The 131628-nt window shown below is 40.3% G+C and overlaps 6 protein-coding genes across 9 annotated transcripts; 3 read left to right on the forward strand and 3 right to left on the reverse strand.

Annotated features, from left to right (window-relative positions):
- Positions 1-2295: 2295 nt before the first annotated feature.
- Positions 2296-41077, reverse strand: gosr1 (golgi SNAP receptor complex member 1). Its single transcript, XM_047392189.1, has 9 exons — positions 40977-41077; positions 38873-38984; positions 37712-37799; positions 37475-37582; positions 34977-35068; positions 20017-20091; positions 8332-8361; positions 4281-4363; positions 2296-4062 (listed from the first exon to the last, which is right to left on the reverse strand). The coding sequence occupies exons 1-9, from the start codon at positions 41008-41010 to the stop codon at positions 3938-3940; spliced, it is 747 nt and encodes a 248-aa protein (XP_047248145.1). The 5' UTR covers positions 41011-41077; the 3' UTR covers positions 2296-3937.
- A 4403-nt stretch (positions 41078-45480) lies between these two features.
- On the reverse strand, positions 45481-79921 carry cpda (carboxypeptidase D, a). The gene is made up of 21 exons (XM_047391551.1): positions 79112-79921; positions 76276-76523; positions 67793-67935; positions 67486-67655; positions 63020-63420; positions 62710-62901; positions 60824-60991; positions 60548-60657; positions 59681-59783; positions 57939-58081; positions 57681-57850; positions 57276-57578; positions 56987-57182; positions 56531-56666; positions 56245-56391; positions 55962-56060; positions 55810-55874; positions 54358-54489; positions 53330-53515; positions 51031-51133; positions 45481-48059 (listed from the first exon to the last, which is right to left on the reverse strand). The coding sequence occupies exons 1-21, from the start codon at positions 79750-79752 to the stop codon at positions 47833-47835; spliced, it is 4083 nt and encodes a 1360-aa protein (XP_047247507.1). The 5' UTR covers positions 79753-79921; the 3' UTR covers positions 45481-47832.
- On the forward strand, positions 51326-53375 carry LOC124883996 (uncharacterized protein C22orf31-like). 3 transcript variants are annotated; one of them, XM_047391553.1, is made up of 2 exons: positions 51326-51650; positions 51820-53375. In XM_047391553.1, the coding sequence occupies exon 2, from the start codon at positions 51885-51887 to the stop codon at positions 52389-52391; it is 507 nt and encodes a 168-aa protein (XP_047247509.1). In that variant the 5' UTR covers positions 51326-51650; positions 51820-51884; the 3' UTR covers positions 52392-53375. The 3 variants fall into 3 exon arrangements, with proteins under 3 accessions (XP_047247509.1, XP_047247510.1, XP_047247508.1); XM_047391554.1 differs by having other exon boundaries at positions 51823-53375; XM_047391552.1 differs by having other exon boundaries at positions 51876-53375.
- A 2352-nt stretch (positions 79922-82273) lies between the features above and the next one.
- cryba1a (crystallin, beta A1a) lies at positions 82274-108299 on the reverse strand. Of its 2 annotated transcripts, none has more exons than XM_047392388.1 (6): positions 108187-108299; positions 85080-85145; positions 84865-84983; positions 84625-84766; positions 84214-84356; positions 82274-82733 (listed from the first exon to the last, which is right to left on the reverse strand). In XM_047392388.1, exons 2-6 carry the CDS (start codon positions 85116-85118, stop codon positions 82586-82588), a joined length of 591 nt encoding a protein of 196 aa, XP_047248344.1. In that variant the 5' UTR covers positions 85119-85145; positions 108187-108299; the 3' UTR covers positions 82274-82585. The 2 variants fall into 2 exon arrangements, with proteins under 2 accessions (XP_047248344.1, XP_047248343.1); XM_047392387.1 differs by lacking the exon at positions 108187-108299 and adding an exon at positions 85491-85842.
- crybb1l3 (crystallin, beta B1, like 3) lies at positions 87742-92392 on the forward strand. The gene is given in 7 exon segments (XM_047392385.1): positions 87742-87797; positions 87799-87881; positions 88931-89004; positions 89083-89201; positions 90345-90477; positions 90765-90907; positions 91503-92392. Coding segments are annotated over 7 exon segments (762 nt in total). The 5' UTR covers positions 87742-87756; the 3' UTR covers positions 91672-92392.
- unc119a (unc-119 homolog a (C. elegans)) lies at positions 96147-121252 on the forward strand. Its single transcript, XM_047392386.1, has 5 exons — positions 96147-96644; positions 119114-119227; positions 119317-119407; positions 120463-120635; positions 120757-121252. The coding sequence occupies exons 1-5, from the start codon at positions 96521-96523 to the stop codon at positions 120867-120869; spliced, it is 615 nt and encodes a 204-aa protein (XP_047248342.1). The 5' UTR covers positions 96147-96520; the 3' UTR covers positions 120870-121252.
- The last annotated feature ends 10376 nt before the right edge of the window (positions 121253-131628 follow it).

Consider the following 131628-nt stretch of genomic DNA (forward strand, 5'->3'; position numbering starts at 1 on the left):
GCAGTCACGTCGGCAGTCTTACCCATGATTGGGGTTTTGAGTGATGAACCAGGCTGGGAGTTTTAAATGCCTCAGGAATCTTTTGCAGGTGTTTAGAGTTAACTCGTTGATTCAGATGATGAGGTTCATAGCTCGTTTAGAGACCCTTTTAATGATATGCTAATTTTGTGAGATAGGAATTTTGGGTTTTCATGAGCTGTATGCCAAAATCATCCGTATTAAGACAATAAAAGACCTGAAATATTTCAGTTAGTGTGCAATGAATCTAAAATGTATGAATGTTAAATTTTCATCATGACATTATGGAAAATAATGAACTTTATCACAATATGCTAATATTTTGAGAAGGACCTGTATTCTTATGGCCTCAGATAATGGACTTGTGTCTGTTCTGGTTCTGTTAGATCTCAGTGCTGCATTTGATACAGTCGATCACAATATTCTCTTAGAAAGGCTGGAATATGCTGTAGGGATCAAGGGAACACACTGGTTTAAATCTTATTTGTCTGACAGATTCCAGTTTGTTCATGTAAATGATAAATCATCTTTAAACTCCAGGGTTAATTGTGGAGTACCACAGGGTTCAGTACTGGGACCAATTCTCTTTACTATGTATATGCTTCCAATAGGTCAAATTATCAGGCAGCATAGAATCAATTTTCACTGTTACGCTGATGATACTCAGCTTTACTTATCCATGAATCCTGATGAGCCCAACCAGTTAGACTACAAGCATGTCTTGAAGACATAAAAACTTGGATGACTTTAAATTGTCTGTCTAAATTCAGACAAGACAGAAGTTGTTGTCTTTGGACTGGAGTCTTTATAAAAAAAACTGCTTAGTCAATCACTTAACCTGGATGGCATTAAATTGACCTCTGATAATAAAGTAAAAAACCTTGGTGTTATTTTTGACCAGGACATGTCATTTAAATCCCATTTTAAACAAGTTTCTAGGATTTCCTTCTTTCGTCTCCGGAACATTGCCAAAATTAGAAATATCCTGTCTAGGAGTGACGCTGAAAAACTAGTCCATGCCTTTGTTACTTCAAGGCTGGACTATTGTAATTCGTTACTATCAGGATGTCCACAAAATGCAGTTAAAAGCCTTCAGCTAATTCAAAATGCTGCAGCAAGAGTTCTGATGAAAATTAAAAAGAGAGATCATATTTCTCCTATTTTAGCTTCCCTTCATTGGCTCCCTGTTAAATCCAGAATAGAATTTAAAATTCTCCTCCTCACATATAAAGCCCTTAATGATTTAGCTCCATCATACATCAGAGATCTGATTGTTCCATATGTTCCTAACAGAGCACTTCGTTCTCAGACTGCAGGTTTACTGGTGGTTCCTAGAGTCTCTAGAAGTAGAATGGGAGGCAGATCCTTTAGTTATCAGACTCCTCTCCTGTTGAACCAGCTCCCAGCTTTAGTCTGTGAGGCAGACACCATGTCTACTTTTAAGGCTAGGCTTAAAACCTTCCTTTTTGATAAAGCTTATAGTTACATTCTCATATTACTCTCCAATTTTGCATTATTTGCTGTTATTGCAGCTTTTATTGTATGTTCTCTCTTTTCTCTTCCTAGAAGCTAAACCTGGCCTGATTCTGTATCTACCTGTGACACCTTCCTGGAGGGGGGATCTTCCAAGCTTATGCATAGAAAGTACTCCTGGATCAGTGCTTCTTTGTTCTTTTTCTGTCTCTGCTCTGTTCTCTCAAACCCCCAGTCGGTCGTGGCAGATGGCTGCTCACAGAGCCTGGTTCTGCTGGAGGTTTTTCCTCTTCACTGTCGCTACATGCATGCTCACTATGAGGGATTGCTGCAAAGTCAACGCCAGTGACTGTCCACTGTCTCTACATGCTCATCCAGGAGGAGTGAATGCTACAAGTCACTGACTGGATGCAATCTGCTGGGTTTCCTTAGATAGAAAAACATTTTAACCAATTTGAATAAATAACTGAATCTGACTGCACTGTTCAATGGTTAGGATTAATTAGAATACGTACCTGACTTGAAATCTGTATGATTCGACTGAATTGACTTTGTGAAGTGCCTTGAGACAACGTGTTGTGAATTGGCGCTATATAAATAAAACTGACTTGAATTAAAATTTAAGTCTATACAACTTTTAGTTCAGTTACAAAAATGAAGAAACCAAAGTCTGACAAACTCAAAAGCAAAACTTAAGTGGTTAAGTTGAAATCCTTAAAATGCCCTGAAGTTTCTTGCCCTTGAATTTTGAGTTCTGTCAACTAATCTTTTTTTTTACAGTGTAGATACTCCAGGACAAACAAAGACATAGAGGGTTGCTTTTACTAAAGACAAAAACAACATAACCAGAAACAATACGACAATACTTTTAGGGCAGAGGCAATAAGTAGCAGGCAAATCAGCAATTTAGATCAAACTTAACTCATTACCGCTGTTTATGAAGAAAAAAACTAAAATGTGCCAGCTGTATAACATCTGCATCCAAACACATTAACGTTACATGTTTCAGCATAAGCCATAGCCACTAACTTTAAAACTGAATAAAGGAGTTATTATTATTGGTCTCAGAAAGGTAATTTAACAAAACTTAAATCATCCAGCATGTTTAATATTTTATGAAGCTTTTGTAATTTTGTAATTCGTCATAACATTAAAGTGTGGGTCTTTAACCCCTTTAAGACTATGATTGAAAAAAATGCCTTAAATTGCTTGTGATCTAAATGCAACCAAGCTGCCTTTTCATGCATGTTTGACGCATACCAAGGACAGCGTTGAAATGACTTTGGTGCCATCTAGTGGTGTGATTTAAACCCTTAAATTGCATTTGAAATGCTTCGACAACAGTCTAGAATAAATTGCACAAACAAATCATGTAGTAATTCAAATCAAATGCCCGATTTAGCAACACTAGCATCAATAAATAAGCTACATTCCAAAAACCTGGTACATTTGTTCATTTTATTATTGTTCCCAATTAGGTGTGATGTCACTAATTAGCGTACCTTTACCTACATTTTTATATATATATATATATATATATATATATATATATATATACATACATATATACACGCACATACACACACAAGTGCAATTCACTCTTTTCTAGCTTTGGTTTTTTTGTACAAAGCCAAAGCTAGCTTGAAAATCATGCATCCTCTCCTTGTACTTCACAGTTATGCACAACACTGTGCTGGTCCATGAAACACTATCATGCTGAGGTTTGTGGTGATAACATGACAATAAGGTGACAACGTTTGCATAGTATGAATGTTATTGAGGCACTGTAATCGCCATAAAAGATCAATGCCTGAAATGCCCGGAAACACTTGTGTGAACGTAAAGAAAAACATTAAATATGCTTGTGGCACTACTCCAGTGTCCTGGTAGTAAAACCTTACCAGAAACTGCATACCTTAAAAAAATGCAAATTTTGTGTAAAATGTGCAACGAATATTCCACATATTTTAAAACACATACTGATATGAATAATTTATTAATTTCACATTTTACAGTTTACAATGAATTATGTCTCCCCCCCCCCCCCCCAAAAGAAAATCATTAAAAATAACCAGAAAGAAAGAAATCCTCTGACCTCCTAAAACAAGACAGCTTTACTCTCTGCTTTTGTAAAAAAGCACAAAGCATGTCCACAAAAAACAAAACTGGTCTAACTTGTACTTTTGGTTTCCCTTTCCTTGTGAGTAGAAGGAAAAAGAACTGACCACCAGCCCTAAATCTGTCTCACTGTTAAACGCAGGCTCAGTGGGAACTTGTTGGCCAAATTGGTTCCTGTCCTAGAACAGGACCAACTAAATGTCTCTCTGCTCTGGAACCTCAGGGGTCTTCCAATCACTGAGCACGGCATCTGGGGAGGAGGTGAGGGTTCATAGGCTACAATGAGCAGAACAATCCTGCCTTGATAGAATTCATCTGACCAGGGGTGTTAGTGGAAAGCATAGAGCAGGAGGAGAATGGTGCAGACGCCGACCACAGTGCCGAGGATGAGCGAGTCTCTCCTCTTTCGCAGATTGATTCGCTGGATGAGATTGTTGATAGTTGGAAAACGATCTGAGAGTCAAAAAGTTAAGGAAAACCACAAATGGAATCCCACTTTATTACCAGTATGTCACTTCTCAATACATCATGATAAGTTCCACTTTCCTATCAAAAAAACTGCTGCTGTTAAATAGCAGCAGTAATTTTAAACCAATACATCTGCTTTGAAAAGTTACAGTGAGCCATTTGCCTGCACACACAGGAAGACCCATATGGAGTTTAAAGGATACTGGCCAGAGTGTTCACCCTGCTGTGTATGGATTTCAGCATGCCCCTCTGCGAGGTCATGTTCTCCTTGGTAGACATTGCAATGCTAAAGACAGAGACAAATATTAGTGAGCAAGAGGCTGCAACCTTTTACTAAAGTGCTATTATACTGCAAACAAGCAGAAATGAGACTGGAAATGTTAAAATTGTGGTTCTGAAAACATTTTTTCTAAGAGATGCAATGATAAACTTTTATGATCATTTTCTGAACTCTAGTTTTTGGAAATCTTGGACCTGCTCAAACAGATCTTAGCTGATTCTTATTTGTATTTAAGAACAATAATATAAAAAATATAATAACAGCATTCAAAATATTTTTTCCTAGCATTCCTGCTGTGAGCAGTGAGATTATACCAGGGGAGGAACCTGTTAAAATGTACTGGTTCTGCACCGGATTCACAAAGCAGATTGCACAAAATACATCCAGGAGCAATCCCGCCCATCAAGTCAAGCAGATGGGAGAAATTTGTGTTTTTGCATCAGGTTGCAGTTGTTCTATCGTAAGCCACAAACAGCCGCACAAGTGATCAAGGAGACAGGAAAAATGTTTTACTTGTTTTTATTGACAGAAAACTTCAGATCCTGACCTAATGAGGCATTCATCAGTACTTTAAGGTTACATTCGCTTTATTTCCAATTAATTGTTCAAAGAAAACATTATTTCTGTTGTGGGGTGCTGGCTGTGCAGTCATGAGCCACCAAATCTCAAATTTACGTTCTGTGAAATCCAAGGCCCAATTTTTGTTAAGACAGATGATAATTTTACTTCACAACTAAGCTGCGAGAATTCCAAGCAGTTTACTCTGGCTGTGATTTCCATAAATATTTTCAAAAATAGGTGAGCCTTTCCTTAAATGCAGAGTGACCGACCCCACCTGCTTGGTGAAGCTTTTGAAATAGCAGATCACACACAAACTCAGGTTTGCACATATTTAGGACCTAATAATAGCTTTGCGCATCCACCTCTGTTGTGTACACTACCAGTCAAAAGTTTAGACTCATTCAATGGTTTGTCTTTATTTTAATTTCAATCTCTGGGAACTCCTTAAAGACTCCTCCTGAAGCAGTAATCAAAGCACAAGGAGGGCTATTATTAAGAATCTAAAATATTAGAGATGCTTTGAGTTATTTCGGGGTTTTTTTGTTTGCTACATAATTCTATGTACTTTGGCTTTATAGTTTTGATGTCTTTACTTTGTATCTGCAATGTAGAAAGTAGCAAAAATAAGGAAACGTCATTGAATGAGAAAGGTCTACCTGAAGCTTTGAATGGTAGTGTAGATTCTAGAAAATGTAGATCCTTACATCAACTCTGAAATTCCAAAAAGCTGCCAACATTTGCAAACACCGGATGTTTCTTCTCAGATGGAGACTTCTTGGTACTCCTTTTAGCCTTTCTGTTATCTGCTGAAAGTCTTGCTCTCTCTTACAGCCTGAATGAAGATCAATGAAATGTCTGGACGTGTGTAAAACACAGTTTCCTGTAAAATTCCCTCCTACAGCTCTGTTTTTCGTCTGAACTCAGTTTTAAACACCTCGCTAATAGGCAAGACCAATAACTTTGATTCTTCCCTCAGTAAAAGCGGACACATCTTAGAGTGCTGCTGTTACCGTGACGTGATAGCACAATACAGGTGTGTTGGGTTGACCGACTGGGGAAAAGATTAGATCTTTGAGTTTCCACCTGAAAAGTCACTGGTGAGAGCCAATCAAGTAGAAATTCCTCTGATTTTGGTTGAACCTCTTTGTGGATCTCCAACTATGGTGTTACAGTGCTATGTTGGGCCTCTCTTGCTCTCAAAACTAAAACCTCAGCAAGTTTCAAAGGACAAAATGCAATTGAACAATTGGCAGGAAAAGTTTCAGCGAGTATCTTTGGCATCTGTTACACACAGCAATCGATAAAAGACACCAAGGCCATCTTTGAAACCTTAACTAATGCATTAAGGTTTGGGTAATTAGCTTTATACAAATGCGACTTACTGGTTAATTTACCAGCTTTCATTAATTAATTCTGATATGATTTGTGTTTAATGTAAATATCTAATCTAGTAATATTTTCAGTAATATTTTTAGGAAGGTGTGGACATGAGATTTTAATAATGATAAAAACTGTACAGAGAAGTAAAACTCCTCCCAACACAGGAAGATGGCTCCATAGAAGGTAAGCAAACAAATGAAATCATTGCAGTTGTTGTAACTGAGGGCAATAAAAAAAACAAAGTCTGCATAAATGTTCAGCGTATGGAACGTGATATGTGTAGGAGTACGGGTGGGCGAGGTCCTGGCACCTCCTGTGACTGCAGACTGCTGAGGGTACGGTCCACAGCATTGGCCTAGAGATGTGTTTTAGGGATCATGTTCCCCTCAGTCAGGAGGAAACACTTTGCTGACTCCAGCAACCTCAACCAGCGATAATCATCAGTGGAGATCTCTGCCTCAGTTTAACTTCAGGCTAAATTCCAGGAAGAAAACAGTTTTTTGTCTAAACAATAATAAAAGAGGTCGACATCTTTTTAGCTGCACTGTTCTGTGTTGTACATCAGAAAAAGGTGTTTAAACATCACTTTTCTTTCAAATCTCACTGCTTCCAATAAACAAGCAAGAAGCCACATGAACGAATAGTTTAGCCTAAAATTATTTAAACCCCTGGCAGATATCGATTTAAAGCAATCTTATAATTGAACCAACATGTTTCTTCTTTCTCGAAGTAATATTAATGTGTTATGGTGGCCTAGTCAGAGTCCCAACTTGAGTCTAATTCAATTCAATTCAATTCAAAGATACTTTATTGATCTCCGAGGGGAAATTAGAATTCCAGTAATACAGAATTTGTAGCGGGAGCAAGAGATTAGGGTGATGGCAAGGATGGACTGCAGACCTCAACCCCATCACCAAAGATAAATCATCAAAATACCAGTGAAAACATGCAAACAGCTGGTCAGTAATTACACTACTTGGATTGTGTAAATACATTTACTTTCAAAATTGATTCTCCTTTTACGTTGTTTTATTATTTTTGATAAATGCCTGTGTCATTTCCTATCAGAAACAAACTTCTTGGGTGAATGAAAATAATTTTCGGTTAAAATCTGCTAGGGGTATGAATAATTCTGGACTGCATGTACAGACAATTTGTTAATAGTGAATGACTGTAGTAAAATGTAAGGTTAAAGCACTTAAAGCAGTTCTACTGCCTTAAACAACAATAATCACCAAACATAGTAGTAATTAGAGCATGAATCCATGTTACCTATACAGTTAGCTAATATTCCTTGCAGATCATGCCACGCTGTTTTTTTTAATACTCTGATTCATTATATATTGTGGAAGACACCAATCCAGATCATGATGTAAGTGCTGCAGTGTCAAGATGCAGTCAGAGGAGTCACAGAGATGTTAAAGTTGTTTTCTACAATGTGGATCATTCAGGCTGCAGGAGAGAGCAACACTTTCAACAGATAACGGGAAGGTAGGTTGTACACGTTTTGTTTTTTTCCAGTTTTGAACCTCTGTCAAAAAACAAGCTGAATTTGAAAATGGTGGCAATCTTTTAGATTTTTTTTAGATTTCTCAGAGTTTGGCTGAAGATCTAGTTTCTCTGCTGTTTTAGCAATGCAACTAAAGCCAGTTTAAAATGCTTACTCAAATAATTGTGTCCTTGTCTGAATACAAAACATTATTGAGTACTTACAGCATGAAGGACAAAATTCATCATCTGCTAAAATCAGTATTGGCAGGTCAAATCTTTTTTCCTGGATTGTAGTAAAAAACGTCTTCTTAAGTCATTTGTCATGATCCCTGCACCAACCAAAATATCAGTAGAGTACTAAATTTTTCTTTTACTTAGTGTAATTTCTGACATAGTTGATGCAAACAACCACGCTAACCACTAGCGAAAACATATTTTAACCACGTAAAATTTGTCATGATCCCACACAACGCTCATGGAAGGTGGGAGAGGTTATCGTTGCAAATACATCTTCACAGATAGGACAGAGGGTAAAAGCTTACCTTATTGTGTCATCCATCAGTCGGTCTGAGCTGAATTTGGAAGTAGAGCAGAGAGAAAGATACTGATTAGATATAAATTACATATTTTAATGTATAAAAATATGCACAAATTGTATAACCTCCACATTCCCAACACTTCATTGAAAGTTGAAGTTGTGTCGTTGTCTTTGTGATGAACAAACACTTTGAACAGACAGCTGACAGGTCAGAAACGTATAATTACTGGATTTTTACCAGGTTGTGTTAACATCAACGAGAGAGGGACACCTTTCAGTTATATATCTCACCGGTTCCTGTAATTAATATTTATGCTTTTTGTTCCATTAACCATCCTTTTTGCCATTGTGCTCACTCAAACGGCATTTTCTGTGGTTTAAGCTTTAAGTGGGCTCCTTCCCTTTTTACCTCACCAGTTGTGTTTTGCTGCAGTCATTAAACTGCTCAATAGCTTGAAGCTAATTGCCTTTCCCAGCATGATGAATGAAACCACTCCAACCACACGATTTCTTGTCGTTTTCCGCACACAAGAAAATGTGCCCAGAATCCAACAATCTGCTTGCTCATGGGGTCAGATTTTATTTTTAACAGTACAACTTAGTGTGTTTGATACATTCCCTGTATAACAAACAGGCTGTGGAAAGCAGCAACCTTTGGAAGAGCTTGGTTAAACACAGTCAATGGAAGTGCTTTAATGTTTCGGATCAAAAACATTAATATCAGGCAAGGATATGACTGGCCTGAAATCACTTGACATCTATGAGTCTGGAATGAAGAATATATGACGAAGACATGGAACAGAGGTGAATCTCACCAATAGTCGCCAACAAAATTCCTCCAACAGCATCTAAAGCTCTGCAGACCTCACTTTCCTCAATTAAGAGTTCATGATTTAACAATAATAGAGACTGGGCACAAATAGCCTCCATGGGAAAGCTGTAAGGACAAAACCAATGCTGACCAAAAAGAACAGAAATGCATCTTTTACATTTGCCAAAAAATCATTGTGAAGATCCCCAAATGTTTGGGAAAACAGTCTGAGACTGATGAGACAAACGTGGAAGGTGTGTGGTGTGTGTTGTGCAATGTAAAACAACAATTCAGGAAAATAATACTAATACTGTAAGTCAAACATGGTGGTGGGACAGTGATTAATGGTCAGGGGCTGCTTTGCTTCTTCAGGACCTGGACGACTTGCCGTAACTGATGGAACCATGAATTCTGCAGCTAGCAGAAAATCCTGATGGAAAATATCCGGCCACCAAGTGTGGCGCAACCAGTTATTTGGTTATTGAAGCAATTCCTTTTTCAAATGGGACAAGGTTGGTGTGACTTGCTTTTGTTTTAATCAATTAAGAAATCCTCATTTTAAAACAGTTTTTTTTGTTTTTTTTGTTTTGTACTCTGATTATTTTTTATATTAAAATCTGATCTGAAATAAGACAACAAAGCCAAAACACACCAAATCTGCAAGGATTCAAATAGTTTTTCCACAGTGTTATAGGTGGAAAATGTATTGGCTTTGCTGGGAACTCAGAACAGAAAAATCCAGTATGACCTTTTCTTAAAGTGTTATGGCTTTTGGAGGCAGGTTAATGCCTACGTCTAAGGGTTATAATCTTACATCTAAAATGAATTCTCAATCCCCTGTTTTAATGAAGTCATCAGCTATAATGAACAAAATAGAGGAGCTACTTTTGTGAGTGATGCTCTGGCAGGTTAGGTTTCAGTAAAAACTGAGGCAAAAAAAACAGCCCTGTGAACAGAAAAAAACAGTAATGTGAAACAAGCAACAGCTGTGATGTACAAATGTATTAGCAGAAAGGAGAAGTGTTTAGAAATCAAATCTGTAAGCTGATGCAGAACTTAATGTCAAATAGGCTTTAAATTCCAGATTAAAAAATGAATACATGACAAGGTAGATAGGTTTCTGGGATTGGGATTGTGTCTTGGACTTGGAATAAGTTCTGTGGTAACGTAGAAGAGAGCTGGATCAGCCATCGTTTACTATATAAAACATGGTTTCCAGAGTGACAGAGAAAAGTCTTCTTCCATATCTACCATTTGACCCGATTCAGACAATCAAAAACACAGACGCCACTCTAACAATTATACAGATACATCTAAAAACAAAAGACAACAAGAAATTTGGCTTTTCACTATCTGTGAACTATAAAAATCAGAATTAGAAGAAATAAAGGCTATAAAAATTGCACTCTATTTTCTTGACTGTCTTTTGATTGGGACATGATGTGCTGTTTTTTTTTTTTAGATTTTCTTGCCTACCTCATGTTGTCAAGACTACTACTTATTTTTTTTCTCGGTTCTACAGGTCAGGTAGTAATCAGGCCTGTGTGTGGCTTGTAAAATTGAACTCAAAAAATGTGTTTACTCGCAGTTAATTCAGGATTTAACAAAGGGACCAGTTACTTTTTCACATGGTACTAGCTTGGTGTGGATGACTTTTTTCCTCTTTTAGTAAATGAAATGATCAACTGAAAAAATAAACGTATTCACTGAGGTTGTCTTAGCCTAATATTTAAATATGTTTGATAATCTGAAACATTTAAAGGGCCATTTATGCGCAGTAATAAATAAGAAGATGCATATGAATGGAGCTTTCCATCCATCTCCATTTGTTAATTTTGTGTGTATTTTAGTCCATCACCAGGAATCTTGTGGATGTGTTTCCAAACACAAAAAACTGAGCAATACTACTGATAATCATGAGGGCAGTGTGGTGCAGCAAAGCTCAGGTGGGATCAAAATGAACAAACAAGAATAAGACAACGGCAGAAATGGTGGAACTTCTCCATCCACAAGAAGCGATGTATTTAACGGCAACACAGACCACCGATGCTTACTGCTGTGCCTCTTTTTGACTTCTCGTTCTGAGATTTTACGTCATCACCATTTCCTCCACAGTCACCAATGTTTGCTGCTGTCTGAAACTTTCCTCTGTACTCTGAAGCTAACGCAGAACTGTCCTCTAGTGGCCACATTGCCTTACAACCATGCCAATTTAAGCGCATAAAAAGCATGAGGGCAGTGACACTTGACAACATTTGAATCAGGCAGACCTATTTACATACAGAAAAGGCATAACTGTGTGACAAAAAGAGCAAAATAAGAAGAAATCCACAAGTGGTTACACCCCTAATCCCAACACCGTAGCGCTATCTAGCCTTTATAACCACAACAACTTCTATAGGTGTACTACTTTAACCAAAAAAAGGCAAAGAAACCCATAAAATACTTGTGTTAAAGATAGTTTATGGTCTCAAGTATCATATTAATGTACTCTGTTTGTATCACTGTAAGTTTTATTTAACAAGAGTTAGACAATTATACTGTTCTCTGTCAACTTGCATAGCTGCCAACATGGCATACTGAAACAATAAAACGCTACATCCTAGTTACAACTGCTGGCATGTCCCCTTTAAGCTGTTATTATATAATGGAGTATTTCACCAAGTTGCTCATCCTGCCATTAAATGAAGGTCTAAGGGGATTCTTTAAATCTAGAAGAAGACTAAATAAGGTGTTCAATGGAGTATATTACAGAAACCCAAACTGCAAGCAAACTCTGTAAGTCCAATTTTGCTTAACTTCATACTGCTCAGAGAAATAGAGGGAAAAATGTATTTCCCAGGAAGTTCTTATCACAGCAACCGTGGCCATTAGAAGTGTTGTACCACAAACATCTAATGGACCAATCCCTCCTTCCATCTAGTTTAGTCATTAACACTAACCACACAGACATGGAGAAAAAGATGCAGCGAAATGAAGAAAAACAGAGAGAGAATGTGAGAAGCCATTTACAGCAGCTCTAATAACTAAACAAGAGCAACTTACAATTGACCGCTCTACTGGATAATTTCCTGCTAAAGTATTAGCGACAGCTCTACAACCGCCTTTAAAGTCTCAAATATATGAAAAACTACAGAACAACCAGTAAAATAACACTTCTACGAAAGATTAGAAAGATCATTGTTACATTCATTCATCTATCTTTACCTCACTCAGTTCCAGTCAAGCTAATGCAGATTCCAGTAATTCCGCTACTTATCTGAAGATATTTAAGAAGAAACTGTTTATATTCTTTGTTTATGATGGTTTACAAAAGTTTAAGCCTAAAATTTGGTTTGGGACATGACTGGAGGAATCTCCAGCCATGTCTCCATGTTTGTGTAAAATGTGTTTGATACAATTGTTTGCTAATATGGACGCGCACCTTTCATAGACAGCTCTGTGATGTTTGTTTCTATCACTAAACCATATTTATTTATTCCCCCACATCCCCCGCGAGGGGACATGGGAGAATTTTTTCCTTTTGTGTCCCCACGTAATACCTTTGACGTTACCACACAATAACTTTGTGTTCCCTCTCAAAAGTTGCTAATCACCTTGAGATAGCTGTGCATTCTGGAACAGCAGCACAAATGACAAACTGCACGCAACACAAGCAGCACTGACATGGCATTGGTACGGTTTATTTGTTATGTGCCGGTTAACACAGTCAACAATGCAATGAAATGCTTGGGAGAAGAAGAACCATTCAGCTCACTATAAAAACAAAAGCTCTAATGGCGTGCAATAAAAAAAGTAGACCGTGCAGCAGCAATAAGCTAATAAAGTGTCACAAATGTGGTGTAGTGCAGTATTATTGTCCAGAGTTCAGTAGTTCAGTCTGACAGCTTGTGTATAATAACTGTCTTTAAGTCTGATTGAATATCCCTTTTATTTAGGCCGATTTCAAAATAACTCAAAAAACCTCAAAGACGGGTGTAGTGTTTGTTCCATTTTTGCAGTTGTCTGGTTTGGAAACTATCCCACAAAGTATTGCGAGATAACGCAAAGACTATGCGTGAGAACACAAAAAGTATTGTGAGCGAACGCAAAAGCAAAAAAAAAAAATCCCCTTATGTCCCTTTGCGTGCTCCGTAGTAAAGAACTGGCTGAGAGAGGGGACTTATTATGATGCAACATCAACACAGATTGTTTCTCTTCAGTCTCTGTTGAATGTTTATTGCCTTAAAACAGGCGTAATTTCATTCTCTTCAGTGTACTATTACCCATCCCATACAATATGGGAAGTGGGTTAAATGTATAATTTCACGATCAATATCTTGATGAGTCTGATGAGTTAACAAGAAAGGCAAAGGGCTGGGAACATGGGAGTGTGTTTAGCACAAAAAAGATTTAATGACAACGCCATTCATGTTTTTTCTCACTGCTAAATATTTATCACACCATTCAGTTTTGGGTTTTAGGGGTCAAACTGAAGATCTATCTATCATTTTAGCCACAACATACAACAACCATATCATACTCGTCATCTTCCGCTTTATGCGGGACTGGGTCGCGGGGGCAGCAGACTCAGCCGAGACACCCAGACGTCCCTCTCCCCAGACACCTCCTCTGGGGGGAGTCCAAGGCGTTCCCAGGCTAGCCGAGAGACATAGTCCCTCCAGCATGTCCTGGGCCGTCCCCTGGGCCTCCTCCCGGTGGGACGGGACCGGAACACCTTCCCAGGAAGGCGTTCCGGAGGCATCCGAAAAAGATGCCCAAGCCACCTCAGCTGACCCCTCTCGATGTGGGAGCAGCGGCTCTACTCTGAGCCCCTCTCGGATGGCCGGGCTCTTCACTCTATTTCTAAGGGAGTGTCCGGCCACCCTACGGAGGAAGCTCATTTCAGCCGCTTGTATCCGGGATCTCGTTTTTTTGGTCATGACCCAAAGTTCATGGCCATGTCACCCTTCTTATGAAGGGGGACCACCACCCCAGTCTGCCAGTCCAGAGGCACTGTTCCCGACCACCACGCAATGTTGAAGAGGTGTGTCAGCTATGACAGCCCCACAACATCCAGAGAATTGAGGTACTCGGGGCGGATCCATCCCCGAAGCCCTGCCACCGCGGAGCTTTTTAACCACCTCCGTGACTTCAACCTGGATGAAAGAGTCAAACCCCGAGTCCCCAGCCTCTGTTTCCACCAGGGAATGCGGATTCCCAGGGAAGGCAGGATTGAGGAGATCCTTGAAGTACTCCTTCCACCGCCCGATAATGTCCCCAGTCAAGGTCAGCAGCCTCCCACCCCCACTGTAAACGGTGTTGGTGAAGCATTGCTTCCCCTCCTGAGGTGCCGCACGGTTTGCCAGAATCACTTCGAGACCAACCAGTAGTCCTTCTCCATGGCCTCACCGAACTCCTCTCAGGCCTGAGTTTCTGCCTCTGCCACAGCCCGGGCCGTGGCACGCCTCAGGAGTTCCACAAGCCAACCACAGCTGATAGGACTCCTTCTTCAGCTTGACAGCGTCCCTTACTGCTGGTGTCCACCATCGGATTCGGGGATTACTGCCATGACAGGCACCGCAGACCTTACGGCCACAGCTACAGGCAGCAGCATCAACAATACATGCGGAGAACATGGTCCACTTGGACTCTATGTCTCCAACATCCCCCGGAATCTGGTCAAAGCTCTCCCGGAGGTGGGAGTTGAATACATCCCTGGCCGAGGGCTCTGCCAGACATTCCCAGCAGACCCTCCCTAACCGCTTGGGCCTGCCAAGTCTGTCCGGCTTTCTTCTCTTCCAGCAGAGCCAACTCACCACCAGGTGGTGATCAATGGACAGCTCAACCCCTATCTTCATCCGAGTGTCCAAAACATGCGGTCGAAGGTCTGACAAAACGACAACAAAGGAAATATTCATTTATTCATTCAAGACACCCTCACGAAGACCATTACATCAAGACACGTGATGTCGCCCGGTACGGCGGAGCTGGGGTCCCACCCCGGAGCCAGGCCTGGGGTCGGGACTCGTCGGAGAGCGCCTGGTAGCTGGGTTGCTCCTCGCGGGACCCGGCCGGGCCAAGCCCGAACGAGAGACGTGAGGCCATCCCCCGGTGGGCCCACCAATTGCAGGGGGAACCGTGAAGGACCGGTGCAAAGAGGATTGGGCGGTGGACAAAGGTGGAGACCTCGGCGGCCCAATCCCTGGATGTTTAGGCTGGCTCTAAGGACGTTGAATGTCACCTCGCTGGGGGGGGAAGGAGCCTGAGCTTGTGCGGGAGGTCGAGAGATATCGACTAGAAATAGTCGGGCTCACCTCCACGCACAGCGTGGGCTCTGGAACCCATCTCCTCGAGAGGGGCTGGACTCTCTCTTCTACTCTGGAGTGGCCCACGGGGAGAGGCGGCGGGCTGGGTTTGCTTGTTGCCCCCCAGCTCAGCCGTCTCGTGTTGGGGTTTACACCAGTGGATGAGGGTCGCATCCCTGTGCCTTCGGGTTAGGGACAGGTCTCTGACTGTCGTTTCGGCCTATGGGCCGAGCGGTATGGACCCGGCCTTCTTGGCTTCCCCGTCGGGGGTGCTGGATAGTGCCCCTCCCGGGGACTCCATTATTGTGTTGGGGGACTTCAACACCCACGTGGGAAATGACAGTGACACATGGAGAGGCATGATATGGAGGAATGGCCTCCCCCATCTGAATCCGAGTGGTGTTTTGTTATTGGACTTCTGTGCTAGTCACGGATTGTCCATAATGAACACCATGTTCAAGCATAAGGGTGTCCATCAGTGCACTTGGCACCAGGACACCCTAGGCAGGAGGTCGATGATCGACAATAACCATATGTATTGTTAAAAGCTAGAAACTGGGGGAAACACAGCATGCTGCACTCCAGGCAAGTCTCTTGGACTTTATTTAATTTGTTTGGTGCAGTTCGCTTTCACATTGTACCTACTGCAAGTGAACTATTACTTGACTAGGGTGGGACAGAGCACAGACCCAGAAATGGAGGAAAACTATCATTAAATGCTTGTTGCATTTCTGCTCTGCATATTTTGCAGTTCTTACAGCTGAAAATCATTGTGAGGGTCAAGAGCTGCTAATTCAACTCAGGTTTCGCAAAGTTCCATTTTTATTTTTGGAACGCCTTCAGCGTATGTGTGCTACAAGCTGAAGGAGATGACCTGCTCAGCATGCCCTGGCCCACAACATGCCGCTAGCAGTGTTGTTAAGCAACAGACAGCTGATCAGGTATGATTTCAGTACAATGTTCACTTCTGCTACCAGCTACCGTGGCTTGTTAAGTCCAAAGAGATTTAACAAGCCACGGAAAACCCACTTTTTAAGGTGGTCTTGGCCCGGTTGTTTGGTGCGGACCAGGGTTCGCTTGAGTTTATTCATACTTGCACAGAAGGAAACGAACTCTGGTCGGACCAAAAGTATGTTTTCTGCAGTTGGGTCGGATCGAGGCCAGTTTGTATTCAAAGCAGAAGCGAACCGCATAAGAGTTTGTTTGGAAGAGGACCGAGGCCACCTTAAAAATTAGGTCTCAGCCTGGTTGTCTGGTCCACACTTGAGTTCGTTTGAGTGTATTCAGACCTGCACAAAAGGTCCGTCCTAACAGGGAAACCAACTCTGGTCCATTTAAAGTGGACCAAAAGTGGTTGACGTGAATACACCCTTTTTTTTAAAAAGAAAATTACTACATAAGACCAATAAAAACAATATTTTAAGAAAGAAATAAAGGTACATCTAAACGAAAATTAGAATATCATGAAGGAGTTCAATATTTTTGTCACTCAATTTAGAAAGTGAAATTCTTATTGAACTGATTCATTAGACATGGAATAAAATATTTCAAGCCTTTATTTCTCATAATTGTAAACATTATGGCTTACATATAATGAAAACCCAAGATATAGTGTATCCATGTGTAATGAATCTATATTATAATTGAGTTTCACTTTCTGAAATGAGAGAAAATAAAATATTTAATGTTTTCACGATATTTAAACAAACCGTGAAACCATGGACATTAAACCATGTATTTGTACTTTTGGCAGTGTGGGCACGTTTTCAGTCCTGCTGGAAAATCAAATCAGCATCTTCATAAAACGTGTCAGCAGAGGGAAGCATGAGGCATGAAGGAAATTTTCTGCTAGAAGGCTGCTCTAACTTTGGACTTGATAAAACACAGTGGACCAGCACCAGCAGATGACATGGCTCCCCAAATCATCACTGACTGAAAACTTCCCATCGGACTTCAAGCAATTTGAATTGTGGGCCTCTCCACTCTTCAGACAGACTCTGGAAATATTAATTAATTAATTCATTCATTCATTCATCTTCTATACTGCTTATTCCATAGTGGGTCACTGGGGAGCTGGTGCCTATCTCCAGCAGTCGACGGGTGAGAGGCGGGGTACACCCTGGACAGGTCGCCAAACCATCGCAGGGCAACACAGAGAAACACAGGACAAACAAAATTTTAGGATCAGGTATAATACACAATTCTCTCAATTAACAGAAATATGCACTTGAAATATATTACTCTGTGTAATCAATTAATATAAGCTGTTGAAACTAGATTGCTGGAATGAATAACTTTTTAATGAGATGTACCGCTACTTTCCAAGTTATTTTCCTTTCAGTCTAAATTTAAAACACCTTCCAAATTCAGCTTCTAGCTCTATCTAAAAAATAAAATTAGTAACTAAGATCATCAATAAATGTGAAAATTTGGTTGTTCAAGATTTACTGCAGCTCTGCGACTGCCAAAACAACTGATTTGAGTACATTTTTCACTCAGTATTTGGTTTCCAAGAATCAAGTTCAATACTCTTCTCAGTTGTGTAGATAACATAATATTTGTGCCTTCCAATACTCCATCTGTAGTATAGGAGGTGTACTTTAAGGCCTTTTGTCCACATCAGGTAAATTTGTTTCCAAGAGAAGGTTTGCAGCTAAAGCCTGTTTTCAAATAAAGTAAGAACTTTGATGGGAAATGCATTTAGTTTTATTTATTTAAGAGCTGGAAACAAACACTTTGAAAAAAGAAAAAAACAACAACCAATCAAATTCCATCGTTTTAATAAGCTCTAATTAATCATTGGTCTGATCAATGTGCAAAAATCATTGGTTGTTCATTTACATTTTGTTTGAACTTATGTGCACTGCAACGTGCAGCCTGCTGATATTCAATTTTCCTTTCCACACAGGGTGCATCTCACACCTCTCAAACGCAGAGAGATTTCACAAAACACATGCTGTTTGACAGTTCTCCATACTCTGCCAGGAAATAGCAGGAAAACAACGAATGAAGATTACGATTCAACCTTCTGTGTCATAAGAAATACATTTTATCACTTTTGGGATGCAATGTAAATGAAAAACTGATAATAAAACGGATCCTTTTTTATAAAAGCATTGGGTCGGTACTGCATAATTACACTGCAAACATTACAATAACGAACACAAAGCAATCTGTGGTACTGAGTTAAATGGAGGCAGAACTGTGGATGTATCTCAAGGCAACATATCAAACTGACAGATTTCTTGTGTGACATCATGGAAAAAGCAAAAGAACTCATCCAAGATATTAGGGAGAGAATGGTGGACCTCCATAAATCTGGTTCATCCTTGGGTACAATTCCCTGATACCCCAATGTGCCACGTTCATCTGTTCAAGTATATGTATAAACAGCATCAGGAAGGAGAAGGGTTCCCTGCTCTATGAAAGTCTGATGAAGAGGATGCTCCGTATCAATTCAATTTAATTGAAAAATACTTTATTCATCCCAAAGTCAAATGAAATGTTGTTGTAGCTCATATTATACAGGTTTCTTCAAAGAGCCACTATAGATGCTGATGGCTGTGGGTAGCGCTCTGTCTTACAGTAGATCTTAAGAAGACTCTGACTGAACACTGTTGTTGTACGACTGTCTGATGAAGAGGATGCTCAGGGTTCTCAATAATGTTCTTCGTTTAATGTGAAATTTCTCCAGCCCAGTCTAAATTTGATATAATTATTAACATGACCGTTGGTGGGGCGCTCTAACAACAAGAGAAACACTGACTAGGTATTTATACTCTTGAACCACCTTCACTTCTGATCCAAAGATGGAAAAAGCTTTGATTTTTTTCCCGTTTCTCCTATATCTACAATCATCTCCTTTGTTTGGTTCAAATTCAAGATGATTGACAACAAAGTCAATGTATTGGAGTGTCTACCACAAATCCCTGATTTCAATCTGAGACCGGAGTGGGCAATTCCAGTCCTTAAGGGTCAGTGTCCTGCAACTGTGTCCTTGGTCCAACACACCTGAATCAAATGGCTGAATTACCTCCTCAGTATTCAGTCAAGTTCTCCAGAGTCCTGTTAATGATCTAATTATTTTATTCAGGTGTGTTGAAGCAGAGACATATCTAAAAGTTGCAGAACACCGGCCCTCGAGGACTGAAGTTGCCGATCCATGATCTAAGAGATCATTTGTGGGCATCGCTGAGAAAGCCTGGGTGACCAAAGCAGCCTGCAAAACGGACTCGGTTACACCAGTTCTATTCAGAGAAATGAGCCCAAATTCTAGCTAAATATTACAAGTAACTTGTGGAAGGACTCCCAGAACATTTGACCGAAGTTTAAAAGGCAATTCTATTAAATACTCAGGAAATCTATGCAAACTTGCAGGAAAGTAAATTAAATCTCTCAAGAAATTATCTTGCTCATTATTTTAACTTTTAGCAAACAGAAACAGGTCTAGTCTACAACAGGAACTGTTCAGTGTGATTTAATGTCAAGCAGGGAGGAAAAAAATCAAGTTTGAACTGTTGCTCTAAAGCTCCACAAAATCATTTAAACATTTAACTGAACTCATAAAGAAGCCAAACTGATGTGAACGTACTTTCTGAGATGCTCGTGCTCCTTTAGAAACAGCTCTGTTCTTCTGTTGTTGACTCCTGAACCAGTTTTATATGTCCTGAAAAAACACAAAATGAATACATCACCTAATTAGAACAAGTTTTTGAATTTATGCAATGTACCACAATATTTATACAGGTCCTTCTCAAAAAATTAGCATATTGTGATAAAGTTCATTATTTTCCATAATGTAATGATAAAAATTTAACATTCATATATTTTAGATTCATTGCACACTAACTGAAATATTTCAGGTCTTTTATTGTCTTAATACGGATGATTTTGGCATACAGCTCATGAAAACCCAAAATTCCTATCTCACAAAATTAGCATATTTCATCCGACCAATAAAAGAAAAGTGTTTTTAATACAAAAAACATCAACCTTCAAATAATCATGTACAGTTATGCACTCAATACTTGGTCGGGAATCCTTTTGCAGAAATGACTGCTTCAATGCGGCGTGGCATGGAGGCAATCAGCCTGTGGCACTGCTGAGGTCTTATGGAGGCCCAGGATGCTTCGATAGCGGCCTTTAGCTCATCCAGAGTGTTGGGTCTTGAGTCTCTCAACGATCTCTTCACAATATCCCACAGATTCTCTATGGGGTTCAGGTCAGGAGAGTTGGCAGGCCAATTGAGCACAGTGATACCATGGTCAGTAAATCATTTACCAGTGGTTTTGGCACTGTGAGCAGGTGCCAGGTCGTGCTGAAAAATGAAATCTTCATCTCCATAAAGCTTTTCAGCAGATGGAAGCATGAAGTGCTCCAAAATCTCCTGATAGCTAGCTGCATTGACCCTGCCCTTGATAAAACACAGTGGACCAACACCAGCAGCTGACACGGCACCCCAGACCATCACTGACTGTGGGTACTTGACACTGGACTTCTGGCATTTTGGCATTTCCTTCTCCCCAGTCTTCCTCCAGACTCTGGCACCTTGATTTCCGAAAGACATGCAGAATTTGCTTTCATCCGAAAAAAGTACTTTGGACCACTGAGCAACAGTCCAGTGCTGCTTCTCTGTAGCCCAGGTCTGGGGAATGCGGCACCTGTAGCCCATTTCCTGCACACGCCTGTGCACGGTGGCTCTGGATGTTTCTACTCCAGACTCAGTCCACTGCTTCCGCAGGTCCCCCAAGGTCTGGAATCGGCCCTTCTCCACAATCTTCCTCAGGGTCCGGTCACCTCTTCTCGTTGTGCAGCGTTTTCTGCCACACTTTTTCCTTCCCACAGACTTCCCACTGAGGTGCCTTGATACAGCACTCTGGGAACAGCCTATTCGTTCAGAAATTTCTTTCTGTGTCTTACCCTCTTGCTTGAGGGTGTCAATAGTGGCCTTCTGGACAGCAGTCAGGTCGGCAGTCTTACCCATGATTGGGGTTTTGAGTGATGAACCAGGCTGGGAGTTTTAAATGCCTCAGGAATCTTTTCCAGGTGTTTAGAGTTAACTCGTTGATTCAGATGATTAGGTTCATAGCTCGTTTAGAGACCCTTTTAATGATATGCTAATTTTGTGAGATAGGAATTTTGGGTTTTCATGAGCTGTATGCCAAAATCATCCGTATTAAGACAATAAAAGACCTGAAATATTTCAGTTAGTGTGCAATGAATCTAAAATATATGAATGTTAAATTTTCATCATGACATTATGGAAAATAATTAACTTTATCACAATATGCTAATATTTTGAGAAGGACCTGTATATCATGCATTTGTGCAAATATTGTTTAAGATAATGAAAATCCAAGGTAAATATTAACAAACTTTCCTTTTTATAACAGTACATCACTCAGGGAGAAAACGTCGTCCAGATAGTTACCAATGAAGCTTTTGCTCTCTTTCTCTATGGTGAACCTAAGTACTTCAGAAATATGCATCTGATCTAATGACATGAGGCTCTAAAATAACTAGAGAACAGGAGGGTAATGGGGCAATTGAAGGTTTGGTATATGGAAAAAAGAAACCAACACATCTTGTTATATTGTCAGAAATTAGGAGCTGGCAAAATGTGACAACTTAAAGGGAGTGTAAATTCTCATATTAATGACGAAGTAGAAACAATAAGCTGTTCCTGACTATTAGGCTTTATGTGACCAAACTCTGTGCAAAAGCACATCTAACCCATTCCCTTGTGCCTGATGCAGCTCTAGCTAACAGCATCTCTAAACAGCTGAATAGCCCACACTCTCCTGGGTTTCTGCCCATTTAACAGAGCCCCACCTTCCTTTTGGGCAAGAATGACATAAAGAGCACAAAGGGATGGAGGAAGAACTGTGCACACATATATACCATTAACATCCTACCCCACTCATCTAACTGCAAGCAGTCTAAGAATAAATTAGTTTTATTCATCCCAAGCACAGTGTTAAAAGCCAGTAGCAAAAAAAAAAACAGATCTGTAGTGAATAGTGTGTTGCCTTGAGCTTAGGCTGGCTACCCCGTCAGCATGGCTGATGTATTTGTAGGGTTGAAACTGCCTGTACCGACAGCCAGCTTCATCACTCCAGCAAGGCTTTTTAAAAGGGCACCAATGTAAATCACAGACAAGCTGTCATTTTCGCTGCTGACATTTCGAATCAAAGCAGCAGCAGAGGAAATGTTATGACTGCACTCAGCTCTCAGTTGCTGCTGCTATTATGAATGGTGCAGCTGCACAATGTGAGTTTAAGTTATAATGTGCATGAAACACAAATGCAATATGATGATAATTGTTTAGAAGAATTGCATTATTGTTATTTTTTCTGTTTGCAAAAATTTCTTTTAATTGGTCCGCATCCTTATGTTTCTGCAGCACAAACAATCCTCATTCTGGTCGAGCCCTAATACAATACTAAGATCTTTACCGCCCCCTACATGACCAAAAGTTAAGGTGCAGCAGATTTTCTATAGTAATTTATAGAAAATCCATTTAACCAAAGTACACCTTTACTAAGCCTTATAAAAGTAACGTAACACTGATAAACAACTTAAATAATGCATACAATTGTACAAATCTGTTTTTTTATGCCAGGGCTCTCTTTAAAAAGGAACAAAATTTTTGACACATGACTAAAAACCTTTGTCAAACTGAGTTTTAGTTAAAGAGAAAAACTAAATATTATTTGAATTTCCTGGATTACCTTTATTTTCCCTATAGTCAAGAAAAAAAGTGCACAAGTTTTCTTCATTTCAATTGTGTTTTTTCCTAAATAAGCAAAGAAATTGTCTATTTTGAAATAAATATCTGGTTTACATGATTTGACAGTTATTTTCTTGTTATTTATATTTAGCATCACAAAGCTTTCAGTCTTAAAAGGCTAACCAGCTTGATTGGGTGGAAGAACATAGTCTGTTTACTACTTCACAATTTGAAAACAAATATCTTAGTACACAACACTACTGGAGAAAATGTGGCTGCAAGACTCTGGAGCTAAAAGAGTCTAAATTAAGATTAAGGCACATGTGATTCAGAAATACAGACAAAACCCACAAATGCAGACACAAAATTTAAAAAGCACAGAAGATTGACAAATGTACACAAGATTCAGAAATGTATTTCATATGCACACAGAAATATATCTTGATTTACAAAACACTTGTGTTCATTTCGTTTGTGTGTACATTTGTGTGTGGATTTTGAGACTCCCTGACTTGGCACGAAACACAAATGCCTTTTTTTCTTTTTTTTACAGAGAATGATCTGCAACCTATCAAATATCTGTCTTGTTTCAGCCAATCACAATAAGACACCCCACATGGTGGTATATCTACGCTATATCCATTTGGTGCAGGCGTGGGCCAGCAGTGAAGTTCAGAAAGTTGAGAGCTCAACATTGCTTCTGGCAACAACAGGGGAGCAGGAAGTGAAATATATTGCTCAACCTGTTTAGCTTGTTATCCCCTTGTTATGAAATGTTGTTTAATTATTAATGTAAATCGGTTTAATTTTGCAACTATCAACATTAGCTAGCTTGCTAGTGCTTAGCTCGCTGGCTAAGAGTTTATCTACTTCTTCGAAGAATCTTCAATCCCAAAAATGTAAGTGTGGTCTGTTGTCTGTGCATCCGACAAACGAAAACCAGACGGAATTTAGACTAGCTGTCTTAAAGCGTCTGCAGAAAAAGAATCTGAACCAAAGATTCCCTCAGAAGAGACGGCTTCTCTAATCATGTCAAAACCTTTTTCCCTCCCTGCCTGAGAGAAGATCCGAGTCCAAGCAGACACTCTCCCATAGGTGGCTGAATCGAGAGCCGCCACCCACCACATAACTCATTGCCCCTTGGACCTTCTGTCCTCCTGTTCACCAGAACCGCTCACATGAAACGTTATGTATGGGCAGAGAAAATTAATTTAAGGAAAAACAATTTAAAAGCTGTATATTCAGTTTTATTTTTTTCTTTGTGGTGCTAAACTGCTTTAATACTAACAGGCGTCTAAGCCTTGATGCTAGTTACTTCGTTTGGGGTTTGTTTCAAAGTTATGACAAATTTTATTTCAATCAGTGGTTTAAACGCAGTTCAGCCGTAATGCGCTCCAGTGCTCATTCATACATTAATAATTGAATTAATGGTACATGTGGGACTAGAAGTTGCTAAAATTAACTATCTCCTTTAAGTTAGCTGAATGGTTGACATCATTACATCTGTCCGTTTGTTCACCAAATTGTGACTACATTCGCTTTAAGCCGCCATTTTAGTAGTCCATCACTCCCTAATTACACAACATTAAGAATCAATTGTCCAAAAGGTTATTGATTTCTAATTAAGCAAATAAAATCAAAATATCATTTTATTGAAATAATACTTAACTTACCCTTCTGATTTGCATTGTGAACTGGTTGTTTGAACACATTCAAATTATTGTTCTTAATTAGTTTTAAAACTAATCTGACCTCATTCCTCCAGACAAACCTTGGTTCTTAAACAAACATTTTCACACTGAACTGTGATATCACTGCATCATTTTATTGGTTATGATTTATTTCTTTATTTCCTTTTTGTAATTATTAGTTTTCCTCATTCTACTCATTTATATGGTAGTTGAGTGTTACCAGTCTAGTAGAAGAGTTTGAAGTATTTTAACATGATGCTGACTTAAATTCGGTGATAACCTCCTATACTTTCATCTGTTGTTCTATAATACCACACAATATTGGGCTGGTATTCACAGGACAATATCAGATTTGTTAGTCTGACTTTACTAGTAATTCATTGTTAATTATAATTATTAATAGTTGCTAGTAGTTAAACCAATCACTATGGCTCAACAGTAGTGCTCCTAGTTTTTGGTCTAACTGAACATTTTATATTCTAACTTTATTAATAGTGTGCTAATAATTAATTATCATTTTAATAGTTGCTAATAGGCAAACCAAACCTATTTTTTCTCCAACTGCTTGTGGATGTAGTGTTATGTCGAATATGTTGTTGTTTATGTGTAAGAAAAACCTCCAAGATCTCTAAATAAAGAGCCTAAAAACAGGCTCATCAGCTATGGTTAGGCAAAGCAATAATTTGTCAACAGCACTAATATAACTTAGCAGTGTATGTATACACTTGTTATGTCCAATTTGAGTCCTCAAGGGTTTACTATCCCTCATATTTTGCATGTTTCCATTGTTCCACACACTTGAATAAAACATTTATGGGTCATTATCAGATCTATGCAGAACTTGGTGACAAGGAGAGGAGGTAATTCAGGTGTGTTGGAGCAATAACACATCTAAAACATCTAAGACTGCTGGCAAAGCTGTTTGCTACTCATCGTTTATATCTGCAAACATTTTCAGAGAGCTAACTGCCTCAGCATTTAATTTAGAAACTCACAAACAGCTTGCAATGCTGCTGAAAATCTATTGTTTGCAATCAATGTCATGCAGAAAAGTGGATCTGGCTACAAGGACAAATCTACTATTATCAAAAACACTGAAACTTTATGCTCCTCTTCTGAGGAACATGACAAGTCTTTGAATAATCAATATTTTAAAACATTAAGCATTAAGTGTCTCTATGGCTAATAGTAGATGTGTCCCTATACGAGGCCTCCAAAGATGTATTCATCTTTGATGGAGTGGAATAATTAGGAATTCTGCAGTGCTCACTGTAAGCATACTGCTGCGTCTCACAGATCAATAAACCATTTCCAAAAAAGGCTTTAAGATTCATGGTCTGTAGTAGGTTCCAGCTCATTTTAATACACTTACTAAGAAATGAGCCTGTAGAAAGGGTACACCTTCTCACTGCAAAGCCAAGGAGGCTGTGAATATTCAAAGCCTTCAATATCAAACATCCAAGAGCAAGCCATGTAGGAGTCTGGGTTCATCTTCCTATCCATTCAATAAACTCAACAATATCTGAGCTCTGAGGAAAATATTTGACAGTTCCCTTTCAGTCGATTCACTCAGTACAACACATAAGTATGGGATATCACGCCCTGCGTGTCCTGGCTGAAGCCACCTCTAATCACGCCTCCTAGGCAAATGACGTGATGACGACAGGTGACAGGCCCCGCCTGCACTATATACCTGTCCGTCATCATCGTCATTACTCAGTTCTTACGCTCTTCACCTCGCTAAGAACACCTCTTTGAGTCAGGCTAGCTAGCTGCTGCTGGTTAGCTCTGTGTCTCTTTTCAAAGGGCTACTTGGAATTAGTTCAACTGCTTTTGTTGGAGTTAGTCACTGCTGCCTGCTGGTAAGCGTGTCTGCCCGCGAAGCGCTGATTTCAAGCAGTTCGGTCTGGCTTTGTGGTTCGGGATGAGCACAAAGCCAACACAAGCGAAGCAGAAGTCTTCTATTCGTCCCTGTCCTCAGGGGTGCGGCTTCTCGCTTCATGAGAAGGACCAGCATGAGGCTTGTCCCATCTGTCTCGGGATCGTTCACGCTCGCAGAGCGTTGGCGGAGCCCGAAGCATGTGCGTTCTGTCGCCAGCTTCGTCGCTCGACCCTGGAGAGGCGGGTTAAATTCCTCGAAAAGGTGCTGGGAGAGGCTGCTGTCTCACGACGAGACCCACTGCTCTCCGAGGCGGGAAACCCAGTTTCGTCCGATTCTGATGAGGGCGGATTTTCGGTCGAAGTCCCCGCTTCCAGCTGGGCGGACCATATGGAGTATATTGATGGGTTAACCGATAATGCAGGTGCTCGGTCTCAGCTTCAGCTAGAACCCCTTCAGGGAGAAGAGGACGTACTGGCCATCGGTTTGGATGTTCATGGTCTGTCCGATGATGAAGATGAGTCTCTGCCGAGTCAGGCTGCCGCTGCTGCGCCAGCAGACCCGGGCGACACGTCTTTCTTCTCTCTTTGCCGCCGTGCAGCTGATACACTGGACGTGGAATGGCCATCCGCACCTCCTGCGGAGAAGCCATCGCGATTCGCGGGGTTTTATCTCCCCTCGGAGCCGGCCGCAGTCAAGTATCATCTACCCATGTTCCCAGACTTTATCTCTGAGTTGATGTCTTCATGGAACAAACCATTGTCCACCCGCGTCACGGTACCGGGTTATGGACAGTATCTGGACCTGGAAGGCGCCGAAAAAGCCGGACTGGTGAATCTTCCGCCTATGGAACCGTCTTTGGCAGCATATCTGGCCCCATCCCAAAATCACGGTGTGGGTGGTCCAACATCGCTTCCGTCTAAGCACTGTAGGTTCTCCGCTGCTCAATTGGAGAAAATCTACAAGGCTCAAGCGACCACCGCTCGTGCCCTGAGCTCCATTACCATGCTGCAAACATACCAAGCTATGCGCTTGGCGGAGCTTGGAGCCGCAACACCGCCGGAGAGTCCTGTGATGCCACTCTTGAATGAGGTGAGAATCACCGCTGACTACATCCTCCGTGTATCCCGCTGTGCAGCGCTATCGCTGGGCAGAGGGATGGCATCGACGGTGGTTGCCCAAAGGCACCTGTGGCTGACGCTCTCTGACATCCCGGATAGGGATAGAGCCGTCTACCTGGATGAACCGGTGGTAGCCGACGGGCTGTTTGGACAATCACTCGACGCCATACAGGCGAAATTCGAGCAGAGGAAAAAGCAGACCGAAGCACTGCGCAGTATCATCCCCAGGCGAGATGTGAGACCCAAATCCAGCTCGGGCACTCGCAAACCAGCTGTACCGCCACCCCCAGCGAAGAGGATGACGCGACCCGTGAGCTTGAACCCTCAGACGGCACAGCCACAAAACCACGGCCAACCTCCCCGAAAGACGGCCTGGAGCAGGGGTCCTCCTCCGGGGCTCCAGAGGGACTCGACGTCCCGAAAGAAGAAACCACAGTCCTCCTAGCTGTGGGACTGGGGACTCAGGAGTTTCGGGAGCAGGGAGACATGTTTGCCAGTTGTCGGCGGGTGCCGTCCAAAAGAGGTTTTGCTGGTGTTGTTCAGGATCCCAGTCCCAAGAGGCGCTGCGTTTCCCCCACACAGTCTCCCAAGCACAATTTCCCAACAAATATATTTGCACTAAAAGCCCCCAGTTTGGGTGCGTTGAATGTGTTTCTGAGCACTGCAGTTGTTCCAAATTTTGTATGGATGCTCCAAATGTTTCAATAAAGACAGTTTTTTCTATGAAAAAAAGTCAAAATCAAAGAGCTGCAGGCAACGGCCAAATGAGGCTGCACCTCTCTCGCACGTCGGGAGAGGGCAGCACCGTTCCACCAACAGTGCCGCAGGCCAGTTGCCTGGCTTCACGTCTCCATATGTGGCGCGCATGCGCACTCCATCCTTGGGTGGAGAGGACCGTTGCTATGGGTTACCATTTACAGTTTCGCCGGAGACCACCCCGCTTTGTTGGCGTGGTAAACACGGCAGTAATGGCCCAAGCAGCAGAGGTTCTGAGAGAGGAGATAAATACACTGTTGGCAAAAGGAGCTATTCGTGCGGTTCCCGAGTCGGACATGAACAGAGGTTGGTACAGCCGTTATTTTGTTGTTCCGAAAAAAGGGGGCGGGCTTCGTCCAATCCTGGACTTGAGAGTTCTGAACAAATACCTCCGAACATACAAGTTCAAAATGTTAACACTCAAGCAGCTTCTGAGTGCTATCAGCCCGGGCGATTGGTTCGCCACGATCGACCTGACAGACGCTTACTTTCACGTAGCGATACACCCGGACCACAGACAGTTTCTGAGATTCGCCTTCGAGGGCAAGGCGTACGAGTACCTCGTACTGCCTTTCGGTCTGTCTCTAGCGCCTTGCACATTTACAAAATGTGTAGAGGCAGCGCTAGCACCTCTCAGAGAGACAGGGGTCCGCATTTTAACTTATCTGGACGACTGGGCTTTAATAGCCAGTTCCAGAGAGCAGGCGACAGTGCAGCTGTTTCGGGTTCTGTCGCACATTCAAGCCCTAGGATTTTTGGTAAACTCTCAGAAAAGCTCGCTGATCCCAAGTCAGCAATTTTCATTTCTCGGTCTGGAAATATGCCCCCTTACAAGCAGGGCACGTCTTTCCGACCACAGAGTGGCCGCGTTTCACCGCTGCCTCGCTCAGTTTCAGTTGGGACACAAACTGCGTTTCGAGACCATCTTACAACTGATGGGTATGATGGCATCTATGATTGCAGTAGTACCGCTCGGTCTACTGAAGATGCGCCCATTTCAGCGGTGGACCCGCTCTCACCGGTTGTGTGCATGGCGTCACCGCAGCAGAAAGCTAACAATAACCACTGCCTGTATGTCGGGTCTCAGCCCTTGGCGGGAACCAGGACTGTTGTGCCGAGGTTCGCCAATAGGGAGAGTAACCTTTCGCAAGGTGGTATCCACGGATGCCTCCCTGAGGGGGTGGGGCGCGTTGTGCGATGGCATGGCCGTGAAGGGGGTTTGGACACTAGTACAATCCAAACTCCACATAAACTACCTGGAGCTCTTAGCGGTTCTGCTGGCTCTGCAACATTTCTGCCAGGTTCTGTTAAACCAACATGTTCTGGTCAGGACAGACAACACCACTGTGATTTCATACATAAACAGACAGGGAGGGACTCGTTCACTTCCTCTCCTGAAACTATCTCACACCCTCTTACAGTGGTGCAGCATGCATTTTCTGTCTATCAGAGCTACTCACGTCCCGGGACGTCTGAATCTGGGTGCAGATTTGCTCTCCAGAGGCGGACCTCGGGTGAGAGAGTGGAGGCTTCACCCTTCCGTGGTGGCACAAATATGGTGTCTGTTTGGGACAGCAGCAGTAGATCTTTTTGCCACCAGAGCCAACACCCACTGTCCTCTGTTCTTTTCCATAACAGATCAGGATGCTCCGCTGGGAGTGGATGCCCTGGCCCAATGTACTCCTGTATGCATTCCCCCCAGTGGAAATGATACTACCTGTACTAGAGAGGGTGCGCAAACAGGGTCTGTCCCTAATTTTGGTAGCACCCCGTTGGCCTGCAAAGTCATGGTATTCCGAGATCATCAGCCTGCTGGCAGCAGAGCCGTGGCAACTCCCCGTTTGCCGGGATCTCCTCACTCAGGCAGGGGGGGAGATATTTCATCCACACCCAGAGATGTGGAAGCTGCATGCCTACCTGCTGAGAGGTCCAGCTTATTAGCCAAAGGCCTCCCCCCTGATGTGGTGGCAACAATCCAGAATGCAAGAGCATCCTCCACTAGAGGCTTATACGCTTATAAATGGAGAGCTTTTGAGCAGTGGTGTGTGGACAAGCACATTGTTCCATTTCAGTGCTCAATGGTGGAAGTTTTAACGTTTTTACAGGATCTGCTGGATAAAGGTCTTTCCTTTTCCACAATTAAGGTCTACTTGGCTGCCATTTCTGCCTGCCATATTGGTTTTAATGGAGTCACACCAGGTGCTCATCCTCTGGCTGTACGCTTCTTAAAGGGTGTTTGTAGACTCAGACCTGTGATTAAACCCAGTTTTCCTTCCTGGGATCTCACATTGGTACTAGAAGCTCTTTGTGACCCTCCATTTGAACCTTTGGAGTCAGTAGATGTGAAGTTCCTTTCATATAAGCTTGCTCTGCTTCTTGCTCTGACAACGGCAAAGCGAGTTGGAGACCTCCATACTTTGTCTGTAAATCCTACCTGCATACACTTTTCACCTGATGGTTCCAAGGTCACCTTGCGACCCAATGCAGCTTATCTTCCTAAGGTTATACCTTCGGACTACAGCTCCATGACTATGGAGCTTTCGAGTTTTTGTCCACCTCCTTTTGCATCTGAGGAACAAAGGAGGTTACACTTCCTGTGCCCTTTACGTGCACTGCGTAGTTACATTGACCGTACTCAGTCTGTGAGGTTGTGTGATCAACTGTTTGTGTGTATTGCTAACCCAGCAAGGGGGAAAGCTCTGTCCAGACAAAGACTCTCCCACTGGATTGTGGAGGCTATTTCTCTGGCTTACAGCAACAGGGGTCTCCCAATGCCACGTGGTGTGAGGGCTCACTCCACCAGGGGCATAGCGACCTCCTGGGCACTATTTAGAGGGGTGCCCATGAGTGACATTTGTGCTGCAGCCAGCTGGTCTTCGCCGCACACATTTGTAAAGTTTTATCGTTTGGATGTGACAACCCCTTCTGTGGCTCACTCTGTTCTTTCTGCTGGGTCTGAAGTGCTGCACTAGTATGCAGTGTATGATCCAGGTTTGATGGCTGCTCTGCGGGGCGTTTATATATGTCCCATACTCATGTGTTGTACTGAGTGAATCGACTGAAAGGGAACGTAAAGTTATGCATATAACTACTGTTCCCTGAAGGAGAGTAACGAAGTACAACACATTGCTGCCCCGCTGCTCAGCTGGGCTCGGTGAATAGCGGCTATCGAACTGAGTAATGACGATGATGACGGACAGGTATATAGTGCAGGCGGGGCCTGTCACCTGTCGTCATCATGTCATTTGCCTAGGAGGCGTGATTAGAGGTGGCTTCAGCCAGGACACGCAGGGCGTGATATCCCATACTCATGTGTTGTACTTCGTTACTCTCCTTCAGGGAACAGTAGTTATATGCATAACTTGACGTTTTTACTCACTGAGACTCAGGTCGAAACACAAGCACCTTAAAGCTCGTATGACAATCAGCTATGTTAAAAGAGACTGTCAGGGACGGATGGATCTGAATACTCATTTATAATAAATAAATTAGCATAATTTACCTACAAACAAATGCAAAGTGCTCTCTTACAACTGTAAAATAACTTGTTAGGAAACAGTCAGTGAGTCGTCTTTCAATCAGGTGTTTGCAATCCATTCATAAATTACGCAAACTCATGCAGAAAGACCTCAGGCCCAGGACCATCTTTCTGCAGGAAAATAGTGCTAAACACTGTCACCATGCAGCCCTTTAGCACTATTTGTAATTAAAATGATCAAAAACCATTATGTGTGTGTTTCAATATAACATGCTTGCACCAATTCCATGTTTTCATCTTTGCACAAACCTCCTCTGTTCTCATTCATAGCATTCGTTTCGATGTCTCACTATGGGATGCGCCCCTTGACATATTATCTCAGGAAATACAAATTCAGGATGCTTACAAACGCATCCTTCCTACGACTGGTGCGTTGGGGCGATTGGTTCTCCTCAATCGATCTGAAAGACACATATTTCCATATTTCGGTGTACCCACCGCACAGGAAATATCTGAGATTCGCTTTTAAGGGGGTCTGTTACAAATACACAGTGCTTCCCTTCAGCCTCTCCCTGAGCCCGAGAGTGTTTGTGAGCTGTACCGAAGCAGCACACGCAGATACTCGTTCTTCACCTATTTGATCTGGGTTTTGTGTTGAGTTACGGGAAGAGCGTGTTAGTCAACCGCCACTACAGTGGCTTATGTCAGTCGTCAGGGAGGACTGCTTTCCCTTCGGTTGCACACTCTAGCTCACAACCTGATCTTATGGAGCAGCAAGCATCTTGTGTTACTCAGAGCTACCCATGTACCCGTAGCTCTGAACCGCGGAGCAGACATGCTGTCCAGGGGCGCTCCGTTATACGGAGATTGGACTCTACATCCAACCATAGTGGAACAGCTGTGGTTCTGCTTTGGGCGGGCAATAGTGGACATGTTCGCCTCCAATGAGAACGTTCAGTGTCCACTGTTCTTCTCAATGCGCGATCGGGATGCGCCACTCTGATTGCACATACTGTAGCCGGAGTGAGGGAGCACCACCACACGCTGATCCTAATAGCTCCACACTGGCCAGCGATGCACTGGTTGGCGGAGATATATCAGCTCCTGAGAGGACAGCCTTGGCAACTCCCAAAACAGGAGGACATGTTGTCTCAGGTAGGAGGGACAGTGTTTTACCCACACCCAGAGCACCTCAAGCTATGGGCCTGGCCTGTGAGTTGTATAATTTGAGCACAGCAGGGCTACCTCAGAGTGCTAGGGCTTCCTCCGCTAGGTCTTTATATGACTGTAAGTAGAATATTTTTGAAGAGTGGACATCTCTTTTCAATGTCCTGTTGGGGTGATTTTGTCATTTCTGCAGGAGCTGATTGACAAGAGAAAGACGATTAAGGTTTACCTGGCTGCCCTCTCAGCCTGCCATGTAGGCTTTGAGGGAAAAACAGCCCGCCAACACCCTTTGGAGGGCTGTTTTATGAAAGGGGCACATAGATTATGGCCGGTTGCCAGGTCCCTGGCACCCCCATGACCTGACAGTGGTGTTGGAGGGCCTCGCCAGCCCCCCCATTTGGACCTCTGGAGGAGGCTGACCTCAAGCAACTGTCCCTCAAGACAGTGCTATTGTTGGCCTTGGCATCTACTAAATGTGTAGGTGATCTCCAAGCTCTCTCAGTGAACCCTTCCTGTACCAAGTTTGGTCACGGAGATGTCAAGGTCTTACTGCAGCCCAACCCAGCTTTTGTGCCTAAAGTGGTGAACTCATTCTCTCCAATTATTCTTATTATTCTAGCCTTTTCTCTGCCGCATTGTTCCACCACGGAGGCTGAACAAGCGCTGTCCAGTCCGGGCTCTGTGGGCCTACTTGGACAGAACTAGCAACTTCCGGAGAAGTGATCAGCTTTTAGTGTCCTGAGCAACGCCTTTTAGGGGCAAGCCCATCACAAAGCAGCATCTCTCTCACTGGATTGTGGGAGCGATTGCGTTATCCTATACAAGCCAGGTGGTTCAGCCCCCGGTGAGCCTACATGCTCATTCCACCTGTGGTATGGCTGCGTCCTGGGCCCTCTTCGAGGGGGTGTCTATCCCGGACATTTGTGCAGTGGCAAGTTGGTCTTCTCCGCTCGCCTTTGCTCAATTTTAGAAGTTGGACGTCTCAGTTCCAAGTGTTGCCTCTGCTGTTTTAAACCCTGGGTCTTCACTGGAACAGGATGGTCTCAGCTAAGCGCTGGAGGTCGCTAGAGATAAGCTGTCTGGCAATACGGGACTCTCCATATCCCATAGTGAGACATGGAAATTAATGCTATGAATTAGACCTTTAGGTTACTTGCATGACCCCGGTTCTCAGAGCAGCATGAGTGAGATGTCTCACCAGACAACCCTTCATGCTTGGGCAAAGTGAGAAGGGGTACTTATTTCGAATGACGCTGCATCGTGGTACAAGCTACTTATAGGGTAGTTGACGCTGGCGTCCCGATCACCAGCCAGTCAGGATTGGCATAATGAGATAAATGCTTCTGAGGAATACGGCAAGGGGCATATCCCATAGTGAGACATCTCACTCATGCCACTCTGAGAACCGGGGTTACGCAAGTAACCTAAAGTTAAGATACTATTGCTATTAACTCTTAAAAACATTCGGACCTGAAAAATATAAACAGCATTCAGATAAACCAGATTTGTGAATGATAAACTGATATAAACACATGCACACCATATATATATAATCTGACTTAGATTGGAGTACAAATGGTGATGGTGAAATTGCTCACTCATGCATTCCCTCTTTGTTTGAACGTGAGTGTACTCAGCATCCAAGCTGGATCTTTTTGTCATTTTAATTTTGCACTTACCATAGCTGCCAAGTCAAATGTAAATGAATAAATAAATGATTAAGTGCTTACTCAATGTCTTTCCTCACAGATCCTAAAAGGTCTTCCCTTTCCCGGATGGCCAGAAAGTTGCCTTTGGTTTTGTGGAATTCGTGTGTGTAATCCTGAATAGAAACAAGTAGAACAAGATTTAAACATAAACTCTGTCTGTGACATTAAAAAAATTGTTTACCACAGTCCATTTCAGTTGCAACTGAAATTATTCAGCCCTTGCTGCAAATTAGGTCTACTGGCAAAATATAGAAACCAGCAGCTGTTTGCAATAAACAAATAACATAGTGGCAATAAAAATAACTTAACATAACTAATATTACAAGTGGTTTCTCCAAAATAAACACAAAACGCTACTTTTCATGAGTACATTCTCCAAATTATTCAACCAAGTCTTAGTGTATTTTGAGATGTGCTTGGGATCATTGTTCTGTTGGAAGCAGAAGTGGACAATCCAGGTCCAGAAAGTAAATAGCCTGCACAGAGATTAGTTCCAACCGTTTACATTTCCATCTCCACAACATAGACAGGGACTAATCACCTGGTTAAGTGAACAGGATGAAGCAAAACTAGGCAGGGTTTTTATTTTTACTTTCTGTACCTGAATTGTCCACTTCTGGTTAGAAGATCCAAATTGTCCCAGAATTTCCTGATAAAATTTCAATAGGTTCATCTCAAAAAACCCAGATATTGTGAAAAAGTTCAGTTTTTTGTTCATAATTTCAGAAAGTGAATCTCACATAACCTATAGATTCATTACATATAAGAGTGGAATATTTCAGGCCTTTATTTCTTGTATTTAATAATGTATTTAATAAAGTAGTTAAGGCTCACAGATAATGAAAACCCAAAATCCAGTGTCACAGAAAATTAGAACTTGAGATCAATACATGAGATCAATAAAAAAAAAAAGGTTGTTTTAAACAGAAATGTCAGACTTCTGAAAAGTATATTCATTTCTTTAAACTCAATACTTGGTTGGTCCTCCTTTTGCATCAATTACTGCATCAATGCGGCGTGGCGTAAAGGCAATCAGCCTGTGGTGTTGCTGAGGTGTAATAGAAGCCCAGGTTGCTTTAATAACAGCCTTTAGGTCATCTGCATTGTTGGTTCTTGTTTTTCATCTTCCTCTTGACAATAACCTGATTCTCAGTGGGGTTCAGCTTGGGCCAGTTGGCTGGTCAATCAAGAACAAGAACACCATGGTCATTGAACCAGCTTTTGGTACTTTTGGCAAGGTGGACTAGTACCAAGTCTTGTTGGATAATGAAATCAGCATCTCTATAAAGCTTGACAACAGAAGAAAGCATAAATGGGCCAAACTAGGAGAAAGGAATGGTCAGGCCACGAGGCCCAGACCGCAGCTGCTTTGAATTGAAAAACTTTAAAGGTCCAACTTCTAACTCCAGGCTGATTTGAGATCAGTAAGACAAAACAAGCACCTTGCTGATCTTATCCACCCTCCGCGATTCAGCACACTTCCACAGCAAATCAAAACACAGCTCAGCATAAAAATACTTCAATCAGTATTGCATGCAACAAGTTGATAGCTTGGATTAACTACTGGTGAATCAACTCAAAAAAAATTATAATTTAAAAAACAGTAAACTTCTCATCCGTCCAAAACGGGGAAAATATGAAGAACCGTTTAGTCCACTGAATCACAAGGGGTCTCCTTGGAAAAAAAACCTCATTGGGTTTCCACCTGCACCGGAGTGTCAGCAGGGTCTTTGATCGGTATATAAATCTTCTGACCTTCTTGTATCAGACAGATTTTCAGGTTTCAAGCTCTTCCAGGAATGGCCGTATGGAGGAAAAGTTCGCCTGTGAGATTTTGTCTCTCCAGATATGTCATTTTTTTAGATGCACCTCTACATGCTGCAGGATTTCAAAGCAGCCCCGGAGAATCACTGAGCCACCACCATGCTTCACTGTAAGCAGGATGTTTTTTCCAGCACATGCTTTATTCTTCCTCCTCCAGACACACAGGTGCTCAATAGATCCAAAAAGCTCCAGTTGTGATTTATTCCCCCAAAAAAGAAAATCCAAAACCTAATTGGCTTATTTATATTGTTGTGAGTCATTTAAAGCTGACATTTCTTCTGCTTTTGAGCCTTCATTGTTAAGTACCTGCCTTATTGTAGAAAATGAAACCTCACTTATCTATTCTTCACTGCATGTTATTCTAACATGCAATGAACGGTCAACACATTTAATAAAGGTCTTGACTGGTTGCATGAGGTGTGCCTGAGACCACATCTGATTAATCACGGTGCACTCTTATAAAGACTTCTATTCAGGGGGCCAAACCATTTTGAATTCAGATAAAATCCTTGTAATGCTTGTTTTTTAACTATTTAATGAGACTGTATGTAATTTGTTTATTGCAAACACCTGAACAATTGCAGTTGGGGTTTCATTTATTTGCAACTGAATTGATTTGAACAATGAAAAGAGTTAGAAGAAAACCCCAGGATACATAGAAAAGAACAAGGAGAGAAAGGCAGGATTTGGATAACCTGTAGAATATCTCTGTGTCTCTGGAGGGTGTGCATTAGTGCAGCATTGAGAGAAGCTGTTCCTGGGGTGTTTGTGTACTCTGCCATCTTGTCATTTACTCCTGTTAGCTGAAAAAAAAAAGTAAGTGCGAGGGGATAATATAGTGGAAAGTAAAGAAATTCTGCCATAAAACAGACTATAACAAAGACCGGACATGTTGGTCTGTAATATTTCACTGTTAAAGATTGCTAACTTACTTTTGCCAGCAGCTGTTCAATCTCAACTGACATGGTGTCAAACATCCTGTCCTGGGTGGAGTTATTTAGTAGTGGTGTGGTGTCCAAACTTTAGAGAATCAAGGCATTGAGAGCAGTTAGGAAGTCAACTAACAGCACTCATGTTTGTAAAACATATTTCCAAGTATTAATTAAACAATGACAAACCTAAAATATTCAAGATAGATATTAAAGTTATGAGTGACCATTATTCCCTAACTGTGGAAAAAATATTTTTCTAGGATGAGTCAATTGAAATAATTGACCAATTACTTACAGAACCGTAGAATTAAACTGTATTCTTTCTCAACTAAATCTAAGCAGCCATTATTCCTGGCTTTCAATGCTTGATCTAGACATTATGAATGAGGCAAGACAGCAGTGTAATAGATGAGCTCTATTCTGTTATAAATGGACTTGACATGTTAGTATAGTTCTGTATTGTCCCTGCTGTGGGTGAGCCCGTTACCTGGTGTCTGTTGAGATAGGTTCTAGCAATCCTATCTCCAACCTCAAATAAGGCAGGTACAGAAAATGGATGGTGAATTGTCCATATGTTTTTTTTTTGTCAAAAACAAACAACCTCTACAAAACGAGTACAAATCATCACACAGCCACCACTGTGCTTAACAGCTGATATGAAGGAGTTGTGCTGATAGGCTGTACTGTTTTTCAGCAAACATCGCCTTTTGCTTCATGGCCAAACGCCTCCTTTTAGGCGTCCTCTGTTCAATCAATAAGTTTGTGCACATGAGACTTTGAAAACCAATCATGCTGTCATGTCGTTTAAATCGGGTAACGCTTTCACGGGTTAACTTTTTCAAGCAGGCCCTGCTCCTTGAAACATAAAGCCTTATAAGTAAAGAAAAAAGATGCATCAACTTGTTTTTGTTTTTAACCACGACATTCTATGACAAGATCAGCCACTCTTTACAATTTAAATGCTGGACATGATGACATAAAATGGTCGAAAACAGTAATTTACAAATAAGCCTGAACACTGATATACCTGCAGGTTTCTGCTAAATGAATAAACAAATTATCTGAACTGAAGAGGATTTTTTAATTCGGACCCTAAACTCTGCAACTGTGCGACATATATTTAAGCTGGACTTCTGACGGTGCAGATGTGACGGCACTTACGTGTCTCCTCGACGTCCATCCCTGGAGCTGCTGTAGCTGGTGCACAGTTTACTAAAGGAGACCAGTTTCAGATCAAGTTCATTCTCCAACTGCCTGGCCTGCTTTCTCAGATCTGCAACACAATCAGCCAATCCCAGCAAAACATAAACAAAAACAAAAAAACTGTGGTGAAAAACTATGGAGGCTCATTGCATTCACCAAAGAAAAACATAATAGACATCTTTTCCCATAATTACGAAATCCAGATCTTGTAATAATGAGAAAAGATCTACCAATTACGAAATTACAGCTTTATGATTCAGGAAATGGACCACAGTAGATCTGATCCAGCTCAATAACTACAGTACTGAGACTCTTCAAACCTGGAGTAGATTATTCTTCACCAACAACAGAATGTTTCAGACCCAGTTTAGGATTTGTGAAACCTTTATTTGATTTGTGCAAGTCCCATAAAGGGCCATATTAGGGCTTTTTCGGCATTTGGACCACATTAGAACTGGTCCTACTCCAAAAAGACAGTTCTGGCATTAAGCACCCTGCGCGTGCAGGGTGTGACCCGCTCAGGAGACAGTGGCAGGTGGGGGAGTTTGACTGTGGCAGTACACCTGTCAAACGGTAACGCAGGAGCACAAGGAGGACAGAAACCTCCTGTGGAGCAGAAGGAAGATTGGTGAAATCTTTATTAAATTAAATTAAATTCCACAATGCTTTTGGCATCTTTCTTTTTTTTGGCCATTATTCATTAGTAGCTTAGCAGTAAGAAAGACAGAAAGAGAAGAGGAAGACATACAATAAATGTCTCGGGAATTGAACTCAGAACTGCTTCATCAAGGACTAAAACCTGGAACCTGGGTCACTTATTTCTTCATGACTTTGCTTTGTATTATTGCCCCTACATAATTCTCAAACTGTTCTTGTTTTTTCCTGATGATTTAGTTAATTTAATAAGGTTTACCATCACACTTCTTGTAAATTCTGGAATAAAAAAATATTACCGGACATGAGCTTTAAAAAAAAAGACTCAGTCATGGGACCAAAGGAACTGTTCAGTGGCCATGCTTAATGATTTGGAGAACTACACTAAATATGAGTCAGGTGTCTCTTCTCCTGCTCTGTGAGCTGTAAGACTCCCTTTTGCTTTTTTATTATTTACTGGCTTTAAAATGAATAATTTGTTGGTAAAACAAACTATTTCTCGATGTCTCTGCAGTTGTTTGTGCGGCCAGCTGGTCACATAGACTGAATGTGTTCATCACACCAAAGGCCAGATTACTCTGCCTTGGAGCAGGACCAGTTCTAATGTGGCCCAAATGTCAAAAATAAGCACTAATATGTCCCTTTGTGGAACTTTCACGAATCCCAAATTGTATTTATAAGGTTCTGCCATTAGTGGAAACAATCTAGTCTGGGTTTGAAGTGTCTTAAGTACTGTCGTTTTTGAGTTGAATTGGAGGCTAAAGGTAAAGAAAAAGTAGGGGAATCGGAAGCTGCAATGTCGTAATAACAATATCTTTTCTCACAATTACGTGATCTGGATCTCGTAATTATGATACAATTAGTTAGCTTGGGTAAAATAACAATTCTTCACTGTAGGTGTGAACACTGTGCGATTATATCACAATCATTCGTATTTCTAGTTACACTCTGGATAAGACTTTTGTACGCACTTCATTGCTTTACGAATTAAATAAACCAGGAACATTTGCCACATGACATGACAACAGTTTATTTTTGTCTCATGTGAAAGTTAAGGCGAGCTGACTAACGTTCTTCCACCAAACTAAATTGCGAGTAGGTAAATGTATCTTCCAGTTGTTTTTCCAATGAACGTATCAAACAACACGTGTCTTTGTGTCAAGTTGATAAGCCTTTTAAAGCACCGTCTCAGATTTAACAGCTTAGGGAGCAACATTAACTTCAGTTACGACGATATGTGTTAGCTTGTTGGGAGCTAACTAGTTGTTGCATGGCACGTAAATGTTTCAGTGACAGAGGTATGACGCAACGAAACGGACACGCTAACCCCTTAAAATGACGTGAACAGCAGCATTTGTTGCTGTGTGTTACATTTGTTTTAAACTGGCTACAATTGCTGGCTCCTTACCCTCCCAGTAGTTGCTGCTTCCTATGCCAGCCATCTTTGTTTTCCTGCTACGTCACCAACTACAAGTCAGCAGAGAGGATGTGAGCCGTGGGATTTCCCCGCCCTCAGTACAGACTGTCAGGCATGACTACAGACGCGGGAGATAAAACTTTGCCCTATAGATATATAATATATATATAATATATGTGTATAATGGTTTTACATTTTAATTATAATTTTTAAATTTTCAGTATGGGGTCGTATCCCTGCGCCTTCGGGTTGGGGAGAGGTCTCTGACTATCATTTCAGCCGAGTGGTAGTGCAGCCCGATCTGAATCCAAGTGGTGTTTTGTTATTGGACTTCTGTGCTAGTCACGGATTGTCCATAACGAACACCATGTTCAACCATAAGGGTGTCCATCAGTGGACTTGGCACCAGGACACCCTAGGCAGGAGGTCGATGATCGACTTTGTTGTCGTATCATCAGACCTTCGGCCGCATGTTTTGGACACTCGGGTGAAGAGAGGGGCTGAGCTGTCCACTGATCATCACCTGGTGGTGAGTTGGATCCGCTGGAGGAGGAGAAAGCCGGACAGACTTGTCAGGCCCAAGCGCATAGTGAGGGTCTGCTGGGAACGCCTGGCAGAGCCCTCGGCCAGGGATGTATTCAACTCCCACCTCCGGGAGGGCTTCGACCAGATCCCGGGGGATGTTGGAGACATAGAGTCCGAGTGGACCATGTTCTCCGCATCTATTGTCAATGCTGCTGCCCGTAGCTGTGGCCGTAAGGTCTGCGGTGCCTGTCGCGGCGGCAATCCCAGAACCCGGTGGTGGACACCGGCAGTAAGGGATACTGTTAAGCTGAAGAAGGAGTCCTATCAGCTGTGGTTGGCTTGTGGGACTCATGAGGCAGCTGACGGGTACCGTGAGGCCAAGCGTGCTGCGGCCCGGGCTGTGGCAGAGGCAAAAACTCGGGCCTGGGAGGAGTTCGGTGAGGCCATGGAGAAGGACTACCGGTTGGCCTCGAAGCGATTCTGGCAAACCGTCCGTCGCCTCAGGAGGGGGAAGCAGTGCTTCGTCAACACTGTTTATAGTGGGGGCGGGAGACTGCTGACCTCGACTGAGGACATTATCGGGCGGTGGAAGGAGTACTTCGAGGATCTCCTCAATCGTGCCATCACGCATTCCGTGGTGGAAACAGAGGCTGGGGACTCGGGGTTGGACTCTTTCATCACCCAGGCTGAAGTCACCGAGGTGGTTAAAAAGCTCCGCGGTGGCAAGGCTTCGGGGTTGGATGAGATCCGTCCTGAGTACCTCAAGTCTCTGGATGTTGTAGGGCTGTCATGGTTGACACGTCTCTTCAACATTGCGTGGCGGTCGGGGACAGTGCCTCTGGACAGGCAGACTGGGGTGGTGGTCCCCCTTCATAAGAAGGGGGACCGGAGGGTGTGTTCCAACTACAGGGGGATCACACTCCTCAGCCTCCCTGGTAAGGCCTACGCCAGGGTATTGGAGAGGAGAGTCCGACCGATAGTCGAACCTCGGCTTCAGGAGGAGCAGTGTGGTTTTCGTCCCGGCCGTGGAACATTGGACCAGCTCTATACCCTCTACAGGGTGCTCGAGGGTTCATGGGAGTTTGCCCAACCGGTTCACATGTTTTGTGGACCTGGAGAAGGCATTCGACTGTGTCCCTCGTGATGCCCTGTGGGGGGTGCTCCAGCAGTATGGAATCGGGGGCCCTTTACTAGGGGCCATCCGGTCCCTGTACGAGCGGAGCAGGAGTTTGGTCCGCATTTCCGGCACTAAGTCGGACCTGTTCCCAGTGCATGTTGGACTCCGGCAGGGCTGCCCTTTGTCACCGGTCCTGTTCATAACTTTTATGGACAGGATTTCTAGACGGAGCCAAGGGCCGGAGGGGATCTGGTTTGGGGACCAGTGGATTTCGTCTCTTCTTTTTGCAGATGACGTGGTCCCGCTGGCCCCCTCTAGCCAAGACCTACAACATGCGCTGTGGCGGTTCGCAGCCGAGTGTGAAGCGGCTGGGATGAGGATCAGCTCCTCCAAGTCCGAGGCCATGGTTCTCGACCGGAAAAGGGTGGCTTGTCCTCTTCAGGTTGGAGGAGCGTTCCTGCCTCAAGTGGAGGAGTTTAAGTATCTCGGGGTCTTGTTCACGAGTGAGGGAAGAATGGAGCGGGAGATCGACAGACGGATCGGTGCGGCTGCCACAGTAATGGGGGCGCTGTGCCGGTCCGTTGTGGTGAAGAGAGAGCTGAGCCGAAAAGCAAAGCTCTCAATTTACTGGTCGGTCTACGTTCCTACCCTCACCTATGGCCATGAACTTTGGGTCATGACCGAAAGAACGAGATCCCGGATACAAGCGGCTGAAATGAGCTTCCTCCGTAGGGTGGCCGGGCACTCCCTTAGAGATAGGGTGAGGAGCTCGGCCATCCGGGAGGGGCTCGGAGTAGAGCCGCTGCTCCTCCACATCGAGAGGAACCAGTTGAGGTGGCTCGGGCATCTATACCGGATGCCTCCTGGACGCCTTCCTCGGGAGGTGTTCCAGGCACGTCCCACCGGGAGGAGGCCCAGGGGACGGCCCAGGACACGCTGGAGGGACTATGTCTCTCGGCTGGCCTGGGAACGCCTTGGGCTCCCCCTGGAGGAGCTGGAGGAGGTGTCTGGAGAGAGGGACGTCTGGGCGTCTCTGTTGAGTCTGCTGCCCCCGCGACCCGGTCCCGGATAAGCGGAAGACGACGAGTACAAGAAATTTTCAGTATGGTTTTATGTGTTTCTTTTTATCTGTGTAACTTTATTAAAGCCTGATATTATTTCATTATTTAAAGCCAAATTAAACATCAAGCTGAAATTAAATTTTATGCTTTTCAATGCTTAATTGTTCTGTTGCATGTTATTGTGATTGCTGGCTGCACAATATTTGCCCCTGCAGGATCTTAAAGTATTAAAATAAAGTCTAAAGTAAACATCTGACATCCAAATTAGATTTCTTTTTTTTTTTGGACTGAACTGGGCTTTAAGGTTTATTTGCCATTTTGTTAAGGTTAGTGTTTGAGCTGGCAGGACTATACCAAGTTCATTCTTTGCTTTATAGACGGTTTCTTCATTATTTGAGTCATATTCGTAATATTTCATGACATTTTTCACTTCTCAGATAGCCTATTTAAAAAGCGAGGACAGCATTGATGTGTTCGAGATAATTGTTTTTGACAAAATATGCTAAACAATCTATTTGCCTGAGCAAAAGATTAAAATAAAGCTAAAGAAATGTTCAACGTGGGGCTGTTCAGTCATTTTTACTAAATTAATTTAACCCTCTGGAAACAAAACGTTGCCCACCCTTTTGTAAAAGCACTTTAAAGAACCACAAATGGACTCGTTTACTGAATTTCACAACAAAAGAGGCTTGAAGTGTTAAAAGGACTCCACATTTTTACATTACAAGTTGTCATGTCGTATCATATTAGGATATTATGTCACAGAGCGACACGAAGTAGGGCAAAGTTGTGAATTGAAAGGAAAATCTGAAAAGTGCGGTGTAATTTTGCTTTCAGGTCCCTTTAATCTGATACAGATACTTTAGAAGTAACCTAGAGTCCACCAGTGTATAATTTAATACCATTATCAATCCAGCTGATCTATGAAGGCCACAGAGGCTTGTTATAGAGAGCATTAGTGAACATACGGCAACATGGAGACCAAGAACAGCATACAATTTAGTGATAAAGTTGTAGAGGTATTTAAAACAGTTAGGTTAGAAAACACTACCTCAAGCTTTAAGCATTTCATAAAGCACTTTTCAACCCAAAAACAGAAAGAGTATAGCAAAACAAACTGACAAACATGGCTGTCAGCCTAAACCGAGGCTGGGCAAGGTGAGCGTTAAATCAAAGAAGCAGATAAGAGGTAAGGTAAGCTTCAGTCCTCATTAAGTTTTGTCACAGTTCTGATTGATTTAGAGGAAGGGCTGCAAAACGTTTTTGCCCTCTTACAGATTTCTGCTGATTTTGCCTCTTGGTCACATTTACAAATTTTGATTTTGTTAAGGGAAAAAAATGCTGTCCAAACCAACCTGACCCCATGACAGAATAGAAGTACCACCCTTATTAAATCATAAATTAATGTGATTAATCACATTTGTTTGGTTAAATTTCACCAGCAACACCCATGCCAGATTAAAGCCACGACTTGTAAAATCAAGAAATACCTTAAATAGGACCTGGCGGCAGGAAGTAAGCTAAAAGATCTCCAATATCAACAAGTCACGCCCCAATCTCAAGCAATTGAGGAACAGATGAGAAACGTTTAATCATGACACAGTCATTAGGTTTAGGCGCCAGTAAAATTGCCACTGTGTAGTTTTTAGCTCTTTATTAAAGTAATTGTCACTTTCTTTTCAATCAGATATTTCCAGTCGAGTTATGTTTTCCTCTCCTTCACACCCTGCAGGTCTGTATTGCAGCATTTCTACATGAAACATCTCTAAAAATCCAACACTGAAGCAAGACGTGTTGCCTTCAGAGGTTTTATTGTGTTGTTCTGTGAGGTTTTTGTGAATGTTAGCATATCATGATCACACCAAGGTTCTGCTGAAATGTTCTGCTGCAGGTGGATTCACAGTAAACATGAAGTACAAATGGCAGACATTATTTACAGTTCCAGTGTGTTTATATAAAATCTTCACGCCAACACTGTGTGACACTTTCAAAAGCTCAAAAGGGGCTTCACAGACACAGCATAAGAAAAATAACTTACAAAACTTTCTTCCGACACAGACATTGAGAAATGATCTAGTGAAAATAGCTGGAGGTCAGGGTAAACTCCAAAGAGAACAAGTGTGTATTGCTTTGAAACCATGCAGTCTCCTGTCCAGATGCACTGTCATTGACTTCATAGCAATCAACAGTAGCTATACAAATATTTCAGGTGTGAGCAAATATATCATTTTTGATTTTGGTGATTTATCGGGTTTGTTTTGAGATGCTTTCTCAGACCAGAAAATCTAGAAGAGAAAAAAAATTATTTAGCTTTGCATCATTTTAAAGCTTTCCATGTGACTCGCATGTCTTTGGAGAAACGTGCCTCTCTTCCAGAAGGAGTCACCAAGAAACTGAACCATTTTTTAAAAGCACATGGGAAAAATTACACCCTGACAATAACCGATGCAGGATTCACCTGGATAATTTCAGAGGTTCGGGAAATACTTCTTTAGCTTGTGGAGCACAAATACCTCTGATGTATGTTTGTTTTTTTATTAATGGGCAAATAAACCAGGTTTGACTTTATATCAAAATATGTAGTCATTAAAACAAGAACATGATTCAGCAGAAAATAAACTGCTCTGTTGAGGCAAAATAACGATGGTTACGATAAAAAAAATGGCACAACTCAAAGCCAGCAATAACGTTCCATGAGCAGAACTGAATTAAACTTAAACAAAAATCACCAAAAAAAGGAATAATAAATACAATCATCACACATATTTATAGCTTTATAGTTTCTTTTTTCAAGCAGTGATATGAGATAGTCCTTGCTTTCCAGTTCTGCGATTTTTCCATCAAAATGCTTCCAGTGATGCTGGAGGCAGTTCTTAACTGGACCAGCTTGGTATCACATCAATGCATCCCTGTAAGCATCTTAACCAATAAATATCTCACCTTCTGCTTTATTTTAAATTTTTGTGAAAGATTGCCATGAATGGAGAGAGCTGGCCTCCGCTGCTAACCCGACTCTTTAGTAATATTTAATCCAATCTTTCTGCCATTTTGTTTTTTTTTGTACTTAAATTGGTTAAAAAAACTAAACTAAATCTGGAGATTTTATAATGGCAATCACAACAATTTGGTTGCTGTTCTCCAAAAACCCATCTCCAGCCGTTCCTTCCGTTAGATCCAGGTAAGAGTTGGTGCAGAGTCAACACCATGTTAATCGATGCCAGAGACAGTGCAGTGCTTCTGGCAGCGGATAAAAAGAACTGGCGCAAAGCAAACACTAAGACCAGTTCAGCCCTGGAATTGCTCTGGTGGAATAAAAGCCTTTAGTGCAAGTGAATTCTGTGTGCACTTTCCAGTCCAGGATTCATTAAAGCCTGGAAACCCGACTGGGCCAAAAACACGATAAATTCCCAGGTAAGTCACTTTAAGAGTTCCTGTGGAGAAACAGTTACAATGAGCAAGATTTTTCATCTTTTTTCATCAGCTGACTAATGGATGGATGGATCCATTCATAACATCAACTCAGTTTTATTAAACGAAAATACAGCTTTGTCTCGTTTATTACAGCCTGACTGGACTGATCAATCTACAGACGCCAAGGCACAGAATTGGAGATGTTCTCCAAAAAGCTCGAACAGTGCAGCTATTCTACCTTGGACCAAGAAATAAAAAACACTCTTATTTTGAGAGTGTATTAAATTAATGCTTAAAGATGACAAATTTTAAGGGCAAATTTTGGGTGATAAAGCACGTCTAACAGTTCATTTAGACTTGGCAGCTTGACCTGTAAACTAGGCAGGACAAGCCTTCTTGATTGGCTCGGAACCAAAGAAGCTGCTGTGAAGAATTAATAAGAGTGGACAAAAACATTGTCATTAACTGTTTGTTCATCATCATCTTCCTCCATCCCTCCCTGCTGGTCAGTCATGAAGATAAGCATGAGTCCACCAGCAGGAAAACTGCGTGCCTAGAACTTGATGGTTTCACAGAGAAAATGTTTACATCACTCATTCATAAAGAGAGAGAGAGAGAAGGTGGAGCTGCGATATCAAGAGTTCGTCCAGTTCCTTGCAGGTCAAGGATTTGACTGTGGAGGGATTTGAAAAGTAAAAAGCAAAAATACTGAATCAAACTAGCACAACAATTGTTAGATTTTGTTGGCATACAGTGTCTCTTCATCACTTTCGCTTTCGTCCTGAAACTCGTGTGCGAGCAGGGACTTTTTGGAGCCCATGGAGTTCAGGTGGATCTCATCGTCGTAGTCGTCGCGGTGCTGCCGCAGCCGATGGAAGCCGTCTTTCTGGCGGTCGGACTTCGCTGAGCACACGCACCAAATGATGCACGCTGTCAACACCAATGCTGTCATGGCAGCAGCTGCACATACAGGAAGACAGACGCATTTCAGTTGGCGTAAACAAAGACGAATGTTATGGTAGAAAACATTTTTATCCCCTTAAAACAAAACTAGCTTTTGTTTTGAGTATGATGACAAATCGCAAAATAATGACTTCAGTACAGTTCTGGTTAGATGTTCACCTACATTCATCTTTGGAAATAATATCATCTTAGTTGTGAGCTTTTAATGCTTTCCACTGTTTTTCCCCAGCGTTGACTGATGATAAAACAAACAACTTTAATGATTTTTAAAAAACAAGAATCCACAAATCTGAGTTTATAGTGAACCTTTCGCATCCAAATAGGCTCAGAATTATACATACATGATCAAATATACAACACCATTAATAATTGACTTAACTGTTAGAGTACTTGTTTTAAAAAACAATAAGGTGTCGTTTCTTCCTGCAGAATTAAATTTTAAAGCGCTAGAGGATATTCTACCGTGGCAAAAAAAACAAACAGCCTATTGCTTGCATACTTTTCTAATGAAACATTCTAGTTTATTTGTAAAGTAAAAATTATTTCCTATTTTTGATGGGCGTGAAACTTACATGGGCTAATTAATCATGCCAATCAAATCAGTTTCAATATAAAAGTACTTGAAAACGTAAAGTCCTTTCAAACCAAAACTTTAGCAGTAAGCCGAGCCTCTGATGCTAACAGGCATGAAAAAACAAAACAAGAGACAAATTGTGTATGATAGCCCGTATGTATGTACCTAACGTCATTAATAAAAATCCTCCAAACTGCAACAGCAAATAAAAACTGTTGTCAATGGGACGGGGCAGCCAGTAGAGTGACCACCAATTTGTTTTGTTATATTAATTTTAAAATATTGTCTCAGCTTCTTAAATAAGTCTAAAATGGCTAAGTTACACAAAACTTGACATATTTGTTCCTAAGAAAAACAGAATAATTCCCTGTTTGAAAACCACTGAAACTACAACATTTTGATCCCACATTTACAACATAAACTAATACGTTCTTCTGTGGTAAGATTTCATTTTCAACATACAGGTCCTTCTCAAAATATTAGCATATTGTGATAAAGTTAATTATTTTCCATAATGTCATGATGAAAATTTAACATTCATACATTTTAGATTCATTGCACACTAACTGAAATATTTCAGGTATTTTATTGTCTTAATACGGATGATTTTGGCATACAGCTCATGAAAACCCAAAATTCCTATCTCACAAAATTAGCATATCATTAAAAGGGTCTCTAAACGAGCTATGAACCTAATCATCTGAATCAACGAGTTAACTCTAAACACCTGCAAAAGATTCCTGAGGCCTTTAAAACTCCCAGCCTGGTTCATCACTCAAAACCCCAATCATGGGTAAGACTGCCAACCTGACTGCTGTCCAGAAGGCCACTATTGACACCCTCAAGCAAGAGGGTAAGACACAGAAAGAAATTTCTGAATGAATAGGCTGTTCCCAGAGTGCTGTATCAAGGCACCTCAGTGGGAAGTCTGTGGGAAGGAAAAAGTGTGGCAGAAAACGCTGCACAACGAGAAGAGGTGACCGGACCCTGAGGAAGATTGTGGAGAAGGGCCAATTCCAGACCTTGGGGGACCTGCGGAAGCAGTGGACTGAGTCTGGAGTAGAAACATTCAGAGCCACCGTGCACAGGCGTGTGCAGGAAATGGGCTACAGGTGCCGCATTCCCCAGACCTGGGCTACAGAGAAGCAGCACTGGACTGTTGCTCAGTGGTCCAAAGTACTTTTTTCGGATGAAAGCAAATTCTGCATGTTATTCGGAAATCAAGGTGCCAGAGTCTGGAGGAAGACTGGGGAGAAGGAAATGCCAAAATGCCAGAAGTCCAGTGTCAAGTACCCACAGTCAGTGATGGTCTGGGGTGCCGTGTCAGCTGCTGGTGTTGGTCCACTGTATTTTATCAAGGGCAGGGTCAATGCAGCTAGCTATCAGGAGATTTTGGAGCACTTCATGCTTCCATCTGCTGAAAAGCTTTATGGAGATGAAGATTTCATTTTTCAGCATGACCTGGCACCTGCTCACAGTGGCAAAACCACTGGTAAATGGTTTACTGACCATGGTATCACTGTGCTCAATTGGCCTGCCAACTTTCCTGACCTGAACCCCATAGAGAATCTGTGGGATATTGTGAAGAGAACGTTGAGAGACTCAAGACCCAACACTCTGGATGAGCTAAAGGCCGCTATCGAAGCATCCTGGGCCTCCATAAGACCTCAGCAGTGCCACAGGCTGATTGCCTCCATGCCACGCCGCATTGAAGCAGTCATTTCTGCAAAAGGATTCCCGACCAAGTATTGAGTGCATAACTGTACATGATTATTTGAAGGTTGACGTTTTTTGTATTAAAAACACTTTTCTTTTATTGGTCGGATGAAATATGCTAATTTTGTGAGATAGGAATTTTGGGTTTTCATGAGCTGTATGCCAAAATCATCTGTATTAAGACAATAAAAGACCTGAAATATTTCAGTTAGTGTGCAATGAATCTAAAATATATGAATGTTAAATTTTCATCATTACATTATAGAAAATAATGAACTTTATCACAATATGCTAATTTTTTGAGAAGGACCTGTATAGCTGTCAAGGTTTAATTCAACAGTTTGTCCACTAGATGGTGCTACTAGTTTTATTAGGCAGACGTCTTAAAATAAAAATAAAATTGTTTACATTATTTTTACAGCAGTTTTCGGGAATCGGGAATTTCTTCCTTGAGAACAAGTACATTAGGATTTTAAAGGGCCTTCTAGGGGTTAAAAACTCAAAAGTAATGACATTTAAGTACATGATGAATGTATGTAAACGTCTGATAGGAGATCTTGCACGAAGAACTACTCCGCTACATCTAAAAGGTACCCTATCTGCATAAGGAACAAAAATCAGACATAATAGAAAAAATGAAAAAGAACCTCTTTATATTAAAGCACTTCTGTTACCTACCTGCACAGGCCACAACAAACTCCCTTTGCAATCCAAATATTCTGTTGTCTATATCAAACTCTATGATGACAGAAGCAGCAGCTTCATAGGAAGTCACCACAACCTGGAAAACAGGAAAAAACAAAACACTTCAACATAAATCTTAACACCATACCACCCTCTATCATATGTGATTCAAATTGGAGCAAGATTTGAAGAAAACAGTTTACTGTTTTTATTTGTTAAGTGGGTATTTTCCACTCTGAACTGAAAGATGTGGTGATCAACACAAAGTTATTGAAACGTCCTTGCCAAATTTTCTCGGTAGCTGTGTTGGTGTACTTGTATGATCGAGGGCTGGGGAATTCAAATTAAATCAACCATTTTTAAACTACTGTCAGGACTTTAATACATTCCAGTTCAACACAGAGGCTACATGTTTGTATCCAACCAGGCTGCTTTGCTAAATGAGGTAAACATCTCTGTCTCTCAAAGCTTCTCAGAGAAGAGAGCTGGTTAATTATCTAATCAGCGCATCGCTTCTGCAGGTGTGTCTATTTAGTATAATCTGCTGCAGGTTACCTTGTAGGTCTGAAATAATTGCTGGAGAAAACAAAAATCCAAAAATATTCGGCTGAGAGGTAAATCACAAGAATCAAGTTAAGAATTAAGCTGTTAGTTTATCTCCAGAGCAAGGCAGATGTGGTTTTAGTAAAGTGATTTCAACCCAAACCGAGACATTAGTTGCAGAGGAGTAGTTCTCTGTGTCTTCTACTATTATTGAGATATTTTTGTGATGTTTTCTGATAGCAGGACACAGAAGAATCCACAGGAATCCTTGAAACCAGTGTTATTTCTCGTTCCAGGCGAATAAGATGCGCCCATATGAGTTGAGACAGAGTATTAGATGCCCTAAAAAGTATGGGGAGATTATTAAGGAGAGGAACTTCTTGCTGGCTCCACCATTCGATTTGGAGCTTATGTTTGAGGAGCGGGACTCCCAGAAACCCCTGGATGAGAGATACATCAGGAACGCTGCGGTTCTTCCGGATCTCTCTGATCTGGCGCGCAGGCCCGAAGCTGGCATGATGGACGAGAGGGCCTCCAGCGGTACTCTGATGATCCATGGTTATTCGGTGGAAGACTTCCAGCAAACCTATCACTCCGTGGTGGATCCCCTGCTCTACAGACCTTGTGGGAAGGTCAGGCCTTACAGCCTGGAGCTCGGGTTTGCCATCAAGGAACACCTGTTGGAAGAGCTGGCCTATCCGACGCTGGAAATTTCAGAGCGTGCAGATGGAAAGGCGGAGGTGACGGAGAGGTTCTGTGTGCTTCGTCCAACACCTTACATAGAAATAGACTGTAGGGGGGATCCGTGGTAAAATTCTTCCAAAGACTTTCTATGATAAATGTGGGCTTGATGTCTGCTAAGCTTATTTTCTAATCATGGACTTCTCTTGCTGAATGTAGTGAACTAATATTTCATTTTTCAACCAAATCTGTACAATCTGAAATGTAAAAAAACGTATCTCTTGAAACACGTAACAGTATGAAAAACTGTGCAAGCAACGCAATCCTTACTGTGAACTTCAATGTGTCATTTTAGTCTGCACGTCCTACGTCTGAAATCTTGTATCCATCTAATTCTTTCTAAACACAAATTCCTGAAGCGATGTTATACACTAATGGATATATACACCAACAGATTAAATGACGGTAAAACGTTTCCAGAACGTTCCAGTAAGTCTTTGCTGTTTATTGCTGGATCCTTTACAGAGGTGTGTTAAGAAAACAGAACCTCTAGAAAGTTAATTTATTGAAGCAATTAAACCCAAAAAGTGAAACTCATAAAGATTCCTGACTGTTTCAAGTTTTTAGTTTTTATTTTGAGAATAATTAAATTTTGATCATGATTGTGTCAGCCATAACATAAAATTTCTGTATTGAAAATCCTTTTTTATCAGCCTTATCTAATCTAATTTTCTGAGAGAACTGAATATTCATTCAGTTTCATTAGTTGTAAGCCATAATCTTACAACTAAAAATTAACAGACACACTTGAAACGCATCATTCTGTGTGTAATGAATCCAGATGAGTTTCAATTTTTGAATTAAACTACCACAATAAATTAAGTACTGATTGATGTTTCAATTTATTAAGATGCACCTGTAGACAATGTTTTACTTTAATTGTGTGCTAAAATTCAAGACCATATATGCTACTTGATGGGTACATGCAAATAGTTGTATGTTGTCCTCTGAGCAAATCATAACAGTTCTGACCTTTATACTATTTAATAGCGGGTAAAACGCTGCGTACCTCTTTATGTTGACTTTGATAGCCTTCAGCTATGGCGTCAATACCATAGGTGCCTGGGTGGACGAGGATGTGGAAGTAGCCGCCCACAGAAGTGGAGATCTTTACTGTTGCATTCAGAAAAATGGTCGCCCCAACAATCGGTTTTCCACTTCTATCCCTTACTACTCCTCGCACCCCTTTATGGACCTGGGAATCAGGGAAAAGTTCATGCTTTGTGATACCTCTGTTTTTCTTACCAGAAGCTCTTATAGTATGGCGTCAAACTGGGTGGATAATTAGGACATTAATACAATTACAATTCAATAAAATTTACCCAATCATAAGACTGCACTACAAAAAAGGGAGAATGTTTTTAAATGATAATTAAAAAGATGGATGGATGGATGGATGTGAAAGCGATCTCTCAATGCAATCAGCTTCTTTCTACAAAAAACCTTTTACCAGTTGGGACAAAAAACTATTGTATAGGTATAAAAATTGATGAAAGAATAGAAGGATGAATAGATGGAGGATACATTAATAACTTTAAGACAACAGGACAGAGAATGAAGTCTGTAAATACAAATATTCTTCCATAATCTCTTTACTTTTTCCATACATATCCATCTCTGGAAAATACTTGCATTACGTTCCCTGCTTTTCTAGGAATCCTACATTTGTCTTGTTTTAAAGACATCTCTTAAATCCTGTGTTTTTTTTTTCCTCCAGGACGGTGTCTGTAGATTGTACACATATGGGGGAATAAAGCCTGGGAGTTGAAAATTAACATAATGTAGGTATTTGAATAATATAAGTGAAATGTACAAAAAAAGAACATTCCAAGAAAAGTTCAATAAAAAAGAAAAATCTGGCAGCAATCAACTTGAGTAAACAGCACCCAGCAGAAGAAGTACAATCTTAAGCAATGCATAAAACAAAGATCAGGAATACTAAAATTTATTATTTTAAATTCAAATGTCTATATGCTAAACAAAACATTTCTATATTAAAATAAATTGCTAAAATCATAAATGATGGTAAAATCTTACCTCCACCAACATACTGAGGAGAGCCTTCTTGTTCTCATCCCAGAGCGTTCCCAGCTGATTAGCAGCAGGAAACAAACAGCAGCCAGTGTATACTGTGATTTCTGGGCAGTGTCCAAAGTCCATACTGAAGTCCTGGAAGGACATGTGGATCGAATGTGACATGAGATGATACCATATAAAGATTGCAAGGTTGCTTAATGAGTTCACTTCTAAGGTGAATAATTTCAAAGCTGTAAAATCTTTAAAAGTTCCAACATCTTGCTATCTAATATCCATTTTATTGCCAAAAGTATTCACTCACTCATCTTAATAATTAAATCCGGGTTTTCCCATCACTTCCATGGCCACAGATGGATAAAGTTCACCACCTGGGCATGCAGACTGTATCTACAAACAATTGTGAAAGCTCTCAGGAGCTCAGTAAATTCCTGCATGGTACCGTGATAGGATGCCACCTGTGCAATTAGTCCAGTCATGAACATTTCTCAGGACTAAATACCTCACAGTGAACTGTTAGTGATGATATAAGAAAGTGGAAGCTACTGGCAATGTCAGCAACTCAGCCATAAAATGGTAGCTTATCTAAAATCCCAGCGCAGGGTCAGCAGATGCTGAGGATCATGATGCACAGAGGTCGCTATCTTTCTGTAGAATCAAAAGCTACAGACCTTTAAATTTCATGTGGCCTTCAGATTAGCTCAAGAATAGTGTGTGGAGAGCTTTATTGAATAGGTTACCATGGCCAAGCAGCTGCATCCACACCTTACATCGCCAAGGGCAATGCAAAGCGTCATATGTAGTGGTGTAAAACCCTAACCCTAACCCTAATGCCGTCACTGGACTCTAAAGCAGTGGAGATGTGTTTTCTGGATGGAGATGCCATGAGAACAGCACTTGGCTAACTGGCCCCTTCCTGTTCCAATAAGACTGGACTCTAGTGAACAAAGTAAGATCCATGAAGGCATGGATGAGGGAGTTTGGTTTGAAAAAACCTGCCTCGGCAGCTTAGGGTCCTGACCTCATTCTGGTAAACGACACCTTTAGCATAAAATAGAGCAGTCTGTGAGCCAGGCCTTTTTGTCCAACATCAGTGTTTGACCCTAAAAATGCACTTCAGGAACAATTGCAAAAAATAAAAAATAAATTCACACTTCTGAACCAAGTAGAAAGCATTCCCAGAAGAGTTGAAGCTGTTTAAGCTTCAAATAAACATCACCACATTAAACTCTAAGGATTGAGAATGGGATATCACTTTAGTTCATATATATATGTGTGTGTGTGTGTGTGTGTGTATGTATAGGCAAGCGACCCAATACTTTTGGCAATACCGTGTATATTTTTGTTTTCCAAACAACCTACCTATAATAAAAATAGTACTGGCTTTGTTGTTGATCTTACATGCATAACTTTTTTCTAGTTGATTCGCTGCCTTTACGAATCGGAAAGACTTACCTTCATGCTCCCCATGTGACTTTGTAGATTAGCCGCTTTCATCACTCCATCTGGGACATTTCCCACTGGGTACAATGAACTTAGGCCGTTAACAAACATGATTATCTTAACTGACAGACATGACATCTATTAATGCAAATTAAAAGTCATACTTTGCCCATTATTGGAACATGCAGTATCTCCTGGATGCATCTTGGGATGGTTCTTAGCATACACTTTCGCCAAGTACTTCAAGGTGGCCTCATTATTAACTACAAAAACAGAAGTTACTGAAGAGTTAGCCTGTTAAAGTCAACAATCAAGAGAAAATTATCGTCATTGCTTGAGCAACATAAATCATTGTGGGGAAGGTTTCATTTTAAAGTAATAATATGCAAAGGCATTATAAATTACATAATACAAGACAAAAAGTTAGGCTATGCAAAGTGATTTTACCGATATGAACAGGTTTGTCATAAGGGTAGGTGACAACCAGAGCGCCTCCATCCAGGACGACAGACAGACTGAAGTCATTGCTTTGAATAAAATTGATCATTGCTTTGGTCTCGGGTTCTGGTTCCGACAATCGCTGCGACGAGTTGCCTGTTAAAATAGCAAACCGGTTAATTGAAAACGTCTCTAAATTACGTCTATGGTAAATCAGTTGCATCTAGTCTGATGCATCTAATTTCAAAACAGTCTGAGAGAAAAGTAGCAATAATTGTGTGTCCAAACAACTGACCGAAAAACGTTTTGTCGAGATCTTTGCCATTAGAGTTGGTTAGGCCCTGGTTGGACGAGCACTTTTTCTCAGCGGCCTGTTCCCGTCCGTCAGGGTTGATGGAGGGCACAATGAAAATGCGGGTCTCGTTGATTAGCTGGAGAAGGGAAAAGGGCAGAGAAGCCATGTTAACTCACATACAAATGCAAACAAAGTATTCATACGCCTGGATGTTTTTCACATTCTGTCTGGTTGCATTCAATTGGGATCTTATGACAAAGACCCACACAAGTAGTGCAAAAATATGAAGGTATGATTCAGCATTCTTTACAAATACAAATCTAAAGTGAACCATAGACTTCTATCCTGCACACTAGAGTCAATACTTTGAAGAACCACCTTTTAGAGTTTGTGTCTACCAGCTTGAATTAAAACTTTTGTAGGGCACTGTGTATTTAGGTAGCCCCCAACACCCACCTTGGTGATGGCGGGGTTTTTGCCGTAGTTGATGCACAGAGAGGCGGCAAACTCCAGCAGCAACTCTGTGCCCACAGGAGCATTGCCGTGGATCCCTGCCACAAAGCGGATCTTTGGTTCAGACGGCTCAGGTTCTGCTGGATTGTTGGAGATTTCCAGAGCCAAAATGTTTCTAAACTCTACACTTTGGCCCAGTCTAAACAAAGGAAACACGGAACCAAATAAACTCAAGGACGCATGTTTATCTAAAAACTTCAAGGTTACCATAGTGTGTGAGGCAATTACACACCTGTGCAAAGATGTAATTTGGTGAAAGTTAAGTGTGAGGCCTCTCAAGGAAGTTTCCAGGTCTTTCGAGCGTTGGTAGCGGAAGCTGTTGCCTGTGGCTGTGCTCTTGACCAGCTGCTCCAAACCTTGGTCTAGAGACAGTGCTTTTATCAAGCTGTAGAGCTCCCTATCAGATGGGCTTTGGGTCAGCTGGGCAACAGTGGAAGCGTGGGCGTTGTTGTCTGGGTGTAAACGGGTCAGTCTGAAGTCCACTACCTCTGCTTGGTCCTTTGCGACTGTAGCATAGATCGTCACAGGTATATACCTTCATAGATAGAAATGAAATTATTCTGAAGTCAGTGGCATTTGAGAAAGTGATGGGAGATTTTGTTCTGGTGACTTCCACTTTCTGAAATGAAACAGTTACCCATCAGCAGAGGCAGTGACTGCATAAGTGCCAGGTACCAACAGTCTCCAGTAGTCTCCAGCATGAGCCGTAGTGATGTTGTGGTCTATTCCCTCCACGCTGATGGTGGCATTGGGAATTCCCATCCTATCCCGGTCATCAGAAACTGTGCCTTTTATTCCGGTGTGAACCTGCAGTGACAAACAACCAAATGAACAGGAGTACATAGAAAACTGGAAAAATGAAGTAGATGCCAACATTAACACCTGTTTTTGTTACCTGGTGCATAAATTGCAGCAAAGCTCTCCAGTTTTGTTCCCAGTATGCTGGTAGCTCCTTGGCCAGGGGGTACTTGACACAGCCCAGCTCGATGGTCACCTCGAAGCAGTTTGTGTTGACGTAATTCCAGTCCTGCATCCCGCCTGGGAAGCCAAGTGGGAACCAGTGCAGACATGCATAAACTTGCATTTTACCAACGGTCTAGCATATATACATAAATGTAAGATGGTACAGACTTCTACAAGAAAATTATTGATTTCTCAGTTATTTGAAAATGTTATCTGAAAAAGATGATCTTCAGGAGTTTATGGTCTTTTCTTTGGTACATTATTGTTACTATTACAATACAATAGGATCACAGTTAAGCAAGAAAAGAAAACTGCGAGGAAGAGTCTACCATGCTGTGAAAAAGCATTTGCCTCATTTAAGACAAAAGATAACATGACTATATCCAAAACACAGTTATCAAATATAGATTTACTTTATCAAAGGTAGATTTAATTTATCCAAACCAACCTGTTCCTATGATAAATGAATGGCCCCCTAAACCTAATAAATCATCTGGATCCTTGGGGGCAACAACTACTATGATGTGTTTTCAAAAACTGGCAATGAGTCTTTCACATCACTTGGAGGAATTTTTTGCCAATTCTTCCTAGCAGAACCACTTTAATTCAGGGACAATGGGGGGTTTGAGCATTGGATTTAAGACCGGACTTTGACTAGGCCACTCCAAAACCTTCACTTTATTTATTCGCATCATTGTCCTGCTGCATAACCCAGGTGCACTTGAGCTTAAGGTTATGAACTGATAATCGGATTGTCTACATCAGGAGTTTCTGGTAGAGAGAGTAGTCATGGTGATATCACGTGTAGCAAGTTGTCCGGGCCCTCAGGCAGCCCCAAACACTACAAACACCATGTCTGACTGTCATTATGATGTTAGTTTTCTAAAACGTGGCTTTAGTTTTACACCTTATTTAAGAAGTCTTACACCTTCTGTAAAAAGCTCACTTCTATTTTTTGGTGAACGTGAGAAGGGTCAATGTGTACTGTGGTGTTTACCTTGAAACTCTTCCACTGATGCCATTTTTGCACAATTTCTTCCCTATAGTTTTATGATGAACACTGACCTTAACTGCGGCAAATAACGCTTTGGGGGACCGGCTGGTTCGGATGGCTTTTTATCCCATTAATAATTGAAGTCAACATCTGAAACTGCATTTTGTGTTCACTCTCATTATCTTTGTCTGATTTTACAATTTTTTTTTTTTTTATCTGAAACATTAGGAAGTCACACAAAGGCAAAAATAGAAGGGGGTATATAGATGTTTACAACACAGTTCCTCAGAATGTGCTTTTGGTGATTGTTAAATCTTATTACAGATGAGTTCATGTATCCAAAGCAGGGAAGAATACATAAAGATGTTCTGGCTTTTTTACTGCACCCTGTTTATGGATTTTGGTATCTTATGATGGTACACAGCAAAGTTGTAAAGGAACCAGGTTATCACGATAAAAGTATTTCAACTGTAAGGTAGCTTTTTTAGATTGTCAAACAATTCTGTACTGCAGTGCATCATGGCAGCCACCCTCAAACATTTTAGATGAGTGCATCTTTAAGCTCACTAAGGTAAAGTTTAGACATACAAAACAGTAGTGGGAAGGTCAAATTTCAAATCTTGAAAGGAAAATACTAATCATTTAAAACAGGGCTTTAGATGATCTCTGTAAGAACCTACCGGGAACTGTGTACCACTGGGCTCCATTAATGATGCCATCCTTAAAATATTCCTCAGGGTACAGGTCCACACAAGGGCGTCCTTTGTACATAAGAGGATTCTCCTGCACACACATTCAACACAAATAACAACTAAACAATGGCTGCAATTGTATTCATGTTTACAACCAAGTCTCTGCACAGATCAAACAGACAAAACTGAACCAGAAACACGGTGCCTTGCAAAAGTATGCATACCTCTTTTTTTTTTTTTTTTTTTTACCTTTTGTTACATTGCAATCACACACTTCTGTGTTTTTTATGGGAATCTTATGTGACAAACCAACACAAATTAGCACAGAGCTCTTAAACAAAAGGAAAGCATGGTTTTCAAGATTTTCTTTTTTTTTTGTAAAAGAAAATTGGAAAAATTGAGCATTAATCTTTTATTTGATCCCCTTTAATCTGAAACCCTTCAATAAAATCCAAGGCAATCATTTCTTCAGCAGAAACCGGTCAGAGTTGATGAGCACATGGATGGAGCTAAATTCAAGGCAATCTTGGAAGAAAACCTGCTGGGTTGGAGGTTCACTTTCCAGCAGCACAGTGACCCCAAAACAAATGCTCATGACATTTTTCAGATTTTTATTTGTGAACCATTTATCGTTTTCCTTCCACTACACAATTATGTTCTGCTGTGTGTTAGCCTGTCACATACAATCCCAGCTCAATGTAATTAATTAAGACTTTAAAAAAGACTAAATGAGAATAAGCTGAAGAGATATTAATACTTCTGCCAGGCACCGTTTATGCTGATAGTTTATTCTGCAACAAGGAAAGAAAAACAAATAAAAACAATATTATTTTAGCCTTAAAGACATTCAGCTACCTGTGAGTATGCTTTGGCCACCTGCTTAAACACTGCGTCATCAGGCGACCTGCTATAGTCACTAAGTTCATCTTTGTCATCATCGAAGGGGTAGTTGACCACCAGGGAGCCTGAATTTCACAAAAACAAAACAAGCAGAGAGCATAAACATTTAGTTCTTTTGTTTATACTAACAATTTTAATTATTAGTATAACTAATAATTAAAATTGTGGACCTAAACATTAAGACACACGACTAAAACCCGAAAAAATGTATGTAAATAATTGAAGACTTACCTCCATGCAGGTTTGCAGACAAAACAAACGGGTTGCTCTTCAACCAGCTCATGACAGCTATCGTCTCTGGCTGTCTGGGTTCTGTGATGGTGACAAACTGGTCTGGAAAGTTGCGGTTCAAATCATAATCATTGCTGTTGTTGCGTCCTTTGTAGCCCTTCACGTCACCTACGGGGAAGCAAACTCAGGTGATGAGTCACTAATGAATATCAGTCACTGAAGCATGTTCCCTGCTTGAATGTTTGCCATTTCTTCCCATCCCTTTGCAAATTGGCCGTAATTATTGACTAAAGGATGTTGTCACACAGAGAAGGCACTCTAAAAAAATGTATTCAAAATTGGAGGGAACATTAATTGCACAATAAGGCATACAGTATGCAAATACACGAAAAACAGCTACTTTTATCCAAAACGTTTTGTATTAAAATGTTTGTTAAATATAGATGAATTTTGTCAGTTTTACTGCTGATTTATCTTTTAAATAATTACTAGAACACCTGTGAAACATGGCAGTGGCAGTATTACGATTTGGACAGGTTTTATTGCATTTGGTTGACGGTGGATAGAACAAACCTTGAGGGAACAAAAACCAGATGCTTCTGTAAGGCTAAACGGGCCCTTAATTTAAACAGAAGGAGCAAGCAGGAAGACAAACATCCAAAGCCTCTAGACTGACATAAAAACAAACAGATTACAGAGAAATAAAGGCAAGGGTCTGAAGTGGCTAAGTCAAACAGTTGACGTTTGTTCAATAGAAATGTCAAAAGGACCTAAAGTGAGAACCAACGGGCCCTTGGTACGTTTCCATACTTACTAACATTACTACAAGCTACCTATCTTAATAGGTATGGAAATGTACTAATACACTTCAGAAAAAGCTGCTTTGCATTGCTCTTTAAACTTATGCCCATACATGAACAGTCATGTATGGGCATTTAGCTCGTCTGAGTAAAGTTTGGTTACAAAAGGAGGCCGCATCAAGACGTTTGGCGTAACTGCATAATCATGACTTTTTGCAGGACTGGTTTTAAAAAAATGGTTTGAAGAAATAAAAGAAAATAAACTGAAAGGCTAGACACAAATACAAATATAATATGATCAGTTTGCAGATATCCTTTACACAAGCTATAAATGTGCTAGCAGTTGCAGAAGCAGTCAAATTAGTACATTACTGTTGAAATACTGCCTTAGTGCGTCTGAACAAGAACAAATGAAGCGTATTTAAGAAACTTGTAACATTTATGAAGTATGTGTGTTGTTATTGGGTATATTTATGTCTTTGTGCATGAAATCATAGGTAATGAAATTGACAGTGTTCCCCTACATAAGAACAGAATAAATTACTTTGTGTTATGGTGTGATTGTTTTGCTTTTTCTGCCGTTTCCATACTTACCATCTTGGGCTGAAAGTTCTATGCTCTATACATGGTCTATAAGTGCCCTCAAGTGCAAAAAATGAATTATTTCATAAATCATTCAAAAGACTGTCCCAACACCCCTCCAATCTCAGCAAGTTCAACTTAGTGAGCAAATATTCATTGGTGAAGAAAGAGTGTCTGCATAGTGTAGCATGAGATTGACTCATGTTATTATTGGGTCATTCCAATGGCATCTGTGCAGTATTTATTTATTAGTTTCAAATGTTTTGCCGTGTCCTATCTGGAGATCTAATGTTTGTGTGCATTAGATCTATCACAATAGATATCCTTCATGTAACATTGAAATGCAAGACTGTTTTGCTGTGCAAGTGTCAGAGGAATAGTACTTACCCTCGACCATCTGAAAGCAATATATTTATCAAAAATGCATATAAAAAGTTCTTAGGTTACAGAAAATGTATGAGTTAGGTCTCCAGGAGCTTTAGAGCTTGTATCTACTTCTCCTACCTTCCACAGCGACCTCATAGCCATCAGGGTTCATGGAGGGCATGATGTGAATCCGAGTGTTGTTGACCAGCTGAGTCACTTCAGGGTCGGTACCGTAGTTACGACACAGATATTCAATGAGGTTGAGCAGTAGCTCTCTTCCCACCACCTCATTGCCATGCATGTTGCCCACATACTTAAACTCTGGTTCCCCTGAAAGAGGAAAAGAGAAAAAACAATCTATGTGTTAACAATAAACATACACACTGTGCATAAATTATGTTAAAAAAGAAAGGCAGCTGTTCTCTGTACTCTGCAGTTTATCACTCACCATGCTCGTGAACATTAGGGTTGTCTGAGATGACCATCACGTACAGCTCCCGGTCTTGTACAGAGCGGCCAATAGAGTAAAGGTGAGTGATAGAGGAAAACTCGCTGTTGCACTTGCGCAAAAAGAGCTCCATGTCTGCATAGTTGTGGTGACGAAACTCCTTTGGATGGGTGGGCTGATGACCAGGTGGAAGGAATGGAGGGGTGGTGGGAACAGCCTGAATCTGGGTGATGTTGGAAGCCTTAGTCATAGGAATAATGAGGTGACTGGTGGATGGAGATGAGGTGGTGGTTTGGGGGGTTCTGCCTGTAGCCTCATTTACAAAAGGCTGTAAGGTAAAATTAAGCTCAGTGGGTTTCCCATCAATGACCTGCACACTGTTGACTGCCATTGATAGGTACCTGCATAGAGAGAAAAAGACATGTTGAGGACATTATGCCTTAACATCAACAGTAAGTACAAAATGAGATGTCTCAAGTGTGTGAAGGACAAAAACATGATTCTGGTTTTTGCTTTACCAGGAAGTTCTGCAACGAATTCATGAGAAATCTTCCTCTTTATTAACTACAGTTATTCTGTAACTTTCAGAGGAAGTAAGACAGATATGTGGTTGCTTGCAAAGGTATTCACAGGCTTGAACTTTTTCACATTTTGTCACGCTACAACCACAAAGCGTCAATATGTTTTCTTAGGAACATTATGTGAAAACCAATATAAAGTAGTGCATAACTTTGAAGTAGATGAAAAATTATAAATGTTTTTTTAAATAACTTTTTGCAAATGAAATTCTTAAAAGTGTAGCAGGCATTGTATTCAGCCTCTTTACTCTGATGCCCTTAACATCCAGTATAACCTATAAATGCAGCTTATGTGAAGGCATCAGAGGTTTGTTAGAGAACATTAGTGAACAAACAGCATCATGAAGACCAAGGAACACAGCAGAGAAAGTTGTAAAGAAGTTTAAAACCAGTATCCTAAACATTGAATATTTCACTGTTTAATCTGACTTTTGTAAATAGAAAAAGAACGGGATAACTTCGAATCTACCAAGACATGGATGCCCACCTAAACTGACAGACTGGGCAAAGAGAGCATTATTCAGAGAAGCAGCAAACAGGCCCATAGCAACTCTGGAGGAGCTGCAGAGAACTACAGCCCAGGTGGGAGAATATGTTGACAGCATAACTATAAATTGTTCACTCTAAATTACTTGTCTACATGCAAAACACTATGTATGCCAGAACACATGGCAGCATCATGCTGTGGGGTGTTCTTTGTCCTGCAGGGATGGGGAAGCTGGAAAGTTAATGGAAAGATAAAAGAGCTTTACACAATGGTAATAGTGTAAAAAAAACTGTTGAAAACTGTTGATTAATTTGGAGTTTGACAGACCCTAAACATAGAACCAGTGATGACATGAAATGGTTTACAACTGGGTTATATTTATGTATTACAATGTCTGAATCAAAGCATCATTCCAAGACTTGGAATGTGATGCTCGTAATCACTCTCTGTTCAATCTGACTTAAGGGCCTCTCAGACAGAATGCGGTTTGCTCTGCGCTTGCCGCTGGGTACGACATGCGCTGCTGTCTATTCGCCACACGGGCTGTTCGCTGTGCAAGCCCGTGGGCTTGGAGGGACCATCCGATTGTTTTGTTGTAAGCAGCAAACCTGTATCTGTCCCATGTTAAGAAGCAAGTGCTAGTACTCGCCCTGCAGCAAGGAAGATGAGGCTGTGGGTGCACGAATATGGGAAGAAACTTGTGCCATCAGAAACTGAATTTGAAATTCTCAGACTGAATTTGTATTTGTGTGATTTGAAATTAAATGCATTGGTTTGAAAATGATTTTCACTAAACTGAAACTGAATTTAATGGTTTGAAACTGAATTCATTTGCTTTTAAAATGTATTTTGTTATATTAAAAATAAATTTTGACTACTTTCACTTTCAAGTCTGTAATTCAATTTCAGTTCCAAAATTCAGTTTTTTGTGTCACACATCCGGGTCCTTGAGGATAGCCACAGATTAATCAAACACAGATTCATGGATTTACGTTTCACATCAGTTTAAACTTCCTTTACGGCATATTGAGCTGGATCAGTGCAGCATACATGAGCTTGCCACCAAGTCAAATGAGCATCTATAAGAAGCGTCATGTAAACAAATGATGGTCAAACAGTAACACCTATGCTACCTGTAGCTATTAGCTAAACATACCAGATTAGCATAGTGTGCCGCCGGTTACGTTGGTCTGCGTTTCTCTTGCCTTTACCTCAGCGTAACTTCTGTTGCCTAGCAACCGTGTTAGCGTGAACCGCAAAGAGCTGTGAAGCCGAACAAATGCCTGAAGGTTAATAACCTTGTCTCTACTGTAAAACACGATTTTTATTTACCCTTTTACATATTGCTGATGGCTGTTTTGTTTTAAAATGTGATCTTGTTCATTATTCAGCCGTTTAAATGTTGAAAATATCTTTTGTGTTCATAGATATAAATCTAACACTAGATAAAATACATAGATGACAAATACCATTTGTTTAATTTATTTGTAAAGCTTTCAACAACTTAGACACTAACATATTAACTTTAACAAAGTTTAAATCAGTTTATTTCCAGAGCACAATAATAATAATTATTATTTTTATAATAAATGAACCAAACATTAATATTACATTTCATCTGACTGAATTATATCTGTTTAACTTCCACTCATTGGGGAAACCCAGCGGGATTTTGAAAACATTGTGCCGGGAGTCAGCTGTTCTCTCGGGGTTTAGTGCACCTCAACCACCCGGTCAGCTGAAAGCTGACGAGGCGAGCCGGCTGCTGGGGCAGCGGACGAATACATCGGCGCATTTGTGCAATTAAGCGATTTCTTGATAAACTGATCAGATATTTTAGGTTTACACAACTACATTCTCGTCTAAAAACATTGTAAAAGTTCTGTTGTTTTACAGAATGCGCAATTTATGCAATGTTATTCACAGCTTTTCTCTTTGCTACTTCCATTTGAACAATCTACTTTGATCCGCAATGAATCATGGGATAGATTGGGACACGGAGGACACACCGGACCCCTCCTTTAAATTTGGGGAAAAGAAGGACGCATTTGTTGGAACCTTGGAGATTGGACAGCATTCGTCGCCTCATCCAGGACGTTATCGGCCAACAAATGCGTCCTTCAAAGGATGCAGTCCTGAATTTGGACACAGCAATAGGGAATGACATCCGTGAATCATTAAATCTGTGTTTGATTAATCGGTGGCTTCAAGGACCCGGATGTGTGACACAAAAAACTGAATTTTGGAACTGAAATGGAATTTCAGACCTGAAAGTAATCAAACTGAATTTTCAATACAAAGCAAAGCAATTTTCAAAGCAAACAAATTGAGTTTTAAACCAATAAATTCAGTTTCAGTTTAGTGAAATTCATTTTCAAACCAATGCATTTAATTTCAAATTACACAAATACAAATTCAGGTTGAGCAATTCAAATTCAGTTTCTGATGGCACAAGTTTCTTCCCATACACGAAACCCTCAGGTCGGAGAGCAGCTTGGGGAGTTCAGGTTTGTGAAAGAGCTCCGTTTTCACTGAGACAGATTCTATCCCAACCTACTATAAGCTGCCCGAAATATAACACACCCGACATGCCTACTTGGCAGGAAATTTGTTTCCATGCTGCTGCTTTCCTCCCGATGTCCCTGTACAGTCTTGAACTTCTGTCAGAAAGTTCAGGGAATTCAGAAACGCACAATATCAATTTCTTCATTTTGCTTTCTGCTCTTTACCACTGATGACCCTGTTTCAATTGGATGCACGTGTATTCGTCACTGCATGCCGCGATCAAAGCTTAACTATCTTGAACTTTGACCGTGGAAGCTCGCAAACCAGTCCGCTACACTCCGCTAGTGCTTTGCTCGGCGCAGCGAAAAACCGCGGTTAAGCGGCACAAGCCATTGAAAACAATGGGTTTCAGAGCACAGCGGTGCACGCTCTGTGTCCTGTCTAATAGGGCTTTTAGCTTAAGCTATTTTACACAGAACAATGAGCAAAACTTTCAGCCTCTAGATATGCGAAGCTGGTAGATATACCCCAAACGATTTTTGGCTCAAATGGTGTTGGTTCTACTGAGTATTGACTCAGGAGGGCTAAATTCAGATTTTTCTTTGTAACAAATGTTGAAAATCCTGTATAATTTTCTTTCTTTTCCCAATTATGCACTACGTTGTATTGAACCTATTACATAAAATATACTTAAAGTTCTATGTTTAAAATTTTGAGAGGAAGACAATAAAACATTTTTTTCACCACCAACTTAGAGTCAGTATTAGGAAATAAAGACTTTTAATCAGGATTTTTTTGTGTTTTCACAACACACAGCAACATTACTGTGACTTTAAGGGCTGCTGTTAAATGAATAACTTCAGTTTGAACCAACTGTGGTAAGTGAAGAAACTCACCCTGGAGCCACAGCTGTGATGTTGTATGTTCCCGGGAGAAGAAGGCGGTAGTACTCTCCAAATTTTGCTGTGGTCAGGTTGTGGCGGATACCAGCAACCACAATGCTAACGTTGCTGAGGGCGGCACCGCTGACTGCATCTTTCACGAAGCCACGAACTCCCATGTGTACCTGGAAGAAAACAGTACTGTGAGTTCGAAAGGCTTCTTGCTCAGAGATTAGCGATTCAGAATTAAAAAGAACTGTAGCTTAATGTCTTAGATTCTAGCTAATACCAGGAAAAGAAAGATTTTATTTGTAAGCTTTACCTTTTCCATGTAGGCCAGAAGGGACTCCCTGTTCAGATCCCATTCCTTTTGCAGCTGTGAAGCTGGAGGATGTTTGCAGCAGCTCAGCTCCATGGTGATTTCCAGGCAGTTTCCGTAGAGGTAGTTGTAGTCCTGCATTCCTCCTGAATAACACAACAGCAACATAAACATACGCATGCTACAACAACAGTCTAATTATACACTGAAATGTGCAATTACAGATAGAGGAAAGGTGTTTTTGTAAATCAACAATTTAACTTGATGCTTTCTTAAGGTGACTCCATCGGTGTCAGGCAGACTTATTTTGAGGGGCGGACATTCTTTCCTATGGTAAGGTCTGAGTTTGCCTTGTCTCTCGAAAACTTTAAGAGATAATTACTGTGTGACTAAAAGTGTCAAGGAGGCATCTGCTTTTAGGGAGACACCCAACCTTTAGGTAAAGTCAACAGAAACACGCACAGGAGAGCAGGCGGACCATCTCTGTAGAACAGCAGTGGGCAGTCAGAGGTCCCAAGGCTGAAGAGTTGTCATGACTGCATGCTGGGTTGCCACAGAAACCAAGTCACTAACGTATTAAACAGTCAGAGTGAAGGGGGTCAAACACTGAACACTAAGAAAGTACTTGTACAAATGAACTAGCTCGCTCCAATCTCAATTACTGAGACACAAACTAAAAAAAACAAAACACAAAGAAAACAAGAAAAAGACAGACTTCACAACAGGGTTTAGACCCACAAGAATAACATGAAACAACGTCATAATTTATCTATGAAATACCCAATATTCAACTTTTTAAAAGAAATTCAATTAACTAAATATAACTGTCAACTCAACGGTTATTGACCACAGGTTTTAGCCAACTATTACAATCTCTGCCTGCAAGCCAAAGCATGTTAAAGACACCCTTTCCCAAGACAAAGGAGCTTGTAGTGAAGAATGTAACATGAATGCTTTTATTGTAATTACCTAAACAAATCACAATAAGCCAGTTTAAGGAGCATAATTGAGGTTGGGCAACGGGAAGAGTTGAAAAACATCTGAATCCTTCACCAGAACTATAACAGAGCAGATGTATGACAGCGATGCTTTTCCTTCCAGGTGGGTGGTTGCTTGGATCCAAATTTCTTTGAGACTTTTCAAGGCCTAACATGCAGATGATCAACTTTCTAAGACCCTGCAGAAATCCTCAAACAAGTCAAATCTAAACGTCTTGCATTTTATCTTGTTTTTTTTTTTTTCCAGTAGGGCATGAAGCTCTAAACAAAATGAAATAGGACAAATAAATTGGTGAAATAATACCTCATCATCGTGAAAACCAATTTTTATGATTTGAATCATAAGATGTCCTTAACATCTTTTATTTTATTTACAGGGGGAGTACTTTACTCAGCTTGTAAGTAAAAATAAACAGCAGCTACCTCACTTCATGGCAACCCTGGTAACAATACGTTAAACAACTTAAAGCGAACTGTTTACTGTTTGGTTACTGGTGCCACAGTTATTGGAAAATCTAACAAATCCTAAAACTAAATTTAACTTTATCCTTTTTCATTTATACTTTACATTTTTACATTGAGTGTTTAGGAAGGTGATATCCTTGTTCTCCTAGGATGTAAATACCCTCTTTTCAAACTGGGAAAGACAAGAGAACATACCATTCAAATAAGGCAGATATCTGATGATCTTCTTAAGTCAGGAAATATCTACAAGAAAATAGTTACCTGCTGAAACCTGCAAAAATCTGACAAAACAAGGCTGAAGTAAGCAGGTTGGAGACAAATGAGGTAAACAACTTCAAAACTCACTGGTGGAGACCTGCAACAAAGAATGGCCTCTTGTGTTCACAAATTCCCCATCTCAACCATCAGATGGTATCTACAAGGCAACTGGTTTTGTGGGAGGAATGCCATAAAAGGGAAGCCTTTTCTGTGCCAACATCACACACCTACACGTGGGGTTTGCTAAGCTCCATTGGGACCTCAACTTGAACTCAGTGCTTTGGTCAGATTAAGACTAAGCTTGAGCTTTCATGCAAAAAATAGTTGAAGCAGGGTCTGGTGTGAAAAACAAAAGCACCTCAAGTCTTCTGTAACGTATTGTGGAGAATCCGTAATGCTGTGGGCTGGTTTCTCTTACAAAGACCCTGGCAACCTTGTTGGAGTGTAGGAAACCATAGATTCTGTCAAATACTAGGGCATAAAATAAGTCCCATGGATGTGCATGGTAATGATCCAAAACATATTCACTAGAGAAAAGAAAATCAACCTTCTCAGATGGTGATCTCAGTCCCCAGACCTTAATCCTTAGCTGAAGAGATGACAATGTGCTACTGAGGATGGAGGCTGTTATTCAAGATGACTCCATGATTTTAGTGAGAAAGACCCATTCTAAAATCCTGCTGTGGTACATTTCCAGTTTAACTTAACCGATTAAGGACATCCATTAACAAGAAACACTTTGCTAAAGTACTAAATATTGATCCATTTTAAGCAGAATTTAAAGCCAAACATATCTAATTTTATTCTATGATTTTTTAATGGAAGATATTTTGACATTTTTCTGATATTTATCTAAACATGTGAATTTGTTTTAAATGGAAGGATGCAGAAGAAATATAATTCTCAAAATAGTGACATATTTAATAAAAAGAAACTATCTTTGATTGCACTTATATTTACTGTTCGAACACAAATAACTAATGATAAACCATCAGTTATTAAAACCAGCCCACATCATAGGAAAACATGGTCTTGGGCCTGATTTGAAGCCAGGGTGTACTGAAATTTACCTTCAGGACACCTTTGAGACTTTAACCTCTGAGGTAACAACAGACAGAAGTGGGTGCTATGGCAACCAAACCAAATATGGCTTTTAAAATACAGTGGCTTGTAAAAGTATTCATACTCCTTGAACCTTTCCACGTATTGTCACATTACAACCACAAACATTATTATATTTTATTAGATTATAGTGGTATACAATTCTGAAGTGGAACGAAATTTTTCTTTGATTTTGTTTTGGTTTTTTTCGTTGTACAAATAAAAAACTGAAAAGGGTATTATGCAAAAGTTTTCAGGCCCCCTGAGTCAATACTTTGTGGAACCACCTTTTGCTGCAATTACAGCTGTAAGTCTTTTAGGGTATGTCTCTACCAGTTTTATACATCTAGTGACTGAAATTTTTGCCCATTCTTCTTTGCAAAACAGTTCAAGCTCAGTCAGATTAGATGGAGAGTGTTTGTGAACAGCAGTTTTCAGATCTTGCCACAGATTCTCGATTGGGTTTATGTCTGGACTTCGACTGGACCATTCTAACACATTAATATGTTTTGTTTTAAACCATTCCATTGTAGCCCTGGCTTTATGTTTAGGGTCGTTGTCCTGTTGGAAGGTGAACCTCCCCCACCGTCTCAAGTCTTTTCTCAGACTCCAACAGGTTTTCTTCCAGGATTGCCCTGTATTTGGCTTCATCCATCTTCCCATCAACTCTGACCACCTTCCCTGTACCTGCTGAAGAGAAGCAACCCCAGAGCATGATGCTGCCACCACCATATTTGACAGTGGGGATGGTGTGTTCAGAGTGATGTGCAGTGTTAGTTCTCCACCACACATAGCGTTTTGCATTTTGGCCAAACAGTTCAATTTTGATCTCGTCTGACCAAAGCTCCTTTTTCCACATGTTTGTTGTGTCCCCAACATGGCTTCTGGCAAACTGCAAATTGGACCACTTATGGTTTTCTTTTGACAATGGCTTTCTTCTTGCCACTCTTCCATAAAAACCACATTTGTGCAGTGAACGTCTAATAGTTGTCCTGTGGACAGATTCCGCCTGACCACATTGAGCTGTGGATCTCTGCAGATTGTCCAGATTCACCATGGGCCTCTTGGCTGCATCTCTGATCAGTGTTCTCCTTGTTTGGGCTGTACGTTTAGGTGGACACCTTGTCTTGGTAGGTTTACAGTTGTAGCATACTCTTTCCATTTCCGGATGATGGATTGAACAGTTCTCAGTGAGATGTTCAAAGCTTGGGAAATCTTTTTATAGCCTAAGCCTGCTTTAAATGTCTCCACAACTTTATCCCTGACCTGTCTGGTGTGTTCCTTGGACTTCATGATGCTATTTTGCACAGGAAAATGAGCAAACGTTTCAGCCTCTAGTTGTGGGAAGCTGGTAGAAATACCCCAAACGCTTTCAGCTGAAATCATGTTGGTTCTACTGAGTATTGGCTCAGGAGTGGCTAAATTCAGATTTTTATTTGTAAAAGATGTTTTAAATCATGTCATCAATCCACTTCACAATTGTATACCACTTTGTGTTGGTCTTTCACATAGAATTCCAATAGAGTATGTTTATGTTGTGGTTGTAATGTGCCAATATGTGGAAAAGTTCAAGGGGTATGAATACTTTTACAAGCCACTGTACATCACCCGTCACTGATAGAAAATACCAGTGGGTCTATATTCAGTAATGACAGGAAATCATTAGCTAACTGCAACAATAGAAACAACTAAACTCTGACCAGAAGATATTAGCTCTTGTCTCCGGCCAAGTTCCTCTTCACAGTTTAAACTGTTACTGAAGCAAACCTATAAAGTAAACACCCTGCACCCACAAAGTTTAACAAACGCACGTACGTGGAGACCTGGCCTTAGATATCCTGTTTAAGTAGGAGATTCAGCGTCACGCCCTTAAGGTATCAGGAAACCACTGATCAGACCATGAAGCCAAAACCTGAGCTAGACCGGGGGTCTTTTTTACTGCACCACGTCTGCAACAGTTCAGCAATAAAGATCAAACACCAAGGAGAAGCGTCTACATTTCTAAGTAAACCTGTCAGCTGTTCACAGAAACAAAGAAAAACAGCACAGATTCAGACCAAGTCAACAGATTATGGGTTAAGATAACGTGATTCATTGTGAAACAGGAAGGTGGATTATTATTTCAGGCTCTGGCTGCCAAACAAAACCGTCTTCTGTTCCCGACTCCCCCTCCGGGCAGTTTGCCTCGGCTTCTCATGATCTCACTCCATGTCCTCCTGACAATGTCCCCCCACCTCACTGTTGCTAAGTCCACATTTAGCTGATATTCTGGACAGCAACGTCCATCTGACATATAAAAGTGATATCTGTTCAACCGTTTTACACCATCTGGTGCCTATCTTGCTGCTTGACTACTGGTTCATTTAGACAGGGAGGTGCAGAGACTAACTTGGGCCAAAGCAAACAATTCATTGAACAACTAAGTTGTTAAATAAATATCTAAATACGTGAAACTTTTATTAAAATTAGAAATATATTTGCATAAATTTATCAGGATTATCCCCAAAGTCAGTGAGTTGGGCTGAAACTGCTATTCACACAATGATAGGGTCTATTTGATGAGCTATAACGCAGCACAGGGAATTTTAAATAATTAAGTAAATACTGAAGTTAATATACATTATCTTAACAGATATCACATTCAAGTTTCAAGTAATGATTTATACATTGATTATTTAGTTGTGAATTTAATAGCTTGACACATTTCTACATTTTTATATAATTTGATGTTTTCACTTTATTATTTCACTTTAATTAAACACACATATACATTTTTAGACAAATTATCTGTTGGGTTGCGGCATTTGCAGCTCTAGTGGCCTTTATTTTTGTTATTTTTCCAAAGTAGGCAGACAGGAAATGGGGTGGAGACGTGCAGCAGAGGTCTCTGAAGTCAGGACTCGAACCTGGGACGGCTGTGTTGAGGACTGGAGCCTCTGGCACCTTTGGCCTTCAATAAGAGACAATCTATGTAACATTTAGGAATAATCTGCAACTTTCTAATGATTTGTGTACAAACAAGGGATATTGAGACATATGTTTGACATATTTGAGACACGTGCTAGTTTATGGCAACCTTATATTAAGAGATCAAAATATAACCCATTCTAAATTTGCAATCAGGTATAATAGCATTGTAATCTTACCTTGGGATAAAGGAATACATCCACATCAAAACACAAGGCTCAGATAAACAGATAAACTGGTTCCAAAGAGCCATATTTTAATGCAGGCAATTAAATCAGGCTAAAGCCATGCACAAGTAGCTGCTTCCTGACGGGTTGTCATTATGAAAACTTATCACAAGAGGAAACTGGAGCCGTAACTCGAAGCAGCAGAGACATACAGCAACAAACCAAGAAGTGACATATGATTGTTGATCTAATCTCAGGCTTCAAACACAACTGTTACTGGGCCTTAAGTATGCAGAAACATTAGGAAGAAAAAACAGAAGTTGCTTTTAGTTTAGCTTTTAAAGCTCACTTCTACACAGAATAACCAGTCAAGGCCTCCTTTCTGAGTTCAGTCATGTTGGAGGTTTAAAGGCCGCACAATAGAGCTCAAATATACTGTCAAAATATCAGTGTCTGCAATATATTATTGCAAATGTAACATGTTCTGTCTATTATATTCCAAGTGTTAGGACTTCTCCCTTTGTATGCCAGTGACACTGACCCTGTTGGATGTTGGGAAACCCACCACCAACACAGATGACTGTGTTCAAGATGGTGAAGGTCACAGGGGTCACGAGGAACTGATCATAATGACAGATGTGAAAAACTAAAAAGGTTGAGAATGGGAGATTAAATGTAATGTTAAATTCCAGAAAATAAACTGGCTGGACAACAATTAATGACCATACAGAGAAATACTGTATATTATCATGTTTAGGAGCCAGCAAACCTAGGAACATTTTAAGTGTAACACATGGATAAATCATGTTGCAAATTATTGCTTTTTAAAGCAATTAGTATTTTTCAAATGCACTTTTCTGACACAAAAAAGCCTTTTCAGTCGGCCCAATAAGACAGGAAGTACCTCCATATACGGATGATGACACATCTTTAACTGCCCCAGTCTCAGGCCTGATAACTGATTATTTTCTTAATAAAAGACCATTTTAACACGCTGTGTGGACGCTTATTGGCAACACAGAAAACCAATGCAGGGGAGGTGGGTAAGTTCTGTAGAAGTAAACACAGGTGAAAAGGATGAATTTGTCCTCATTTGTCTGTCCCTAAGAGACACATTTTCTCCAAGAATTATGAAATCCTTGGCATCTTTAACAGAAGGAAAATATTGATTGCAAAGGATGTAACAGACAGCTCAGCGGGGAGTACGCCAGGCCATGAGGGGACCGCAGCTCTTTGTGAGCATGAAGCTCATGTGTTCTATGTCACTATGAAATATCTGCTGATATACACAGATCGTGCCTTTCTGCCCTATCCTGCAGCAGTGTCTTGTCATTTCTTCCTTCATGTTTTGGCCAACTGACTGAAAAGAGACTGCAACTGCAGTCTGAAGCGATGTCAGTATTTGGACCTGAGTGTAATTAAAGGCAATCAACCAAATTACATCGTCTACCCGAATGCACCCAGAATACAGTGGCCCCCAGTGATTACCTGCAGGGAGACTGGGTTTGTCACAGAGTGCTTTTAGAACCGTGGGTAGCGTGCTGGTTTAATAGGTCTGGAATCTACTGCACTCAAACAACATTGTCTTAACTTTTTACTCCTCTTCTGGATAAATCAACATATACATTTTCATTTCAAATAAAACAAATGAAGGTGGAGACATTGGTATTGCCCTGGGTAGCCATTTAATTATATGTAGACATAACCATTATTCTTGCATTCACAGCTGACTCATACTTCCTTCTTTTCTTCCATGCTTATTTACATATTTATTAAATATTAAATTTATTAGGACACAGGAATGAAAGTATTGTGACCCTGAATACAAATAAGAAAAAAAAATGACAGAACCACTTTATTGAATTTGAGATAAACATGCTTTAGTAACAATATCTCTGTCTTACAAATTTTAAATATTGGGTTACAATATGTTATGAGGTGCTTCCTTCCTAATGAAGGAATAATGCCAGAGGACAAGGCAAAAAAAGCTTCCTAGAATGTAAACTATGCTAAAGAGAAAGTAGAGAATAAACCCTGCCACAATCACAATCAGAGCCAAAACTGAGTCACGCCTTCAAAGAAATACACCAAAACAACTTGAATCTAATTCATCCTAAACATGCTGCAGCTTGTGCACGCTGACACAACCCTGAATATGCAGCAAGCACACAAACACTCAAACATTCTTGGTTTTTAAACAAACAGGGAGATGTCCAACAGCTATACTCAAATTATCCCTGCTGTCGACAAAGAACGAACCTGCACCATCATCAAAAACACCAACAGGCCAGCTTTACTTGGAAAGTCTCTAAGGCAGCACAAAGAATGTGATCCATAAAACTGAACTGTCTGAGTCAGCTGACCGTAGCTGTAAAAACGCGACTCCGCTGAAGGAGTTGAAGCAATCACATAACAAAACCTGGCTTACATTTTAGCTTCCTATCATCACAGAGATCAGAAAGGAGGACTTTAAACTGTCAGATTTATTTCAAGCATTTTCACCCGAACCTTTCCAGTTCTATTTACCCACCTGGCACGTCATACCAGCGCGCTCCGTTGGTGATGCCGTCTTCAAAGGTTTCTTCGGGAGTGTCGGGACAGTTAGGCTGACCGGTCTTCATCACAGGGTGATTATGGGAATACACCAGGGCCAGGTAGCGAAACAGGTTGTCATCCTCTGACTGGCTGTAGAGGCCCTGACGTTGGTGGGAGACCGAGTCATCGAAAGGGTAGCTGGCGACTACAGTCCCGCCGTGCAAGTTCCCTGACAGAACAAATCTGCGGAGACAGTAGCCAATTTTAGCAACAGACTTAGAAGATGCCTTAAATTGACTTTAAATGCATGTACCTGTAAAAACCACTAATATTATTGTCTGATTTGTTACATTTTCAGACGATTACACAGACCCATCGACCTAAACCGTTGAAGTATTTGAACAGACCGGTTATTTCCAGGTGTTTGCCACCGATTCAGTCACAAAGTATATAAACAAAAAAGTGAAAGAACAATGTATAGGTGTGTCTCCTAACTTTTTATTTTTAATTTGGACAACAGGTAGCTGAACAGAAATTGAAATATGTGCATAAACTGCTGCAAAATGTTTTTTATGCAATGCAGAAGTAGAAAACATCATCTGTTAAGTCAAGATAAATATATTTAGCGCAATAAAAGGCAGTTCAGTGAAAGCTGCCGCACAGATCCCAGGGCTGTTTGCAAAACTCTACCAAAAGCTAGGTGTGACATTAGTGGTTCAACATTTTATGTTGTTTTGTTTTTATATTGATGCATATTGCCAAGCTTTCCGATATGGTGAGATTTTTCCCATGTGTATCCTTTTAACAGGAGGTTTGGTGCCAAATATATCTTTGAACTGTAGAGATGGAGGACATGCACATACACCACCCTCCATAATCACTAGATCCCAGGGTAAAGATGTGCAAAAGGCGATGATCTTTTATTGCATACAAACATTTAAAGAAAATCTATAATCATTGGCACCAAAAATAAAAGTAACTAAAGCCTTGTGTCATATATTTTGTATTAAATTAACCTTATCAAAGTGTCGAGCAGTCTTTAATGAATAATCAACAACTTTCTGTTTCTCTGGAGTATAAGTATGTATGTAACACAGGCCAATTTCACTTTGCCACTCTTCAAATTGGTTACGGTAGATGTATGTTGAGCTTCATAAAAATGGCAACATGAAACAGCTTAGTAAGTCCATTTTGGCTGCTCCCTTATTCAGGGGTCACCACAGCAAGTCATTACAACTAACACGCAGACTTGGCAGAGTTTTTATGCCTGATGCATCAGGGATTCGAACCCGGGACTCTCGTATCAAAGACGTGGACTTAGCTCGCTACACCACCACAAAGGGTGGCACCATTGAACAGCCAATCGCACAAATTTGCTAATATCCACAGTTAAAGCAATAATGGGGGGGGGGGTTAAACCACTTCTGTCCTGCCTGATTTTGCAGTGGGATGGAGCTGTGAGGGTTAATCTCTTGTACCAACGATGAATAATTGCAGGATGGATAGACCATTATTTGAACACAACCCTTAGCAAGGTATAAGGAAAACATTCCACTGACCACACATCTGGGGCTCTACAACGACGATGTTAAAATGCTACCAAGCAAAATTGCTTTTCGGAGTCACGGGCAATGCAGCTTTCCTAAACAACAACTTGCATGCATGTCTGTTGATGTCTGTAATTCCATGTGCAACTCAGTCACAATGGAAGAAATATAACAGAACTTGTACCACTAGTTAGCACCTGAAGGTTATCGAAACGATAACTACGGTAGCAGAAGTATCCATTTCTTGAGGCCAGCTGTCTAAAAGCTGCTTTCGTTGACAAACCAACAGAGCATAATCCAAAAATAGTCCATGCTTCAACAACTGCAAGCATAAAAGGTACAGCCTCAATGGGTTTCTGGTATCAGGGCATAGTGAGGTAATTTTACTTTATATTATTATTTTTGTTTTGTTATACTTGTGATCAGCACCATAAAAATTATGAATATTCTGAGCAATAACCCTTAAAAAAACAAAATATGGAGGGTGCTTATCAACAATAAATAACAATAAATACATATCATAGACCTCCCTGATATCACTGAGCTAACCAATGTTATATTATCATAACAGTAATAATAAAAGTGATTTTGTTTTCTGTTTTTAATACAAGTAATTGATTAATGCTACATTTTGTGTAAATAGAAGTACTGTGGTATGTTATCATTAGGTCTGCATGCTATGTTGCAAATATCGCAGTATAAACATGTGAAACATCACTATAACAAAAGACAATTTGGAATGCTATGTTTGTTAGATAATATATTGCAAGTGTCACAAACACAAAATTAGCCAGCCTGGTGGTGCCTCACTGCAGGATCCCCACACCTGACACATTTCACAGAGCCCTAGATGCTAAAGGTCACAGAGAGGGCTCCAAGCACAGGCAAGGATGATGGGAAAAGAGAAAACATTATTTTGAAATATTTACCAATAATAATGCAAGGGAATGAGATTCCTATATTGGGCTGTCCTTGTTATGATAATATGAGGATTTCACATGGGCCCATTGCTAAAAACTTTAACATAGAAAGGTACAACATCAAAACTTTAATTTATGTCTTAAATTTTATTCTTCTATGTTTTAAAAAAAAAGGGGGAACAAATGCCAAGTTGCTCATTAACAGTGGCTAATCAGATCTCTCACTGTGAGCCAAATATTGATCATATATTGCTGAATTCACCCCACCTTGTTCTTGTGGCTAGAATACCTCTAAAATGCAATATTGATCACTTTTAAGGACCCTGAATCATATTTGTGCCTGTTAGAGCAGAGTAATACTCACTTTTGCTCTTTGATCCATTTGATCACTGCCATGACCTCTGGAATATCATCTGGCTTCACAGTTGTCCCGTCAAACTGATCGGGAAAACTTCTGTTTAGGTCTAAATTATTGGCATTATTCCGGCCACCGTAGTCACCATCGCAGTCCTCTTCCTTTGACTTCTCAAAGCCATCCGGGTTCATGCTGGGCATGATGTAAATATCCGTGCTGTTCACCAGCTCTGTGATACGGGCTTCCTCCCCATATTTAGTGAGCAGGTACTCCACCAGGTAGACCAACACCTGTCTGGACACGGTCTCATCTCCGTGCATGTTCCCTACGTACTTAAATTTCGGGTTACCAGGCGTATCTTTGTCGGGCTCCACACTGATCCGCATCACCCACAGCTCCCTGCCCTCCACAGACCGACCAATGCTCGACAGGCTGGCGATGTGGGAGTAGCTCTGCGCTAAAGACTGTAAACGATTCGTTAGGTCAACATAATTGTAGTATTTGTCGTAAGTTTCTACCGTCTCCGAAGCACCTGCGCTTCGTGACAGCTGCTTCTTGCCTTCACCCAGCGGCACAACATCAAGAAACAAGGCGAAAAGTAACACCAGCTCGTTGAACGTCTTCGAGAAAGGCCGCCAAATGAGTACCATGTTGACTTAATAACTACTTCAACACCATCAGGTCTTCGCAACTAAAGAACAAAGGACAGAAACGAGTGGTTTTTTACGTTCTGTCTTGGCGAAACAGCTGTTTTTCTCCACTGTCAGGGCTACTCTGGCCTGCCTGTTTCCGCTCACTTCCGTTCACCTCCCGATGGGCGGGGCTATAGATGGTGACGCGACTTTTTAAGGTGGATCAGTTGAGTCTTCACGTCTGTTGCACGTTTCTTACCTTCGACACAGTTTTAGTTGTTTCGTACCCAAGTTATTCTGGGGTTGTCCATACCCCCCTTGAATATAAGGATTTCTTTTTGTATATTTCTATATTCCACTGACCTAGCTACAGTAAGGAAACGCGGCTTTATGACTTCAAGAAATCATAGTTGAGGACCACTGGGGAATTGGGCCAAAATAAATCAAGTAGGGAGATGTGGGACAAAAACATAAAAATCTGAAGAACGTGATAAAAAAATATCTCTAAGAACTCTCTTTCTGGTACTAATAGAACTAACTTTGTTAAATCTGGCTTACCTAATGCAGGAAAAGTTTAGTCTGATTTAATGACAGACAGTGAAAAAAGGCTATGTGTTTTTTATGCAGCGTATGTCTAGCCTACATTTGGTTTTAACTGTATTTGTGACTACTTGCTTTTTGTGTTTAAGTGCATAAAATGCACAGAAATACAACTGCTTAATCCCCTGATTCACAGGATACTATTTGAAAAAATTTCAACAATCAAGTGAAATATGTTTGCTGAAAAATCATATGGCAATCTCTTTTTAATTCAGTAAAATTAACTGCATTGTGAAAAGAAATGTAGCAACACATCATGCATGTGTACTTAAACAACCTAATTTAGAAGGTCAAAAGAAATCTGAGACGTAGCTCAATTTCGTTCCTGTTGAACTGCTATTGTTCAGCATGGATGTTTACCAAACAAAAATCCAGCATTGTTGCATCTCTGTGTGACTGCAGTGTCTGCGCAGAGCTGGTATCCTCGCAAATCCATCTAGTATAGTATATCTGATTAATGCAAAGGAAACTTTGGAAAAGCCAGGGACAAATGCCTTAATGCGCAGACGTAGTTAAAGCTTGTGGAAAATGGAGCCTGGCTTTAGTGTTGGCTGTGAAGCTTGAGGAGGGAATATGAGAATGTTTAATCGTTACAAGACCCATTTTCTTTACATATTAAACTGGCTGATCAAATACTCTTTGGTTACTCAAGTTAAACATTAACTGTTAAAGTGAAAATGAATTCAATTTGGGACTTCCTGATCCGTCCCGCTTATGACTTTATCTTTTAACAAAATTATTTTGTATTTAGAGGTAGATGCACTTTTTAAAGAAGGCCGCTTTTACAAGCTTCTATAAGCTTCTATGATCTTAATGAAATGTTTGTAGCATATTGTGTAAACTCAACATACAGGGATTGTACTGTATAACAAGGTCTATTTTAAACATGTTTTTAAAACCTTTCAGCGGGGTGAAGGAGAAAGATTGAGCCACAAGTCTTCACTCTACTCTGCTCTTTACTGGTTACTGTCTCTTTTGGCATTAGATTGCCAGTGCAAAAATCAGTTTAAACTGATATTACATCTACAAACTCAGGATTTCACAATGTGGGAAAATAAAAGTTTCCACATGTTCATCTGCAGTTAACCCAAAACATTTTTCCTCCTACCTGCAACAGACAAACTTGGTTTGAAAAATCAGTGCAGCAAAAAAGGGATGAAGTTAATGTATTGTTTTTTTTTTTTATCCTGTAGTAGATGTAGCAAACTCCAGCCACATTATAGTTCTTTGCTTTCGCTTATTTTCCTTTTTCAAACTTGTTTAGAAACTGAGCCAAATAATTATTGTAATATTGTAGAGGCAGGTTACAAATCTGTACTCAAAATGCATTGAAAAACAACTGGGAAAAAATTTAATTTCCAGTGTACCACTGAGAAAACATAAAACAAAATAAAACATTACTAGTTAATTTCAAGTTTAGAAACAGAATGTAAAGACAAAATTCAGGTACCAGTTTCTATTTTTCAGTTCCTGCTTATAATGTCAGCAACTGGTGGTTGCATTGTGTGGAGGTCTACTGCTACCGGCTGAATCATACTATTCTGAAATAGGAGATGGATTTAACATGACTGTGGCTCAGTGGGTAGAGTAGTTGTCTTGGGTCTGATTTCAGCTTTCCCCTGTCACATGTTGATGTGCCCGCTGGGCAAGGCACTTAACCCCAAGTAGCCTACCGATCTACAAATTGGTGTATGAATGTGGGCGCATTAGTCAGTGCGATTGAATGAATGTGGCTACAGCGTAAAGTGCTTTGAGTGGTCGGTGTGTCTAGAAAAGTGCTACATAAATTCAGTCCATTTATCACGCTGAAAATTAACAGCCACCTTAATTATGTATTTTAAGACCCCGGAACAATTACACAGCATTGTGTTACATCAAGGATTTAAAATTAAAGGTCCAGTGAAAGAAAATAAATCCAAACACCTTGCAGGTTAGCAGCTGCTTTTAGTTTGTGTTTATTTTAAGTTGCCCATTCCTTCTTTATTCATCACAGCATCACCATAGTTACCCAAAAACATGTGAAATTACTCTGCAATGCCAGAGGGACTCCACTGCTCTGCTGCCACTGTGAGGCATTTTTAATCCCTCTTCTTCTTTCCTTATGGGGCATCAGTTCGGAACTTCTCTTCATTGTCTGTTTTTTTCTCCTTACAATCCCCTTTCAGCACTTTTTATTTGGCAACATAACAAACTTCATGAAAAGTGAGGGAGGAGGTAAAGAATAAGTGGTTGGGAGAGACGGCTGAGGGCCTCATTGCTGGATCCGACGCAGCGACTGCACCTGGAAGGACTGAGCATGGGAGCCCCACTCTCTGTAGTGTTTGTATTCGCCGCCATGGCGATCGCACTCCATGATGTATTGGTAACCACGGTAGCCAGGAAACTGGTAGCACACCCAGCTGCAGAAAGAAAGACAAATAATAAAAGTAGCTCAAATACAAACGCTACTGTAAGAAATCAGATGCTGAACCGTCAAACCCTATGGTGTTTTCTATAGAATGGCCCAATTGGGCATTTTCCCAGGGTGGCATTAGAAAGGAGGGGCCACAATCACCAAATCTTAACTTAATATCTATCAGCTATGCCATAAACAGTTTTTGCAATGCTTTTATGCATGTGCAGTGAATAGGGGATTGACACTCGGTGTGTTGAGAATGTGTCTTCGGCCTGCTGCTGAGATTAATAAAACTAGGTTATTCGTTTGTCGCCCAAGAATCTCAGTTACTTTCCTTCATTTAAAGTGGTTGGGGGGAAGCAGATGATTTACTGCATTTCTGAATTGCACTAAAACATGCAGATGCAAACACACCCAACAAGTCTAGCAAATAGGAGCAAAGATCTGATAAAGATGTCCTCAAACCTGTAAGAACAACATCTGATTGAAGGTTTAAAATCAAAATAGTGTTTTTATCTCAGTAAGGGCTGGTGCTGGTTGTAAAAGAAAGTGATGCATCCCTTTAATTGATTTGTTATTTACAAAAAAGACTGATTAAAGTTAAAAATTTATCAGATTGCAAAATTATTACATGTCTCAAATTTCTAATTTTACTTAATATAAATGGTAAGAAATAGGCTTTGGTTTCTATTGCAAACTTGTTCATCCACCACCTCCTGTTTGGCCCTCTTGTCACTCTCAGCACCTCAGATTCCTTAGTGCACATAACCTAAGTTGCTTCTTTTCAGGGTTAATTCTCTTGGGTTCTGCTGATTGACCTCTGCATGTAAACCATCTGTTGGAGCATTTCATAACCATAAGGTTTTCATTCTATTTAAAAACAATCATCAAGGTAACTTTTAACAACAGTTTAGACAATATATCTGATTTTAAAGATGGTTTACAAAAATATTGCATAGACCTCACTAGAAGAGAGGATGAAATCTAGGTTCTATGACATGTATGCCCTGCTTTTTGTAAGGTCACCACAGGTGTTTTTCCTTCTCCTGCAGCGTAATTACCACAAGCTTTCAGTAGTCGGGACTTTTTTCACTCTTTAAGAAATGCTAATCTATTTGCTCTGGATATAATTTAAACAAATATGCATAAATATGAATGGACCTTCACCTTAAATGCATGCATAATGCCTTATTTAAATGTTATTTAAACTATTTCAGCGTAGAAAGATGCTATTGTGTGGTACTATTTTAGGAGCAGACCTACTTTTTCATCATTAGAATGACCAACAAACTTAGATTTATCTACACTGAGCATTTAGGAATACCTTGTAAATTTGCCCTTCATAGTCAAAGATACAGCACATTTCTAATGATGATGATGTATCTGATATCAATTTCTGTGTTCAGTGGTACAATGCTGCTAAAATATGCTTTTTATCATGTGGGATTCGATTAGCTTCAGTGCATTTAGAAATTGAGACTTACGCTCCGCTCTGAACTTGCATGGATCCGATCTCATTATTGCCCCAGCCCATAGCCTGCAGGGAGGGGTAGTCATCGTTTATCTCCCACTGGCGACCCATGAAATTCTCCTGCTCAAATAGCACCATCTTGGACTCCTTGTGGTTCTGCTTACATACAAAACAGTCACAGTAACTAAACTCGAGGTGAAACCCTGCTACATTATTACAACGTAACCGCTGACTACAATTTACTTTTGTTTACATTTGTCCTCTAAATGTCAAATAAATTTTTATTTTTTTAAATTTTGTTTTTAATAATGCGTTTTTAGTAATGTGTGTCATTGTTTGACCAGAAGTGTTATTCTTAAATCAAATAATAATTTATGAAGATCTGAGAGTAAGCAAAAGCTGCCAGTTTGGGAGAGAAACACACAGCGGAGCAGATGGGCCGGAAGGACATAATCCGCTCAATGTGGTAGGCGTTGCTGCCGCTCCATGACTCCCAGTGAGGATACTCTCCTCTCTCCAGCACAAACTGCTGTCCACAGAAGCTGGAGTGCTCATATCCTGCCCAGCTGCTCACCAACAAGCACACAGACACAGCATGATGCATGATTAAAAAATTGTTAGAGGAGACTTTTAAATCAATTTGTCATGTTTTTGTTTCACTTACGCCCCACACTCCACTTTGAGGGAGCGGATGTTGTCAACGCTGCACTCCATGATGTTCTGGCAGGCTGAGGTGAACTCCAGGCGCTTGCCCTGGAAGTTCTCCTGGTCATAAACCGTGATCTGGATAGCACATGTTTTATGTGCACAGACTCCATAAGGCACAGATTTTTTGTAAATGCAATCCAGTTCTCAACGTCTCCAATTCGTATGACTCACCTTCCATGGTCCTAGAGGTGTGGGTTTATTTAGAGCCATGCTACTGTGGATTCTGTGTAGATTTACCTTTAAAACAGAGACGACATGAGCAAGGGTTAGGGTTATATTTTAATGATTTTGTATGCTGCCTACATTGCATATTTCATGTTTGTTTAAAAGGTTTTGCATCAATCCAATTTTAAATAAAATGATGTCAGTAGACATAAATCTTGATCTAAATTCACATCTTGGTTTATAATTTTCTTTCTCACACTTGTAGGCTGGATGCAAATATTATGCCTAAGGGCTCTGCCCATGCACAGTCAATGTGTCTCTTTGTCTGGCTTCAGTCTATATGTTTCTATGACTCAGCAGTGATCATGCAGAAAACTACAAAAATCTTTACATTGAGGACTGAGATAGTAGGCTTACCTGTCTGCCCCCCCAAAAATAGCTGTTCAGCACTCACAGGGGCTTCACAAAAAAGATGTCCTGACCCCAAACTGAACGGACCTATTTATACATGCTGGTGCTGAAAGGTAACTGGACCGGTATGGGTCGGGACAGGAGTCAGCACATTGCTGGTCCCCTTCATTGTTCGGTACTGAGCTGTTGGGCTTTAGTGACCTGCAGCTGGACTGAACGCAGGGCACGGTGCCCAGTGCAAATATGCAGAAGTTCCAAGTGATTCATGTCCAAGGGGCCGGGCCAAGTTCTGGCACAGCAGAGTTCAGGAAACAGATCATAGCAGTTTGGTCATGAAGAGAAAAAAATACAATAGAAACCGATGCAGATTTGAAATATTTTACAGACAAATGATAGTTGATTAGAAAATATTTCCGGAGATAAAACTCTGCTTTAAATAAAAGATTCCTTCTTGCAGAGTGCTGTGGTTATGCTTTATTTTTAACTCTTTGCTTTCCTGTTTTTCTGCCATATAAGCTGCCCTCAGGAGCCCTTAGTCGACTCTCCCCGCAGCTGCAGCTCATTCTGTTAATTGGACTCACCTTGTCCTTTTCCCTCTTTATTTATGCTCCTAGTTTGTCTTCTGTCTTTGTTATGTCTTCCTGTTAACTACATCGTATTTTGCCTTTGTTCCTTGGTCCTTGATGATAGTCCCTGATTTTCCTAAAATCCACTTCATAATGTCTCCTGTTTGTGCTTGGGTCCAACAACTTCACATTTTGTCGTATTAGAAATTAACAGAAATTCGTAAAAAACACTTAGACTAGCCTATGATTATTATTAGTAATCACATTAAATTTCCAACTAATAAATGTATCATTTCATCTGCTCCGCTCTGGCTTTCACACTGTAGACTGGGCCCCCTCCCAATCCTGGGCCTGGAACAACAGACCAGTTTAACCCCCCCTTTATGCTAGCCTGCACATAGGTGTTGCCACAGCAAGTTGTGTAGTTGTGCTCTCAAATGTTACTCACCTGACCGTGGCAACCTTGTGAGTTTTGGCATTTCTAAGCTAATCTAAAGTAAGACAGATCACATGTGGAGTTCATCACGGCTCTATTCTCAGCCCACTTCTATCAATATCTATGTGATCCCATATTATGAAGTACAACAACATCTTTACTATGCATATGCCTATGACATCACTTTATATTTTGCTCTCACCAAAACACCTAATTCCCTTAGAGTAATGAATAAAATAGTAAAAAAAATAAAATAAAGTAAAGTAATTGATTTTAGCAACAAAAATGTAAGATTAGAAATCATCACTCAACTAGATTCGTTGAAGCTAAAGACCAGGACAGATACAGAAAAATCTAGGGACAGTTACAGGCGTAGACCTAAATATTAACACCAACACAAGGTCTCTTAATAAATCAGCCTAGTATCTTCTTAAAAACATTTCCTGAACAAACATTTTTCTGTCAAATCAGGACACAAAAAACTGTCTTTGTTTTTATTTTTTAGTATGTTAGATTATTGACCTGTCTCAGTCAGTCAGCAGCAGCTTATATTAAATGCTGCAGGCATAGTCCCGACAAACAACAGAGTCCTGTTCATTTAGTGCTTAGAGGATGTGAATTAAACAACAGATATAATTTACTTTCTATGCTCCTCTGCTCTGGAGCCACCGACCCAAAAATCTGAGATGTTTTATTTTGATAATCTTGTAGCTCGTAATTAGTTTTTAATTTGCTTACATTTGAACATTTCTTTCTTTTTACACAATGTTTAAGTTTTTCTATTATTCTTTTAATATTTTTCTTGTTTTTTATAGGCCTAAATGTAACAGTGACACTTCAACACTGCTGAAAAGTGTCCAGCATTCCCCTGTCAGAACAAAAGAAACTGATGTCATTCCTACAGTCAGCACATTTACCGTCCCGGGGCTCAAAGGCTTAGCAGCAAATATAAAAGAAAAACAAAAATAAATGATGTGGGAGAAAAAAAACATAACAATCATCACATAATGCCTGTTGTAGATGTGAGAAGGTAAAGATTAAAAATGTAAATGGTTTAACAAAGCACAAGAAGTTCAAAGCCTAAAAGTAGAGGTTTGAGTGGGAATATGTGTGTGCCACTCACTTTCTGCTGATGGCAGTGACTGTCCTCAGCCTCCCACAATGGAGCTATACAATGAAACCCTCCTGCTGACGGAGCACAGATCTCCAATGGATTAACAAAGTGATCTTTGACCCACTGTCTTGCTCCCAGCAGCTCTAAGCCAATGAGATGTCAGAATCTGCTCTTTATAGGTTCGCTCTGGAGGTGAATGTATATATATATATCTCCACTCAGAAGGCCTCCGTCCATCACTGTCTTCAAAGGTCGGTCTGTTTCAGCCTTCAGTGGTGACCGTAAGTGTCCACGCCGAGGTCTTCTGTCTCTTGTAGAAATGCATGGATATTAGGGAGGATACTGTGGTTTACTCACTTGGTGGACTAAAACAACCAAGCCAGAATGGACGTATTTCTCATGCTATAACTTTGGACTGAGTAGGTGGATTACTGACAGCAGTGATTTATTCAACACTAATTTATTATCATGGCATAAAATCAGCAAGGTTGGTTCACTTAAAAATTAGATCCAGGCACGACAAAGTCTGATTCTGCTGCTTTTGCTAAAATGCAATTGAAAAAACTTGGGAATTTTCAAGAAAATAACGTCACTTTTTGGGGCACAAGTACTATTGTTTCTAACAATAGGGTTATTGTAATGGTTCTGAGCATCTAAGACATGTGGAAGTGATCAGTAATGCCCACTTTCAAAGGATCACACAGACAGTGTTTGCAGGCCATTGTTGGTTTAGGTTTCAGACCTTCATCAGCAAATGCAACTACAGAGAATACTCTTTGGAGGCCTGTTTTGATCAAGTAAATAGTTTCTATTATTTGCTTTTTTTTTTTTGTATTAACTTAATATTTTAAGAAGTGTCCAGTGCAGCACAATTTTGGGAGGCAAGAGCAACATTTTTAGCTTTATTAATGTTGTCTTGAATAGAAATCACGGGGAAAGGCATTAAAGGTGCGTGGCTAGTTAATATGTTTTGTTTCTGCTGGGTGTGTTTGCATGTGCAGCAGAGCACTGTTAACAGTTAACGTTACAGGGAAGTTTTATGCATGAGTTAATAGTCATTTTGGTATAACTTAAAAACATTAATTAACTTAAAAACAAAAATTATAACAGAGTAGGACATATTTATATTATATATATATATATATATATATTTATAATATCTGATCATGTTTTAAAGCAATAGTTTAGCAACCTTTTTATTAGCCTCCGAGTCCCCCCTCTTTTATTAGAGTCTGATTTTTGCAATAAAGTGGCTTTAGGAGGTTGTGACCCAATTTCTCACTCTCCTTGTTGCCTGTAAAATGTATTTTTGTCACTTCTTTTTCTTCAGATTTGAACATGTCTCACTCAGCTGCTCAAGGTAGCATTGGCAGTCATCCTGCCATTGGCCTACACAATCACAAGGTACTTCACAAACCAGAAATAGTCATAAAAACCAAAAAAAGCTAAGTTGCCAAGAGCTTTTTTTGTTGTTATTTTCAGATATACCTCTACGAATATGAAAACTTCCAAGGCAGCAGGATGGATCTGTTTGGAGAGTGCCGTAACCTGTGTGAGAAGGGTTTCGACAGAATTGGCTCTATGAGGGTAGAGTGTGGACCGTAAGTCACCAAACCTGTCTCACTGACTATGCTTGAATGTAATGTACACTCACTGGGCGCTTCGTTATGTAAACTTTTATAATACTGGACCTCCTTTTGCCGTCAGACCTTCCTTCTTTCTTCATAGCATTAGATTCAACAAAGTGCTATTAAAATTCCTCGGAGATTTTAGTTTGTTTTGACATTAAGCCTTCACACCGTTGCAGCAGATTGTTCAACTGCACATCCATTATGTGAATCTTCTGTTACGCCACCTCCCTTTGGAGCTTTGTAATATGGTGCACTACCCCACATGAAGTAGCCATCAGAAGATAGGTGCAATGTGGTCATAAAAGGATGGATATGGTCAGCAAAATACTCTGGTAGGCTCCGGTGTGTAAATGATGTTCAGCTGGTACTAAGGGGCCCAAAGTGTGCCAAGAGAATATACCCTGCAGCAATACACCACAACAACCAGCCTGAACCACTGATACAAGCCAGGATAGATAAACGTTTTCATGCTGTTTGCTCCAAACTCTGACTGTGCCATCTGAATGTTGCAGCTGTAATTGAGACCCATCAGACCTTGCAATCTTTTTCCAATCTGGTCCAATGGTCCAGTTGTGGTGAGCCTGTGTGAATTGTACCTCCAGTTCCCTGTTCTTAGCTGGTATGAGTGATATCAGGTGTGTTTTCTTTGTTGTTTGTTCAGAGGTTTCAGTCTACATACCATGGTTGTAGCTGCTGGTTATTTGATCTAATGTTGTCTTTCTATCACCTTAAACAGGTCTACTCATTCTTCTCTGACCTCTATCATCAGCAAAGCCTTTCCATCCACACAACTGCTGCTAACAGGATAATTTCTGTTTGTCAGACAATTCTTTGTAAACCAGAGAGATAATGGAAGGTTTCTTAAAAACCAGACCATCCTATCTCATACCAACAACCATGCCACAGTCAACCAATCCCCTATCATTCCTTTTCTGATACTTGGTTTGAACTTGAGTAAGTCATCTTCACCATGTCTCAATACCTAAATGCATTGAGCTTGGCTGGTTCACTATTTATGTCAACAGGAAACTGAAAATGAGCACTTAATAAAGTGGGCAGTCAGTGTAGATTTTCCCAATACATGCTAAAGTGCTTCTCTTTTTGACTACCTAGCTGGGTTGGCTATGAGCAGCAAAACATGACTGGTGAGATGTTCATGCTGGAGAAGGGCGAGTACCCCCGCTGGGATACCTGGTCCAACAGCTACCGGTGTGACCGCATGATGTCAGTAAGGCCCGTTCGAATGGTACGTTGTCCCCAGTCTATTTGTACCTATTTCTATTCCGATCATTGACACCTCATCTACACCACCACTTTTTTTTATTCTTCAATCCAACTTTTATTTGATGCATTTAAGCTTTGATAGAGTCAAGGCTTTGATGCCTTCAAGGATGTATTCTTAGGATCCTTTAGTTGAGATTTGTCTTTGCTTAAACGTTTTATTATGTACTTACTTTCTGGATCTATTTAAAGCATCAGAAGTATCCACAGTAAAGAAGTAACCCAATGAAAGGGGAATTATTTTTTTTTTAGGATCCACAAGACCACAAGATTTGTCTGTATGAATGTGCAAACTTTGAAGGCCGTAAGATGGAAGTGTGCGATGAGGATATTCCAAGCTTGTGGTCCTATGGCTTCCAGGACCGGGTTGGCAGCATTCAGGTTACCGGTGGAACGTAAGTCATTACTGATTTCTACCTCAGTGTTACTTTTGTCTATTTGGTTTATTGTTATTAATTCTCCATGCCCTAATGGTAGCAAAAGTATTAATACTCATTTAAAACTTTCACATTTTGTCACAATAACACCAAAAAATAGTATTTAAGTATTGTATTCGGATTTTAGGTAAAACAGCTAGAAATTAATGTATAATTGCGAAGTAAAAGAAAATTTTTATGTTGTTTAGTACATTCTTTACAAAGGATATCTGTTTAGGTAGACTGCCATATCTTGGTAGGTTTGCACTCGTGCCATAGTCGATCCATTTTGGGATGTTGTTTTATCACCTAAACCTGCTTTAAACTTCACCACAACTTAATCCGTGATCTGTCTCCTTTGTCTTCAAGATGGTGTTTGTTCACCAATGTTCCACTTCACAATGTAATTCTTTATGTTGGTCTTTCGCATAAAATCCCATTAAAATACATTGAAATAATTAGTTGCAATGTTTCAAAATGGGAAAAACTACCGTAGCACATACGTCCAACTAAATTAATAAAAAACTAAAAGTGAATGTAAATAACATCTGTTTTTCTGTACTTGTTCACACAGCTGGGTGGGTTACCAATACCCCGGCTACCGTGGCTACCAGTATGTGTTAGAATTGGGCCCTTTCAAGCACTGGAATGAGTGGGGAGCCCACCACCCCCAGATCCAGTCCATCCGCAGGGTGAGAGACATGCAGATCCACCGCCGGGGCTGTTTTGAGCTGACGGCATAGATGAGTGAGATGGACTGCGAGTTTACAAGAGGAATATAGCAAGAGCTGAGATCTGTCTGTGGAAATTCTCCTAAAAGACAATTAGACTTGTTTTGTTTCTTTTATTACGTTTAATGAAAAAATGTAAATTAAGAAGGTCAGTGAATGACTCTGGATCATGTGAGAAAGAAAAACTGAAGGAACACTCACCCATAACACAGCACAAATAAAAGGATTATGTCCTATTTCTGAATGGGGGATTACAGGGTATTAGTAGCATCCGTTTACAAGGTTGTTTTTTGCATTCATACTACTTGATTTTAATTTTTATCTGCTTGCTTTCGTGTATTAAGCTGGAATTATGCCAATGATGCCTGTTCAGCAGAGTGCTCCCCTCTTTCCAAGGATCCACCATTTTTTTTTTAAATGGTTCATTTACATCACTACTTACAGAGCACTACCAGGGACAGCTCTCAGATCTGCAGTGCAGTAAGCTTGCAAGGCAGGGGAGGCACTATCTCCTCATCTCCAAGAGTTTACCAGGCGATCTCACAGTTGAAGAATGGCAGGAAAAAGACTGCAGAGTTGTCGTTTACTGAAACTATAACCTTATTCCAGCCTGTTTCTGCTCATAGATGGGGCTGTCCTGTAGTTTCGAGTTTTACTTTTTCTCAGGGATGCTGGCATCTGGAAAGCAACTTTCCAATGGAAACCAAATAAATAAAAGAGAAATATCAGAAAACTTGTTTTTCTTATTAAGTTTGTTTTGCTGTTCATAAGTTCTGATCAAAAGGACAGATCTAAGAGATCATATATTTAACTTTAATACCACAGAAGAGAGAATTTACTGTGTTAAGACATTCAGGAGTGAAGGTACATTGCTTGCACCTGTGACTTATTTTTCTTTTCTTATTTGAGTGCTCTGTAAAAGTGATACATATACCTCAGATAAGCAACACATTGCACTGTTATTTTCATACATCCTTTATTTACAAAATTTACAAATGTTTTAGGACAGGTTACATATACATACTTTTGTAAAATTTGCAAGAAAGGGGGAAGTCCCAAGAAGCTACTTTAGCTTATATAGGGACTTATATAGTGACTTCATCACATCACATATTTATGAAAAAGCACCAACTATCAAAGATTACCTGTGAATCAACATCTGAACATGAAGGTTAAAAAATATGAATTCACAAAGAACTGTTCAACTAAATTGAGCAGTTCCTTGTTGTGCGTTTCAGCTAATTTATATGATTTTTCATTCAATAACTCTTAAAGACTCAGCAATGAGGCATCTGTCATTCCTCTAACATTGCTGTAAAAACCTAGATCACATTGTAAATATTAAACATCAACTTCACAAGTTAAAGACCAATACATTCTTTACTTTGTCCTTTGCCATACCTTGTTGGCATTTTTAGATTTTTCTTAAGGTGAGAATGTCTTGAAGTCCATCGGTTTTGTATTTAATCATCCAGGATGAAGCCAACTGAGTCAATAAAATACTACAAATTGAATGAGTAATCATAATAACCCAATTATGATCTGTGAAATCAGGCTTACTTTATTTATTCATGTATTAAATAAATAGTCATAAAACATGACTTGCAGTACACTGAAACTATCTGGCTTCTAATTAGGCCCATTGGTACAGCTATTGTTAGTGACCATAACTAACTAAATAAATAAGTACCCATGAGCTTCCTTTAGGTATTGTGTTTGTTCCAGAAAGCAATGCCTTTACTGTAGCATGCTTGCAAAAACAGCATTGCTTTTCAACTGAAAAATGTCACTAATTGGAGGAAAATAATACAGCACCTATAAGCCTGTATGATGTCATTTATAAGGGTATGCAGATGCATAGCTGAAAGTAAAGAGGACTTAGTGTATTTTGTTTCAGAAAAATGGAAATAATAAAAGTATTTATTAATGTCTCGATCTCGCTCTGGAACTTAAAATCAATGTTTCTCCGTTCAGTGAAGAATAACTGAATTCATATTAGACGTGTCTAGGTATTTTATGTTTTGAACCAGAAATACTCAAATGCAGATCTGATTTCCCCGTAAAAATAAACTGCTGAAGAAAATAAAGGGAACACTCAAATAACACATCCTACATCTGAATGAATGAAATATTCTCATTGAATACTTTGTTCTGTACAAAGTTGAAAATGCTGACAACAAAATCACACAAAAATCATCAATGGAAATCAAATTAATTAACCAATGGAGGCCTGGATTTGGACTCACACACAAAATTAAAGTGGAAACACACACTACAGGCTGATCCAACTTTGATGTAATGTCCTTAAAACAAGTCAAAATGAGGCTCAGTATTGCGTGTGGCCTCCATGTGCCTGTAGGACCTCCCTACAATGCCTGGGCATGGTCCTGATGAGACGGTGGATGGACTCCTGAGGGATCTCCTCCCAGACCTGGACTGAAGCATCCGCCAACTCCTGGACAGTCTGTGGTGCAACGTGACGTTGGTGGATGGAGTGAAACATGATGTCCCAGATGTGCTCAATCAGATTTAGGTCTGCGGAACGGACGGGCCAGTCCATAGCTTCAATGTCTTCATCTTGCAGGAACTGCTGACACACTCCAGTCACATGAGGTCTAGCATTGTCCTGCATTAGGAGGAACCCAGGGCCAACCGCACCAGCATATGGTCTCACAAGGGGTCTGAGGATCTCATCTCTCATCAAAGAAATGCCACCCCACACCATTACTGACCCACTGCCAAACTGGTCATGCTGAAGGATGTTGCAGGCAGCAGATCGCTCTCCATGGTGTCTCCAGACTCTGTCACGTCTATCACATGTTCTCAGTGTGAACCTGCTTTCATCTGTGAAGAGCACGGGGCGCCAGTGGCAAATCTGCCAATCCTGGTGTTCTCTGGCAAATGCCAAGCGTCCTGCACGGTGTTGGGCTGTGAGCACAACCCCCATTTATGGACGTCGGGCCCTCATACCATCCTCATGGAGTCGGTTTCTAACCGTTTGTGCAGACACATGCACATTTGTGGCCTGCTGGAGGTCATTTTGCAGGGCTCTGGCAGTGCTCCTCCTGTTCCTCCTTGCACAAAGGAGGAGATAGCAGTCCTGCTGCTGGGTTGTTGCCCTCCTACGGCCTCCTCCACATCTCCTGGTGTACTGGCCTGTCTCCTGGTAGCGCCTCCAGGCTCTGGACACTACGCTGACAGACACAGCAAACCTTCTAGCCACAGCTCACATTGATGTGCCATCCTGGATGAGCTGCACCACCTGAGCCACTTGTGTGGGTTGTAGAGTCCGTCTCATGCTACCACGAGTGTGAAAGCACCACCAACATTCAAAAGTGACCAAAACATCAGCCAGAAAGCATCGGTACTGAGAAGTGGTCTGTGGTCCCCACCTGCAGAACCACTCCTTTATTGAGTGTCTTGCTAATCGCCAAAGATTTCCCCCTGTTGTCTATTTCATTTACACAACAGCTGTGAAATTGATTGTCAATCAGTGTTGCTTCCTAGGTGGACAGTTTGATTTCACGGATGTTTGATTTACTTGGAGTTATATTGTGTTGTTTAAGTGTTCCCTTTATTTTTTTGAGCAGTGTAGTAAAACATCATCAACCACTACCCGTTTTATATTTGTTTAGGTTTATTCATAGACTGAGTATTTTAACAATAAAAATGTTCAGAACTTACAATATATGAACGGACATGAAGCATAGACAATGAAATGAGCAGTAAAACAGGAGAATCCATCAGAGAACAAAGATAACCAGCAAGATAATATAATGAGGCAGGGGTGGAAGATGACCAATAAACCAGAAGTGCTAGTCAGAAGAAATGAGGAACAACTGAGGCAGAGGGAAGGCAGCGCAACTGAAGGAGGGAGACTAACCAGTACAGAGCTGAAAAAGAAACACAAAGAACCCCCGGGAAGTAACAAATTTCTAACAGGAAAATAACTCTAGATGTATAAAGAACACTAGATTAAGACATAAAGGAATGAACCAATAAGGAGAACACCTAACAATAATGAGCACAGGGATATGAACTTAAGAAAGCAAGACATAAGAACATCATAAACAGAAAGGCAATTGTCAAAATACACACACAAAAGAAAACCAAAACCCAAACACTTCCGGGTCGTGACACTGCTAATGTCACTGAAGTTTTATATATTTTTATATTTCAATTGTTTTTTACATATCTTAAATTGTTCACAACAAAGGTGGGACAGATATTCCCAGCATTGAATGGACATAGCAACAATAGAAAATTTGTTAGGGGGCAACTGACAGTTTTTTTAAATTGTCAATGGCTTGTAGAGCCCCCCCAGGCAAGGTTGCCCTGGACATGAGCCATATAGTTGATACCATAAACCACTACTGCGTCTAACAAATAGGCTGAGGTTTGACCACAGGATGCTCGTCAAAGAAAATGCAAAATACATTTGCTAAATTAAAACAGCTGTTTAATTTCAGCCCTTCATTTTGTGCAGCTATGACGAAAAGTCAAACGTACAAAGAGAGAAGACTCCCGTCTGCTGATTAAGTCATTCAGGCAGTGCTGGTGATGAAGAGGAGCAGAGACGGGTAGCAGCGCACCGTGCTCGCTTTAAAGCGGGATTTGGATTAAATAGCTTGTAAGAGAGCCGATGAGCCTAACATGCTGGACGGAGGTAGGCGGGGAGGGAGGTGAGAGCTAATTTTTATTTCCTACTGGGTCGAGAAGGGGAGGAGGAGGTATTCTGGTAGCAGCGCAGAGCTTGTTTGACATCGCGCATCTGAAGGCTTCCGGCGCAAGTAAATCTGTTTGTGAGGTGAGAAGAAGAGAGCCTCGGTCAGTTGCTGGCAGCAGCCCTCTTCAGCTGGACATGAAAGTGCAGCAGGGCTGTAACTCATCAGACATGGGCATCCCGGTTAGAACCGAAGAAGAGCTGCGCAAAAACACAGTTATAACACCCGAGGATGTGCTGGGGCTGCAGAAGATCACAGAGAGTGAGTAACCTTAATTTAGGATTTTCCGTGTCGGTTTATTGCCTCTCTTGAGGAAGGTTACTACCATGGACAGCGACAGCTTTTAAATAAGGCTGAATATTTTTTTTACCCAGTCTGAATCAGGCTCAGTGAGCAGGTGGATCATCAAATGACCATCAATTCCTGTGCACTGCAAGTTTTCCTGCTACTAATAATACTTGTGCATTGTTTGTTTAAATAATTGCTGCTTTTTCAAGTTTATGAGATCTGGGGTTATTATCTGGAGGACATTTTCCAGCAAAACTAAACTGTGGCTCACCTCAAGACACCTGCAGCTCTGAGGTAACAAGTGGCCTGGGATGTGATCTACTAATTATAGCTGATGCTGCAGACAGCTTCCAGATGGATCAGGAAAAACAAGTGCTGTGTGCTACCATCATGCTGTTCATTATATCAGGAATAACACATCAACATTTTATAATAGAGCTTGACCTTCTTGACTGGGTGGTTAGAAGTTAAGCTATTCTGGTCAAATGTTTGATATTATGTGTGCCCTGAAGATTCTTTATTCCAGTTTTACAGATTTTATAAAATGTTATATGAAATAAGAAATATGTATTTAAACCATTCCAGACATGTAGACAGAATAAAATTTAGTTACATGGAGTTCATTTTGATTTAAATTATAATCCAGCCAGGATAAGGTCATATTCAGTTTATAATACCGATTGCTAAAATGTTATCTATCTAAGGAAACCCAGCTGACTGCATGGAGTAACACAAACAATCCCTTATCGTGAGCAGGCATGTGGCGACAGTGGAAAAGAACGACTCTATTAACAGGAAGAAACCTGCTGCAGAACCAGGCTCGGTGTGGGCTCCCATCTGTTGCAGCTAACTTGAGGTTTGAGAAGATTGAGCAGACAGAAAGAAACTCAGCAGAGGTCTAGAATTTCAGTCAGTTGCAAATTAGGATTAAGAGAGGGCAGATTAAGGGAGGGCATGTGAGTAAAATATTACAAAAACTGCAATTTCTGAAAGTGGTTTGGATTTTAAGTGAAAGGCTGCAGACTGCATGGGAAGAACGGTAAATGTTGGAGTCCACTTTCTTCAGCTCATTCCTTTATTTAGAAAATGTAACACTGCAAATCGATCAAAAATCGTAATGCTGAGGTTTAATCCTGTCTTTTGATGATCATTATTAAAGCTCTGAAATAAAATTGCATGAAGGACCACAATTTTAGATACATTTTTGCATCAGACTAGTAGCCTAACCTGACAACATTCATGTACATCAGCTACTTTTACTTTGGTTTTAATTTTTTTTTTAGTGATTTAAAACACAAAAGAAGTGTGTATATTTTAGGAACTGTTCGGTTGTAGCAGGAAATGACCTTTGATGTCTGGATTCAAAGCCAAATTCCCACAAGCGTAAATGTTTAACCCTAAGATTGTCACCTGTGACTGCATTTTGCCACCTCTGAGAGAAGAAGAAACACCAGTATCTCATCAGTGTGATAATTCCTAAATCACTCATGATGGTGTGGTAATCTCTGCTCTCTGCTGACATGTAATCTGGATTATGTGAGGATAGCTGTAACACAGCATTGTGCAACGAATAGATGCAGACAGGTAATTATTAATTCCAGTGACAAATTATAGAAGATAAGAAATAAAGACATAGCATTACTTCAATTCTTGTTAAAAGGTATTTTTTATTTATTTAATCAGAATGAAAAACAATGGAATTCAATTTGATTTGAATCATCAAAGGGTGTTGATTGGGTTTTTTAATTGATTTGTATTTGTGGACATCCAAGAACATTTTCAGCCATGTTTAACGAGAACATGAAAAACACACACTCTATTCCAGAGAAACATGTTTATTGTTCTCTGGTGGAAGAACATCAAATACAGAAAAGAGAGATGCAGAACATTTGGACTCTGGACATACGTGTCACCATTCTGCAGCAGCCCAGTTTCATTGTCAAGTCAAGTCAGGTCAAGTTTATTTATATAGCAATTTTTGGCAACAAGGCACTCAAAGCGCTGTACACGAGGAAAAACATTACAATGATATAGAAAGTCAAACACAGAAAAACAATTTAAATGACATTAATAATCCTTGGGGGTTTACTGGTAAGAGCTGGTTCTAATCCAATCTTTCTAATAGAGGTAATTTAGCTAATTAAATCCTCTGTGGTAAGGAATTCATCCTGTGCTAAAAAATGATAATATTAACAAAAATGATAATATTAATCCTTGAGGTCGCTGGTATGAGGCAGCTGTGGTCCCATCATTCAAATAGTAACAGTCATGGGCACTCACTGACGTCTAAGTAGAGAAGCTGGGTCACTGGTAGGTCCAAACTGTTTAAATACTAATAATGTTTGTCTTTCACTGGTATGAAATTGTTGTAATACACCGGGGTTGACACGCTCATGCTTCAAACACCTTTAATTGACAGCCTGTTGGGAAAACAAATATATATGTCCTGTTGTAGGATGGCACTATGTTTCGCACATGTATTGCGTATGGATATTGTGAATAACTACTTGGAATGTAAGAAGTATTCGCTAATTATTTAAAGCTGCAGTAGGGAGTTCTGAGAAAACCATGGACTTAGCCTGAAGGGTTGAACAAGCACACCTTACAGGTAACTTCCCCTTGCGCTCTGCTGTGCTACAACCCTCCCGCCACAGCAGAGCCTGCCGTGAACATGCAGGCTAGTAAGGAGGGCCACCGATGATGGCGGATAAACAGCTACAGCACATTCACTGGTAGGGAAAAAACATCAATGATATCTTTACATTGACTATCGCCTACCCATACTTTGACTACAAACCTGGTCCTCAAATCATTACCACAGTGCATTTAGGACAGCTGAAGCACACTGGCAATCTTGAGTGATGGTACACGCTTTGTGGGGGAGGGGTGTGATCAGCGCGTAGACGAGCATGATTGACACTGCTAAGACATTCCTCCTGGCTCTGATTGGTTGTTTCTGACCGGGAGCAGTCGCTTTCAGCAAAGGGCAGTAAGACCACTGGGAGAAGCCAGAGGAGCTTGACTAATTTGAGACAGATAATCTGTTTCAAATTATACTGTCAGGACATAGTGATACTTTTAACAAAAATATAAAACATTTATTTTTACAAGATTTACATACTGCAGCTTTAAGTAACATGCATTCCTGGAAGCGACATTTTCAATAAATCTTTGTTAGATTTTTCTTTTGACGAATGCCAGAGTAGTTCTTCGATCAATTCAACAGAAGCTTTCCACATGGATTAAAACAACATGGGAGCAGGGGCTGTGTAAAAGGGACAGACAGAATACTAGCTCATGTTTAGAGACAGCAGAAAGCTGTTGCCTGTTTGGATGAAAACAGAGCAGCATGACCTGTTGTCACTGGTCATTCAGGTCTATAGCTGATCGGTTCTATCACCACCTCCTCATGAATGTACTGCTGGGTAAAGAAGGATTAATGGTTTATAGTGGTAATTTCAGTTTTAATCCACAATTTTCAGTATAGTGATTCTGGTTCACTTTATACTTCAACAGATGTGCTTAAATTTTCCTCATTTTCTGGTACATTGTAGAGTCCATTGTTGTTTCAGTGTTGGTGAGCTGGACAAGACCTGCTGCAGCTAAGCTTGCCCAAACCATGACACTTCCATCTTTATGCTTCAGAGTTGATATTAGATTGTTTTTCGGGAAGGCTGTATTTGGTATATGCCAACCCTGTCCTCTTTTCTGGTCTGCACATAATTCAATTCATAATTCCAAAGAACATTATTCCAGGCATCTGGTCTTTGTCTTCTCTGTGTTGTAATTATGAATATGAGTATATTATTTAATATTAATATTTTAATATTTTATTAAATAATATTTTGGTCTGTTAAGGGTTGTCCTGTGAATACCATCCCAGTAAGGCGGTGGTATTAGGACAAAATCGAAAGGGATGTTCCAAGCTCTGACATTATTGAACAGCATAAACTCTGCACACACATGGAATGAATTCACACAATTTATTAAAATACCAGAATTTATTTACAAAAATAAGTCAACTCAAAGTCAAACATATTTCAATCAACAAACTCTTTACTATGTTAAAACAACCCAACTAAACTACCAAGCAGAATTAATGAATAAGGAAGACTAATGGGCTATGTACAATATAAACAAGTTGATTAAAGATGATTGGAAATTATGACCAAAAAGAGTGATGCAACATTACCATGCAATGTTTATGTTTGAGAACCAAGGATTATCTTGAAGAATCTGGAAATGAAGTTAAGTTAGTCTTGGAACTAACTTAGGCAATAATCAGCAAACGTTTAGACAACCAATCACAATGCAAGATCAGATAAAATATTATTTTAATAAAATAATGTTTTAAAGAATGATTTGCTGAATAAAACCAACCTTCTGTATGACCAATTCTCAACGGTGCCTTTATTTATTAAAATAATATTTAAAGAAATATTATTTTGAATAAGAACCAAATCTTTCTGGAGAAATGGGCTTATTGTGTTACTTAGTTATCATGTTTAGTAAAATAATATTTAGGGAAATATTATTTTACTGGATTGAAGACTAACAACCTTTTTGGGTAAATGATCTTTGCAGGCAAGCACGTGTTCTTAGCTGTTAGCAGTTAAAGCTAACAAAAGAAGCTTATAGCTTATCATCAGAATCAAACACATACCTTTAAAATACCACTAATAAAAGGGTTAAAATGCATAAGCATGGATGGCACGTTATGGCCGATCTTCTGTGTTTAAAATAACCCTTTAAATAAAGTTTGTCTTAACTTTGAAAAAAAAACACAAACACAGAACACACAAATCTGCTAGCACTAAGATGGCTGAGTTTCAATACAAACAAAACTAAACTTCATAAAAAGAAAAAATGTTTGGATTATTTCATTCTAAATTACTTCTCTCTCTGCCCAAACCTAACCTCTTAGGTGAACCGTGCTGAGGAAAAGTTGTCGGGGGCGACGACGTTGAAGAAAACATCCACAGTGAACAAAGGGTTAACTTCTAGTTAACCTCCGTAGCTGTTGGATGGGGCGGCTTGCTCTGTTGGCTGGCCAAACTGCACGTTACACCTGTAACCACGGTGATGCGGTCCCATTGTCCTTCCTTCAGATCGGGAAAACTGCTCCACTCTGCGTTGTAGAGACAGGGTCTCTGCTGAGAACTCTCTGGAATACAGTTTGCTTCTGTAGACCTCAGAGAGAAAGTAAAGCAACGCTTGTACCTTAATTACCCCTGTTAATGAATGAATACCGGATACACAAACAGCAATTCATTCCTACTTAACTCAGTGCATATGATCGCATGATCGTATGACACTCTTGGATCCAGTTTGAAGAGTTATGTCTGTTTGCCAGCAAAGAGACATTAGCGTGCTGTGTCCCTCCGTCCAGCTCCATTTGGGACCCGTGTTGAAGAGACAGGATCTCTGCAAAAGTGGTGTTTTATTTGGACAGTGATGTCATGGGAAGTCCGCTGTTACCCCTTTTTCCTGGCTGTGCTAGAAGTAGGTTAATGCGATTTGTTGTCCCCATGGCTGGGGTCCCAACATCTGTCGTCTCTCTGGCAAACTTTAGAATGACTTTCATGTTTTTCTTGGGGAGCAAAGGTTTCCTCCTTGCACAACCCCCATGAAGGTTAAACAAGTGCAGTTTCTTTCCAGTTATAAAGGCATTGAGGTCCAGATCAACAGTAGCAAGAGCCTGATGAGTTCCTTCATGATACTGTTTCCCTGTATTAACATTTTAAGGTTTAGGGAGACTTCTTTTAGCATCTTATGGTCCACTCTCTGGGTGAACGTATTTGGATGACCTGACCTTGGCATGTTGGTAGTTGTTTTGATCATCCTCTACTTTTACACAGTTATCCATACAGTGGAAGGGATGATTTGAAATTCTTATTAGACTTCTTTAAATTCCTTACCAGACTCATAAGCTACTGCAGTCTTCTTTCTAAAGGCCTGAGACAGCTGTTTTAATCTTAACTGGGTGTTTACAGAAAATATCCAGTGAGCCACAGTGGTGTGAGATGATTGAAAGGAAACAGGAGCTTAAATAACCATTCATTAAAATTACAGCATAAGGAACCCATTCTCTGAATGCACAACACGTTGAACCTTGAAGCAAATGAGCTACAGCAGCAGAGGAACACACCAAGTGTCACCTCCATCAACCTAAAACAGGGAATTGAGGCTGCAGTTCACTCAGACTAAACACAGCTGGAATGACTATATATTCCATCCTGCCTGGGAACACCTTTGAATCAACCAGAATGAACTGGAGAGTGTCGCTCACGAGAGGATTGTCTGGGTTGCTCTTCTGCACCTGGAACCTTTCCAATCGAATCTTGAATTAGAGAAAAACAATGGATGGATGGATGGATGGATGGATGGATGGATGGACATTTGCAAGTTTAGGATTACTTTAATAATATAAATTATAAAGTACTTTATAAAGTACACGGCTATAGTTCTGTACAGATAAAAGCAAAATATAAACCAATACAATTAAAAAAAAATTCGGCTCAGTTCTCTCTTCACCACAACGGAATAGCAGAGCGTCCCCATTACTGCGGCAGCCACACCGATTTGTTGATCTCCCACTCCATTCTCCCCTCACTCGTGAACAAGACCCCAAGACACTTGAACTCCTCCACTTGAGGCAGGAACTCCCCTCCAACCTGAAGAGAGCAAGCCACCCTTTTCCAGTCGAGAACCATGGCTTCAGACTTGGAGGAGCTGATCTTCATCCCAGCCGCTTCACACTCGGCTGCGAACCGCTCCAGTGCATGCTGTAGGCCTTGGCTAGAGGGGGCCAGCAGGACCATGTCATCTGAAAAAGAAGAGATAAAATCCACTGGTCCCCAAACCAGATCCCCTCCAGCCCTTGGCTGCTCTTAGAAATCCTGTCTATAAAAGTTATGAACAGGACCGGTGACAAAGGGCAGCCCTGCCAGAATCCAACATGCACCGGGAACAGATCCGACTTAGTGCTGGCAATGTGGACCAAGCTCCTGCTCCACCTGTACAGAGACCCCTAATAAAGGGCCCCCGACTCCGTACTTCTGGAGCAACCCCACCATGAGGGACACAGTCGAATGCCTTCTGCAGGTCCACAAAACACATGTGGACTGGTTGAGCAAACTCCCATGAACCCTCGAGTACCCTACAGGGTGCAAAGCTGGTCCAGTGTTCCACGGCTGGGACGAAACCACACTATACCTCCTGAAGCCAAGGTTTGACTATTGGCCGGACTCTCCTCTCCAATACCCTGGCATAGGCCTTACCAGGGAGGCTGAGGAGTGTGATTCCACTATAGTTGGAACACACTACCCTGGTCTGCCGGGTCCAGAGGCACTGTCCCCGACTGCCACGCAATGTTGAAAAGGCATGTCAACCATGACAGCCCCACCACATCCAGAGACTTGAGGTACTCAGGGAGGATCTCATCCACCCCGAAGCCCAGCCACCGTGGAGCTTTTTAACCGCCTCAGTGACTTCAGCCTGGGTGATGAAAGAGTCCAATCCCGAGTCCCCAGCCTCCACTTCCACTAAGGAATGCGTGACGACGGCAGGATTGAGGAGATCCTCCAAGTACTTCTTCCATCGCCCGATAATGTCCCCAGTCGAGGTCAACAGCTCCCCACACACACTGTAAACAGTGTTATCAAAGCACTGCTGAGGCGCCAGATGGTTTGCCAGAATTGCTTCAAGGCCAACCAGTAGTCCCTCTCCATGGCCTCACAGAACTCCTCCCAGACCCGAGTTTTTGTCTCTGCCACAGCCCGGGCCGTGGCACGCTTGGCCTCACGGTACCCGTCAGCCGCCTGCGGAGTCCCACAAGTCAACTACAGCCGATGGGACTCCTTCTTCAGCTTGACAGCATCCCTACAGCATTCCCTCGATCATTGACCTGGTTCCAAGTGCACTGTTGAACACCCTTATGCCTGAACATGGTGTTCATTATGGACAATCCATGACTGGCACAGAAGTCCAATAATGAAACACTACTCAGATGCAGATTGGGGAGGCCATTCCTCCCGATCATGCCTCTCCAGGTGTCAATGTCGTTTCCCACATGGGCGTTGAAATCCCCCATCAAAATAATGGAGTCCCCAGGAGGGGCACTATGCAACACCCCTGACAGGGACTTCAAGAAGGCAGGGTACTCTGCACTACTGCTCGTCCTGTGGGTCAAAACAACAGTCAGAAACCTCTCCCTGACCCGCAGGTTCCCTGACCCTCCCATCCACTGGGGTAAACCCCAACACAAGACAGCTGAGCTGGGGGGCAACAAGCAAACCCACCCTAGCCCACCGCTTCTCCCCATGGGCCACTACAGAGTAGAAGAGAGCCCAGCCCCTCTCGAGGAGCTGGGTTCTGGAGCCCATGCTGAGCCCGACTATTTTGATATCCCTCGACCTTCTACACAAGCTCAGGCTCCTTCCCCCCCAGCGAGGTGACATTCCACGTCCCTAGAGCCAGCCTAAGCATCCGGAGATCGGGCTGCCGAGGTCTCCACCTTCGTCCACTGCCCGATCCTCTTTGCACCGGTTCCTTTTGGTTCCCTCTGCAGGTGGTAGGCCCACTGGGGGATGGCCTTGCATCTTACGAGTTCCAACCCCAGGCCTGGCTCCAGGGTGGGACCCCGGTTCTGCCATATGTTTTGTTTTTTGTTTTTTTGTTTTTTTAAAACCCTTTTTATAGCAGCTGTACAAAACGTTATTACAAGAAAAACTGAAGAATGACATTTTCATAGTGCAACAATAACAGAAGTACAGATGGATTAATAATATTAGGGTCACAAAGGATCCATTAATTATTTATTTATTTTTTCATCTTTTTAACGGGTCCTGTCTGGCAGAGTAGCACTCAGAATTGTTGTCTGACTAAATAGAAGAAGCCCGACAGATTTACATTCACAACTGGAGATTACAGAGGGTCTATTATATTAGATGCTTTGTTCCAATGCTGGTATTTTTGACTATTGGTAGGTTTTCTGTCTCATGCAGAGGATTTCCTGAAATCATTCAAAACAGTCAAAAGAATAATTAAAAACGATGATGTTCCTTTTCAATAAAGAAAAAAGTTATTTTAATTGAGAACCATATGGACCATGGCATATGCAACTTAAGCCAGAGACACTGTGTAAAAACACACATACCTGTTTCCCCCACTATCTGACATTAAATCAGGCAAAATGTTTCCATTTAGGCCAGTTACTATCACAAAAATTAAAGATAATTAGTAAAATAATGAGAGTTTTTTTTAAAGAGTTTATTTTTATTGGTTTATGTATATTCAAATGTTTACCTGCACTAAGATTAAAGAATTTGGGGAAGCGCATATGGTATCATGGCTGTGTAAGCTTCTGACAGATTTGTTCACAATATTTGATTTAACAGTGAACTAGGCAGACTGGACTCAAATGACAATTTAGACAGATTCCAAAGTTAACAGGTTTAATACCAATCCAAGGTCGGTACACAGGGAATCAGCCAGAAAGGGCAAAGGTGTCCAAAATGCTGGGCTGGGGCAGAGTCAAAAGCACAAAATGGGTCAAAAAGACCACTTAAGATAAGAATTCTTGGGAATAAATGCTGGAACGCTTGCTGGTAGAAACACACAAACTGGCATGGACGGAAGGGAGCAGACTGGCTAAATACACACAGGAGGAGGAGATGATTGTGAGCGGGTGTGTTCAATCAGGCTGGCAGGGAAGTGCAGGCAGCAGAGGAGGAAAAAATAAAACTGCCATGTCACAATTTGATATTGCTAGAGGCACACATGTTGATGTATTTTAATCACACACGTTGGTTCCTTGTGTGATATCATGGATAAATACAAATAAACCACACACTTCCACACACCTGGTTCGTCCTTGGGTACCATTTCCAGATCCCTGAAGGTGCCATGTCCATCTATGCATGTATAAACAGCATGGGGATGTCCAGCAATCAAAGTGTTTGGAAAGGAGATGGATTCTGTGTCCCAGAGAGGAATGTGTTTTTGTGCAAATCCTGTGTATCAACTCCAGAAAAAAAGCAAAAGACCTTGTTAAGATCCTGGCTGAAGATATCAAGTAGGGTGTCATTATCCTGCAACAACATGGGCCACTCAGTGAGAAAGAAGCCATGACTACTAAAGCAACATAAAAAGACAGATTACAGTTTGGAAGGAGAGACAAAAACCTTGAAATTTTAGAGACATCTTCTGTGGCCTGATGAAACTAAAATTGAAGACTTTGGCTAATTTGACAGTTGTTACATTTAGAGGTAAAAGGGGAAGCCTGAGAACACCATCCCAACTATGAAGTACGTGGGTGGCATCATCATGTTCTGCTGCAAGAGGTACTGTTGTACTTAACAAAAAAGATGGCATCATGAGAGAAGAACATTATGTGGTAACAATTAAGGCTACATCTCATGACATCAGCCTTTAAGTTAAAGCTTAGGCACAAATGGGTTTTCCAAATGGACAATGACCCTAAATGTACCGCCAAATTAGTTATAAAGTGACTTAAGGACAATAAATCACAAAGCCTTGATCTCAGTCCCTTAGAAGATTTGTGTGTGAGCAATGTGGCCTACAAACCTTTAAGCCATGTCCATTCTTCTTAACAGCTTGTCTGTTAAGAGAATGGACCATATTTCAAGCAAACTATACATTACACCCAGAATTACATACATATTTCCAAACACTAAGGACATGTTTGTTAAACTTCTGAATTTGAAAAATGTAAAAAAATATCTAGTTTCTGATGTCAATAATGTCTTTATTCTGGCATTGAGTATATATAAATAATTTTGGTATTCCTAACTGACCCAAAGCAAGAAAGTTCAGTCTGTTTCTTATTTACAGATCAATGTGTACGTTAAACAGACGTTTTGAGACTAATGCTGGTATTTTCAGTGTCCTGGTTGACATACCTGGATTTATTCGCAAAGCCGAATGTGTTAGATCTCTTTCCTTTACATCCAAATAAATTTCAGAACTGGAAATGTTTTTTTAAGCCCACGGGATATCCAAAAGCATCTTTGTTGTACAAGTAGCTTTAAAACACATTGAGTTAAAAACTCTGTCTGTTCGTTTATTTGACAACATATGTTAAAACTAATTCTCTCTGTTAAAAATTTATGGCAGATTCAGCCTATCTTTAGCAGTCATCAGGCAAGAAGCAGTGTATACCCTGTAGAGGTCGCCAGTCCATCACAGGGCAACACATAAACACACAGGACAAACCAACCATACCTAGTGGCAATTGTAGAGTAACCAGTTAACCTATCAGTCATGTTTTTGGACAGTAGGCGGAAGCCGGAGTGACCGGAGAGAACCCATGCATGCATGGAAACATGCAAACTCTATGCAGAAAGACCCCAGGCCGAGATTCAAACCCAGGACCTTCTTGATGCAAGGCAACAGTGCCAACAACTGTGCCACATTAAAGCCCAAAATTAAACATTGTTTTCTCTTTTTTAATAAATATATATATATATATAAAAGACTTAAAAGTGTGACGTACGGGGCGCAGCGCGTGTAGCGGTAGAGCGGTTCAGTCCTCAACACAGCTGTCCGGGGTTTGAGTCTCGTCCCTGAGACCTTTGGTGCATGTCTTTCCCTCTCTCCACCTCATTTCCTGTCAGCCTATATTTGAAAAATAAATGCCATTAGTACTGCAACAAAAGTGTGACGTATAGTTATCTTTAGTCCAGGAGATACTTTTGATCTAAATACAAATATATCTCCGACTGTATGTTTAGAGTGGTCATTCTGCTGGAAGGTGAACCTTCATGCTAGTCTCAAGTCTTTTGCAGCAGATTTTCTTCTGGGATTGTCCTGTATTTATCTCCATTCTTGCGACATCGCTTTCTAACATAACCCTGCTTTAAACTTCTTCTCGATTTCCTCCCTGACCTTCCTTGGTCTTCATGAGGCTATCTGTTCACTGATGTTCTCTAACAAACCTCTGAGGCCTTCCCTGAACAGCTGGATTTATGCTAGGATTAGATTACACACAGATGGACTCTATTTAGTAACTAGGTGACTTCTAAAATGTGTTAATTGCACTGGATTGTATTTAGGGGTATCAGAGTAACAGGAGCTCAATGCATATGCCACACTTTTAAGGGGTTTTAAAAAGAGAGAAAACTATGTACCATTAACCACCTGGTTCACAATAATTCTCTACTTTGTGTTATTGAAAAATAAAAAAAATTTAAAAGTTCAGGGAGTGTGAATACTTTTGCAAGGTACTGTACAGGGTCAAATAATAGCCTTAGTAGGTAAGAAAGACTTGGCAAGAAGGGAAAAATAAAATGTGGCATTGAAGCTTACAGGAAGAAGTAGCAACATGGATTTATTTTTGCCTTTTCTTGTGAATGTCTTAAAGGTTTGCAGCCATTTTGTCTGGCAGGAAAACAACATTTTTTCTCTCCCCTTTTTAACGTTATTTGGAGAAAGATTAGAGGAAAGAATCTCATCTGCATTCAGGTGCTCTGAGTGCAGCCCCTCCATGGGCTTCACTATTTGCAGTTTGCCCACAGGTGCTTTTAACTGAGAGACATGAAATTTCCTGCCACTCACAGGTGCACCGTACCTCATCATACAACACCCGCTTCTCACCGGATGCCCTTGGCTGCAGGTTATTTTAAACAGAAAGTCGGTACACGTTTGCATTGTCCTTCCTCGTGTTCTGAGGTTCAACACAAGGTCTTTGAATCAGTCAGAGTCCTCAAAGTCAGATGGAAAGAATAAGGCATGTGAAGTCAATCCCTGAGGCTAAAAGTCTGTTACTCCAAGATTAATCTGAAGGATTAAAGAGCTATAAATGGCAGCTTCCCTGCACTGAGAGCCTGCCACTTTGGTGTCAGACAGACTGATTCTGAGCACCGCATCACTCAAGAAGTGCTGGAAAGTTTACTTCAATAAGAGCAACTGCAGATATGAAAATTTGTTCTGATTTATTCTGATGGAAAAACTTTATATTCAGCAAAAGCCTTGTGTTGGTACTTTGTTCTGAGATTTATTAGTATTATTAGACCACAAAACAGCCCAAAGTAATTTAGAAAAAAGTATTCATACAGATTACAAAAACTATGTATTTAATTGAAGAAGACCAACACAAAGTATAAAATAAACATGAAATGGAAGGAAAATCTGTTTTTTAATCCGCTTTAGGAAAGAAAATCTGAAAGTGTGAAAAATTCACACAGACACACTGCTGATTTTGGAGAATCTTTTTGGAAGTGTTGCAAAAAGAAAGTAATTATTGAAAGAGAGCTATAAGTCATTAGATATGTGCAAGAAGGTGTTCTGGTCAGATGAGTCCAAAACAAAACATTTTGGTCTACATTGAAAATGCTATGTACTGGTACTCATCATGTTCCGTTTACCCGAGTCCGGGTCGCGGGGGCAGCAGACTAAGCAGAGACACCCAGACTTCCCTTTCCCCAGATACCTCCTCCAGCTCTTCTAGGGGAAGCCAGAGGCGTTCCCAGGCCAGCCGAGAGACATAGTCCCTCCAGTGGAAAATGTTATGTGTGGCGGAAAACTCGAACACTGCACATAACCCTGAACACAACATCCCCACTGTGAAACATTGTGGTAGTACCTGGTCAGAAGCTGGAAGATGGCCAGAGTTGATGTAAAAATGATTGGAGCTCAGTACAGGGGAAAACCAGTAACAGGCTGCAAAAGACTTGAGACTGGTTCATATATTTACCTTCCAACAGGACAACAACCCTAAACATACAGCCAGAGCTACCATTAAATGGTTTAGATCAAAACATATTTATGAGTTAGAATGGCCTATTCAAAGTCCAGATGTAAATCAAACTGAAAATCTGGATGAACAAGAGCAAATAAAATTTCTGCTGGTAGAGACATGCCCCAAAAGACTTGCAGCTGTAATTGCAGCAAAACTTGAGTGAACAGTATTTACTCAGAAGGGCTGAATACAAATGTATACCACACTTTACAGATTTGCATTTGTAAAAATCTAATTTTCCTTCCATCACCTGCTACTTTGTGTTGGTCAATTGTGTAAAATTCCAGAAACACGCTGAGGTGTGCGGTTGTAACGTGACAAAATGTGTAAAAGTTCAAAGGGTACAAATACTTCTGCAAGGCACTCTATCTGGAAAACTGATGACAGAACTGTGGTGTAACCATGACAGATCACCTGTGCTAGAAACAAATGCCATGTTTCCATGTTTAGTTTTCCCCCGGGGCTTCAGTGAAATAAAAACATTGAAACTTTGATTTGCATGCCTCACCTCAGGTACTCTACTATGATTTAGTGCTGCAGCTTCTTGTTGAAAAGGGAAGTGAATGATGGGAAAGAAATATTACAATTGAGTTTGTCGTTATCTGCTGTAGGGAACTTCACAGTAGTAATTATTTTGTTAGTCATTTTTTCACCATTTTACAGTTGCTGCAGAAAATATTTACCTACATTATATTTGTTTGTTAGAAAGATGGTTACCTAAGAAAAAGTATGTACATCCCTTTTGCAGAAACAGACACAAAGGATTGGCCACGTGTTTCTTCTCCTCCCACTAGACACAAAAGCTGTTTGATGTAATCTTGCATAAAGACTGAAAATAGCCAGTCTGGCTCTTACAAAACACAGGCAAAATCTACTCACCGCCACTTCTAATCCGAAATAGTTAACACTTTATCTAAGGCATGATAGTTGCATAATAGGACTTCTGCTTAAATTCAGTTAAATAAGAAAGAAATGTCAGGTTTTTTCTTTTGTTGATTTTGTCAAGAAAAACTAGAATTGATGAGATGTACTCATCAATTGCACATTTAGTTAAAAGGTGAAAGGTAAAAAAACAAATAACAGCAAAGAAAAGATGTTTACATATTTTCATAATTCAGAAGGCTTTCCTAAGGCCTCTTCTCTGGATTTTGAACAAATAAATTGTCTGCTGACTTGAATGAGAATGAGATGAGTTTTTCCAGATCAGTGAACACACCGTTCGTATAAGGTAGCAGTAACAGCCCTCTTCGGTGGGAAAGCTGTATAAAGAACAGTGTTATGTGTAAGTGCACATTTAAGTCATAATCTTTTGACTAAAATCTAATTTTTGTTTCTTCATTTGTAGTCATTTTAATTTTAAGCGACAAACTCTTACCAGATTTAGTCAGTAAGATGCTTTGTGAATTTAGTCAACTAAAGTACAAAGCAATGCTTTTTATTGCACCTTGCAGATATTAAAATGGAAATGAAGTTTTATTTTGGATTTCACAGAGATGGGAGTAACTGGCCCATGCATGAACACAGGACAAGAAGCTGATAATAGATGGGTAATTAGTCAGGCTATCTGCTCGGGTAAATCCTGCAGTTGGCTACTCAATAGACAACACTGCCTTACTTCAGTATGAGGTGCATATTTCACACCATGAATGTCTGTGCTTTTTGCAATTGGAAATATTATTAAATGATTAAATTTGCCTCTGTTGTAAACAAGGTAAAAGTGCAACAGCCTTATTTCACGTAGCAAATGGACAATGTGCTGCACTGGCTGGGGGAAGAGGAGTAAAAACACTTTCTGTGGCAACTTGTTTAGATTAAAATACATTAGTATGATGGAAATATTTTACAATTTTTAAATGGTACCCATTTATAACCTCTATATATCTTCATATAACCAGAAACCAGAGTATCACAGGGAAGGGACCAATAGCATGAGGAGGGAGACACAACCTTCTGCTGAAAACCATAAACATCAGGTTGAACATCATTGTAGCTTTACTATAGTTTTAAGAGTAAATAACACTTAAAAACTGGTTTCAGTTTTGCCCAACATGCTATATCCTGCTATTCCACACCTATACCTTTTAAACTATTTTTGCTTCATGTGTAAAAAAAACACCTTTTCATAATGGTATGCCAGACATTTTGCAGACAGGATGTTAATAATCCAGTGGAATCCAACTAAGTCACAATGTGATCAATTATTATCTAAGGGTGACTCACATTATGTTATTTTCATTTATGTTTTTGCAAAACCTGGGTAGGCTGAGTCATACACTGTATTTTATCCCAAAGATATTAATCATCTGGTTTCATCTCACATTATTGTTGCCAGAATAAATACAGCCTTTAATGAATGACTTTCAGATGAAATAATAAATTTGGAACCAGAAAAATTCAAAAACGTCTCTTAAAACTTTGTAGGCTAGCCTTCTGTGATGAAATACGACCTGTAAACTAAACCATATTCATCAGATTTTCAATCTCATTGTTGAAACCATCAGGTTCTATCTCTTTGATCGCTTATGGGTTCGGGCGGATCCAGGTTTCTACGAGCTCACAAACAATGTCCAGACTAGGAAATTAGTTGGGGGGTGCTCCAATTTATTGAACAGCTTTCAAACAGATGATAATCCAACATCACAATGATGGTCTGGATTAGCAGGCATGATGGATAACATACTGTGGTAAGTGTGAAGTATAGAGACTAAACATGATCATCAGAGCAGTGAGAACCGTAGGACCTTCCCTTACCCAAACCCTGTACCTTCTCACCTCTGCACCTACATAACTTTCCCTCTACAATGCCACCAGTGGTCGAGCGAAATATAGGTCAGTGTGTAACCCGCGTGCAAACACCACCCAAACCAATCCAAATAAAATACATCAAACTATAACCCAACGCCAACAACCATAAATGGCTCCTACACTCATGTAGGTAAAAGCAGCACTCATCATTCAGTTTGTGTGTTTTGTCTCCTAATTACGCTGCTTGTCTGAAAGGACAGCTTTTTGTCTTTGCTAAAATCTCTAAAAGTCAGTAGTAGCGACTGTCATTGGTCAAGCTGCTGTGTGAGCCCAGTCAGTGAAATCAGTGTGATGTTTGTAAGGCCTTGTAGGACTGTGGAAGGGACACAATGATGTGGAAACTCTTGCAGTGTGCGTGGTGTCAGTGATTTTACTATGCTGTCAGTTCAAATGATCTGGATTCTGTGGGCTAATTTAACAAAAACAGAGAAAGCGGTGACGACTGGGAAACTGGGAGTGCCCTGACAGAGTTTTAAATAATCAGGTTTTGGTCACATTTAACAAATGAGCGGATCATACACCCGCTTGCCATCATTCATAATCCCAACACTTTCATTCAGTTAATTTTTTTGTGACATAAAGTCTGTTTAAACAGTTGTTGAATTAAACTTTATCATCATGTAGCATTCTCAAGTCTGATCTCAGTCAATTTAGTTTGATCAGTTTAGTTCTCTGTGCTCAGATAAACCAAAAAGAGCCACAAGTCATATTTAATAATAGGTAAAGAAAATTATAATTTATTATAATTAGAATTAGTTTGAAATTACCATTTTTCCTTAGTTTTTTCTCATGTGACAAGAAATGACTGAACAAGTTTTGTGTCATAATGTTATTTAATTGTAATTTTTCTAGATAAAGAAGCGATAAAGTAGGAACAACAAATTTATAAAACAATAAACTAAACTGCATTGGCCTCTCCCTTTATATAAAAAAGAGAATTAAAACAAAATGTGTTTAGAAAACAACATAAAAACAGTATCTAAGTAAGTTGAATAGTTGCCTAAAAAATGCAATGAGTTCTATGAATAACAACATTAGCATTCGGTTAATATAGTGAAAGCAGTATTTGGGATAGATTGTATCTATCTATCTATCTATCTATCTATCTATCTATCTATCTATCTATCTATCTATCTATCTATCTATCTATCTATCTATCTATCTATCTATCTATCTATCTATCTATCTATCTATCTATCTATCTATCTATCTATCTATCTATCTATCTATCTATCTATCTATCTATCTATCTATCTATCTGTCTGTCTGTCTGTCTGTCTGTCTGTCTGTCTATCTATCTATCTATCTATCATTTTGTTTGTTTCATAAAAGGACAATGTAGACCGTTGGAACCTCATCTTCCATAGTCTGGGCATTTCTGAGTCTGTCATGATGAAGAAAAGCTGAGCAAACAGGCAAAGCTCTCGAATAACTGGGTATCTATGTTCTGACCCTTAACTATGGGCATGAGATATGGATTATGACCAAAAGACGACATCCCTGATAGAAGCGGTTATCAGCTTCTTCTGTGGATGACTGGATCAAGGTGGTTCTGGTATTTGATTAGGATGCCTTTCGGGTGACCTCCCTTTGAAGGTTTTCCAGGAACATCCCAGTGAGGGGAGACCCCAGGGTAGACTCAGGAAATGGAGGGGAACTATATATCACATCTAACTAGGGAATAACTTGGGACCCACCAGAATGAGCTGGAGAGGGTCATCAGTGAGAGGGATGTCTGGGTTGACAGTAAATGGATGGATGGATGGATGGATGGATGGATGGGTAGATGCAGGGGTGGGTGTTGAAACAGTGCAGCACAGCTAGCCAACTTTCATGAGACATTGCCTTAAAACTCATTAAAGCAAAGGATTAATGCAGTTTCATTGGTAGTAGTAGTAGTAGTAGTCAGTGTGTTTAATTATTTTTAGTATTAGCGAGGCTGAAGGCATTGCTTTAATACTGTTGATTCATAGTCACCATAATGAAGTTTTCTGTTGAAAGTAATTCCACTATCCTATGTAAAAAGCCAATTAAACATTGGTACAGTGGCAGTAAACTTGATTAACTATTGTTCAATCTCTATCTATTTTGTTAACAATTCTGATGAAAATATCAGTTTTAAATTTAATTTGTTTTCTGGAGATCGTCTTAAGACCCCATACTTAGAGTTTTGTGACCCACACAGAAGGTTCTGATCCAAATCGTAGAAACAAATGCTTCTGAGAAAATTCACTATTTTAATTAGGTTTATTTTGATATTTTTCTCATACTAACTGAGTATTTGAGATTAAATGCCTAGGCAGTGTGAGGGTGCTGCATGAAGCAGCAGAATGTCTATCACCTTAGCAGTTCAGGAGGCAAAAAAAGATTTGCATTTTTAAATGCAGAGTAGACTTAAAAGGAAACCTACCATCTAGTCCCATATTCCAAAGCAGAGTTAATTTAAAAATGTATGTATGCAACAGCTACAACCATACACGCTAAATAAGTAGGTATAATAAATGTTTATGTTGAGTGATTTCTCAGAGCTGACAGTGATGCATTCTGTGAATGATATTACTGGTCCAAATTAAACTATCAGTTTCATTATGATAAGATTTAACTGCTGTCTCTCTTTCCTTTTAAGCTAAAGAAACTTGTAAGGTAAGGTAAGTTTATTCATATAGCACTTTTCAGTAACAAGACACTCATAGCGATGTACATATAATTACAATACAATCACAAAGAAAATAAACAGATACAGACACAGAAAAACAAATCAAATGATACTGCAATCCTTCTAAGAAATCTAAAAATCTATGAATTCTTCTGAGAAATCTAATAGTCTCATCATTCCACTGAATTCTAACTAGGAAAGCTGAGTCACTGGTACAAAACAGGTTTAATCCACATTTTCAGGTGCTAATAATATATTGCTTTTACTGGTACTGAAGTTGAACTAAGTAATAACAGTCCATTGTAGTCTAATTAAGAAAGCTGGGTCATTGGTGTAAGAGCAGCTAAAGTGCAAATTACTAATAATATTTGGTTTTCACTGGTAATCCTTCTGATAAAACTAAAAATCAATGAAAAAGTAATGAAATACTAATAATAATTGCCAGTAATCTTTCTGAGAAATCAGGAAATCTATGAAAAGTAATGAAATCACACATTTAGGTAAAGTAAGATAGGAGGAAAAAAAATCATATTTCAGACTCTATTCTTAGCAGAATAGTCTGAAATAGTACAAAACACCTCAGCAGGTGTAAGCAACACACACATAAGTAAAGATTTAGCAAGGGTACGGTGCAATCTCGATGGTGCAAATATATAAGTCTGAGTATGTTTGCAAGAATTAGACTGTCAACACTGATAGAAGGGCCATTGTCCTTGAGAAGAGAGGTGGAAGTTTTATCAATCGGCCGCATAGTCCTATCAGCACACAGCTGGTAGGGGAGTGCTGGGGAAGAGCATCGTGTTTATATAACATCCAGGAGATATTTTGTCGATAGCCAGTTAGCAGAAGTTGCCAAGGCCACATTGGGGCGCCAGATTTAGAAAAACAATAAATGTTGTGGTTCAGGCAGTTGTGAATTTCCAACTACTTTAAGAGTTACTTAAGAGCAAGACTTCGGCTTTAATCAGTGAATCCCCTCAGGCTCATGTACAGCTCTCTGATATTTTTCATTGTTCATTGTCCTGCCATGCTGCCCATTACACCAAACAGCAGGTTCTAAATAGTCAGGTTTTGCAAGAAGGATATTTTCAGACAAAGTGTTGGCTGTTGTGTACTGTACTTTATGAATAGGTTTATAAATATCTCTGACCAGGTGGCCAAAGCCTGAGCTGCCCATCTGCTCCTTAACCCACAGAAATACAAGAGGATGCTGGAGCACAACTTTGTATGTGTGTGGGATTGTCCGGACAAAAGTTCAGATGTTTTAATGTTTGTTTACAATAAAACACAATTCTAGAACAAGCTTACAAACAATTTAGCCACATAGACTTCTAAAGTTAGCATTCCTTTCTTTAAGAGATACAGTGTGTGTGTGTGTGTGTGTGTGTGTGTGTGTGTGTGTGTGTGTGTGTGTGTGTGTGTGTGTGTGTGTGTGTGTGTGTGTGTGTGTGTGTGTGCTTTGAAACTAGTCGATCCATGTGATGATAAAGCACAATAAGCCTCTTAGGTGTAATCCTGCCCCGCTGGGTAGGGAGTGTCTCGTACATTAACCACACACACACACACACTCGCAAGCAGAATCAACATGGCCAAATTTGACCAATAGAAGCAGTTATAGAAAAATGTATGTGTGTTTTTTCCAGGGGTTCATAGTGCCTTCCAAAAGTAGTACCCTTCTTTAAAATGTTATCAATTTTGTCACCTTATGACCAAAAACCTTGATGTAGCTCATTTGGAACTTATCCGATGAAACAAGTAGTACATAATAGTGAAGAGGAAAGAAAATGATGCATGGTTTTCAAAATTTTACCTACATGTTTCTTTTGACTTGAAGTAATATCAGTGTTTTGGAGCGGTCCAGCACAACTTAACTTAAATCGGTAGAGAATCTGTGGTGGGGGGTGATAAAGAATAGGGTGATGGCAAGGAGACCTTACAATCTTGAAGACTCATCATCATCAAAGCTAAATCTTCAGAATACCAGCTGAAACATGCAAAAGAGCTGGTCAGCTGGTCATTTTTGACATGCCTAGGAGGTTGATAGAAGAACAGTAGTATAGTATACAGGGTAATTTCCAGTAGATATCAGGAGGAACCGGTGGCAAACGATGAGACACAGAGAGTTTAAATACTGAGGCAGGTGGAGTATGGATCAATGAACTGAAGATGATAATCAGGGAGAGAATCAGGTGTAGCTGGTGGAAGGGAGACTGAGGAATACTGAGGGAGAGTGACTAATTAACACTGATTAGCAGGAGTACATCAACAGGAAACATCAAAATGAACTGAAATAAGTAAACACTGAAACAGCAAAAAGAATGTAAACAGGGTGGAACTAGATAAGGTAATATAAACTAACATATCTATCGCTGGAATCCAGGGAAGTAACAAAACTAAACAAAATGAATCTAATAAACCTGAATGAATAGAAATAAAGCAAGAGAAGAACCTGGCTGTGCAGATAAAGTAAACAACACAAACTCAAAAACATATCAGGCAGATTATGACATATAAGCGACACAACAAACATGTGGAAGAAAGTAACTTCCTGGTCTATGGGAAAAGTTATGCTTGATATAAAACTAAAACTGCACTTTGCCCTGAACACACCGAGCTAAGAGTGTAGGGTGGTGGTGGCAGCATCATGCTGTGGGGATACTTCTCTTAGCAGGGACAGGGATGCTGGTCAGAGCTGATGTGAACAGGTTGGAGCTAAATACAGAACAACCTTGAAAGAAAACCAGTTAAAAGCTGCAAAAGACTTGAGACTGGGGTTGAGGTTCACCTTTCAACAGAACAACAACTCTAAACACCTGATGGTGAATGGCGCAGCATTATCTATAATCCCTCTATACAACTATATAGGGTTCAAACCCTGACCTTGGGACTGTTCCTGCACTTTGTGTGTTTGTGCTTCTCTGCTAAATTGGGTTAAAAATATGTGGATGTTTACTTTTGTGCCACCTCTTCAAACAAAGAAAGGTAACTTAAAAGGAGAAAATAAAATGTAAAACACTTATCATTCTGCGCTGTTACGTTTCTATATGATCACCAAAAAAATAAGTCAAAGATATGAATGTGTTGCTAAACATGCTTTAATGATTGCGAATTAGACCTTTCTTTAACAGGAGATATGAGTGTCTGTTCATTCTTTACATTGACTGCTTTCATTTAATAAATTTGGTTGTTTCTGACTGTGTGTGTGAATTCATCATTTTCTAGATTACCTTTGCTCTCCTGAGGAAAATGTCCACATGATTGACTTCACCCGGTTTAAAATCCGTGACATGGAAACAGGGACGGTCCTGTTTGAGATCACCAAACCTCCGACACCTGGTCAGATCCAAGCCTCGGAAACTAGACTGCCATCTTTACACTAAGGAAACATACTTCTACATTTTTTTTGTTCACCTCTTGTTGTACAGGTGGTTTAAAGCAGTGTGACCCCAACGCCGGCCGATTTGTCCGATACCAGTTCACCCCAGCTTTCCTTCAACTGCGACAGGTTGGAGCCACGTAAGTCAAAATGTAGAGTGTGTGTATGATAAAAAAAAAAAGCTTTATAGGAAAAGGAAGAGTGCACTGAAGCAATAGTATGCAGTGGTCCCTGCTGCTACTGTGACAGAAGAGCAGATGTAGGAGGCGTGCAAGGTTCAGTATGGGACTGATGGCAATCAGTGAGAACAGTTCAGCTGACTGGACCCTGGCAGCAGTCAGAGCTCATAAAAGGTTTTTATCATTTCAGTCCCACCCTGTGACTGATTGAGGTTTTGAACACAATGAAAGAGCTAAGTCACTAAAAATGACTTCTTGTTGTGCATGTAATAATAGTTTCTTTTTCATTTTTGGGGAATCAGAAAAAACTGTGGTGACTATTAGCCTGGGCCAAAATTATAATATATGGTAGGTTATTACTCTGCTATTATCTCTTTCTATCGCTGTTGCTAAAACATAAAGTGTTGGCAACTACCAAAATATTTTTTCCACAAGTGAAGATGCTTACTGAAATGTTAGGCAGGAGGACAGAAGTAAAAATGACATAGCTGAAAAGATATCTACACTTCCTGTTTACATTTAAACTGGGTTTATCCCTGAAGCACTGCAAGCTGCAATAGGATGTTGGAAAAGTAACACAAACTCATTGCTTGAAAACAAATAGATGCAAAGACATTTTTGACAATTATTATTTTTCCCATTGGCATCCATTGCAATAATTATAGTATTAAAAATGTTCTTTTGGTGCTGCAAAGGATGTGAGGCTAATGGCTTATGACTGACCCCTGTTCCACCGGGTAACCTTTCTACAATCTTTTAGGCTTAAAAATAAAATGGCAAGTTTGTAAAAATGTGTTCAGTAATTTGTTCATTTTGTGTTTAACAGTGATGGATTAGGTTTGTTAAAACCAGTGATGTTTTATCTAATGATCAGAACATTGTGAACACAAACTGAAAAAAGGGCCAATCAAAGTTTAGCCTCTTCATCCATTTTCTAGCAGTTACAGCTGAAAGCTGAACACAGCTTCAAGCAGCAACACATTTGGTGAGTCTATTTTCTCCTCGTGTCGCCGCAGAGTGGAGTTCACAGTGGGAGACACCCCCATCAACAACTTTCGCATGATCGAGAGACACTACTTCCGCGACAAGCTGTTAAAGAGCTTCGACTTTGAGTTCGGCTTCTGCATGCCCAGCAGCAAGAACACCTGCGAACACATTTACGAGTTCCCCACACTGTCTGAGGAAATCAGTGAGTCTTTCACATACAGGCACACGTAAAAGTGCAACAGCAGCAGAAGAGGAAACACTCCCACACAGAGAGAAACAAAATCTTGATAATAGTCTGTTTTTTCCCCCTCTCTCTCTTTCAGTGTGTGAGATGATCCAGCACCCTTATGAGACACAATCTGACAGCTTCTACTTTGTGGACAACAAGCTGGTGATGCACAACAAAGCAGATTATTCCTACTGCGGGGGACCATAGATGACCTCCTCCGCTCCTCTCATTGAAGACATTTTCAGGATCAGAAGCACATGGACTGATGGACAAATCACTGGCTTTAGATGCTCATTCATCACCCCTGTTAGCTCCACTCAATCACTTAGCTGCCTGGATGGTCAGATTCCTCCTCCGGAGGAGCGGTAAAAGTCTGCCAGTTTGCAACAGTTCACATGAGGAAAGCGTGTGGGCAGCACACACATCAGTGTCTACATGCTTCCGATTTCCATCCTGTATATGTGGCCTCAAATTCAACATAAGTCAAGTCAAGTTTATTTATATAGCGTTTTTCAGCAACAAGGCACTCAAGGCGCTGTACATAAGGAAAAACATTACAATGATACAGAAAATCAAACAACAGAGGTAATTTAAAAAAAATAAAGAGAATAGAATGATGGATAAGAAAACAAAAGGAAACCTGGACTGAAAACTTAACTAATAATGCTTAGATAACACATTCAAAGGCCACTCTAAACAAGTACGTTTTGTATCTTGATTTAAAGCAACTTAGGGTTTCGGCGCTTTTACAGTTTTCTGGGAGTTTATTCCAGATTAGTGAAGCATAAGAACTAAAAGCTGCTTCTCCATGTTTGGTTCTGGTTCTGGGTATGCTGAGTAGATGTGAGCCAGAAGACCTGAGAGGTGTGGGTGGTTGATACACCGACAACAAGTCTGTAATGTATTTTGGTGCTAAGCTATTCAGTGATTTATATACTAACAGAAATATTTTAAAGTCTATTCTCTGAGCTACAGGGAGCCAGTGTAAGGACTTTAGAACCGGGGTGATGTGCTCCACTTTCTTAGTTCTAGTGAGGATGCAGGCAGCAGCGTTCTGGATCAACTGCAACTATCTGATTGACTTTTTAGGCAGACCTGTGAAGACACCGTTGCAGTAATCAATTCTACTAAAGATGAACGCATGAATTAGTTTTTCAAGGTCCTGCTGAGACATTAGTCCTTTAATCCTGGAGATGTTCTTTAGGTGATAGAAGGCTGACCTAGTTACTGTCTTTATGTGCCTCTGAAGGTTCAGGTCAGAGTCCATCACTACACCCAGGTTTCGAGCCTGACTGGTGGTTTCTAGCTGTATTAACTGAAGCTGTGTGCTAACTTTTAAACGCTCTTCCTTTGGTCCAAAGATTATGACTTCAGTTTTGTTTTGATTCAGTTGAAGAAACTTTAGGCCCATCCATGCATTGATTTCTTCTAAGTTTTTACCCTGCGCTTGAATGGGTTCATGGTCACCTGGTGACATTGTAACGTATAGCTGTGTGTCGTCTGCATAGTTATGATAACTTACCTTGTTGTTTATTAAAATCTGAGTTAGGGGGAGCATGTAGATATTGAATAGGAGGGTCCCTAAGATGGACCCTTGGGGAACGCCACATGTGATTTTTGTGGTATCTGATGTAAAGTTACCTACTGACACAAAAAAGTCCCTGTCCTTCAAGTAGGATTTAAACCAGTTGAGTGCTGTACCAGAAAGGCCAACCCAGTTTTCCAGGTGCTCTAATAAAATGGAGTGATCAACAGTGTCGAATGCTGCACTAAGGTCCAATAATACCAGCACTGTGGTTCTTCCACAGTCTGCATTTATACGGATGTCATTGAACACCATGACAAGAGCAGTCTCTGTACTGTGGTGAGGAAGAAGCCTGACTGGAAGACATCGAAGCGGTTGGTCGTTGTTAGGAAGTTGTTTAACTGCTAAAACACAGCTTTTTCAATAATCTTGCTGATGAAGGGGAGGTTTGATATAGGCCTGTAGTTCTGTAGTAGCAGCCTGTCCAAGTTGCTCTTTTTCAATAGAGGTTTGATAATTGCTGTTTTCAGGGCCTGGAGGAAAACACCTGACAAAAGGGACGCGTTTATTATTTGTGTTAAATAAGATGTTATTACAGGCAAAGCTTTCTTAAGGAAAGCTGTGGGTAAAAGATTGAGACAACAGGAAGAAGAGCTTAGTTGCTGTACGATTTCTTCTAAGTTTTTGTAGTTTATTTGGTGAAATTTTGTCAAAATCAATTCTAGTTGGAGACAACTTTGGTACTGGAGTTGATGTGGATGTGCTGACTGCCCCTCTGATCTTTTGGGTTTTTGCAGTGAAGAAGTTAGCAAATTCATTGCAGGCCCTGGTAGAGTGGAGTTCAGATGCTACAGTTACAGGAGGGTTTGTTAGCCTGTCGACCGTGGCAAATAATAGATGAGCATTGTTTATGTTTTTGCTGATGATCTCAGAAAAGGAGGATTCCCTTGCATTTTTCAGTTGTAGGTTATATCTGTATAGTCTCTCTTTATAGATAATATAGTGAACCTGGAGTCCCGTCTTTCGCCACCTGCGTTCAGCTTATCGACACTCTTTTTTTTCACTTCTGACTGGTGGAGCACTTCTCCATGGAGACATTTTCTTCCCAGAAACGACTTTCACTTTAATTGGAGCAATTGAATCAATGATGTCCGAGATTTTAGAATGAAAGTTATCTACCAGCTCATCTACAGTGATACAGGTGTTGTGACTATGAATCTAAATATATTTAATATTTAATATTAATACTTTACTATTTAATCAAATAATATTTCAGTCTGTTAAGGGTTGTCCTGTGAATACCAGCCCAGTAAGGCAATGGTATTAGGACAAAATAGAAAGGTGTGAGCCAAGTTCTGACATTATTGAACAGCATAAACTCTGCACACACATGAAATGAATTCACACAATTTCTTAAAATACAAGAATTTATTAACAAAAATAAGTCAACTCAAGGTCAAACATATTTCAATCAACAAACTCTTTACCAATTCAATTCAAAGATACTTTATTGATCCCTGAGGGATCCAACTAAACTACCAAGCAGAATTAAAGAATAGGGAAGACTAATGGGCTATGTACAATATAAACAAGTTGGTTGAAACCATGACCGAAATAGTGATGCAACATTACCATGCAATGTTTATGTTTGAGAACCAAGGATTATCTTGAAGAATCTGGAAGTGAAGTTAAGTTAGTCTTGGAACCAACTTAGGCAATAATCAGCATACATTTAGACAACCATTCACAATGCAAGATCAGATAAAACATTATTTTAATAAAATAATGTTTTAAAGAATGATCTGCTGAATAAAACCAACCTTCTGGATGACTAATTCTCAACGGTGTCTAATTAGCTGCCTTTATTTATTGAAATAATATTTAAAGAAATATTATTAAGGAAATGGTAAAATATTTAAGGAAATATTTTGGAAAAGAGCCAAATCTTTCTGGAGAAATGGGGCTTAATGGTGTTTACTTAGTTATCAAGTTTAGTAAAATAATGTTTAGGAAAATATTATTTACTGGATTGAAAACTAACAACCTTTCTGGGTAGATGATCTTTAGTAGCAAACACCTGTTCTTAGCTGTTAGCAGTTAAAGCTAACAAAAGAAGCTGATAGCTTAGCACCAGAATCAAACACACACCTTTAAAATACCGTTAATAAAAGGGTTAAAATGCATAAGCACAGACGGCGCGATATGGTCAGTCTTCTGTGTTTAAAATCAACCTTCAAGTAAAGTTTGTCTTTAAAAACACACACAGAACACATAACTAAGCACATGCTGAGCAGATAGTCTGCTAGCACCAAGATAGCTGAGTTTCACACAAACAAAACCAAACTTTATAAAATGAAAAACATTTAGATTATTTCATTCTAAATCACTTCTATCACTCTGCCCACACCCTAACCTCGTATGTGAACTGTGCTGAGGAAAAGTTGTCCAGGTTTGAAGAAACTCTGTGAACAAACGTTTAGCTACAGCTAACCTCTGTAGCTGTGGCTGGACGGCTCACTCTGTCCTCTGACCACACTGCACATTAACTGCCGTAACCACGGTGATGCGGTGCCGTTGTCCTTCCTTGGGAAACTGCTTCACTCGGCATTCGTGGTGGGAACTCTCTGGAAACAGTTAATCTCTGCAGACCTCAGAGAGAAAGTCAAGCAACGCTTGTACCTTAATTATCCCCTTTTATGAATGAATACCGGATACACAAACACTAATTCATTCGTACTTAACTTAGTGCATATGATCGATGATCGTATGACACTGTTGGATCCAGTTTGAAGAGTTTATGTCTGTTTGCCTGCACAGAGACGTTAGCGCGCTGTGTCCCTCCTGTCCCGATCATGTGTGGAAGAGATCGATCCATTGGAAAGGTGGCAGTTTTATACGGACAGTGGCATCATGGGAAGTCCGCCGTTACCCCTTTTCCTGGCAGTGCCGGAAGAAGGTTAATGCAATTTATTTTGAAGGTTCCAGAAAAGTTCGTACCACATTTTATGTTGTAAACCATGGCTGTGGTCCCAACACAGGGCAAAGTGGAGGTAGAAGAGTAAATGTGGTTAAAGGTTTCATCAGCACCGTCCTTAAAGATGCGTTTTCTTATCATGTCTCTTTGGCAAACTGAGTCATTGCAGATGATGCTTTCAAAAATAACAGAAAAGTGGTCAGACAGAGCAACATCAGTTACAGACACCTTGGAAACGTTTAGACCCTTAGTGATGATCAAGTCCAAAATATGTCCCTGTTTGTGCGTTTGCTGTTTAACATGTTGAGTCAAACCAAAATTTCTAAGAGTGTCACATAGATCTATGGCACTTCTGTCTTCAGGATTGTCCATGTGAATGTTGAAGTCTCCCACAATAATTAAACAGTCATAATCAACACATATCACAGATAAAAGCTCATTAAAATCACTGAAAAAGTTTGTTTTGGACTTAGGAGGCCTGTAAGTATTCAAGAACATGGTTCGGACAGGGCTCTTTACCTGGAGAGCCACATATTCAAAAGAAACAAAATTTGCCCAGAAATACTTTTTTACACTTTAGTAAATCTTTAAACAAAGTGGCGACCCCTCCACCTTTTCTTGTCTGCTTTTACAAAGAAAATTGCAGTTCGCAGGCGTCGACTGTATCAGAATGAGAGCTTCATTAAATTCATGTAACCATGTTTCTGTTAAAAACATAACATTAAGAACGTGGTCAGTAATGAAGTCATTGATTAAAAATGATTTTCCTGACAGAGATCTAATGTTCAATAAAGCCATTTTATATGACTTAGTTGCTGATATTAAGTCTGTGTCTAGTTGTACCTGACAGTTTATGGCTTTTTTGATTGTAAATACATAAAACATAAAAAGAGAGAACTATTTTTCTTTTTTGTTTTATTTACTGTGTTAGTTGGTGGCTCAAAAATGAGCAGAAATGCACTATGCAAACCCAAGAAATAACATGGTTCCTTTTTTGACCGGATTTTTATGGCATTTTGCAAATTTAATACATTTACTGTATGTAAGATTACAGTAATTGCCATGAAACCCTGTTGCAGATTTTTACATTTCTTTAAATTCTTCTGATGGCTCTTTAGTCCAATGCAATACAAGATGCTATTCACATATTTGGTGAAGGTTCTTCCACTTTCCACCAGGACAGGACTATAATCCTTCTCACCACCCAGAGTTTTCCAATATTTTTACAGTTTGGGGCTACCTCATTCACAGTAAAACAGGCAATTCAGTCTGACCGGTTTAACAGAAATTTTAATCAGCCATTGAAACTGCAATAAGCTCATTCTTGTGATATCCGTATGCTTCTGGGCTTTAAGACAAACCTTTTCTCAGTCAGCTTCATACAGAATATGCAAAAGTGATTATTTTGTCACATTACAACTACATACTTTTTTTATTGGGAATTTATTTGACACAATAACACAACATAGTGCATCATTTCATGGTTTTTAACATTTTTTAACAAAGACATTTTTTAAATGTGTGGCATGCATTGATATATTTAGGCCCTCTGAATGTAAATGTTGAACCACATATTACTGCAGTTACAGCTGCAAGTCTTTTGGAAGGTGTCTCTACCAGCTTTGCATGTCTGGAGATTTTTTTGCTTTTTTTCCCCAAAATAGCTTAACACCAATCATCAATTGTTGTGACACACACTCAATTGGATTTAGGTCTGAACTTTGACTGGGCCATTCTAATACACAAAAATGCTTTGATCATAACCATTTCAGTGTAGCTCTGGTTTTATTTTTAGGGTCGTCCTACTGTAAGATGACCTTCTCCCCCAGTCTCAACTCATTTGCAGCCTTTTCATTCAGTCTTTCATCCAGGATTGCTCTGTATTTAGCTCCATCCATCTTCTCATCAACTTTTACCAGCTTATCTGTCCCTGCTATAAAAAAGCATCCCCACAGCATGATTTTGCCATTGCCACGTTTCACCACAAGAATGGCGTGATCAGAAAATGAAAACCATGTTTGCTTTCCCACTCACTTTAAAATGATGCACTACTTTGCATTGCTGTCACATGCATCCTAATAAAATACACTGATGTTTTCAGTTGCAACATTAAAAATGTGAAAAAGTTCAAGGGGTGTGAAAACATTTGCAAGACACTGCTCATGCTCTCTTAAATATCCAGCTTCCATGCTTCTAAATTACAAAGCTATATTTTTATTATAGCTACGTAAAACAAAGAAAATCTCCGTCCCCTTGAATATTTTTGTGTGATTGTGGAGGCTCTGATGCTTTTTGCCTGTTTAGATTAAGTAGAATGTTTTATTTGCAACTATTTAAAAAAGTTTTTTCTGGAAAATGTTACAATTGATTAGAACTACCATACACATAGAATTTCTCTATAATAAATACAATTTTAATAAAATAAAAAGTATATTTACAGTTTGTGTCATAATGGGAGAGTTTTTCTTTTAACTCTGAGGAGAACACAACCACAATTTTAGGGTAGCGTTTTAACAGATTTGTGAAAAAAAGTGAACAAAGGCAAGACAGGAATCCAGGCAGCGACAGCAAGGGGAATGGTTCTTCTCTGGAAAAGAAGGCGACAGGTTATGGATGATCCAGGAGAATTGAAAGGTGTTTTCTTGGAAGATTTAAACAGGGACTTACAGCCAGTGTGATGATGGTTCCGCTGGGGAGGATTGTCCTTCCTCTGTGAGGGAGGTTGGCAAGACGTGTGAGGTAATCAGTTTCTTTTCTTAACCCTGAGCTCTGTAGCGGCGTCCCAACTTGAGCATTCCCACGTTGGAGGGTGGACAGGCAGGTACAACAGGGAATTGATCTTAGAAAAAAAAAAACCTTTGGGCCCTGGGCCTCTAGCTGAGGAGGCAGGGAGACTCACAATAGGGGATGAGGAACAAACCCTGGGTCTGGCTCAGAACCTGGTCTCAGGACTGGAATCCTTAAAAGATCCAACAGGCAGGGTCTAGGAGAAATAGACAAAAATCCAATTAGATTCAGAAAAGGTAAGCAAGACACTGTACACCACGGTCAGTTACCACTAAAAAGTAGCGACGGGCTGATGTCTCCTTCATGATCTCAGCTCCTTAAGAAGCCCAGTGATTAGGCCCTGAGAAGCAGCACCTGCCAGGGAACGCTCTAGAGCAGAGGGTGAAAAGAAACACACACACACACACACAAACTGCACACCAACACAGAGACCTGACAGTTTGTAGTATGTATAGAAGTCTCATGGCATTTTTACTCTCATAGTTTCTTAAGATTGTAGTAGCAGAAAAATTTTATTGACTCTTTCCTCTGCTTGTGTTTTCTTACTACCCAGATGAATTTCCTATGTCTTTGTGGGCATTTGACTTATTTCATGTCTTCAGGTTAAAACTACCACTGCGTCAGAAGTATTCTCATGTAATCATAAAGCATCCAGTTCCAGTCGGAGGCTCAAATATAGCCAATTAGGGGTCTCAGTATCAATTTGAAGTATTAATGATTAGTTTGAGCTCTTCTTTTCCTAGGGTGGAATACATGCAACTGAATGAAATTTAAAAACAAGAACTGGGTGCACAGATTTCAATTTATTATAGATTTTCTCTAATCCACATGGAATTAAAACTATACTTAAAGACTCAAATTTAAGCACACATAACCCTAAATGTTTTAATAAGTGTTGCTGAAAGTTCTGAATTGTGGCAAGACCAAGGCCTGTTAACTTTTATGTAGTTAACATGGCCAGTATGAAATGAAGTTGCAAGTCCAAGGAACTCAGATATAAGAAGGAAAATTGTGAATTTATACCAGTTTGGAAAGTCTTCTAAAAAAATTTCTAAATAAAATGGATTTAGGATGAAAGGTAATTGGTTAACACGTTATGGATGTTATGGATGACTGATTGTAGTGTAAAGCGCTTTGGGGTTTCTGGGGACTTGATGAAGCGCTATACAAGTGGAGGCCATTTACCATCCATCGAGGCTCTGTCACTGTCCACAATGGAAGCATTAGACATGGACACCTTCAAGCTCAAAGACATCAAAGGATGCCTCCCGGATAAAGGTTTGCTTGTTGGACAAAACAAAGTTGAAGCTTTTTAAGCTTTTGGCCACAACAACAAGAACCAAGACCAGAAATGAAGCCACTGAATATTCACGCATAGTGGCAGCATCATGCTGTGGGACTTCTTTCTTGCGAGTGGTACTTTTTCATTGTAGAAAGTGGATGGAATAATGAAGAAACGCTCTAAATATTTTAATTCATCAGAGGGTTGAAACTTGGGCACAGTCGGTTGTTTTTAACAAGACGATGATCCCAGACTGGTTTGGGACTGGAAAAATCGGGGCCGTTTTACCTAGAAGAGTGGAGAAATATCTAGTCAGAATGATGCCAGAAGCTTACTGATGGAAACAAAAAGCTACAATACATGTAACTAAATGTTAGACTGAAAGTATGTACATACATTTAATCCTGTATGTATATTTTTGACTGTGCATAAATAAGAGAAAATTCACAATAAATTGTGGCCCTATTGTTGTTTTGAATTTTTTTGAAGTTAAAAGAACAGTTCAAATAAATAATTAAAAGCCCCAAAGGAATTCGGCCTTGATGCACATGGTAAATGTATGTAAACGTCTGAGCCCAACTGTGTATTATTAGCCTCAAATCAGAAAACAGTTTTGATGTCTGGTACTTTCAGTCATACCTGCTTGTGTTTTTGTTAAATTACCTGGTCTAGTCCTTTGTTTTCTGTCTCCCTGCATCCCAAGCCCACACCTGTTCTGTGTTTTCCCCTGATTGTCTTGTCATGTTTGTCATTGGTTCGCCCTGCTGTTCAGGTTTGTATTTAAGCCCGTTTGTTTCCATTGTTCCCCACTGGTTCCTTATGTTATGTGTATGAGCGAGCTCGTGTGTTGGCTACCCTGTCCTGCCATGGATAATAAAGACTCATCTTACTTGAAAACCTCGAGCTTCAGGAGTTCTTCCCTGCATTTTGGTCCATCAAAAACCCACTTTATGACACTTTCTGTCTTACTGAACACTGTGGTAAGTGACATGAAAAATTTTAAATGTTTTGTCTTTAATTATATCAAACAAATAAAACGGGGATTTTCACAAAATCTTGAAATGCATTTATTTACACCAATATTAAAGGTTTTCCTTGAAGAAGAATGAAATAATAACTTTTTATACTCTCACTGTAGGACAAGGATTGCTAAAGACATTTATATTTCAACACTCTAAACTATTTACCAAAGTCTAAAAGCAAGGCTGCAGTACTGTTCTCAGTTACAGTTTTTCTTGAAGTAAATATAAATACTTGCATGCAAGCGTAAGGTAAAAAGTCTGACATAAATCCCTCATTATTTGAAACAAAAACAGAACACGGTGTTTTTGCCGCCATCTCCTGTTACAACAGCATTACTGCACTGATTCCATGAAATGACAACATATTGCCAAAAGTACTTGGTCACCCCTCCAAATGATTAAATCCAGATGTTCAAATCCTTTCAGAGGCCACAGATGTATAACAATCCACAACCTAGGCATGCAGACTAATTCTACGAACATTTGAGAAAGAATGGGTCTCTCTCAGGAGCTCAGTAAAGGCTGGATGGTACCATGAAGTCACCAGTGCAATAAGTCCAGCTATGGAATTTCCTCACGACTAAATATTTCACAGTCAACTGTTAATTGTATTATTAAAAAAAAGTGGAAACTACTGAGAACAACACCAACTCAGCCATAAAGTGGCAAGCCACATAAAATCCTAGTGCAGGGTCAGTAAATGCTGAGGCACATTGTGCGTGAAGTTCGCCAGCTTTCAATCACTACACACCTCCAAACTCCATGTGGTGTCAGATGTAGGATGTCAAGTACAGCCCTGCTGGACTCTTGGGAAGTTGATGCATCTTTGCATTCATCTTTGCATTCACACACTGACAATGGTCAGTGTGTGAATGTGTTTATGAATGGGTGGATGATTTATTAGAAGTGTATAGCGCTAAATACGTGCAGGCTGTTAGCTTTGGGATGAAAAAGAGTGGCTACTTTGAGCCCGGCCTTCTCGCCCAACATCAGTGTCTGACCTCACACGTGCTTCCAGAAAAATGGTTAAAATTTCCAAGAAATTGTTATGACCTCAAAGGCCACAAGAAAAACGGAGACACACCATGCATAAGAGTTTTGAAATAAAAATCTATTCAATAAAAACTAAGGTTAAAATCAAAGTCAAGGGAATCAGTTTTGCATGTACATGAGTGAAGGATGTTTGTGAGTGTTAGTAATGTGCAATCAAAATAATCTACAAAGCAAAGGCGGCATTATACCTGTGGAAGAGAGCCGAGACAAGCTAGTTGGCCTTACCAGGTCCTCAGGTGTCCCATATCAGTAATCAGTGTTGCATATGAAAGGTACAGTCCCAACCTAACCACAAGGGTCCTCCTGGAGTCATAACATATATG

The sequence above is a fragment of the Girardinichthys multiradiatus genome, chromosome 18, assembly GCF_021462225.1.
Source record: "Girardinichthys multiradiatus isolate DD_20200921_A chromosome 18, DD_fGirMul_XY1, whole genome shotgun sequence".
NCBI classification, from domain to species: domain Eukaryota; kingdom Metazoa; phylum Chordata; class Actinopteri; order Cyprinodontiformes; family Goodeidae; genus Girardinichthys; species Girardinichthys multiradiatus.

Coding starts and splice junctions, on each gene's coding strand:
- gosr1 (XM_047392189.1), bottom strand. CDS start 41,010: ATGGCTGGCATAGGAAGCAGCAACTACTGGGAGG. Junction 37,800..38,872: donor GATGGACGTCGAGGAGACAC/GTAAGTGCCGTC, acceptor GATTCTCTAAAG/TTTGGACACCACACCACTAC. Junction 4,364..8,331: donor CTGATGGATGACACAATAAG/GTAAGCTTTTAC, acceptor CTCTGTCTTTAG/CATTGCAATGTCTACCAAGG.
- LOC124883996 (XM_047391553.1), top strand. CDS start 51,885: ATGCGCCCATATGAGTTGAGACAGAGTATTAGATGCCCTAAAAAGTAT.
- cpda (XM_047391551.1), bottom strand. CDS start 79,752: ATGGTACTCATTTGGCGGCCTTTCTCGAAGACGTTCAACGAGCTGGTG. Junction 57,851..57,938: donor TGCTGCAATTTATGCACCAG/GTAACAAAAACA, acceptor TTGTCACTGCAG/GTTCACACCGGAATAAAAGG. Junction 55,875..55,961: donor ATGTTCCAATAATGGGCAAA/GTATGACTTTTA, acceptor CATTGTACCCAG/TGGGAAATGTCCCAGATGGA.
- cryba1a (XM_047392388.1), bottom strand. CDS start 85,118: ATGGCTCTAAATAAACCCACACCTCTAGGACCATGGAAG. Junction 84,984..85,079: donor CACCTCTAGGACCATGGAAG/GTGAGTCATACG, acceptor TGTGCTATCCAG/ATCACGGTTTATGACCAGGA. Junction 84,767..84,864: donor CTCAAAGTGGAGTGTGGGGC/GTAAGTGAAACA, acceptor GTTGGTGAGCAG/CTGGGCAGGATATGAGCACT.
- unc119a (XM_047392386.1), top strand. CDS start 96,521: ATGAAAGTGCAGCAGGGCTGTAACTCATCAGACATGGGCATCCCGGTT. Junction 119,408..120,462: donor CTGCGACAGGTTGGAGCCAC/GTAAGTCAAAAT, acceptor GTGTCGCCGCAG/AGTGGAGTTCACAGTGGGAG. Junction 120,636..120,756: donor CACACTGTCTGAGGAAATCA/GTGAGTCTTTCA, acceptor TCTCTCTTTCAG/TGTGTGAGATGATCCAGCAC.